The following is a 144179-nucleotide window of genomic DNA, read 5'->3' as shown; positions in this document are numbered from 1 at the left end:
TCCTAGATTTGGGGAGAAACAAATGCTGCTCCGATCATCTGCTCTGCTTCTTCTGTTCCTCAATTCATGCTTAGAAACCTGTTTAAAAAAACAAAACAAAACAAAACAAAAAAAGAAAAAAACAATGTTAAAATTCCAAGTTAAAAAATATATATTTTTAAAAAACCACACCCAAAATTGGGAAATTGGGTGAAACTGAGCTAATAATTATTTTAGAGTGGTGACTCATGTTACAATCTCATCTATTTGAAGATGACTAGAGCTCAATTTTTTAAAACAACAAAAAGCCCTTTTCTGTTCTGGATGCCTTTAGGTAGGAGGGGTACAGAGTCAGTCTTCCCTCCCAGTCAGCATGTAATTCTCAAGCTAGAGAATTACTGGTGATTTCAATGAACTTGTTTTGTTTACTTCCATTATTTCTAGTACCTATGTGTTTAAGTATCTATCAAATGAATGAAAAATAGATAGCTTTGCCTTAAAACTAGAAAGTATGTAACGTTTTAATCGTACTATGTGCAAGAAAGAAACTTTCTGCACATTGTTTCTGATACAAGTAAACAACAGTAAGGTTTAATAACAAATATACTCAACAAATAACCGAATCATTCCATGGAACACAATCCTGGTAAGTGTATGACTTTTATACAGAAACCATGTACCTTTCAAAATTCTTTGCTTCCATCAATCACATTACAAAGGTGAGGTTTTGCCCCGTTTGAAAATATAAACAATTAAGGCCTTGGGGCGGGGATGGGGGGATGGTGTGTCTTTATTTACTAAAGCCTTCCCACCCTATAAACGATACCCTCCTCCCACACAATTAGACTCTGAGACTTCCACCTCCAAGGAGGTTTGAATAGAAAAACAGCTTCAGGTAATAGCTCCATATTCCATCTGTGGCTAAAGACTACTAGAGGAAATGCTGATCTCTATTACCTGCAAGTTCCATCTATGGCTAAAGGCAGAAAGGAAATATGCCCACTTCTCACCAACTTCAAAATCCCATCAGTACCACCTCTCTTGTAAGAGCCATCCTTCTAGGTGTCTGTACCCCTTGGTGCACCCTCCCCCCGCAAACTCTTACAGCTGCCTCATTACTGCTCCTTGTAGCTCACTTTGATCTCTCACTTCTTCAGCACTGACACCATGTTTTTGTTAATCAGTAACCTTCCCCCTTTTTTGTGCTTTTCAAGCATTTGTTGGACCATCTCCAACAGGCTTTGTGAGATAAATAAAAATACTATGCTTCTATAATTTACTTTGCATGAATGTAGGCCCCTCTCTTCCAAGATAACATCAGACATTTATATACCATTTCTTGGTTAATACTGTCTGACTTGGTAACTTAAGTTTTTCCATTTGAGGGCAGAAAGTCCTCTTCATCCACTTAAAAATATATTGGGCTAAAGACCTGAGGACAAACAAGTATCAAAACACTTCTTTCTCTCTCCACATTAACTAATGGGAGTTGGTACAAAACAGACCTTTGTTGCCTGCCCAAGTACTAAATTCATAAAGCAAATGCCAAAAATGAAAAACAGTGAAACTTTCTAAAAATGTACTTTGCCACAAGGAGTATTATCTATTTGGTGTTTATCACTAAAAAGAAGTACAAAGGTAAGCATAAAAAGAGAACCCTGTCAAACCAAACCTGAATTAAAATTTTAAAATAAGACCATATTCTGTAACCTAATGCCAATGTTAGAATACTATAAAGCAGATTAAAACTATGAATTAGCTAAAGAGAAATGACCCTTACCCACATGAGCATTTAAGTCCCGCAATTATTCTTAAATATGGTTAACGAAAAATGTTTACGCAACTACGAAAATGATTTATCATAGCTATGCAATTACATTACATTGAGCAATTTAATTACTATGTTGAATATCCAAAGAGCTTCAAAATAGAAACCACTGTCACTAAAAAGAAGGCTTAAGTTATATTGTCAGTCAAAATATTAGAAAACTCTCATCTTTAATAGGGATAAAAATTATATCTAGATAAGAATTGTACTGTTCATCTTTTAATCTGATATTTTAGAGATTCCTGGGTCAATTAATGATTACAATTGCTTAGGGGATAAGATAAAGGCTAGCCTAAAAATATTCCCGGTAGAAGAAAGCAGTCAAACGCAGATTTAACTCTTCAGATTGGTCAACAGTAGGATACTCCACCCAGGGATCAATGTTTCTCCAGTGAACTGTCCTAAGATGTTACTGAAGTTTAAGAAAAATCTCAATGGGAGCATTCAGTGGGTATTCAACATTTAATCTTCAAGTGCTGGTATTCTTTTTCCCAGTGTGCTTGAGTCCTTGGTTTTTATCTTGTGGTTTAGGTGGTCTCTCCTGGCCTTCTGGCTTCTAAAAGTCCCAAAACCCATCTTCACTGCAACAACAGTTACAATAAGGAATGGATCCCTTTGTTCCTTTAAAAAAAAAAAAAAAAAAAGGAAAAAACAAAGTTAAAACAGAGTTGGATGATCACTGGGACCACTGAGTTAATAGCTACATTTAAGTTTCTTTTCAATCTGCAAAAGGAAAAAAATGATTGTATTTATTTCACTATGGAGATTCTCCCCTTCTATCCCTTACTCCAAAATTTGAAGAGTATATATTGGCTTTTATTTGTGAATTCACTTCAGATGTCCCTGATTTTCTTTTCTTTTCTTTTTTTTTTTTTTTAAATAGAACCACAAACTAGTTCAAACAGCTATTTATATAACAGTATGGCTTGGAAGTCTGTGATGGACCTTTGAAATTTTGGGATCCTTTCACAGCAGAAAACTATTTTTTCTAGAAAACAATTTTTTAAAAGGAGTCTGAAGACAAGATCCATTCTTAAAATGCAATGTCATTTATCAGTCAACTTTTCTACAACATGCCTGTGTGGGTTTTTTGGTTGCACAAAAATCAGAATCAGGCTTGGACAATTCTGAACCAGACTGGCACTATAAACGTTAAAGAAGAAAAACAAACAACTACAGTAACTTTTCCTAACTAAACTAAAAATGTATTAAAAGTTGGGAAAGATATAAGATAGATTTTTACTTTTATCACTACAAATAAACAACTTAAGTATACAAATACACATTACCGCTAAAATGCATTAAAAAAAAAAAAAAAAAACAAAAACAAAAACAGACTAACAATCTGCTTTCTTTTGTCTTCCCTATTACAGAATTCCGAGGTTGTTGAATTTTAAAATACCTGTTACAACGGACTCCTTCCCCAACTGGTAGATGGTCTGCATTCTACACCACTGAGTCACAGCAACACTGCACTCTTCTAGGTCTTCCAACTGTTGTGGTCTCCATCCAGACAATCTGACAAGTTGGAAGTTTTTGATAGGTCCAGCAAGCCTTGAAGATGTGGGCTTCAGATCGCCACAAATCAATTCTTGCACACTTCTCTTCACTTCCTGTTGGGTTACTGGGCTCTTTCCTCTCCAGTTGTACTGTCCACAGTGAAAAAAGCTGACAAAAATTTCAGCGCGCAGACGTAGCTCCCTGGCACTTCTTTAGACTGAGTGTATTCAGAGAAGATCAGTTTCCAGATATTTCAAGGTCTTCCCCTGTGATTTGGGTTACGTTGCTGAGTGACCAGCCACGTTCCTAGCAGCAATTGGTGAAGTCAGAAAAAGTTAAGCTAGAGATAAATGGTAGGTGAATCCCAGTTAATACTGGAAGGCAATTCAAGGAAGACCACGGACATGGTAGGAAAATGTGATGGAAAAATACGGAAGACCACGGAAATGGTAGGAAAATGTGATGGAAAAATACTCCTATCTTCTATCAGCAATCTGACATCCATCTATATTATGATAAAACTACACCTGATATCAATGGTTGGAGCAGTGAACAGATGGATTAAGATGATGAGAAAAGAAATGTGAGGAACCAACTTGGCTTCACTACCTTCCGAAATTCTCCCCATCTCTGACCTCAGCTAAAGAAATGGTGGATTTAACTGGATTCTGAATGTCCTAAAAATATTTCCTTTTCCTTTAGTACTTCTTAATGTCTTGAAAAGTACTCTCCTGATAATCACATATAGTTGAAGGAAGTGAAATGAATTTGAAAGTGCCTCAGATGTGAATCTTTTATTTTTCTCCTTAGTATGTACAAAAAAGTAATCATAATCTCACGGCACAAGAGCACTTCAGATTAGTACAGACCATAGTAGGCTTTACAAGAAATGCCTTGTTTCTTAGTCTTTTGATGGGCTTTGGAATGGAGTTATTTCAAAAGATCTTTTCTTTAGAAAAGTAATTAGCAAAGAAGTCTATTACATATAACAAGCCCATCTCAGCTAAGGCAGACTTTAAAGAGTCTTTGGCCATTCTTAGTGAACTGCTGAAACAATCTACACTTTTCCACGGAAGACACATTTGATATAAATTTATCAAAAAATAGAAGTAATATAAATGTTAGTTACCACCACCATTTGGGGGATTTTTCCAGGAATACATATTCCTACAATATATAGCCCTACTTACTGAAGATTCATTAAGAAACTCAATTCTCTGTGGAAAACCTGAGACTGTAACACCATGAACGGAAACTGGTATGATGTATTTAAAAAGCATCTTCTAAAATTTTAATTAGAAAATGTACTATGGTGTTATCATCACTGAAAGCAGATTTCTTGGAATCAGCAAACAGCTGAGCTGAATGAACTCTTCCTTGAATAAAAAACTACTGTACTGGACCTTGACAGAATGTGCTTTCAACCACTCTTATTAATTAGAGACTGAAATCAGGAATAAGTAATCTAGAGTGACTGTCTTCAAACTCCAGACCTCAGAAAAGATCTGGGGTTGGAGTTAAGGAAATGGGCTCTCCATTCTTATTCCCTGCCACTCTCAAACCTGCTATACTTTTCCTAGCTTCATACCTAGGGGGTTTCATGTGATAGTTGTTGGGGACACTAAGCTCTCTAACGAAAATAAATGTTTTCAAGAAGTAAAAAGATCAAATACGACTCTGTTGTTTGTATTCTGTGGCATGGCACGTTTTAGCAGCAAGGAGTATTTCACTTGAAATCAAAATATACTACTTCAAATGTTTCTCTGAAAGTAGTCAATGATAAGTGATACATTTTCCGCAAAGTCCAATTCTTCAAAATTTTACAGGTTGGTGTTTATGAAAAACAATTTGTATAAACCCTGGGTCTAACACTGCTACGAAAATTTTGCAAGATTTTCTTTTCTTTCTTTTTTAAAAAATTAAACTCTAAAAAAATAATAATAATAAATTAAAAAAATTAAACTCTATCCCCAATGTGGGGCTCAAACTCATGACCCTGAAATCAAGAGTCGCATGCTCTGACTGAGCCAGCCAGGCACCCCAAATACCCTGTAAGATTTTTAAGTTGCTTTTATGAAAAATAGTTACAATACAAAATTAAGGATTAAACTTAAGTTTAATTACAATTTCTTTCCAAGGAAACATACTAACTCAGTGGATCCAACTTCTCATCTTTAAGACCTAGGACAGGTAGGACAAAAATTCTTCTTGTTTATTGAGAAAGACACAGACAGTGGAACCAACTCAAAATAAGGGAATTCTTTCTGAAAGCTGCTGTATGCCTGAAGTGAAATGTTCTACATCAGACAAGATTTCAATCTAATTTTAGTTCTAGAAACTGCAACTTGTGATGATCCTATTATCCCAGCTAGCTTTAGGCAAAAATTGGTTTCATTTTATGAAAAAAAGCAAATACCCTATAGATATCAGGTGTAACAAGTCCTAAGTCTAGAACGTTACACTGGTATGACCATTTCTGAGAGATACTACCTAGCAACCTACCTCATTAAGAGTTTGGCACTGTGGTTAGTCATGCAATGATTAAAACACTCAAAAGGGACAATTAAGTCCCAACTGAGACACAGAGGCAAGCGTTAGTGTTTGCTATCCTGAGCTGAAATTTCATCATCTAAGAAACCCCATTACATTAAGCCTTCAACTGTGAATCCTTCCCAAACACAGAAACATGGAAGAGAAGAATCTCAACTTCATTTCCTAATAGATGAGCTGCTGGGATGAGGATGACATCAGTGAATTATACTTCCTGAACAGTATCCTCAGGTTAGTGTCTCTTTTTAAATTACAGAATTTTTAAAAAAAACACAATACTAAAAATATAGACCCAAAGACTAAGTTCAGACTAAAGCAGTCATTCAGAAATTAAATAATTAGAAACCAAAGACCAAACCTTACCTGCCCACCACTTCCAGAAAGTAGGCAGGTATCAGGAGGTAAGCCCCAGAAAGGGCGCAAAGAAAAACAAAAACAATGAAACTGAGGAGTCGAACTGTATGGCAACGGTGACAAGAATGGAGCTGTGCCCTAACAGTTCCACTCCTTGTAGCACTGAGAGTGCCAGAGACAAACAGGAAACAGACTAGTAGTAGTTTGGTGGCATTTGCCCCAAGTTTCTTTTCATTTTGCAAAGCCTAACAGCAGAATTCAATTCCATAACGAGCCCCCAGACCCTGAATATTTGCAAGATTTTATAAAATAGAGTCCAAAACAAAACAACTGTTTTGACATTAAGAACCTTATGTAGTTAAATAGCCACTAAAAGAGACATCTGGTTTTCGACTTAGGAAAGACGCGTCAAGCTTTTCAGTTATTTGAGCATTTAAAGAGCACAAAGGAGATGCTCTGAAACTGAGAAGATAGACACTTTGGGGGCAATGCCAGACTCACCTCCGGAAATTAGATCATGTTCACAATTTCCCATTTTAAATGCTAAAACATTAACATGCAGAAAAAAATTTTTAACACTGTTAGTCTGAAATAAAGTCCAAATACCATAACTAACCAGATTCATTATTAAAAATCAACAAGTGTTAGGTCTAGGATTTTGGATTGATTGATTATACCATATTCCCAACACCAAATGTTTATTTTGGAAAGGGTTAATGAATGAGTAAAAAAGATGCAGTTGTTAAAAATGACCCAAAATCCCAAGAGAATGATATAATATATATACACACATATATGTATATACATATACATATATATATGAACAAGGACATTTGGGTTTAAAGTTAGTAGTCAAATTTTCCAAGGACGTCTTTTTTTAGAAACACAGAGCCAAATTTTTATTTATTTTAAAACCACCTCCTCGATCTAACACTGTTAGAAATGAATGAATTACCCAATTTTGTATTCAATTTGTTCCCTGTAACGTCACTTGGTTCTTGGCTACTAACCTTTCATGTTACTCTTGGTTTTGTCAGTTTGCTTGCCTGTGGGGGTTTGGGCCTGCTGACCCTGCCCACTTGAAGAGGCTGCCTGCTGTGCTGCTTTCTGCTTTAACATTGTCCAATCAAATGTGTAGTCATATTGGTGGTTCAGGGTCCTGGAAAACATAAAATGATATATGTCAATCCTTTAATAATAGTCTAGTTAAATACTCTATTGAGCTTTCAAGACAGTGAGGGACTTTCTAAGGAAATCAGAGTATTTTCTCTTAGGTATGGTAGCTTCTAGAAGATTTCATTCCATATACATGACTTTTTAACTGTTCAGTTCATTAATTCCACTTTTTACAAGTCACAACTGAAGGAGAATGATGTCACCACTTCAGTCTGATGTATTCATTAAGAATAATCTTTTTCGAAAAGAAGCCACCTTTCTTACTTTCTAGAAAGAGGCAGGGGAGTGAGAATGAACCGTAGCATAACAACAAAAACATGGAGTCAAGCTGTCAATTATCTAGGGAACCACCCAACCAGGAGGTACCTCCTAAGAACTAATCAGATAAGTTTAAGAACACAAGCTTGTGGGGGAGACGTGTATGCTGGTGGCTTGCAAAGACGACTTTTCTGGGGTTAGAGAATTACCCCCAATTCTTACCCTCTTCCAACTAAGACTTCAGGCCACATGTACTTTATTCCCTCCAACTAAGACTTCAGGCCACATGTACTTTATTCCCTCCATGCTCAAGACCACTTCTGGGTTGCACCTAGGGAACCCTAGAGTCTGAGGCCTGACTCCACACAATCATAGGCCCCATAACTATCTTAATTAGTTGATTTTGTTATTAACAAAACAAACTGTATTGTTATTAACAAAAAAACTGTAGCAAAGCTATAGAGTTCCAAGGGCCACCAATAATCACTTCTAATATGAATGGCAATTATCGTGGAAAAGTTAGATTCTACTTTGAGTCTGAATCAACAGTTTCTCCAACCCAAACTAAAAAAATTCCAAGCACATTTGCACCACAAATGGGAACATGCCAAACTCAGTCTCTTTATTTTTTTTAATTTTTTTTAAATTTTTATTTATTTGACAGACAGATCACGAGTAGGCAGAGAGAGAGGAGGAGGCAGGCTCCCTGCTGAGCAGAGAGCTCGACGCGGGACTCGATCCCAGGACCCTGAGATCATGACCTGAGCTGAAGGCAGAGGCTTTTAACCACTGAGCCACCCAGGCGCCCCTCTTTATTTTTTTAAAAAATATTTTATTTATTTATTTATTTAACAGACAGCGAGCAAGAGCAAGCACAAGCAGGGGGAGCGGCAGAGGGAGGAGGCTCCCCACTGAGCAAGGAGCCCGATGTGGGGCTAGATCCCAGGACCCCAGGATCATGACCTGAGCCGAAGGCAGATGCTTAACTGACTGAACCACCCAGGTGCCCCTCTTTTAGTGTTTTTTTCCAAACTCAGTTTCTTAAAATTTTATTCATATGGGTTAGGTCTGCTTTTAATTTGCTACTTGTCAGAACAGATGTGTTGGGTGGATTTAACTAGTTTCCCTCACTAGAGTCTACAGTCTTAAAAACGCCTTAAAAACTGGCCTGAAGGGGCGCCTGGGTGGCTCAGTGGGTTAAAGCCTCTGCCTTCAGCTCAGGTCATGATCCCAGGGTCCTGGGATTGAGCCCAGCATCCGGCTCTCTGCTCAGCAGGGAGCCTGCTTCCCTTCCTCTCTCTGCCTGCCTCTCTGCCTACTTGTGATCTCTGTCTGTCCAATAAATAAATAAATAAAATCTTAAAAACAAACAAACAAAAAAACTGACCTGAAAAGAATGCGGAATAGCTGCCTCAGATACATGTAATCCGGGGCTTCCTCAAAGCGCAGCCCACGACAATAGTTTAAGTACATGGCAAATTCTGCAGGAAACCCCTACAAATTCAAGAGTTAAAACACAAAGTAAAAAAAACAAGAAGAAGTTTATTTAGGACAGGAAAATAAATATTTAAATACAAGTAAAAAGTGTTCTTGAGGAGAGTGTTTCACTACTTTGCCACAAGATCTGAGAACTAAACTATAATATGACTTGGTATCCTCATAAATCCTGACCACCTGATCATGTACACCTTTTAATACTGGCAGGGGAAACATGGATCCTTTCCCTACAGTATAACATTCTTAAATAATCTGGATATCCAACTTGCTATTATTCTGTCAGTGTCTAATAATTCAATGGCAACAATGAAGAAATGACCAAATGAAAGCCACCAAGTTTCTTTTCCACAACAGGTCAATGAACTGGCACTTTCTCCCCAATTATGTAAGGTATAGCTGTATATAACTATACAAACAGAAAAGTAAAATCACCAAGAGTACAAACATATAGCACAACCACTGTTGTCATACAGATCAATCACGAACAGACTGGGTTTGGATTTGGTTTTTTCCCATAACATTATCATAATGCATACATAACATATTCTGTTTTCCCACTAACATTATATTGCAATTATACTTCTGTGTTATTTCCAACCTCTTCACAAGCTTCTGAATGGGTGCATAATATCTAGACCAGTGAATACATCATAATTGTTTCCTATAACTATACAGTTAGGCGATTAAAGTTTTTCTTTCATAAACATTATTAATAAGTACAGCTGTGGGCATAAACTCTTTACGTGCTCAGCTTCTTAGGAAAGATTCTCAAAAATGTATTTAACACATCTATAAGCCTACAGATATTAACCGCCAAAAAGCTTTTGCCAGCAGCAATGTAGAAAATGCAAAAAAATTTAAACAAAAATCTCTACACTCTGCTTTGAGTACATGTTCATGTGAAGGTTGTAAGTTAAAAGTCTCTTCCCACAACCTTCCAATTCTGAGAAACTTCTCACATGCAGGAGGTTAAGGTGGGATAGAATGGACATACTTGCAGTACTTTTACTCACTGCATTGACATAAACAGATTTCATTTTTATGCTACTTCACTGCTCCAAGAGTGGACAGCTGAAGTGATAAATATATTGTACATTTTATTTAAACTCTTAACATGACTTTAAAATTTGTAATATACATTCATGGTCTATGTTAATGTTAAGCAGCATATACCAAATGAATTTGCTTTTATGTGTATCACAAATAGAGCTAAACAACTACAAGTCAAATAGTTTACTTCATGCATTCCTACCTTATAAAAACAGGCAAAACCTTATTAACATAAGAAAACTACCAATATCATAAGTTATTACAAATATGAAATATGTAGTTACCACTGGACTATGAGACTAAAAATAATCTCACTACTTTATAGTTAACACTAAAATTATGTGTTCACTGCACCCTCAATCAATTGTATGTGGCCAATCCGTAAAGACCTAGTTCATTATTTCTAGATCAAAATTAAGACATAACCCAGAAGCAAACAATGTACTAACCCTCCCTCCCTTTTTTCCTGTAAAAACGTCTGACTTCTCCAGTAATCCAAATGAATCGTGATGTTGCACAGATATAGTAGTGTACAGAAAACAAATTTTGCTTCTTGAACTATACAGATTTTAAAGTTAACTGGGTGTACTATAACACATGAACATTTTATTCACTGACCTAAAATGTATTTCATAATTTAAAACAAATCCCAAAGAGACTCAGAAAAGATGACAGTCTCTTACCCACGCCAACCCCTCCTCCTTTACTGTAGATCTAGAGATGGGAAAAGCAAATTTGTGGACAGGGAGACATTAAAAACATCACCTCTCCCCATTCCACAAAGTACTGTTTCAATACCATGTTCACTTCCCCCTTCTAACACCCAACTATGTAATTATATCCTGTTTCCTAATAATTTCAGGTATGCAATTGTCTCAGAGAGGACCATGCGGTTTTCTTTCAGTGGAAAATACCATGGTTATTCATCATGACACAGCTCCTTCTCCATTCTCAACTTACAGGCTTCTCTAACTAAAGTCTGAGATTTCAGGGAAGTGAGCCTGACTCAAACTGTCATCTATACTGCTGGACACTGGCTATTTTGGATTGCTGTGATCTGCCTTTGTTTCTCTACTCCTTGATGTCCCTGACAATTTTCAATATCCTTTCTTTGCTAGCACCAGTTTAGGGTTAAGGAGAATATTTCCTGATTTTGTCAAAAATTGGTGAGGTTCCACTAGAAAACTTTACCTGCCCTCTTCTTCCACTAATTTTTAACAGATTATAGGGTCCAAACAAACGAGAAACATAAAAGGCTTATTTAAAATGACCCATATATTCAAGCCACTCCAAGATACTTAGAATTACCAAAACATACATTTAAAATGGCAAATAGGTAAGAATAAGATGTTTAAATTCCAGACTTCTTGGATTATTTATTTAAAAAAAAAAAGAAAAGAAAAGAAAAGAAAATAGCCATTATGTACACTTACCTTACATAAAACTTCAACAGGAGTGGACATCTTCTTTTCACTAATCTTTTCGTATTTTTGCTTTTTTGTTGCAGCCTGTGGAAAAAAATAATCAAACAGAGACATATTTACTACTACTGAGAAGAACCTTTTGAGTTTAACCCACTAGACATAAATGTAAACTTGAGACAAGAGAAATCATAACCTAGAATAAAAAAGAAATCAAAGTACAATATACAAAAATTTTCCACCCCTAAGCTGTTAGTTTTATGTGAGTTTCTACTTTAAAAACATTTTTAGCTGGGGGCACCTGGGTGGCTCAGTGGGTTAAGCCTCTGCCTTCAGCTCAGGTCATGATCCCAGGGTCCTGGGATCGAGCCCCGCATCGGCTCTCTGCTCGGCAGGAAGCCTGCTTCCCCCTCTCTCTCTGCCTGCCTCTCTGCTTACTTGTGATCTCTGTCTGTCAAATAAATAAATAAAATCTTTAAAAAAAAACAAAAAACAAAAAACATTTTTAGCTGTTAGGAAAGAGTGAGTTAATAAGAACATGATTTAATGGGTGAAGTTAAATCTGAAATGAGTTTTCACAACCCATATTCAACATGAGGGAAGGAGATAAATAACCAAAAACAGTGCCCATCATTTAGTAATATTAGTATGTGAAGTGAAAATAATTTTCCAATGTAAAAATAATTAATAATGGATAGAGCTACCCACACAAGCATGGAGCAACTGTCTAGTTCACAGATGCTCAATAAATACAGAGACCATTTTCCTTTAAAGGACCAATAAAATGGGGCACCTGGGTGGCTCAGTCGTTAAGCGCCTGCCTTTGGCTCAGGTCATGATCCCAGGGTCCTGAGATCGAGCCCTGCATCACGCTCCTTGGCCTGCAGGAAGCCTGCTTCTCCCTTTCCCACTCCCACTGCTTGCATTCCCTGTCTATGTGTGTGTCTCTCTCAGATAGATAAAATCAATCTTTAAAAATAAATAAATAAGTAAGTAAATAAATAAATAAATAAATAAAGGGCCAATAAAGTGTCAAAATAGCCTTTAAATTCTAGGACACGGTAAGTTATCATTAACACTCACAAAAGTCAAGATGAAAGTACTAATTAATAGAAACAAATGTTAGGATAATTAAGTAAGATAGCTAATATTACTAGAAGAACCAGTTTTACTACACATAAAAGTATACATTTTCAACATACTGGCAATACATCAAAATGAGACCGTCTCCACCTTTAATTAGCCCATGTCAATTTCCATTCAGATAAAACTACAGGTTACCAATGGGTACCTGCTTACTATTCTAAAGGAAATTAAATCTTTAGGACTGACTACAGGATTCGATTACCTTTATATTCTTGCTAAAATGATCATATTTTATTTTCCAAAAGATAAAGAGTAAAGATAATTCACTCTCGGAAAGCCTCATGTTTGAAAGGGATCTTAAAGTTCATCTCCAATATGTATTTTTATTCTTAAAACAAAAAACTGGTAATGAGAGTCTCATTTACCTTTAGTCCTTGCCATGGCAGGCTGGTTCTATTAAAATACATCAAAACATATCCTAATGATTCCATGTCATCTCGGCGACTAGAAAAGAAAACGTAAAGTTATGAGTTGGAATTTTTATGGAAAATGTGAAAGAAAGGCAGGTACCCAAGAAGTTTTCCCAAGTGAGGAGAAAGAGCAATTTGGTGAATTGTGAAAGAAGGTGCTTAAAGTTTAAAAAAAAAAAAAAAAAAAAAAAAAAAGTTCATAAAGAGTTACTTCTAAACAAAATTTTCTCACAGAACACGAAATCATAAAATCCAACAGTCCTGCAATTTGATTTCTAAAGAACAAAAAGGATTTAGATGAACAACTTTCTAAATGAAGTTAATGAAGATGGAAGAACAAAGTAGCAGGACACTTTATTAAGTTTTGCAGAAACTTATAAAAAAGAACTTGAGGGGGTGCCTGGGTGGCTCCGTTGGTTAAGCAACTGCCCTTGGCTCAGGTTATGATTGCGGAGATGGAGTCCCACCATCAGGCTCCCTGCTCCACGGGGAGTCTGCTTCTCCCTCTGACCTTCTCCCCTCTCATGCTCTCTCTCACTAATAAATAAAAATCTTTAAAAAAATGAAATAAAATAAAATAAAAACTTGAGGAATCCTGAAATAAATTAACATTTTATTTATTTATAAAAAGATTTTGTTTATTTATTTAAAACAGAGGTGAGACAACACAAGCAGGGGGAGTGGTAGGCAAAGGGAGAGGCTCCCCCTGGGTGGTTCAGTCTGCCTTCGGCTCAGGTCATGATCCCAGGGTCCGGGATCAAGTCTCTCATCCTGCTCCCTGCTCACTGAGGAGTCTGCTTCTCCCTCAGCCTGCGGCTCCCCCTGCCTGTGCTCTTTCTCTCTGACAAATAAAATCTTTAAAAAATAAAATAAAACTAATTAAACATCTATATGAATATATATACCCACATACACTGAACATTTCCTAAGCTTAAAATTCTTCTCTTCAAGTTTCCTAACCTGGAAGCCTATCATTTATCATTTCTATGCTTGTTTTAAGGAGCAAAAACTGACTGAGAAAAGACAACAACAAAAAACCAGAAATAGAAAATAGAAGACAGAAACAGCAAAGAGATCATGACAATGTTTACCTCAATCCAGATCCTATTAATTTACATAGGAGTGAAAGGGTAAAACATGAGATGATGGCCCAACCACCCCCTCTTGGTCCATCAGGACTCAGGTAACATTTTCCTTGTAAAAATAAGAAACTAATGCATTCTTCTCCAAAACTTATATTACTAAAACATAAAAAAAGTCCAAGATCAGCATTAAGAAAGTAAGTACTATCTTCAGCTGCAAGAAAAAAATATACATCAAGATAAAACTGCATGTATGCTAACTTTCCATCAGGTAGTATTTTCTCCCCAAGAGAAACCTTTAACCTTTAACAAACCTTTAACCTTTAACAAAAACAAAAGGTCTCTCATTTAATTGGCTTCTCAGCAGGGACTAAAGCCAACAGGTAAAAGGATTAACAAGCATCCTTCAAATCCTCAGCCAAGAGACAACTTTATATATCAGAAGAAACTAGTTAAAATATTTCCAAAAACCCTTTAGTGACTATTGCTATGGAGCTGATTAACTCATTAATTTTTCAAACTCACCTCTGTTCAATACCAAGATGTGCATTGATGCTAGCGTATCGGGCAGTGCCAGTGAGATTTTTATCTTCTCTGTATGGTATGTGTTGCCTTGTCCTGTTGTCTCTGTACTTTTTGGCCAAACCAAAATCAATAAGGAATAACTTTAAAAGAAAATAAAGAGGTATTAGGCTTCCAACCTTGTTCAAATGAACTGCTTTTTAGTCATTAAATGGCATTTATACTATCTAGTTTAACTGTATCAAAATAAAGTATCACAGGCAGAAAACATGAATAAACTTAACACTTCAACAGGCTTCTACTAGTCCTCATCAAAAGAACAAGTTAAAAGAAAACAGTTAAGTGGTTGATCCTTGTGAGCTGAACCAACTTCACAGGCCCAGTTACTACACACTCAGGAGCCTGTCTTTAGAAGAGTAACGGAGAAATATATACATGTTTGATAGAGTTGAAAAGTGCTGTGTGCCATGATGAAATCTGTCATCCTGTTACTGTTGGTAAACAAGCATGAGGTTTCAAAAACTAAACATAAAACTATGTGGAATTCTTCCATTTTACAAAGGCCATTCTTCATTCAGTATGACAACAGAATGTTCATTATTTAAAATTAGACAACTCAAAGTTTGATACTGACAACAAAACCAAGATTTTTATTAACAAAAAATAAGGACTTTTTTAAAAAAAGCATGCATTACATTCTACAACTTCTCACTGACATTTATCCATTTATCAAGTTAACCTTCTGGGAAATACAGTAAGTTGATAAAAAATCTTTAAGAAGTACTTAGTATTTGCTTATATCAAGAGAACTTAAAATTAGTTTAAAGGAGCTAATAACTAAAAACCAGACTAATATTTTAGAACAAAATAATGTTTAGTGCTGTCTTATTTATATGGTACACAGGGAATAAGATACTCATTTATAATGTAGCTAATTTTTAAAAGTAACTAAAGTTTATTCGTCATGATTAACACTTTAAAAGGAGGAAAAAACCTGGTTTTGATCAAGAAGAAAAAAAAATCCAAAATACATTCATATTTACCTACCTTCTAAAGCAAAATAATCTTCAATTTTTAGTCTTGATCATAAATTCACTTATTAAAGTTATGTTTACAAAAATTATCCAACAAGGCAGGTCTATGTGGCCTTACAGTATACAGCCCTAGACTTTTTTCTCCCTAGTTATACCTACATTTTATAGTTCTTTCCATTAAGTAAATTTTGGATCCCTTCTGCCCAGTTTATAAACTGTGATGTCCTAGGAAACCTGTTACCTAGCCTACTAGGGTCTGTATAAGAATAAATAAAGTGACTGATTTAGAGAAAAGATGTGATCAAATATTTGCCTCTCTTAGGAGGATGAAAAACACTTTGACCAAGGGGTTCCTGGCTGGCTCAGTTGTAAGAGCATGAGACTCAATCTCAGGGTTGTTCAAACCCTCTATTGGGCATAGAGAGTACTTAAATATAAATAAATCTTGGAAGGAAGGAAGAAGGAAGGAAGGAAAGGGAAGGTGGGGGAGAAGAAGAGAAGAGGAAAAAAAACACTTGTATCAGGCAGGCATTGTACCCTAGCCTTTAACTGGACATCGGGATGGGAAAGACACTGAGGTTTGCGCTTGTGTCACCAGTGTAACAAGGAGATACTTATTTTCACCTGGTCTACTATAAAAGAATAAAGATTAAATTTTTAATAAAATTTAAATGGATGAGGGCTCACTAGTAAGATTAATTCACTTCCTCAGCAATTGCATTATTATACGTCAATGAGAAAGTCTTACAAAACAAAGAGAAATTAAGCTCACACTCAAATGGGCTCAGCATACAAATATTAAAATGAGCAAAATACATTTCTGTTAAGCAAACCAAAAATTATGACTTAAGTTCTCCAGATTCACACTGAAAAGAAAACAAGGCAAAACAAATACAAAAGGACATCCAGCTTCACAGTATCTTTAAAAATACCCCTAAGAATTATGTGGGTTTTAAACAAAAGATGATTAGGACATAGACCCTCCTCTAAAGGATATTTTCTGGGATTGCTTCTTTTAGTACTTCAAAGCAGAGGAGAAGACAGGAACAACTCTCACATGATTATACCTGATAGTTTCATTCCTGTCTAAGTCTATATTCAGCAGCTCCATTTGCAACTCAGTAACCAGACATTTTCTAATAACTTTATAAAAGATTATTTTATGAAAACTCAGCATTTACTAGAGTTCTTTCCTTCCACGACTCTAAAGGATGAAATGTAGTTTATTAAGAAAACAAACACTATCTTCTCAAATATCTCCAACTTTATTACAAAACAAAAGCTACAAACCAAATCAACTCTAAATTTTCTCTTATAAAAACTGAGAATGAATGAGTCAGGAAAAAGAATTATAACTGCTAAACAGAGCTATCTTATTTTAAGAGCAAACAACTGAAGAGGAAGATTATTTAAAGTAAAAAAAAAAATCTAAATCTCTTGGTAGTTCATCATCTGGTACTATCAAGCTTCTTTAGCAGCCCTCTCTGCTTTGAATTTAAAAATGAATATAAACATAATGGAAGTGTTTACATGACACCACCAGATACAACCAAAGATACAACCAAACAGCCGCAAATATATAAACAATCAAACAAGGAAAAGTCAATATTCAGTAAGTTGTAAGATAATGTATTTTTCATAGGTTTGCATATGCAAAAGAAGTCTAATTTTTTTGGTAGGTCAAGGTGCTTTTCTGTGCATTTGTATTTAGTGTTCCAAGTAAAATCTGTTCCTGTCTTATAGAATGCAAGGCATGTGGGGATGAATTAATGTTGGACATACTGGGGTAACCATCCAGCAGAGGTGCACTGTTCTCAGAAACACTATCTCTAATTTTTTAGTATATCGAGCAATTTTTCTCTTAACCAGGGGCCACATTTCTCTGACCTCCCCAAAAATTCACACACAAGATAACTTTTCTTCACAACCCAGCTAACCTGTATGTAGAGAAAATAAACAATTCAATTTTATGGAAATTATTAAATGATTCTACTACAAAATATAAATTAAATGTGTGAATGAATGGATAAGCAAACATAGGGCACTAGGTGCTTTATAATGTGCCTAATTACCCAGCAACTCCTCTCCCTACCTCCAATTAAGAATCAGTCACAATTATTATTTCTTTGTGAATGAAAGTTGAGTTTGAATTTCGGAAACCTATTTAACAGCAGAAAATGGTACCTGGAATAATGCTGGGCAGTATGGAAAAGGATTAAATGATCACCCAGATGATGTATGTGGTACAAAGTATAGAACATACTTTGAAACTACAAAGTATGCTCATAAACCAGATACAACTTTTCTCTTTTGATTCCTCATGCCAATATATACTTCCTTCTCAGTATACACTAAATTGTATGATGAAGATTCATTTGCTCAAGAAGTTAACAAAGCTCATTAACTTCTATGAAAGTAAAAGAAAATGTGAGGAGTTCTACCTACATAAAAAATATTTTAAAGAAAATTACTAGGTGTTTACTTAGCTTGCCAAACACTAAATCATCAGGTTATGCATTCCTTTAATTTATCTTACGTGTTATTAATTGGCAATTATTTGGTAAGTGCTTCAGTGATATTACTGTTATACTGTCAGACTGCAATGTCTTCTAGTTCCAGGGCACATAATGCTCTTTCATCATCTCATGCTATTTGGTTGAAGTTGGAGAATTCACAGATTGAGGAAAATCAATTCTAGAAACACTAGATCTCAAATCTGATCTACACTTACCTGAAGTTCACTAGGGAAGGGGAAGAGAGTTGAGGCAGAATATATTCATCACACAGCACTGATGCAACTGAATTTAGATATATTTCATGCATTAAGTTCTTCAACTCCAAATACATTTTTAAAAACTAAACAGTCTATCTCAAGTTTACCATTAAAGAATTTCAATACTAGACCAACATATCATTTCCTCATGTAGGATGTTAGAGATCTAAACATAATCCTATTTTCATTTAGGTTTTCTCTAAACTTTACAAATTTTAAGCAAAAGCCACAAAAAAAAAAAATCTTAGTAATGTTATATGTTTGCCAAGTATGTCTGAATAATGCCAACGTAAGAGAGCTTGAGCAAGATCTACATTCTCCAGAATTAAAACAAAACAAAAATAATCAAAATAAAACAATAAAAAAGAAAAGCACATGAATTTGGGATTGAGGTTGGAATAGGAGACAGTTTCAGACCTGGTTTAATCCTGAGAAAGATGGGTCCTGAGAAGTACTAACAGTCATGCTTCTTTTCCTCTTCCCCACTGGAGATTCTAAACACTAAACAGACAATAGAGGGTGGCAGTGCATCAAACAGTATTGCTTACATTGCAACAATGGCCGGCGCAGACAGGCAACACCGAGGCATTAGAGAAAGAACAGGGTAGCCAAATGCCATCCTTCTTCCACCAAGCACTGTAGCTTCTCAGTTTTCCAAATAAAAATCACATACTCAAGAACATTTGAATTCTGGAAAGTACTCAAGTTTTTAATGCCACTATATTGTGTCACTGCCTGAATCAGGGATAGCAATGGTGACATTTGGCTCTTTTAATTTTTTTAATCAAAAATGGGGAATTTGGCTCTGCAATATTTGGTATCACAATCTGCCCTTCCCCAAAAAAGATTGCACAGGGGAAAAAAATCTTCAGTAAGGAAGAGGTAGAAGGCATTTAGTCACCTCAAAATTGGTTTTCATAAGCATGCAGGGCTGATTACTGGAAGAGATGAACAAATTCACTAAGATTGGAGTGGTCACTCCTAAAATATCAAATTCAGAACAATTTTCCGAGTAAGAAATTTGACTTAAAAACAAAAACAAAAACACCTCAAAAGCCCCCCACTCTTTTTTCCCCCATGAATAGAATACTACTACAACAAGCTAACAACCAAAGAATCCAGTCTCATAAAACTGGCATTTTTTTCAAACTACGATACAGAAAGAAAACACTAAAAACCAACTACATAAACAAAACACTAATCTAAAATGTTCAAGAACACATTTAGAATTTGAATCTTAGTTAAGTGAAACACTACACTTCTACTCTAGGGTCTCTCTGAACTGTATTAACAGCAAGCAGCTCCACAGTGGTTTTTTTTTTTTATTCTCTCTCGAGAGGACACAAGATCCTAAAAACGTTTTCATCACGGGGCAAATTGGATATCCTAACACAACTATGTAATTAACAAGCTATTTTTAAAGGGGGGGAGCGGAGAGGTATTATCTAGGTCATTTATTAAAGACAAAAACCATGTACTGCAATGTCGACATGCAGAACACAGATCACAAGAGGATAACGGGTTTTTAGCAGGAAGAAAATGGGGAAAGAGGGCTGGGAAATGGCCAAAGATCAGGGTCAAACTAACAAAACTGCCCAAAAAATTAAGACTAGTAATTTTTTTTTTCAATTTAATTACCAGGTTTTGCAATAACAATTAAGAACCTGGATGCTTCAGAGACAGAAGCTACATAGTATTAAAAAAAAAAATAAGCAGCAGCAGCAATCTGGGAATGGCAAGATAAGTTATATGTAGATATATACACCTTTCATTATTTAAAGTTTAGCTTTCAACAAAAAAATTTAATTTCCTAAAACTTGGTCAGATCAACATTAATGTCTCACACATTAACAAGTAACACCAGTTCTAATGGTAATGGCTACAAGTTGGCATTCATACAGGCAAACAAAGGTAAACATTTATAGCCAGACCTAAAAACACCGAACATTTCCTAGTTATTCAATAAAACAAATGGGAATCTTCCTTCCAAAAACAAAACAAAACAAAACAAAACAAAAAACCACAAAAACCAAAAAGCCCCAAGTTGTCCTGAAGTTGAGAATTTCTATCAGATCATCAGATCATAATATGCTTAGTGCATTGCCAATGCTGCCTGTCTGCCCGAGCTCAACATTGAATCGATAAATAAAAGCAATTCACTCAATAAAACTAATCATTACAGAAAAATTGTCAACACAGTTAGTTTCTAACTGCAGTCATGCGTCACTAGCTAAAACCCGATCACCCCGTATGTTAACCATTCTGAGACCCCAATGAACACTAATTTTGTTGTATGAATGTTTGTTTCACTTGACTATATATTTTCCTTTGAAAGGGGAAGGTGGGGTGGAGAATCTACCCAACTTGGCACCCAAGTAAGAAACTGTCAACTACTTTTGAAGCAGACCCAAAAGTTATCCTTTTGAATACACAAATCCAAGGACTGAAGAATTCTCATTATGATCATGCTCAGTCAGCAAATGTTAACGCCATGGTGATAGATGGGTCAGTGGTTCCCACGCTGGCACAAGCACATATATTACAAAAACCCACACTTTAGAGACAAAGGTTAAAATCTGATTTTAGCATTCAGGAAAAAAAGAATATGGGTTTTTTTACTATTTGAATGAGTGAAAAACAGATACAACTGTTTAATAATTAAATAACAGATATTACATTTCAGTATAAAGCCCTTGGGAATTTTTTATTTCCATACACGTAATTAACCTTGGTTGGGTAAGTTGGGAGAAAATTTACTTCAAGTTACTAAGTTAATAGAGTTAGCTGATTATCCTTCTAGCACAATCTTTTAAAGCAATCATCAAAAGCAAATACAATTTCCTATGACTTTTTAAAGACTGAAAGTTTACCAAAGCAATTCTTGGGAGTTTTTAAAACTCTTTGTTCTTTCATGCAAAGAACATTTGACTAACCTTATTACAGTGACGCCCAATACCCATTAGGAAGTTATCTGGCTTAATGTCTCTGTGTATAAAATTCTTTGTATGCACATATTCAATTCTACTGATCATCTGGAAAAAAAAAAAGAGGGGGTGAGAGATAATTATGTAATTTGAATTATGATACAAGAAAGCAACACATTATTTCTCAATTATTTCAAATAATTCAATTAGATCACATGTATATTTTAACAACTTCATTTAGAGTTGTCTGACTAACAAAATTTTTTGTGTAAAGGGAAAACAGGCTCTTCATTTATCTCTAGTTTGATGGATACTCAAGTATAAACCTGCCCTGTTCTCTGGCATGTTCTAGTACTGATTACAAACATAACAACATCTAATCTGGCAGGAAGGATTGGTGTTTGCAATTTTTAAATTACAAAAGTAATAAATTTAGACTTGTTTCAGTTAGAGCTAAGTCATCAACATTCCACACCCAATTCTCTGCCCCAAGGTAACCTGTGTTACAACAGCATGGCATTACCCATTTCCACGCTCTTATTTACACACATTGATGAACTCAAGGCACACATATGGGAATGGAGATGTTGACCAATTCAAAGATATAAGCTGTTATTGTTTTAAACTGAAATAAAAGCATCCTATTCATTTTATTCTTGTCTGCTTCTTTTTATTAACTTAACATTCCTGGAAGTTAGTAGCATACAACAAAAACATAAAACATGGGGACATACACATGCTAGGTTTTATTTCTTAGATGCTTTTTGAAGTCTCCCATGTTTTTTTCTCCACACAAGTAATCACATTCAAAAACTGATGAGTGTGTCATTCTAACAACCTTTTCTTAATTTCTTAGAAATTCTGCCAAGTTAAATGGTGTAGGTCCTAGCACAGTTCTTAACAGCCGGTATAGATTCTACGGTATAGATTAAGTTTTCCCCAACCATTATTCCCACTGTAAAGAATAATAATGCTATTAACATATTTAAATTAAATATATCCTTACCTACTACTGTTTTTATTTCTAAGGGCTATAAACCCCATACAACTGTATGGAGAGAGACTGGGTTGATGCAGCTATCATTCTGATAGGTGACACCAGACTGTCTTAAAATAGGCTCTAACAATTCAGTTTCTAGCAGTACTTCAGAATATTCCTTTTCCCATTGGCAAACTTATTTTAGTTCCTTCTAAATTTTGCCAATGACAGGTACTGACCTCACTTCTTCGCTAACAGTTTGAAAGTCTGGTCATTTATTATTTGGAACTGCCAATTTGTATTCTGTCCATTGTTCTTTTGGCCTGTCCCTTTTTTAATCAATTTTAAGAATTCTTTGCATATAACAATCTTTTTTTATCTGTTATGTAAATAAATTTCAATTTTAAAAAACTGCCTTGTTAAAAAAAAAAACTGTCTTGTTACTACAGCATCACTTTTTTCCCCTATCACTTCTAGAATAAACTGTCAAATTATCAAATATGTCTATCTTTTCTGGAAGACACTTAAAAGTATCTGAAAATGTTTTCAATAACCAAAGACTAACTTTATCTTTCTACCCTATGTTCTTGCTCTTCTCAGTATATCTGTCAGGATTCTATTTTTTATTGTCCCCACTTTCTCTACAGCTTTTAATACCATACAGATTCTGAACTTTGACAAAAATGTCTCTTAAATCTATAATCTCTAGCTTAAACTATAATTTCAAGGAAGCAGATGTATATGCAATGTCCAAACAGCACATTTAGTTATTGCAGCAACTTGTACTTTATTAAAGAAGAAAAACAGAACATTTCTCTCACTTAATGTACTTAGTTGTCCTAGGCTGATACCCATCATTAAACCAGGATCATTGATTCACTGAGAAAAGGTGTGGCCAAAGATAATAAATGGCACCAACTACTTACCTTCAAGTGTTCTCTATCACCTAGAGCCAACACTTAGCAGCTAACTCCTTAAACCACAACACTGCTTTATTGCAACCCCCTTCTCTGAAATACATTTTTTTCTATTACCAGTGTACCCAGTATAGACTTCTATCACAAAACCTTGAACACTGTACCTTTTCCATTTTTTCTCTATAAACCATACACTCCTAGGGCAAAGGGACTAGAGTTCTTACTCTTCTCTGCACCCTCTGGTGCTAAGTAAAGCAGAAGGCCCTGAATAAATGCTCACTTATGAATACCTATGTGTTACAGAACCTATGGAATATAAACTCTTTTATTAGGATTCATTTACATGTTACGTATGAGGAGGATCTTAACTTTCAACGTTTGAGTTCTTAACATTCCACAATTAAAACAACGTAATCTGCTAATATTTCCTTGAGCCACTCAGTGTTTTTACATTAATCTTACTGGAATATCAGGCTCTGATTACAGAGAATGAACACTATTTTCTAATCCCCTGAATTTATACTTTTAAAAGTTCTACCTCAAATGCCAGTGTATCATCTCATTTTATTTTGACGTCCAATCTAAATTTTAAAAATGTTATTCTCTTCCACAGCATTTTTACCTATCAAGCCCTTTCTTCAAAAATCTTATAAAGAAACCCGCTATATTCTTCACTAAAATACAGATTCCATCTGATAAAACAATGTGAAAACTACTATTCTACAAGTTAGCAACCAATACAACCCTTTTTTGTCCTATGCCACAGGAAAACCTCTATTAAACTGAATTAAAGTAGTACACTTGAATGAGTATACCTACTATTATGTCTTTTTTATTTTTGCTGAACATAAGGTTACATAGCACTCTGGTTTATAAAAATTTACATTACAGTTAAATTATTAGTATTCTCAATTTTTATTTTCATCAAAATTCACATACCTGGTCAGCTAACATAAGTACAGTTTTCATTGTGAACCTTCTTGAACAGAAATTGAAGAGGTCTTCGAGGCTGGGTCCAAGAAGATCCATGACTAGCACATTATAGTCTTTTTCCTGACCATACCACCTAACAAAAGACAGAAAGGGAGAGCTTTATGAAAAGGTGATTAGCACTTACTATCACTAAATTTCTAAAAAGCTCTAGCAACAGAATAGTTTTCCTTATCTATTTATTTTATTGAAGTTACTACGGGGCACCTGGCTGACTTGTCTGTGGAGCATGCCACTCTTGACCTTGGGGTTATGAGAGTTTGAGCCCCACAATAGGTAAATGGATTACTTATAAAATAAAATCTTTAAAAATAAGTAAACAAATAAAGGTACCATGTATTTTTTTAAATCTACATTTTAATTGCTACACCCAAAGTGGTGCTGGAACTCACAACCCTGAGATCAAGAGTGGCATGCTCCACTGACTACGCCAGCCAAGTGCCCCAGTTAGGTTTTATTTAAGATTAAGTTTCCCTCGGGGCGCCTGGGTGGCTCAGTGGGTTAAAGCCTCTGCCTTCTGCTCAGGTGATGGTCCCGGGGTCCTGGGATCAAGCCCCACATCAGGCTCTCTGCTCAGCAAGGAGCCTTATCCCTCTCTCTCTGCCTGCCTCTCTCCCTACTTGTGATCGCTGTCAAATAAATAAATAAATAAATCTTAAAAAAAAAAAAAAAGATTAAGTTTTCCTCTATTCAGATGATGAGTCCATTGACTGACTATACTGCCCAACACAAAATAAGAATAAGAAAAGTTTCTTCTGTCAAGCGGTCCCACTGCCATATTAAGATAGAATACAGAACCTGCATGGTCACCTTGACACTCCTCTTACCAAAGCATATGAATTCTATATCCATTTGCTACTGATTCCTATGACCTCTGTTAAGTTCCTTAATCTCACCTGATACTACTTCCTAAAAAGAAATGAAGGAGACTACCAATCTTACAAAGCAAAGACCCTTTTCTTTCTTCAAAGATTTATTTGACAGAGAGGCAGATAGAGAGGAAACACAAGCAGGGCATGTGGGAGAGGGAGAAGCAGGCTTCCCACTGAGCAGGGAGCCCCATGTGGGGCTTGATCCCAGGACCCTGGGATCATGACCTGAGCCAAAGGCAGACAGATGGTCAATGGCTGAGCCACCCAAGTGTCCCCAATTTGTCTAGGTTTTATTTAATTTTTTTTCTAATTTATCTAGGTTTTAAAGAAAAAGAAATATTCCATACAAGAACACCAAATCCAGGCAACAGCTCTTTCTGCCCAAGGGTCCTGTTCCTGTGCTTTAATAAACCATTTTTCTGCATCAAAAACAAAACAAAACAACACCACCAAATCCAGAAAGAGCTAAGGCAGTGAGAAGGCACAAAAAGATAAAGGTAAAAGGGGAAAGCAAAAACCAACTCTCCTTAGACCACATTTCATCTCTCCACGACAGATTTCCATGGATATCTCACTAAGAAAACTAAAACAGTTGAGCAAATTTTAGAACCATCCATCTAACCCAATTACCAACCCGAAATGTAAAAAGCAAAAATTCCCATTTCCTTTCTTCATGCAATTACACAGGACTTCATAAAGAACTCTGAGAAGTCATCTGCAAAATTAGCCTTTAACAGAATAGTCTCATAATAATTAGAAACTGGAAAGAATTAGGTGAATTTCAGAAACATGCTAAAGAATAAAAAGTTACTGGGCATTTTCCTCCTTACTTGCATTAAGTGTGTAAGACAGATCTGCTATTCTCAACATCAAAAAAATATATATAAATAAACAGTCCATAAAAGGCAGCTAAAATAGAAATGTTCGAACGCATTTTCTCCACAGAAAAACCATGTATTTCTGAATTAGGTCTTCCTGTTGCACAGAGATTGGTACCGAAACTCCTTAAACCTAAGTGACAGGTGTGTTTCTATCTTTCATACTTCCTTTTGGTCTCAAGGAATATATAGCTTATTTCTCTAAAGTTAACCCACAACTCTCCCATCTGTGCTTTCCACCTAACTCATCCAGACATTATTACACACAGATTAGAGCCAAGAACAGTCTACTACTCATCCAAATCCTACTTATTCGGTTTCCACCCTCACTTCTGTGTTTTCCACTCTTATTCTAAATGAGCTTCTAACTCTCTACTTTCAACCCCAAAGTCCTAACACCCAGACACCAAAGAAAGCTTCCTCAAGTAGCCTGTTCCACACTGCTCCATTTCTGACTTCCCATAGCCACTGACTGCTACTTGTATACACAATCAAACCCCTTGACAATACAATATGCGGGTGCTGTCATTTTGTGGTGTTTCTGTCTCCATACCTAGTAGGTCAGACCTTACTGTTTGTTTGAAATTGTCTTCAAAGAACCTGGGTAATGAGCAAGCAAGCACTAACCTGATTCTCTGAGATCATTTAAGTCTGCAGACAATCTGAAACCAACCAATACAAAAACTCAGATATTATCTTTAGACCTTTATAATGTATGGTGTACGTTGCTAGTATATGATAAAGTGATGTACATATACAATGTAGGTACTTCAAATATCTATGCAATTAAAGAACTCTGGTTTGATTTGGATCTTATTCTTACAAAGTTTCAAAACAAGCAGAAAAAACAAGTAATTTAATGGATGAAAGTTAAAAAAAAAAAGTACAAGAGTCTCATTTTCCATTTACTTGTTTTATTTTTTTTTAAATTTTATTTATTTATTTGACAGAGAGATCACAAGCAGGCAGACAGGCAAGCAGAGAGAGAGAGAGGGAAGCAGGCCCCCTTCTGAGCAGAGTCGTCCCCACCCCATGCGTGGCTCTATCCCAAGACCGTGATCATGACCCAAGCTGAAGGCAGGGGCTTAACACACTAAGCCACCCAGGCGCCCCCATTTACTTGTTTTAAATGAACGCTTTCAGACCTAGAGTTGCCTGACCAATCAAAGTCGAAGGCCAAAGAATGAGTTTAAAATTTATATAACTGTCATTACTTAAAGCATTAAGAAAGCTACCTTAAGTTCTAAAGAGGATGCTAAAAAAGGCAAGGTCCACCTCTTTGCTCTTATTTCCCTTCCTCTAAACCCATATCCAAACTAAACCTAGTTAAAAAATTAAGACACATGAAAAGGAGAATGTAAGAGGGCCTGACAAAAAGTGCTAAGAGAATTCAGAAAACCAAAAGATCAACGGTAATTAAATTTATCCAAAGAAGCCTTGTAAAAATGGTCTATTACCAGTCAGATCTTGACAAAGGGATAATACTTTGAAAAGGAAAGTAGTGGGACGCCTGGGTGGCTCAGTTGGTTAAGCAGCTGCCTTCGGCTCAGGTCATGATCCCGGTGTCCTGGGATCGAGTCCCACATCGGGCTCCTTGCTCGGCAGGGAGCCTGCTTCTCCCTCTGCCTCTGCCTGCCATTCTGTCTGCCTGTGCTCGCTCTCTCTCCCTCTCTCTCTCTCTGACAAATAAATAAATGGAATCTTTAAAAAAAAAAAAAAAAAAAAAAAAAAGAAAAGGAAAGTAGTAAAGGGGCATGCTAGGCAGGGGCAAGAATAAACTCCAGGCTCTTATTAAGAGGAAAGTCAAGGTGACTTATAATTCAAGGCTTCATTATAGACTCTTGAAAGCCAAGCTGAAAAGCTTTAAATTCTTTAAATAACTGGGTGAACTATCAGAGTGTGGTGGGGGACATAATATAATTCAATCAACATTTTAAGATTAGCCTTGGCATCAATACGAATTGTAGAAATGGGGGAGTGGAAGAAGGAAGAGAATGACATAGTGACCAATTAGAAGTGTCATGGCTGGGAGCGCCTGGGTGGCTCAGCAGGTTGAGCTGCTGCCTTCAGCTCAGGTCATGATCTCAGGGTCCTGGGATCGAGCCCCCCGTCGGGCTCTCTGCTCAGCGGGGAGCCTGCTTCCTCCTCTCTCTCTGCCTGCCTCTCTGCCTACTTGTGCTCTCTCTCTGTCAAATAAATAAATAAAATCTTAAAAAAAAAAAAAAAGAAAAAAAAGATGTGTCACGGCTGGAGGGGTGCGGGGTGGCACTGTCAGTTGAGTGGCCAAACCTCAGTTCTGGCTGAGGCTGTGACCTGTGAAATAAGTATATATGGTAGACCGAGCCCTGCTTCCAGCTCCATGCTCAGCAGAGTCTGCTTGAGATTCTCTCGTTCTCCCTCTCCCACTAGTCCTCTCACACGCTCCCTCTCAAATAAATAAATATATCTTTTTTTTTTTTTTTAAGTGTTATAGTTGGAGATCTGATGTTAGGGATTTTTCTCTGCATATCTCTTTATGGAAATTTAAAAAAAAAACCTTAGAAATGAAATAAAATGACTGAAATATTTTAAGTACTACTATGAGACCTAAGGGCTTCCAAGAACCATAAATTAGTATAATTATCATAAATATGCAGTTCAGGGGACCTGGGTGGTTTAGTCGGTTAAGCATCTGCCTTCCGCTCAGGTCATGATCTCAGGGTACTGGGATTGAGCTCAGCTGGGAGGTTGCTTCTCCCTCTCTCATGCTGCTCCCCGTGCTCATGCTTTCTCACCCTCTCAAATAAACAAGTATGCAGTTCAGATTAAAGCATTAAAATATGTTTTTCATCTCTATGACTAGGATAATAATAACGGAAGACTTGTTTAATTAATGTAGGTCCTCCACTCACACTGTCAGTTTGATAGGTGTGATGGTTAGTTAATCTTTTGCCTGGGCTAAGTAAGGATGTTGGGATAGGATACCTGGTAAAACATTTTTTTGGGGTGTCTGTGAAGGTGTCTCCAGAGATCAGCATTTGAATCAAGATTAGCACTTGAGTGACAAAGTAAAGAGGATAACCTACCCCCAAGTGGAGGGCTTGAACAGAACAAAAGGAAATAAAATTAAAAAGCAGAGGAAGGGAAAATTCGTCTGCTAGAGCTGAGACATCCACCTTCCGCCCTCAGTTATCCATGCTTACAGTTCTCAGGCCTTTAGGCTTGGGACCAAAACTACACCACTGTTTTTCTAGGCCTCCAGCTTGCACACCTCAAACTATGGTACTTTTCTGCCTCCATAGGTGTAAGCCAATGCATCATAATAAATCTCTTTCTGCTTATCTATATATCACCCATGGGTTCTGTTTCTCTGGAGAGTCCTAATACAACATGGGCAGCCATGCATTTGTCTCATTCACAACTCCATATTCCCAGCATCCAGAACAATGTCTTACCTGCGAGAAATACTCAGTAACAGTTGCTGAATTAAAGAATAAAAAGCCAGATTAGAGGCTCTAAAAGCCTGGGGAGTGCTTGATTTGGCACATAAGGAAAACGAAACAAGGACAACAAAACCACTCAGTACCTGAAGTATAAAATCATCAGGAAGCACCTACTCATCTTTGATTTAAATTAGCCAAGTAATTATATAAGTTTACAAATGATATTCCTAACAGGCACACCTGTGCGCTTATCTTCCCATCTTTAGGTCATTAATGTCAAAGTCTTCACTGAACAACTAAAAAGAAGGAACACTGAATCAGAGCTCTAATAGCATCTCCATTCTCAAGACACCATCTCTCAAACTTACTTTCATGCCAAGCCATCATCATCCAATTTTTATGTTCCTTTTCATGAGGGTAGAAAATAAGATCTGGTTTAGTACAATCTAGCTGATCCCCACCACCACCCACCCCCTAAAATTACCAGACTTTAACAGAAGGCCACTCTCAACCACAAAAGAACCCCTCTACTCTCAATTTAAATACTTGAGTCTCACATCCTTCTGGTACTGCATTCATCTGATTACTTCTGGAAGCCTCAGAAATCTAAGACTTGAGTTTTTAGCACTATAACCTCTAACCTAAAATTGTCAGTACTTACGAAGCTCTATCTTATACGAAGCTCTATCTTATTAATGGCATTCATTACGAAAACAACCAACAATGCAAGACAGCTTCAAGTACATTCTGATTCGTGGTAAATCTTCAGCCCTTTACAAAGAGAACTAGACACAGGACTAAATATGGGCTACCTCTTGGTTTTCTATTAATTATTAATAAACAAGACTGCTGTGTTAACTCTCATTCTCCGTAACTTTCCTTGCCCATAACTGCTCCTTAGATTTGTGGTCTCCATTTTACTCTGAATACAAGGTACCTAGAACTTAGTAACTGAAACTTGATTTCGCCTGTCATCAAAAAATTTAAGAGCATCAATCTATTTCCTTCTCTTGCAACATCACATTCAAAATACAAATCGGGGCGTCTAAATGGCTCAATCAGTTATGCATCCAACTCTTGATCTCAGCATCATTAAGTTCAAGCCCCGCAATGGGCTCCACAATCAGCATGAAGCCTAATTTAAAAAAAAATTAAAAGGGGTGCCTGGGTGGCTCAGTGGGTTGGGCCTCTGCCTTCGGCTCAGGTCATGATCCCAGGGTCCTGGGATCGAGCCCTGAATCAGGCTCTCTGCTTGGTGGGGAGCCTGCATTCCTCCCCACCCCCCGCCTGCCTCGCTGCCTACTTATGATCGCTCTCTGTCAAATAAATAAATAAAATCTTTTTAAAAAAGGGGCGCCTGGGTGGCTCAGTGGGTTAAAGCCTCTGCCTTCGGCTCGGGTCATGGTCCCAGGGTCCTGGGATCGAGCCCCGCATAGGGCTCTCTGCTCGGCAGGGAGCCTGCTTCCTCCTCTCTCTCTGCCTGCCTCTCTGCCTACTTGTGATCTCTATTTGTCAAATAAATAAATAAATAAATAAATAAATAAATAAAATCTTTTAAAAAAAATCTTTTTTAAAAAAATTTTAGAATAAGCAAAAAACCCACTTCAGATTTTAAAAGGTCGGTAACACATAATTTTTATCCATAATCCTTTGGATTTGTAACTTGCAGAAATACCTCTGAAATGGTTTGAGATTCAGGGCATCTTCAATGCTATCTGGCTATTCTAAGGAAGTGGAGGATCAGGTTTAATCAACAGACACTGTGGAATACCTACAACTATAAACACAAGCACAGATCAGACTGATTTCCCCATACTGACGACTGTTTGAGAGATGAAGCAACCGAGAAAAGACCAGTTTGAGCTGTAGGGATGGCAATCAAAGTAATGATGATGATAAATGTGATACCAAGAAATTTTAGATATATTTATCCCATCTTTTAATTCACTTTTAAATCTTTCTTCAAACTGTTCAACCTTTTTTAACTGGCTGATTTTCCCATCTTTACAATCTCACATGCCTGGGGAGAGCATTAGTGAGCATGTAAGTAACTGAGACTTAAACAAGGCTAGGAAGGGAAAAGAAAATAAATATTGGAAATCTACCAAAATGAGTGACCAAACTTGCATCAAACGTAGTCACGACAAAGAACTTGTCTGAATAATTTGGGGAGTCAAGGTAAAGTACTCCTATACAAGTTATTTCTGAATCTTTTCAGAAAGATTACCATAGATCTCACACCTTTGTTAGTCCAACAAAACCTATAGATTCCTTCTCAGAATATTTTATATGCAGAAAATAAAATACATAGCATTATAAAAGAGAACAATTACAGGGAAATTCAGCCACACTAAGATTACTTAATTTTGATACAGTAAAGTACATGTTCATTATTAATGAGATATAGGGACAGACCTAATTAGGACTATTAATTATGAAAATTATGAGTGTAAACAATATTCTGAGATATCTGCAACAATAACGTGCTATGGAAATATCTGTGATTTCTAGTGGTGACAAAGCCACAGGTACTGCTAAACTAGTGGAGATTTCCTGCCTACATTTATTTATTTATTTATTAATATTTTATTTATTTGAGAGAGAGAGAGAGCGAGAGAGCGAGTGTGAGAGGGGAAAAGGTCAGAGGGAGAAGCAGACTCCCCATGGAGCCAGGAGCCTGGTGCGGGACTCAATCCGGGGACTCCAGGATCATGACCTGAGCCAAAGGCAGTTGCCTAACCAACTGAGCCACCCAGGCACCCAACATTTATAATACATATACAGATTTTCCTCAATTTACAATGGGGTTATTTTCTGTTAAACCCATCCTAAATGAAAATATCTAAGACAAAAATGCATTTAATACACGTGATGTACTGAACGTCATTACTTAGCCTAACCTACCTTAAATGTACTTAAGAACACTTAAAATTGGACAACAGTTGGGCAAAATCTTCTAACACAAAGCCTATTTTATAATAACATGTTCAGTAATTCATGCAATTTATTAAACATAGTACTGAAAGGAAAAAAAACCAGAATGGTTGTATGGGTGTAAAATGGTTGTAAATACACCAGGTGTTTACCCTTGTGATCACCTGACTGACCAGGAGCTGCCTCCCGACTCTCGTGGTAGGACACTCAGGAGTGTCATACCACACGCTGCTAGCCTGGGGAAAGATCAAAACTCAAAGCACTGTTTCTACTGAATGCATACCACTTTCACAGCACCATAAAGTCTAAAAGCCATACAATGAACCATCCTAGTCTGGGACCATCTTACTAGATTCAGTTAGAAGTTCATGAAGGTAAGATGTAGGGGTGCCTGGGTGGCTTCAGTCAGTTAAGAGTTTGCCTTCAACCCAGGTCACAATTCCATGACCCTGGGATTGAGCCCTGCATCAGGCTCCCTGCTCAGCTTCTCCCTCTTCTGTTGCCTACTGCTCCCACTGCTTGTGTTCTGCCAAATAAATAGTATCTTAAAAAAAGGAAAAAAAAAAAAGATGTAATTTTCTTCCTATCTCCCCTTGTGAGGTCAGAATGGGGGATATCCCTACCAGGTTAATAATCCCTGCTTTGAGGGGCGCCTGGGCAGCTAAGTGGGTTAAAGCCTCTGCCTGGGATCGAGCCCTACCTTGGGCTCTCTGCTCAGCAGGGAGCCTGCTTCCCCCCCCCCCGCCCCGCCTGCCTGCTACTTGTGATCTTGCTGTCAAATAAATAAATAAAATCTTAAATAAATAAATAAATAAATCCCTGCTGCGAAACATTTTTTGTTTTTTAAATTTTTAATTTTAATTCCAGTTAGTTAACATACTGTGTTGTATTAGGTTCAGGTGTACAATGTATGATTCACCAATTCTATACATTGCTCTTCATGGTAAGTATACTCTCTAAACCCCATCACTTATCCCCCATCCTCAAAACTAATTTTTTTTTTAATTTATTTGACAGTCACAAGTAGGCAGAGAGGCAGGCAGAGGGAGAGGGGAAGCAGGTTTCCTGCTGAGCAGAGAGCCCAATGGGGGGCTCGATCCCAGACCCTGAGATCATGACCTGAGCCGAAGGCAAAGGCTTAACCCACTGAGCCACCCAGGCACCCGTGAAAACTAATTTTTAAGGTGAAGAGACCACAGAGTAAGATCTGAAAGTTGGGCATCAAATGCGTGTTTTATTCATCAATACTAACATTAACTAAGGTAATTTGTTTTCCTTCTTCATCCCAATCCTCCAAAACCACTATTACTAATCCTTTGATCACAATACAGCCTTGAATTGATGCTGTAACATTTGCAAGCTCCTTAGCCTCCTTGTGCCTTGCCCTTTGCCTTTAAAGATATGTAACCATTCCTTAACCCAAAAAATTATAAAAACACAAAACCAAAAAATATGCTTTATATATGGGCATACCACTATCCAGTACTGCTTTATATATGGGCATACCACTATCCAGCTACTATTACTGATCCATTCAGTATTTATAGTACCTGACAAGATAAAACTTTGTAATTCTTGCTCTCACAGCTTACAGCAGTGTGTGCATCCAAGTAAATAACATATGATGGGGGCGCCTAGGTGGCTCGTTGGGTTAAGCAGCTCTTTTTCCTTTTTTTAAAGATTTTATTTATTTGGGGCGCCTGGGTGGCTCAGTGGGTTAAGCCTCTGCCTTCAGCTCAGGTCATGATCTCAGGGTCCTGGGATCGAGCCCCACAATGGGCTCTGCTCAGCAGGGAGCCTGCTCCCCATGTCTCCCCCGCCCCCCCGCCTGCCTGTCTACTTGTGACCTGTCAAATAAATACATAAAATCTTAAAAAAAAAAAAAAATTTAATTTATTTGACAGAGGGATATAGTGAGAGAGGGAACACAAGCTAGGGGAGTGGGAGAGGGAGAGGCTCCCACCGAGCAGGGAGCCCAATGGTGTGTGTGTTGAGGGGGGGGTGCCTCAATTCCAGCCAGGACCCTGGGATCATGAGCTGAAGGCAGATGCTTAATGACTGAGCCACCCAGATGCCCCACAGCCAACTTGATCTCAGCTCAGGTCTCAATCTCAGGTCTTGTATTCAAGCCCCACATTGGGCTTCCAGACTGGGCATGGCGCCTACTTAAAAACAAACAAAACAGAAGTGAGGAGGAGAGACTGGTTCTGAGAAGGTCCAAATTATGGCAACCCAATCCATCTTTTAGACAGAATCATTAAGGAAAGCTTTTCTGATGAAGCAGCATGGTTAATTCTTGAAAGTATAAAATGGAAGATGGCCAGGTAGAGGGGTAGATGGGAGTTAGTGTGCCTGAAGTTTGGTATTCACAACAAACTTACAAAGAAGCCAGCAAGTTTGAGACATAGTAAAACAAGATCACTTTATTTTCTTGTTTACCAGTTAACAAATATTGTAAAATCAGATTATGGTGATGACTGCACAACTCTGAACACACACTAAAAACCAATGAACTGTACATTTTGAATAGGTGACAATTTATGTATGTCAATTATCTCCTTAAAGCTGTTTAAAAAAAATCCTTTTCCAGGGATATCTGACTAGCTCAGTCAGAATAGAGTATGAGACTCTTGATCTCAAGGTTGCGAGTTCGAGCCCCACAATGGGTACAGAGACTACTCAAAAACAAAATCTTTTTTTTTTTTTTAAAGATTTTATTTATTTGCCAGAGAGAGAGAGAACATGTGTGTGCACAAGCAGGGTGGAGTGGCAGGCAGAGGGAGAAGCAGGCTCCCTGCTAAACAAGGAGCCCCATGTAGGACTTGACACCTGAACAGCTGCTTAACTGACTGAGCCACCCAGGTGTCCCAAAAACCGAATCTTAAAAAAAAAAAAAAAAAAAAGGCCAAACAAAACAAAAAAAACCCCACAACCTTTTCCCATAATCTGTTTCTCCAATCTCTGATTCAACACTTACCGAAACTACTATGTGCCTGAAACTGCAAATAAGTGCTACAGCTCTGTAGGTAATTATTATGCATTGTTAATGTTTGAGAAATGCTAAGTATGATTCACAGGGAACCCTAATAGGGGTCCCACTAACCTGACCAATCAAAGCATTCTCTAGATGGTTCAGGATACTGTTTAGGGCTTATACTCATCCCTCTGATGTTAAGGAAACATGTCTTCACACTGTCTGAGATTTATACATTTTTCCTCCTAATTTTCAGCAAAAGAGACCAATTCACAACTACCTGCCAAATGCATGGCATATGCTCAAAAAGAATTAAAAGTCTCACAAAATTTTTTCTGTTCACTGAAATATGACCAGTATCTTAACTATGCCTGACACATAACAGGCACACTCATATAGGTTTGTTGACTGAATAAAAGAAATATTTGCTTACCCTTTAGAAAGTACTGTGGGAGGTACTGTACAAAGTTTCTAAGACACTTTTGAACATCTGAGCTTTTGTTTGAAGAGTAGAAGCTAACCTTATTCAGAGGGATACAATGTATTAATATTACAGAGGTTCAAAAATGGGAACACCAGGGTGCCCAGGTGGCTCAGTCAGTTAAGTGTCTGCCTTCAGCTCAGGTCATGATCCCAGGCTCCTGGGATCCAGCCCCGAGTCAGGATCCCTGCTCAGGCTGAGTAGGGGAGCCTGCTTCTCCCTCTCTCTGCCTGCTGCTTCCCCTGCTTGTGCTCTCCGTCAAATAAATTAAAACCTTTCCAAAAAAAACTAAAACAAACAAAAAACTAAGCACTACAGAGATGACAAATATTCCCATTAGGAACTATGCATACATCAGGTATCCTCAAAGTTCTATAAACATGTAGCAGCCGCCAAACTCTCTACAGGGTTCTATTAAAAAGTAAATGCACACCAACAGGGGCACCTGGGTGGCACAGTCAGTTAAGTGCCCAGCTCTTAGTTCTGGCTCAGGTCATGAGATAAGAGGCCCACTCTGGGCTCCACGCTGAACACAGAGTCTGCCTAAGATTCTCTCTCCCTCTGCTCCTCCCCTACTTGTTCACTCTCTAAAAAAATGAATGAATGAATGAATGAATGAATGAAGAAGGTTAAAATAAAAGCAGAATTTCCTTATTAAGAATCATTAGTTCCTTTTTACCCAATACTATGCCAAGAAACATAAAAGATACTTCTATCAGCAAGAAATGGTTCTTTCCCCTCAAGGAATTTCCAGAATGCTTTCTTACAGGAATGCCTCTGGGACGGTTTCAAATATTGGTGTTAGATACTATCCAGAAATCAAAGCATTTGATTATATGGGATCACAGTGTACTTTCCAGTGCCATGTTTCCTGGTATAGGATTTCCTGAATTACCTCCTAATTCACAGCAGGTTAAGAAACCAGCCTTACCAAATTATAGTTCTAGAAAAGATGGGAGGGGGTGGGTGTGGGCAGGAAAGTACCATTATAACCTGGAAATATGCGACAGTAAAATGGTCCCTAACTCTGCAGTGTATCAGAATCACTTGGGGGAGTTTTATAACACTTGATGCCTAAGGCTACCCCAAACCCATTAAAGTAAAGTATGTAAGGTTAGGAGCCAAGTGTCATTTTTAAAAACTACTCCATGTCATTCCAATGGGCAGCAAAGTTTGGGAACCACTGTATAGTTTGAAGATGCAGGTAAGATCTATTTAAATAACACACTGATAACAACATAGATGTTTTGGGTTTAGGCAAATTAACCACTCTGATTCTCACACTTTGTATGAAACCCCAACTTACAGGATTGTTGTAATGATTAAATTAAGATCATGTGCAATGTATGAATGGTCAATTCTACTTTTCTTTCTTGCACATACATGGAAAAAAGAATGTTTAGCCACACTGTATTCAACCAACTACTCACTTATTTCAGTACTATGTACTAACATTATAAATAAAAGACAACTATATACTGAAGTCATAACTGTTACCATATCAGATAATGAAGAGCCAGTTTATCCTACTGATCTCAATTTTTTTAAAAGATTTTATTTATTTATTTGACAGACAGAGATCACAAGTAGGCAGAGAGGCAGGCAGAGAGGCAGGCAGAGAGAGAGAGAGAGAGAGGAGGAAGCAGCCTCCCCGCCGAGCAGAGAGCCCGACGCGGGGCTCAATCCCAGGACCCTAGGATCATGACCTGAGCTGAAGGCAGAGGCTTTAACCCACTGAGCCACCCAGGCGCCCCTCATCAATTATTTTTTTAAAGATTTTATTTATTTGAGGGGCACCTGGGTGGCTCAGTTGGTTGGTTAAACATCTGCCTTCGGCTCAGGTCATAACCCTAAGGTCCTAGGATTAAGCCCCACATCAGTTCCCTGCTCTACGGGGAGCCTGCTCCTCCCTCTCCCTCTGCCTGCTGCTCCCCCTGCTTGTGCAAGCACTCTCTCTCTAATAGATATAGAATCTTTAAAAAAAAGATTTGAGAGAAAGCAGGGGAGTGCACAACAGAGAGGGAGAGGCAGACTCTCAGCTGAGCAAGCAGAGAGCCTGATGCAGGGCTTGATCCCAGGACCCCAAGATCATGACATGAGCCAAAGGCAGACGCTTCACCAACTGAGCCATCCAGGGGCCCCGATTTCATCAATTTATATAATGCATTTAAAAAAAAAAAACAAAAAAAAAACCTTAAGGGGTGCTTAGTGGCTCAGTTGGTGAAGCGTCTGCCTTTGGCTCGGGTTATGGTTCTGGAAATTGAGTCCCAAGTCAGGTTCCCTCGGATCCCTGCTCTGTGAGGTACTAGCATCTTTCTCCTCTCCTGCTCCCCCCTGCTTGGGTTATCTTTGTCAAATAAATAAACAGATAAAAGCTTAAAAAAAAAAATTTCCCAAGCCCTTATGATCTTAAGAATCCCTTTTCTAAATGAAAGCTGACATTACAAATTTCAAATTCCATTCTAGGTTGAAATCTAGATGACGTGGCAGGCGGATCCCTAACTCTTGACTCTAATACAATGCTCCTATCATTTCCTTTTATACTGAGGATGAGAATGTACTCTCCAGCTAAATCTTTTTTGGACAACACTTCCAAAGTCCCCGTAAAACATACCCCACCGAGGACTTTCAGACAAGGAAAAGGCAGTATCCCTGCTCTACAAGGGAAAATGAGGCAAAGATCTCAACTGCCACTCATTGTTCACCACCCCCACCTGATTATTTTATTAGGCAAGTCGTAGAGCGTACTTGGAGCGTACTTCATGGAGATAGAAACATTAACCTACAGTCTTGCATACGGACAAATCAACCTCACATCCAGAAAAAAACAAAACAAAAAACATGTAATATGATCCAAAAGACCAACTTAAAAAAAAAAAACCCTATCTTACCACAAAATGCAGTTTACCATGGATTAGTAGTATTCAAAAAAATAAAATATTCTTTATCTCAGTAGGGAGTGTGGGCTATACCAATGTATACATTTGACATTTGTCAAAACTCATCTGATGGCACAATGAAAGCTATGCATTTCACTATATATAAATTACATCTCATTAAAAAAAGCATTAAAACATGCATTAGTCCATGTTATGTGATTACTGGTCATTTAAATTTCAAGAGCCACCTTGGATTGCTTTGGAAACAAAAACAGTAACAAAACCCTTCATTTTAACTAGGTATTCACTTATATTTTGAGAACTATTAGAGGGAAGCACCTGGGTAGCTCAGTCAGTTAGGTGTCCAATTCTTGGTTTCAGCTAGGGTCATGGCTTTTGAGGTTGTGAGATTGAGCCTCACATTGAGCTTCCCGCTCCACAGGGGGTCTAATGGGGATTCTCTCCCTCTGCCCCTCCTTGCTGCTCTCTCTCTAAAAGAAATGGATCTTTTTAAAAAACAAATTTACTGAAAAACTTACAAGCATCCAATTAAATAATAATACAAACAACAAGTTACTTACATTTACAGAAGAGTTTTTCATTTTCTCTGAATGAGGCCAAATGCCATTAAGTGAAGGAGGCATAGCATGGCTCTGTAGCATCAAATAAAAAAGGTGTGGGGTATGTGAGCAGGCATGCTGACCTTGACAAAATGGTGAAAATGGCTCAGAAAATGGCTGAGAAAATGAGCAGTTAGGAGACTCTAGTAACCCTTCAGAGACAGAATTCTAATTTGTGAGATACTAGGCTTTATTCAGGATTCATTTAGCTCACGAATGCTACTTAAGCATCGTTACATTATTCAATAACTAGAAATCCATTACATGCTGATATAAAGCACCTTTAATATATTGTGTATATATGTATACACTACATATAGCATATCTATAGGGATTCAGTTACTCTGAGTTAAGAATCACATTTCTCAAGGACCCAGTGATCTGTAATACATATCCAGTGCAGATGTCATCTTTGTTCTCTGATAAAAGCGTTATAACTTATCTGCAAGATATATGCTCAGTGCCAAAAAGCTAATATTAAAATTTAAGCTGCTTTTAACACTGAAAAAGGATTAACTAGTACTTTATAAATATCTTCTATAATACTTGACATTGAAAGGGCAAAAAGGCAACAATTCTTCCATTTCCCCTCCCATCTTCTTTATTCATTTCCCTATAAAAATAAATTCCATTAATTTACTTCCTTCTAAATGGTAACTGGTAACTTTATCTGATGCAGATGGCATTTTTTAGAGTCTTGAGAGAGGTCTCTGTACTAAAATATAAGATTTTTTTTTATATGCTACCAGCCCAAGGACATTTGCATTTTTTTTTTAAAGATTTTATTTATTTGACAGAGAAAGACCAAGCAGGCAAAGAGGCAGGCAGAGAGAGAGAGAGAGAGGAGGAAGCAGGCTCCCTGCCAAGCAGAGAGCCCGATGCGGGACTCGATCCCAGGACCCTGAGATTATGACCTGAGCCGAAGGCAGAGGCTTAACCCACTGAGCCACCCAGGCGCCCCTAAAATATAAGATTTAAAAGTAAGATCTAGACCTAACATTAAACTGTGATGAAATGCTTTCTAGCTACTATCATCCAAAAAGAAGTCTCAAAATTTCAGAGCCAGAAGTTCTGAGATCAACTAGGCCAGTGACTTAAGTAGGGAACTCTGTTCAAATAAAACCCTATCCAAAAGCTCAGTATGCTAAACTTTTTCTAGAAGAGTAGGAAACTCTAAACCTTTCTGTCGAGTATTCTTCTTTTCTATTCCATAAGAATTAGAAAATTGGTAACATGGTAAAATCCTTTTTGCATTTAACAGATCAAACTAACTGATAGGCCCAAAGAACTGTTGAAGGACTAACTGACCCAAGTTCATTGTCAATACCATATGATAGATCTAGAGCTTGCTATCATAAATGCTTCTTTTAGAGATCACATTAATTCAATTCAAATTGAGCACCACGAAGATAGAGAAGGTTGTAACAGAAATACAGAGATTTTTAATGAGCTTCCAGAAGTCAATTGAAGATTTCAGTTTCTTAACTAAACAATGTCCTCAGTTTCCTAAAAATATGGAGTCTGAACACCACCCTTACTCGGCTCTTTACACTGAGTGTCATGCTTCTGCATAACAATAGATCCCTTACCAAGTAAAGATTAGCTAGGCTCCGCGGGCAGATCATTTTTCAGCCCTTGTTTTAGGATATCCCAAAGTACCTTAGTAAATTCAAGGGGCTGCGAGGTGCAGGGGAGAAGATGGAGTTAAGTGTAATTGCAGCAAAATCCAGTTAAGAAACTGACATCTTCAATTGACTTCTGGAAGCTCATTAAAAATCTCTGTATTTCTGTTACAACCTTCTCTATCTTCGTGGTGCTCAATTTGAATTGAATTAATGTGATCTAAAGAAGCATTTATGATAGCAAGCTCTAGATCTATCATATGGTATTGTCATTTCTACACCCAACACAGGGCTTGAACTCATGACCCCAGGATCAAGAGCCACATACTCTACCAACTTAGCCAGCCAGGCACCCCAAATTTAAAATTTTTATATTTATATCCATCTAAAACAATGAATAACACATGACTGCTTCATTTAATCTCGATAAACTAAAGTCAACTTAGTCCAGTATTTACCAAATAAATATTTACCTGTATGCTATATAGATGTGATGTGGAAATAGTGGAGAACAAACTGAGGGGACAAGAGGACGTTGCCACCCAAATAAAGAATGCTTATGTAAATTCCTTCCTACCCTTTTCACTTCAGGAGAAAAACAGTTCTCACACTTTACAACCAATGAACCACTACTGTTTCTGTGTACCATATTCTACCACTCCTAAAGCAAATTTACTCTTTCCCCACCCTCATGCAATTACTACCTTTTGCATTAGAGACTACTCCAGGAAGCCACACGGTATTCTTGGCTGCCCTCCCCAACCAGTTCAACCAAGCTTTCTTCCTTAGAGCCTGATCCTGAAAACCCACTTCCTCTCCCAGGAAGCATTACTCTGAAAGCCAGGTTAATCTCTCTTTAGCTCCACCCACAGTTTATAACTACAACTCTCTCTGCACTCAACATCTTATTATAGATGCCTATTATTTTGCTCCCAAGTTAATTTCATTTATTCATGCTTATTCAGTGTATTAACTATAGCTCTTGATGGTCTGTATCAGCACTGCCTTTAAATAAAAGCTACCAGATAAAAGGGTTTAGCACTGAAAATGCCAGATGCTTTAACGCTTTTTGAAAATTATTTCTAATACATTAAATTCCACATGATTTGTGAAATTCCTAAAACCTCCCAACATGGATGAATTTCAAGAGCATTATGTGAGAGAAATCGGACACAAATGAACTCATACTGTAGGACTGTATTTATGTGTAATTCTAGGAAAACTAGTGATGGAAAGCAAATCAATGAGGGCCAGGGATGGAGAGATTATGTTTAAAGGCAAAAGAAAAGACGTTTTAATTTTTTGGCTAATGCAATAGACTTTTTACCTTGAAGGAATAAAAAGCTAGACATTTTAGTAAGACTTCCATTCTTTAAAAATTTTTTTCATTCTCCCAGAATGACATTCATTTTTCCCAGCAGCTTTTTGGGGGGTGGGATGGAGGGATAGGAATCATTTTAAATCTCCCATCATCTTGGATTTCACATTAATTTACCTTACAAAATAAACCTGGAAGTTTCTTCTAAATAATTTCTCACAACCAATAGAATATTTTATCATTCAACTTCTCCATTAAAAATATCTATCAGCACTGTACTCTGGTTGTTTCCACATCTGAATTAATATATGCAATTTAGTCCTTAACTCAAGATTTAGAAACAAACTCGAGCAGATAAAGAGATTACGATAACTATTGGTCCACTTAATTCTTAACTGTCTCTGGTTCTTTTTTACAAATGTTATTTTTGTGTGTTGAAAAACTGCTTGGCTTTACAGTACATTTTAGCCCCTATTCAAGGAAGATGCTTTCTAATCTCAAAGTCAAACTAACAATCTTTAAAGTTAACCATTTAACAAACCACAGTGTTTTTATGTGGTCATCTTTTATCCTGATTACTACTGCTGTTTGCCTTCACCAATATCCCATCCCCCCAAAAGGCCACAATTTCCCCGAGGTGAGGAGTTACTGAACAAGTAACTCAACAGGTTAAAGTTACTTATCACACTGTGGTTACGTGATTAATCTTTTTAATACATCAGATTTGAGTCAATTTCAACACAGTAGTGGTCAAACTGCCTCTGCCATTACTCACAAAAATTTAGTACACGAGCTGAAATGCAGCCAACATTACCCTTCAAGAAAGAATAATTAACACTTTTAAATGGACTATGACGGATTCTGCATAGTATAATTTAACAATTTCACGTCGCATCTGCTGCAGAGATCACAAACAGACTGTCATTATGCCATCTCTTTCCTTGAACCCCACCACCGCCCGAACCTTTATTCTTGGCTTTTCAAAGGTTTAATCCACTCAGAGCAGCTAAAGGGCCAATCAAGGAAGAGTAACTTGTGAACCCAAGCCTAGAAAAGGGCAGGAATATGCGGTTGAGTCACGTCGTTCCGCCATTTTCTAAGCGGAGGAGGAAGACATGTTGGAACAAAAACACAACAAAAGAGCAGCCATTTCCCAAGCCAGCTCCAATAGCAACCCGAACTGGCCGAACCCAGTCACTTGGCACCTTCAAATCCACTTCGCTGGATAAACCTAAGAACATCAGAGGTGCCGGCGTAAAGAAAGCAGCAGACAACCCTGCCGCGTAGAGATCAAAGATGACCCGCATACTTAACTGCAAATGAAAGCCTCGAGAAGAATGACGGAAGCTACATGGAGCAGAGTGTAACCAACTGAAATTCTAAACGAAGTTGCCAAACTAAAAATTGACTCAGTGACTGTGGTGTCTTTCGGTTCTCAGGAAACCACCAGCGCTAGTAAACCCAGGGAACTCAGATAACAAGGCCCGGATTCAGCTGGTGCTATTGCTTGCCTCTACCCATTACCCCCATGCCGTACTTCCCTCGGTGCACCGCCTGTGTGCTCACGAGTTCTTACCGTATGTGGGGGATGCCCACCCCACCTTGAAGAATCTTATAGAGTTTGCTCTCGTACAGCAACTGGGGATGCCTGGCCTTCTGAGATTCTAGCTTCACTGCCACTTCCTGCAGGGGAGAAAGGGGATGATGGCATCAACATCCCTAAGGATTCAATGATTCAATGTCACTTGGGAGGAGGGGAGACATTAGCAAAGCTCAAACTCGAGACTAGGAGGAGAAATAAGGCTCAGAAGAGAAAACTCCCTTTGTAATTATAAAACGAGGCAACTAGCCTCAAAGCCCTCTTCAGGGGGTAGTGACGAAATCGGCACGTCCTCCAAGGTGCAAAAAATGATTCATCCAGAAAACGTAATGAGAGGTTTTGAAGGAAACTGACGATCGAAATCAAGAACCCCAATGAAATAAATCCATACAGTGGGGAAACATGGGGATTAGAGAAATATGATTCTGCCGATCTCACCTTAAACGACAGCTTAAAAAGTTCGACTAAGGTCCATTTTTAACAAGCTGGGAAACTTCATGGGTTCTCCCAACCCTTCTTTCGGGTTCTTTTGCCTTTTAGGGAAAGAGAGCCGGGGAGGCTCCTAAAGCCAATAAAACTGGCTCCCTCTCTCTGGACTCCCCTCCCCAGTACGTGCGTGTGATGGGGAAAAGCCCGAGCACTTCGGGGGTTGGGGTGGGGGGTGAGGACTGGCGCAGCGTGGTCGTGAACCCCACCCCGGGTAATTACCTCGCCGTTGGTAATGTTGATCGCCAGGTAAATGTCCCCGAAGGAGCCAGACCCGATCTTCCGTACCAGTTTATATTTCCCTCCGACAATGAATTCGGCCTTGGAGCCGCTGCTGCTCGCCATCCTGAGAGATGAAGATGGAGGCTGGGGCCAAGCCCCGACACCTCTAAGGGGGGGACGGAGGCCTCTGGGGCTCGTCCGCGGAACAAGGCTGCGGAGGAGGGCGGCAGGAAACGGAAAACGTTGGCTCTTTCAAGGCGTTACAGGGCCCAGAATTAGCCGAGGGGAACCTGATCACCGCCGCTCACTCAGGCTTCTTTTCGCCAGGCCGCAGTTTGTGAGGGGGTTCTCGCGGTTACCAGCCTGGGCCACTTGTTTCTGGGCGGCCGCCGCTGGCTCGCTTTCACGGCGACGTCGCGGGCTGGAAAAGGGGCGCGGTGGTTTAGGGCGGCGATACCGCTGCCACCACTGCCGCCGGCTCCCGCCCGGAGGGACCCCTGTCACTCCGCCGACGCCGCCATCTTGTTACTCCGGCTCCAGCCAACACAAAATGCCCCTAGTCCCCGGGAGCCGCTTCTTCACGGCGCAGAGCACTCTGGGAAAGGGATCTCGGGCGCTAGCCCCGGAGGGTCGGCAACGAGAGGGAGGGCGGAACCGGATCCGTGAGAGTCACGGCCCACGCTCCGAGCGTCACCCCGTCACCGCCCAACCACGCATGCGTACTGCAAACCTGCTGATTGCGCAGGCGTGAGGTGGCCTCTCCTCTCCCCCGCCCGGGGGCTCACTTCCACTTCCGGTTGTTGGCTGTTCGGATCTAGCTACCTGTTAGTCACGTCCGACCCGCCTGGTCTCTGAAATACCGCGCGTCCTCGGGCCCCGAGAGCATGTTAGGGAGGAGTCACCTTCATTCTTCGTGGAGGATGGGAACTTCTGGCTTCCTTGGGAGTTTTGACCTTTGCTCTTTGTTTAAGGCGATTTTTAACCTTTGATCTTTTTCTGGGCCACTCCCTCAGACCAGCCGGTTCCAGCCCAATTCTGTTTTGCGAGAGGCTATCGCCTCTGGTGGAGAGGAAGAGAAAAGCATCCCTGGCCGGGCTCGGTTTAGTCTTGGCTCCAGGTTTTAGCGGAGAGCAGTTGATGAAGTCTTAAGCATTAGGATTCTGCGCTCCACAGAGTGTTGGAGAATCGTTTTACCGAAAGGGAAAAGAGGGAAAGCAGGAATTATCCTATGCCTTTGTGTTGTTGCTCCACTGATAAATTTGGTCCCCAAGGGGGAAAAAAACCCTAATGCCCGATTCATTATTTTAGTAGCAGATGTCTCAACAGAATAAAATTTACAACCCTGAAAAAGCCATAGTAGAAATTATTCCCACCCACCCCAACCCTCCCAAAGAAACCTCTATAATAATCATATCTTGGTCATGTTGAAAACTGCAGTACTGATACAAAAACAGGATGGAAAGAACCATTACAAAATAAAATTGATAACGTTTGAAGCAGTGAACGTTAAAAGTTATTGTTAACCTTTATACAGTAATTTTTTTTTCTTTTATCTAAAAATCTATTAAAAAATCAAATCTTGACCACATTTTGGTTTACAAAATTTGACCTGAGGAAACGGCCTGGTAGTTATGATAACAAAAGAAAGCTCTGTAGTTGATGCTGTCGTCTGTAATATGAATCAAACCCCGGTGAATGAATCAAACCTCGGTTGTAAAAATTTAAACGGAATCTCTCAAAGTAATTTCATTAAAATGGAAGTGGAAAAAATGTAGACTTAACTGCAATTTTGAAAGCTGATCGAGTAAGTAGTGGAGTTCATCCTGAGAGATAACTGAAATTCCTCCATGTTACTCTAATGCCGATTTAAATACTTCTAATTCATAAAGCTCTAATCCAAATGTGTTGAATGTGAAAACAGATCCCCTAAGGTTTAGAATGGAGTTTTGATGCACTACCAAAACCCAGGCTTCCTGACTCCCAAATCAGCACCGTTAGACATTTTTGTTTAGTGACTCTAAGGCACCTTTGGCCTACTTAAAAATCTCTGCTGGTAAGAGTCTGGTCTTAAAAAAAAAAAAAAAAAGCCCAGTGTAAGCATCTCGAAGTTCCCAGGGATAGCCGCTCTTATGCTGATTTTCTACCACAGACTCCAAAATTTAATGGACTACAAAGCTTGAGGAGTTCCCCACAGTGGGTGGGGTATACATTTAAAGGGATTTTTTTGGTGTAGTGAGGATACAGTTGCTCCATTGTGGGAGATAGGATGGGGTGGGGGGGGTAGGGGGGTGGGGGGTATGCATAGAATACACTAGATTAGGGATTCCCAAAGGTATGTGTACAGAGAGGGGCAAGTCTAACAGTTTTCCACAAAGATATTGGAAAACTATGAGCCGTATAACGCATTTTTTCTTCATTTAATTTTTTTTTTTTTTTTTTTAGATTTTATTTATTTGACAGGGACAGAGAGAGAGAGAGAGAGAGATTGAGCGCACAAGGGGGGGGCAGAGGGAGAAGCAGGCTCTCCAGTGAGCAGGAAGTTGGACCTGGGACTCAATCCCAGCATCATGACCAGCAAAAGGCAGATGCTTAAGGACTGAGCTACCCTGGTGCACCTTCATTTAATTTCAAATCGTACTTTATTCTGAGAGTTTATCGTCCTATACATATCATTTAAGCGACCATTTTTATAAAATGGCACTGATGATAGATGGTTATTTTATTCTTTTGTTGGTATACTTATTTGTCAAATTAAAAACTGACATTTTTATGTTTGCCCTCCTTTTTTGTTGTTGCTGTTTGTTTTGAACTTTTATAAGCTTTTGAAATCAAACCCTCTGGGACCCACCAGTCTAAATGACTTTTAGAAGCCCTTCCACCTCTGAGATTTGATGATGATTCTACGTATATATGTGGTGAGCCTCCTCATTTGTTTCCTGCCTGGTGTAGTCACTATTCCAACACTGACAATATCCAGCAAATGCTCCAAAATGCTGTATGAGTAGTCATACCCTTTTCAAATGTGATTTCGGTTGCCTCCATGTTAAGATTTAAAATTTGTCCAAAAAAAAAGATTTAAATTTGTCAGATTTTAGAAGGGCAAAAGTTGAAGGGTGGTTAACAGAAAATAAAGCTTTTAGGCACAGACTATAACTCAGCCTTTTCCTTAAAATCATGCATCATTTCTAGTAATTTTCAACTTCAGCAATTGAAGAATTACCTGTTTTTGGTGTTACTATTAAAGTTACAAATCATTCTGTACTTACTGAATCAGCAGCAGCTTTGGTGTAATGGAAGGAGTCTTCTAAAATGTGCCAAAATGCAATTCTTGGATCACATGAATTCACTAAAAATATAACCAAAAATATAGATTAAAAATTTTAGACCTTGAGGGAAACTTAGAGAGATCATCTGCTTTAATTATCATATTTTGAAATGCTTTGCAATGTACAGAGTGGCTTCACACATATCAGTTGTGTCCACTAGGACACAAGAGGCTTGTCCAAGATCACACCGGTCTTCATAGCAAAAGAAGAACTAGAACCCCAACCTGTAACCAAAGGAATTAGAAAAAGGAGTAGAATGGAGATTGGGGCAATCACGCCTTAGTGATTACTTCTATGTTCTTAGATAGGTCAAGATGAATTGAAAACATTTTTGTAAAGCCACAGTATTTACCCAAGGAAAGATCACTGGTAATCAGAGTGCATTTTGAGTAAGATGATAAAGACAAGCACAACAATTATAGACAGATGCTGTAAGGAGGAAAATGAAAACAAGGATGGCCCATCTCAGAGTTGTTTGGTACAAATAAATAGAAAAAATGGAATATCTTAGAAGATGTCAAATACAGTCTTAGGTTCTTAGGTGTTGTTCCATTGTTTTATTGCCTTGTGCACAATCAGGATCAGATAAGTGAGTGAGTGGAGTACTTTAAAACAAGACCATCAGAAATGTCTTGTTGGGTCAGAGTGATAATTCATTTAGTCTCTTTTCCAGTCTTTGACAGTGACAGCAATTTCTGTGTCCCTTTCTTGTCTCAATTCCTCTTTTCTCCCTCTGCACTGTTCATGAGGTTTTATAAAAGGGAGTTGCTGCACCTATGATACCTATGAAGTAGCTGTCTATGATAGCTACCTACCATAGCTACTTCAGCCACATTTGAGGCAGTCTGTGAACATTTCATACTTTCAGTGGAGTCATTAGCCATAAATTTATTTCAATTAATTTCATTCTTTGAACTTATTTATGCTTTTCACCCATGTGACTTAAAGATTCTGTAAGTTCCATTGTATGCTACCCAATGACTTTGTTCTTTTTCTTGTAAGTGACAAATATTTGGGGCACCTGAGTGGCTCAGGTAGTTAAACCTCTGAGTCTCGATTTCAGATCAGGTCATGATCTCAGCTTCATGAAATCTGGCCCATATCAGGCTTTGTGCTGAGCTTGGAGCCTGCTGAGGATTCATTCTCTGTCTCTGTCTCTCTCTCATTCTCCCTCTGCCTCTACCCCTACGGGTGCTCTCTAAATAAATAAATAGGGGCGCTTGGGTGCCTCAGTCAGTAAAAGTCTGCCTTTGGCTCAGGTCGTGATCCCAGGGTCCCGTGATTAAACCCCGTATCTGTTCCCTGCTCAGTGGAGAGCCTGCTTCTCCCTCTCCCCTTGCTGCTCCCCCTGCTTGTGCTCTCTCCCTCTCGCTGTCTAATAAATAAATAAATAAAATCTTTTTTTAAAAAATCTTTAAAAATTTAAATCTTTAAAAGGATTTTATATATTTACTTGAGAGAAAGAGGGCGCGCGCGCACACACAGACAAGTGGGGAGAGGGACAGAGGCAGGAGAAGTAGGCCCCCCGCTGAGCAAGGAGCCCAATGTGGGAATGGATCCCAAGACCCTGGGATCATGACCCAAGCCAAAGGCAGACTCTTAACCAACTGAGCCACCCAGGAGCCCCAAAAAACTTTAATAAGTGACAGATATTCATTTGAAAAACTTAGAAAGTTTAGATAAATCATAAAAAAATCCAAAAATCTCTTGAGATAATCACCAAATGTTAACATTTTGCTGTGTATAAATATCCAGTCTTTTCTATGCATATTGTATGTGTGTGTTAGGTGTATGTATATATATCAAATATGTGTATACATTTATTTAATTTTATTTCTTAAAATTTACAAGTAGTCATAATGCACATTCAGTTTTACAACCTGTTTTCTTTTTTTTCCCCCCACTTAATAAATTGTTGGGACACAATTCCATAGATTAAAAGGAAAACCACAGACTCAAAATAGCCTCTCTCTCTCTCTCTTTTTTTTTTTTAAAGATTTTATTTTTTTGACAGAGAGCACAAGTAGGCAGAGTGGCAGGCAGAGAGAGAGGAGGAAGCAGGCTCCCCGCTGAGCAGAGAGCCCGATATGGGGCTCGATATGGGGCTCGATCCCAGGACCCTGGGACCATGACCTGAGCCGAAGGCAGAGGCTTTAACCCACTGAGCCACCCAGGCGCCCCCAAAATAGCCTCTCTTGAGTTAAATCCCCAAGTCGGTAAACCAGGGCTTAATACCTATCTAATTGTAGTTTCAACCTCCCTCAGAAATTAAGTCTGAACCGGTCAGTCAGGAATTTTCTGATCACCACTAAGGAGATAAACTGTCTCTTGGACCTCCTCTATCTCCCAAAGGAAGGTGAGGCAATGAGGTAATCTGTATAATAAGACCCCTTGCCCTCCCCACTCAAGGAAGGTGATCCCTTCTGAAACAATCCTTTCTTTTCTTTTGCTTGTAATTTTCTTGCCCCACCCTTGTTCCTATAAAAGCCTTCCATTTTGTACAACTGCAGGAGCTGCCCTCTGCTTGCTAGATGAGATGCCACCCAATTCATGAGTCATTTAATAAAGCCAATTAGATCTTCATTTACTGGGTTGAATTTTGTTTTTTAACACATATAAATAAATAATATTCCAAAGACTCATTTTTATTTATTTATTTACCACTATTTTTTAAGTAGGCTCATACCCAGCCAGGGTGGAGTCCAACATAAGGTTTCAGCTGACAACCCTGAGATCCAAGTGTCTGGACACTTAACCGACAGAGCCACCCAGGTTCCCCCAAAGAATAATTTTTAATATAAACTTAAAAATATGTATTGTATTGATGGACCAACATTTGTCCAATCCCAGTTGAGTTTTCTGGTTACTTCCCAACTTCTGCTAGTATAAACAATGCTTTAATGAATATTTGTGTAGCTAAATCCTTGCTCACATCTAAAATTAATTGGTTATGATATATTTCTAGAAATGTTATGGGGAGTCTTAAAACCCCTTATAGCATAAAATTGTCTGTCTTGGGGGCGCCTGGGTGGCTCAGTGGGTTAAAGCCTCTGCCTTCGGCTCAGGTCATGATCTCAGGGTCCTTGGATCGAGCCCCGCATCGGGCTCTCTGCTCAGCGGGGAGCCTGCTTCCTCCTCTCTCTCTCTCTCTGCCTGCTTCTCTGCCTACTTGTGATCTCTGTCTGCCAAATAAATAAATAAAATCCTTTAAAAAAATTGTCTGTCTTGGTACAGTTTGTGATGATGAAACTCATAATCATGAGCTATCCTCTGATTTCTTATATTTATCTTTACAAATTTCAATCTTAATTTTTTTCAATCGGTCCTTAAAAGGCTGTTAGGTTTTCTTTTCTGACCACCTGTTGTCGTAAAACCTAGTAAATTGAATTAGAAGACATCTTTTCATTGCAGCTCTTGCTCCCTTCTCCACCCATCACAAAATGTCAAGAATTTTGCAAGTCTGTGGTTTACAAGGATGTGCTCATACAATTGAAAATGGTCCTATTATGGACATAGCTAACAAGACACATTTGTTGGCCATTAGTGAAGCAATTGTATTCTACAGATATTTAGATTTGGTTGAAGTGAGGGAAAGATTAGTTTCCAGTAAGAGAGAATGAGGTCAAAGGCCTCTCAAAATCAAGACTGGAGTTGACCAAATAGGAAAAACAGAATAATCTCATATGTTTTCACATCTCTCATATTTTGCATGAGCTCAAGTATTCCCACAAAGGTAAGTGTGCAAGGTCTTAGAGATGGGGAAGAATTCAACTCATCAGTGTTCTAAAACTTAGATTAATCTGGAATTTACTACAGATACCTTTTAAATGCTTAAGTTAGGTATTTCAGTATAACTGGTTAAATGAGAATGTGTCCTTCTTCATCTATGTAGGTAAATCGTTGCCATCTACATTTAGAGTAGTAGAGGACCCGGAAGTTTCCCTAACTTTAAGCAAAAGCCCATGGAAACAATAATAGAGTAATGGAAATTAATTTTATTCTCAAAAAGTAGTTGGGGTGGGAGAGGAGAAAAAAGAGTAGGGTGTTTAAGGACTAGGTTAAATGATATGAGGTAAAGTATCCTGACCTATGTAGTCAAGAGAAATCTTAATTTTAGTTGTGACTCTACCTTAAATATTTTCCTAGGCTTCAATGTTATAATCTTTTTTTTTTAAAGATTTTATTTATTTATTTATTTGTCAGATTGAGAGAGAGAGAGAGAGAAAGCGAGCACAAGCAGGCAGAGTGGCAGGCAGAGGCGGAGAGAGAAACAGGGGAGCCAGAGGCAGGACTGGATCCCAGGACTCTGGGATTGCGACCTGAGCTGAAGGCAGTGGCTTAACCAACTGAGCCATCCAGGCGTCCCTCCTTTTTTTTTTTTTTTTTTTAAGATTTTATTTATTTATTCAATGTTATAATCTTTTAAAAGAAAAGTCAGGTTCCAAGGCTCTTCCTAGCTTTAAATGTATTGTGCTATTTACTGAAATGACTCCTATATATATTTTTTTAAGATTTTATTTATTTATTTGACAGAGAGAGATCACAAGTAGACGGGGAGGCAGGCAGAGAGAGAGAGAGAGAGAGAGAGAGGGAAGCAGGCTCCCTGCTGAGCAGAGAGCCCGATGAGGGACTCTATCCCAGGACCCTGAGATCATGACCTGAGCCGGAGGCAGCGGCTTAACCTACTGAGCCACCCAGGCGCCCCATGACTCCTATATTTTAAAGCAGAAGGAAATTTGCCTGTTCTTTTTCTTTTAAAGCTTCTTAAAATTCAGATAATACATAAAATTTGGATGGGTAGGTTCTTACCTGTGCTCCTTAACACATGTCAGGAAAATCAGATTCTCTAACAATGAGACATAGCTATAGATACATGGATGGAAATTAGAGGAGGCTCCCAAATCAGAGACTGGGAAATAATTTTTTTTGTTTTTTCAAATTTTTTTAAAATTAAAAAAAATTTTTTTTTAATTTTTTTAATTTTTAATTTTTTTATTAACACATAATGTATTTTTTGTTTCAGGGGTACAGGTCTGTGATACATAAGTCTTACACAATTCACGGCACTCACCATAGCACCTACCCTCCCCAATGTCCATCACCCAGCTTCCCCATCCCTCCCACCCCGCTCCCCTCCAGCAATCCTAAATTTGTTTCCTGAGATGGTTTGTTTCCCTCCCCGGTGCCATCTTGTTTCATTGGGAAATAATCTTCTTTTTAAAGTATTTAAGAAAGACAAAAATTGAATCTTAGTTTTAGGTATAGCTCTCACTAGTGGTGGGGAAAGGGCCTCAGTGAATGACCTCTGTAGGTGCTGGGGTTTTTTGGTGGGGTTTTTTTTTTTGGACCTAAAAATATCCTTACTTAGATTCTCATAGAAGGAAATCATGAAATGATTTTACTCTTCAACAGTCTTATTCTTGGCAAGGAATAAGATTCAACAGTGAAAATCAAGCAAAGCTTGTTTCCTATCTTCTTAAAATACTGTTTCCACTAGTCCCACCCCTTCCTCCCCTAATTGCTTTGAAATAATGCCTGAGGCTGTAACTCATTTGTCTGCAATGAATGTTCTGCAGTGTCATATTTAAATGCCAGGGATACGTCTCACAGGGAGGGAATTCAAATCACTGATGTTCCATGTACTCGTCGGAAACCATACCAAGGGCAGGACTTGGAAGAGATGAAATGCCTGAGTTTCCCTCAAGTTCCCCATTCCACCCGAGTTATCTCGTTCTGGTCAAGTGGGTCTGACCTGGCAATATTTTGGAAATCAAATTATATTTCAAAATTTCTCTTTTAATCACACAAGCCATTCTTGGAAATGGGCTGTCATGCACCACCTTTGGGGATATTCGTGTTGGCTATTTTTATTGGGAAGAATTTTGTGCTGTGGAGTTTCTGCCATTTCTTTGTCCCTTCCTTTTCTCAGCCCCTGCTCTCTTCCTCTGCATTGTTCATTGGCAAGGGCAAGAAACTGTGCTCCCAGTGACTCATTATTACTCACTATAGTAATCTACTTTCCTTTGTGAGACTAAATTTGGAAGATGCTTGAGTTGCCTTTCCTGAGGAGAGTGGGTCCTAAAACACATCCTGTTAACTCTCAACTCCCCGTGCTAATGCCAGGAAGTACTGATACCGATCATAGAAAATGGCGTAGCTGCTCCATTTCATCCTGGTCAAGCCCAGGGCTGCTGCAAAAGGACTTCCTGCGGTAAGCAGAGCCAGGTGCCTGATTGCACAGAAAAAGAACTCTTGATTGTAGGGCAGAGCAAGTCAAATTATATTTATAGAGCATTTACAGTTTATAAAGTATTTTGTGATGCACTAACTTGAGCTTTTCATGATCCGTATCAGAGCATTCATTGTTACATCTATCTTGTGAGGAAGGTGAAGCTCTGGCCTTTTACCCAACACCACCAGCCTTTGAGAACCGCCCACAATCCAAACCACTGTTCTAGGATGAATGCCTGTTCACTTTCACAGTTAGCATGAGGGGTCCAAACCCCAGAGTCTGCTCTGCATCTGAATAGGCAGCAACTAGCTTTAGGTACCTCAGTAGACCCACGTTTGACCGAAACTGCCCCCCTCCAGCAGGTGGGCCCAGCCCATCAATGGACCTCTCAGTGTTGAAGTTCTGAATTTGCAACTCAGGGGCTCTATCAGTGGGGTTTCTGACTTTCAGCTGAGCCTCAACTTCCACACTTTTGCAGGCTGACACCCATCTCCTCCATGCCCAGTAGTCCCTGGCTCTCTACCTGGTGATACCTGAATTCAGCTATTTACCTCCATCCTCCTATCCCCACCAGCCATCCCTCTTAAACCACAGTTTATTTCTAACTAATTCCTGTGTTAACTTCTTCTGCCTCTTTCCCTTTCAGTTTCTCAAGCCAACTGACTTACTTAATCTTAGCTATCTACCAGACTTTCCAGCCCCTCCTTACTTCCTACTGTCCCCTGAACCTAATCTGAGCTCCCATGACTGTTTCTTTTCTGTGTTCTCTATGCTAGGCAAATGATAGACCTAAGACCCTTTCTACTTAACTTCTGGCTCCTTCTAACCTACAGCAAGGTGCCCCAAGACTCAATTATTTTTATATTTTCTGTTGCTGCTTGGAATTTCAAATCCTATTGACCTTCTAAGCCTATATTTTCTCATCTCCCAGTGTATCATTGATTGCCATACCTTCTGCCCTAGTTGAAATAGGATATGTAAAAGCACTTCGTTTAAGCCATTAACCTCATACAAATATACCCTGCTGCTATTATATTAGGTAATTCAAACCAGAGGTGACTTTTGCTAACCTTCCCCGTGGAAGGAGATATGCTGGCAACTGAAATAGGTACTTCACAATTCTTGTCCAAAGCCAAAAATAAGAGAAGTGTAATAATTATGGTACCACAACTGATCTTTTCATGTAGAAGATTACTTTTGACAAGGTCATCACCGGCTAAGACGTGTCACAGGAAAGAGAAATGAAATATTCTAGGCTAATCTAAAGGCCTCAGAAACTTGCTTTGAATCAACGTGAAGAGACTGAGCTTTCAGATTAACATCTACCTTGATTGATTTTCCAATGCTAAGATGATAATTACTTTTAATATTTATATGGCATTTTATATAGTAGTATTCTTACCTATATTATTTCATGTCTTAAAAAAAGACTTCACGGGGGAAATAATTTCATTGTTTTATTTTTTTAAAAGGATTTATTTATTTATTTATTTATTTATTTATTTATTTAAGGGGGTGGAGGGGCAGAGGGCAAGGGAGAGAGAGAATCTCAAGCAGACTGACTCTTCGCTGAGCGAGGAGCCTGATGCAGGGCTCAATCTCATGATCCCGGAGATCACGACCCTGATATCAGGACCAGAGCCAAAATCAAGAGACAGATGCTTAACTGACTGTGCCACCTAGGCACCCCTTCATTGTTTTACTTTTTTTTTTTTTTTTTAAATAAGCTCTACACCCAGCATGGGCTTGAACTAAGGACCCTGAGATCAAGAGTTGCATGTTCCACCGACTGAGGCAGCCAGTTGCCCCCAACTGTTCTAAATTTTTAGATAGGGCAGTTGAGGCAGATCTGTAAACCTGAGCTCTCAGTTAACTCGACCAAGTGCAATAAGCCAGGATGCTCCTTGCATTTGAACTCAGACTTTCCTGAGTCCAGAAAACCCTGCTTTATTATATCTCCAGTCAATGCATCTCAGAACTTTAAAACCCTGGGAGTGAAACTGCTTATTTATTTCCAGATTAAGAGAAGATATAAAAACAGACATTCACTTAGTAGATCACAGAATAAGCCACAGAAGGGGATGGTCAAGAGCCCATGCTGCGTCATGGTTTTCAACAGTTATACAATACTGCCACCTTGTGGATGGAGTCATTTTCTATTACTTTAGCCAACTTCTGTGGCCTAGCATAATGCATGGCCAGAATTACCCAGCAGAATCTGAACAGTCAAATGTAAAATGCCCAGGAAAGGGCTGGAATCAGGTAGCTTAGGATGACATTTGAGGGACTAGGCAAGTGTCAAGAGTTCGTGAACCTATGGTGCTTTCTGAACGAGATCAAACCCTGCATTATTATTAACTTCGTATCCTCTTCTAGTTTTATACACAGGATAGTTATGTCCTGTTAGATGGAAGAATGACCTTGTTATTGTCTATTCAGAGACTCAGTATGGCTTAAGGAGATGCAGGTGGGTGACAAGTTGACAAGGAATGGACTTGTGATGGTTACTTTTAGGTACCAACTTGGCTGGGTCGTGGTTTGACCAGAGATTGGGTCAAACGTTATTCTGAATGTTACTGTGAAGGTGATTTTTGGATAAGATCAACATTTAAATGGGTGAACTTTGACCAAAGCTGAATGCCCTCCACAATGTGGGTGGTTCTCATCCAACAACTAAAGGCCTTACTAGAAAAAAGACTGATCTTCCCCAAGGAAGAAGGAATTCTGCCAGCAGACAGCCTTTGGTCTCGAACTGCAACTCTGCCCTGGGTCTCCAGCCTGCCGCCTAACCTGCAGATTTTGGACCTACTAAGCTTCCACAATCATATAAGTCAAGTCCTTAAAATAGATGTCTCTCTCTCATTCTCTCTTTCTCCCCGTTTCCACACACATACACACATCCCTGTTGGTTCTGTTGCTCTGGGGAACTCTAGGACACTCCCGTACTTCATTCAGATCACGGCTGAGATGTTCTCTTCTGAGAAACACTCTCTTCCTGACTAAATTATTTAAAGTAACTCCTTACCCACATCCCCTCAACATACCTCGCTACTTTTCAGGTCTTAACCCTGCTTTATTTTCTTCATAGCACTGATTAGCGTGTGAATTTATATATTTATTGTTTTACTCTTTTGACCTGACCTCCTTCACTAGAAAATTCCCTCACTGAGACAGGAATGTTTTCTGTCTTATGCACTAGTGAATCCCCAGCATAGTGCCTGACTCAACAGTATCGCTTGAATGACTAATGGATTACATAAATGCATTATATAGATTTACCTATGTACATGTTAAGTGCATGGCTCTGAAACCTGTTTTTTTCCCCCGGTCGATATAAGGCATCTATAACAATATCCGTAACATGGACATCTTTACATATTGGTGCCTACAGATAAACCCCATTCTTTTTCTTGGCTGCATAGTAGTCCATAGTGTAGACACACTGGAATTGAGTTAACTATCTCCTGCTGACAGTTATTTGGGCTATTTCTAGCTCTTTGGTTTTTTTTTTTTAAGTCACAATAAATAATTTTATACACGTGTCTTTGTACACTTGTGTGAGGATTTCTATAAGATAAATGAACGGAAGTGAAATTCACAAAGGTTTTCTCAATTTCCAGTCAGCCTTACAAGTTATTTACACACTAGTGCATACAATTGCAGATCCTTAAAAGGATTTTTTTCCCTCAGGCAGTTTCCAGGGAAGCATTGCACTGACCGAGGGGACTTCCAACTAGGAAACAGTAGATAAGAATCAGATATTAAAATAATTCAAACAATACTTGAATGAAAAGGTACTGGCCAAATATTTTAATTGTGGTTTGACTTGGTGGTGTGGGACCAGACTGAAGCACAAGAATCAAAAGAAATTGTTCACAAGGAAGTTTAGTAAGAGGCCGGCTCACCTCCCCACTCCATCTGCCTGCCCCTGCCCCGTCTTTCTGGCCAGCTCCCCTTCCTCTGCCTGCGCCTTGCTTGTGTTCACAGGTCTTTGCCCTTGGCCTTTTTCTCTTCATGTCCTTCCTGTTTTCCCAGGTCAACCTCATTCACTCTTACAGCTTCATGTACAGCAGGTTTGCCAGTGACTTCCAAATCTGGGTTACCCATCCCAACTTTCCTCTCCCAGAACCTTATATTCATCTCCCCACTGGACACCTTCATTTAGATCTGCTCTAGGTGTCATCTGGTTTAAAAGTGATCTCATTACTTTTCCCCAAAGCTTTGCCCCAGACCTTCCTTCTCTAGGATGCCCCCCCTTTTTTTTGTTTTATTTATTTATTTGACTGACAGATCACAAGTAGGCAGAGAGGCAGGCGGGGGTGGGTGGGGGGAAGCAGGCTCCCTGCTGAGCAGAGAGCCTGATGCGGGTCTCAATCCTAGGACCCTGGGATCATGACCTGAGCCGAAGGCAGAGGCTTTAACCCACTAAGCCACACAGGCGCCCCTAGGATACCCTTTCTTTAGTGAAGATCCCACCATGCACCTAGTCACCCAAGACAAAAATCTCTGAGTTGGCTTAGACCCTCCATCCCCTTACATCCTGAAGGTCATCAGATATTCCTTCAACATTTTATTCTTATCCTTTTCTCTTCTACTTTCCTATTACTGCAGCCTTAACCTGAGGCCTTATTACCTCTCCCCTGGCTGAATACTACAACATTCTAACTAGTCTCCCAGCCCTCATCCTTATATTGTTCTAGGATCCATTTACTACCAGATGATGGTTTTTTTTTTTTAAGATTTTTTTTTTTTAATTTATTTACTTGACAGACAGAGATCACAAGTAGGCAGAGAGGCAGGCAGAGAGATAGAAGGAAGCAGGCTCCCCGCCCAGCAGAGAGCCGGATGCGGGGCTTGATCCCAGGACCCCGGGATCATGACCCAAGCTGAAGGCAGAGGCTTTAACTCACTGAGCCACCCAGGCGCCCCTAGATGATGTTTTTAAAATTCAAATAATTTCACGCAATCCCCATTCCTCCATGACTTCCCCATTGCCTACAGAAGTGGTTTAAATTCCTTAGCGTAGCATGTGTGCCTTCCCCAATGTGGTGCCTCCCAGCAGCTGTCACAGCACAGCCCAACGTGTAGCATTCAATCCAGTTACAATGAAGTGATCGCGTTTTCTGAAAACGCAAGGTAGTTGCGTCTTGTTGCGCATGTAGTCCTTTCTACCTGGCATAGCTTTCCATGCCTATCTGCTCAATAAGAATTCTCTCCTTAAGGACTCAGAAGAAAGTGAGATGGCTCCCCATCTTCCCTGTAGATGGCCCACCCCCTCCTGCAGCAGACACTGGATAACAAGTGTAAGAGCTACCTCTTCTGGTTTGAGAGTTCCACTCCCATGCTGTGTTATACAGCACTTTATACAGATTCTACTCTTTAATTCTTTCTGTTCAGGGCTTACAAATTGTTAGTAGACAACTGCATAATGGACTTATATCCTTTTCCTGATTACTCAGCCTCTAAATTGCCTTTATCAGTTTGGAGAACAGGCAACTGTGTGAGGCAGGGCCTGCATTTCACTGCTGGAAGCCAGAAGGCACAGGTAGCAGTTTTCCCTCAATACTGACTACTTGGGACCCAGTCAATCCCACCTGGATCGTGATCAGGAGACAGGAGCCCAGAGAAGCAGGCAATGTGCAAAAATTACCCCGGGAACGGTGGCAGGGGGTATGTGGCCGTGGCTGGGGGTGCTGGGGCAGCCATGGCCCCCATCCTCCATATGTTGCCAGTGTCAGGCAGCAGCACTTTTCCTGTGGTGTGGTTTCCTCTGGGGGGTCTGGCCCCCCAGCCTCCCTTCAGGTCTGCCTGTATTTCTAGCCTGGTTGTCTAGCCTGTCCATGGATTCTTTGAGCTCAAGACTGTTTCAATGAATTCCTTTCTTTGTTTCAGTCAATCAAAATTAGTTTTTATTGTTTGCAACCCCAAGACTCAGGCTGGTGCATAATCTTTTTTGGGGGAGGCGGGGGCACAAAGTCTTTAGGTAACGCTTAACTCAAGAGTCTGATGCTACTTTTTTTTTTTTAAGATTTTTTTTTCAGTTTTTATTTATTTAACTCATCTCTATACCCAACATAGGGCTTAAACTCATGACCCCAAAGATCAAGAGTTATAAGCTCTTCCAACGGAGCCAGCCAGGTGCCCCTGATATCACTGCTTTTAGTACAGATCTCTAGATAAAGTCGTGGTCAAATTTGCAACTGACCTGGGAGTTTCATCTGGGCTCCCCTGAAGTCCATACATCTCAGGCACAATGTCTGCTGCCCCATCCTAAGCCCCTTCTTCCTGTGTCTCCCACAATTTCTTAATTCACACTCACTCACCTACCCAGTCCATAAAAACGTATACAGCCCCTACTGTATACAAGGCAGGATGTCAGACACTGAGAGGAACCCAAAGGTCAATAAGCTGTAGTCCTCACAGTATATTTTAGAATTTCGAACCAGGTAAATGTATTTTCTTTTCAAAAAAGATATTTAAAAATTGATCACTCTGTGGAGGGTAGAAGTGAAGAGGAACTCCATCTTTGAGTTAGTGTCACTGGGGGCAAGGGGATGTCCATTTCTTTGTACATGTTCTAGAAATTAATCCCCCCCAAAATAATTGGTTTGCTTAACAAAGCAAAACACAATGGTTTCCAGTTGAAAACAAACAAGTAGCTCTCCAGAGCATTGAGAAAAGAATGACTTTTCTGAAGTTGGCCATTAAATTGCTCCCCATCAAAGTATTTACGACTAGGATAAGAGGTGAGGCACTAGAGTGAGTACTTTAGGAATTTAATTCAAGATAACCCAGAGCCCTCAAACAGAATCTAAGAAACATCTGTTTCAAATGAAAATACTAGCCAGCTTGTCTCCTTTTCCTTAAGTTAACAACTAAATACTTCTTGGGGCTATGGAACCCTGCTACCTCTGGAACCCCAGTAATACAACAATTGCCCAGGGATTGTTGGCACGTGGGTCTGAAATCACAGAATACTCAACACAAGCAAGGAAGAAGGGTACACATCAGTCATGTAAAGAAACGAGCAGAGCAGATGACTCCATACTCCGGAGAAAATGCTGGTCACCCCCCACCCCCCACAAACACTTTACAGGAGCAGAACTGAGGCGCTGACGCTGAGCACTCAAGACCCTTCCCACAAAAAGGAAGTCGATTTAGAAGTTAGGCTGGCCTTGGGATCAGGTCTTCATCCCCTAGGGGGCTTTGGATCGGTCACTTAGCCACTCTAGGATTCCATTTCTCTTTAGAATTCCTACAGAATGGGAAAGAAACCTAGAGATCTTTTTTTTTTTTTTTTTTTAAGATTTTATTTATTTATTTACAGACAGAGATCACAAGTAGGCAGAGAGGCAGGCGGGGGGGTGGGGGGAAGCAGGCTCCCCGCCGAGCAGAGAGCCCGATATGGGGCTCCATCCCAGGACCCTGAGATCATGACCCAAGCCGAAGGCAGAGGCTTTAACCCACTGAGCCACCCAGGAGCCCCGAAACCTAGAGATCTTTAAACCACTCTAACATTTATGGGACTTTTCTTTGAAACATTTTTTTTTTTAATTTATTTATTTGACAGATCACAAGTAGGCAGAGAGACAGGCAGAGAGAGAGAGGAGGAAGCAGGCTCCCTGCTGAGCAGAGAGCCCAGAACCCTGGAGTGATGACCTGAGCCGAAGGCAGAGGCTTAACCCACAGAGCTACCCAGGCGCCCCCCCCTTTTTTTTTTTTATTTGAGAGAGAGAGAGAGAGAGAGAGAGAGAGCGTGAATGTGAGCATGAGTAGAGGTTGGCAGGAGGAGAAGCAGACACTCCGCTGAGCAGGGAGCCGAACGCGGGACCCTGAGATCATGATCTGAGCTGAAGGCAGATGCTTAACCCACTGAGCTACCCAGGCACCCCTCTTTGAAGCATTTCTGATAAGCCTCTCTGCTTGGATGCTGACTTCTAAAAAAAAAAAAAAAAAACCATTTTTTTTAAGATCATTTATTTATTTATTTATTTATTTATTTATTTGTCAGAGGGAGACAGAGGGAGTACAAGCAGTGGGAGCAGCAGGCACAGGGGTAAGAAGGATCCCCACTGAGCAAGGAGCCTGACGGGACTCCCTCCCAGAACCCTGAGATCATGACCTGAGCTGAAGGCAGTTGCTTAACTGACTGGGCATGCAACCCTTGCATGCTGACTTAAAATTTTTTAAAAATTATTATTGATGTATAGTTGCCATGCAATGTTATATTTTGGGTTTTGTTGTTGTTGTTTTAAAGTTTATTTATCTTTTTTTGGGGGGGGTCATCTCAACACCCAGCGTGGGGCTCAAACTCACAACCCCGAGATCAAGAGTCACATGCTCTTCCATCTGAGCCAGCCAGGCATCCTGCAGTGTTATATTTTGAATGTTGACCTTTAGTGGTAAGATGCTCACTCTCTCACTAACTCACTGATGCCACTTTTGAAATGTTCTGTTAGAGAAGTTCTTCCTTACATGTTCCAATGTGTGCTTATGGATTTCCCCATGCTAGTGACTTCTCAGGTCACACACATGAAGTCTGATCATGGATCAGAAAGCTCTCAACTTCCTTTGCTTTTCTTGTCTACAGACTAAACCACCCCTCTCCCCTTCTAGTTTCATCCATCACATTCGAGACATAGCCCCATTTTGGTCTTCATGTTTTTTGTTTTGGGGGTTTTTTAAAAAAAGATTTTATTTAATTATTAATTAGAGAGAGAGAGCACACACGTGAGAGATCACAGGTGATAGGGAGGGCCAGAGGGAGAAGCAGACTCCCCTACTCTGAGCAGGGAGCTGGAGGGGAGGCTTGATCCCAGGACCCTGGGATCATGATTTGACCCAAAGTCATACGCTTAACACACTGAACCACCCAGGCACCCCGGTCTTCATGTTTTTGTGGGTGTAGACTAGTGGTTTAGCAACAGGAGGCCTCCAACAGTTTGAATTTGAATACTGGTCCTGTCCCTTAGTAGCTGTGTAACAGTAGGCAAATTGCTTTCATTTTTCTGGCCTCAGTTTCTCTAAAATGAAGATAGTAGTAACAGTAATGCTAAGAAGCATGCCTTTTTTATAGAGAAGTTGTGAATGAGGTAAATGAGGAAACACAAGTAAAATGTTTACTATAGTGCCTGGCATTTAGGAAGCCAAATTACTATTGCTACCACTAATAATAATAAATAATAAGCCCTAATAATGAGAATAAGAATTAGAACTGAGAAGATTTGGGAAAGTTAATCTAGTCGATTGCCGATCCCACAAACAAGGTTTGTCTTCCCTTATACGACACTTTTTCATAGCGATTTTCACTCTTCAATGTCAATGTTCTAAGTGTCTGACCAACCTCACCCACCACCGCCCCGCCCCCCAAGGGCGCGGGGACCTACTTAGGGCCTAGAACAGTGTCCTATTTCACAGCAGGGAGAGAGTGGACGTACAGCTTTCTATCACAGGAAAGGAGACTGGGGTGAGGGAGACTGGCAGATTTGTCTGAGATTGAGCTCGTGGGAGAGCTGGGTAAGAACCCAGAGGTCCTGGGCAGCGGACCCTGGGAATGAAATCGAAGTCTAGCCCTAACATCTGGTGCTTTGGGCAGAGCCACGGATACACAGATTGTCAGTGATCCAAGGGTCAACATTCCCGCCGGGTGGCCTAAGCACTGGCCCGTGTTTTGGGGGCGTCGAGACCGGGCAAGCAGGCGGCTGAGCGGAAAGACACGGGTGGGTGCACCCGCCTTCCCCGGCGGCGCGGCGCTCAGAGCCGCGGCAACTCTCGGCGCTGGCGGCGGGCCAGGGCCACCCCGGGCCGGGCCGGGTCCCGGGCGCAGCGAGCGGAAAACAACCTGGCCGCAGACAATTGACAAAGGCGCGCGAGGGGGCCGGCCCTCAGCCGCGCGCACGCACGCAGCGTGGGCAGAGCCGCGCCCTCCGTGGGACCCGCGGCGCCCAGGCCCAGGTGCCGCGCGTGTCGGGGAGCGGGGCGTCCCACCCGCCTCGGTGGCGGCTCGGGTGCGCCAGAGCTGCGCGCGGGGAGTGCATCCTGCGAGAGGGGCGGGGTGGACGGGCCGGACGCCGAGGGGCGCGGTAAAGCCGCCGCGGCTGCCAGCCGAGCGGGGAGGTGTGGGGCGCCGGGAGCGGCGACGCCCGGGTCCAGGTGGCACGGTGGACCTTTGTGTCCTGGGGCCGCAAGGAAATGGAAGCAACCTGATCCACGTGACCTTTTACCGGTGGGCAGATAAGGCCTAGAGAGGTAAGGTGGTCTGGAAAAAAACTATTATTTCTTGCGTCGGTTTGTTTATCCCTGCCCGCTTCAGTGTAGGATTTGGGGTGCCTTTTAATAAGAATCGATAGGTTGAAACAACAGAAAAATACAAACAGTATTAAAGGATCCTTGCCAAGGAAAGTATAATTATTACTACGGGGGGGGGGGGGGGGAAGAGAAAGGAAATTCGAAGTCCCTATGTTGTGCTGCCTTGGCCAAGGACTCGCAGAAAAGTGCCAGAGCTGAGAACAGAAGCCTGAGTGTCGGGCTCCCCCGGGAGTTCAGTGTTCTGGGCACAGTGAGCGACCAGAACTTGCAGGGGAATAGAGAAACAGCAGCCTGTCCGCGGGCTTCACCTTCTTGGGATTCTGGACCCCTTAGACACCTGGATCCCTTCCTACAGAAGGGTTCACACATGACCTTGCACACCGTTTCAGATTTGACACGAAGCATTCTGCTGTAAGGAGTGACTGGAAGGCTGGCACTCAGGCTGTGCTATCAAGAGCAATTTTTTGCTCTTTTTAAAGCGAGTACCGGCTGTCAATCCAGTGTTCTGACCCCGCTAGCTGGGTGATCTTGAACACACCGTTTAACCTCTCCAAGGCCCAGTGTTTTGCTCTCTTGTTTTTTTTTTCTTTACAGATTTTATTTAAATTTGAGTTAGTTCACTTATCTAGTGCAGTATTAGTTTCAGTCCCAAGCCCGGCTTTATCTGTAAAATAGAGATGAAATTGTCTGCCTCCTCCTTCAAGTTATTGTCCGACTTAAGAATGGATGCTGATCCCAGTGTCTGGCACGTAGGGAGTGCTCAGTGAGCGGTGCAGGTGCACAGAGCCCAGTGGCTCGCAGCTGTGCCAGTTAGGAAAGATGATGACATGGAAGACATTGGGCTGTCTCTGAAATAAAACACAAAATTAAAAACATCGTAAACCTGAAACTATAAAGCAAACCCTATAATGACTCAAAGCGACAGCACAGATCTTGGCGATGATCATCTAAACAAAAGTACAGCAATGCACCACGTCAATATTTGGCCTAAGGTGAAAGGCTGAGAGGAGAAGCCACCAGACATTCTAACAAGGCCTTGCTTGCCTCTTTTGAGTGGAACCAGCACCTGCATAGCTTGTTTCTAAATGAGAGGAAAGAGGAGGGTGATGTGGGGACCTGGGCGACACCCAGTCTTGCCAGGTGATGTGGGCTTGGCTGAGTTCTGGCCGAGGCACAGGAGTTGCTGCAGTTGGCTCTCATCCCTCTTGGATCAGCAGCTTGTTGTGGTAAACAGAGCCTTGGTTGACTGTGTTCTAGATCAAATAAATGGCTTTTTATTTAACCGATGGGGGGGTGGTGTTTGAGTGCTCTAACTGAAGCAAAATAGTGTTTGTTGAGCTCCATTGTCCAAAGCCTATAGCTTGTTTACTGACAGGCTAAGGAGTTTTTATTATTATTATTATTGATTTATTTGATTTATGGAGAGAGAGAGCATGCATGCACGCACAAGGGGAGAGGGGCAGAGGGAGAAGGAGAAGCAGATCCCCCACCCAGCTGGTCCCAGGACCCCGGGACCACCACCCAAACCCAAGGCAGATGCTTAATTGATTGAGCCATCCAGGCGCCCCAGGCTTAAGAGTTTTAAAATCTGCAGATCCAAAATTGTGAGGACAGGGCCTGGGCAGGCCTACTTGCCTATAAAAGAACTGCTCTTACAAAAAAAATACAGTGTTGTTTTCTTTCTCTGCCATTTTAGGCCTCGCAAATAGAGTCAGGGAAATATGGCTTAGGGCAAATAGCTGCTATTTAATTTGGGTTGAGACACAAATTACCTGTCTGGTGGGTTACATGCCTCTCCAGGTGTTTATAAAGGAGAGTTCTTCCTCAGAAACAGAGAATGTGTGTGATGTCTCTTCTCTTGCCCCCTGTCTGCCTCCCCTTGAGCCAGTCATTTCTCAACCCAGAGAAGTCCTTTTTCTGCAAGTTCAGTGACTTTGGCAAGTTCCTTCCCTTCCTGGCTCTGTGGCCTGATTTTGTTTCACAGCAGCTCTGTTGGAAAGTTGTTTTTTTGTTTGTTTGTTTTTTTAAAGGCTTCACACCAATGGGGAGCCCAACACGGGCTTGAACTCAAGACCCTGAGATCAGATCTGAGCTAAGATCAAGAGTCAGTCACTTGGGGCACCTGGGTGGCTCAGTGGGTTAAAGCCTCTGCCTTCAGCTCAGGTCATGATCCCAGGGTCCTGGGATCCAGCCCTGAATTGGGCTCTCTGCTCACAGCAGGGAGCCCACTTCCCCCTCTCTCTCTGCCTGCCTCTCTGCCTACTTGTGATCTCTGTCTGTCAAATAAATAAAAATCTTTAAAAAAAAAAAAAAGAGTCAGTCACTTAACAGACTGAGCCACCCAGGTGTCCCTGTTTTGTTTTTTTATTTTTTATTTTATTTTATTTATTTTTATTTTTTTATTTTAATTTTTTTTTTAATTTTTTTTTAAGATTTTATTTTATTTTATCAGAGAGAGAGAGGGAGAGAGAGCGAGCACAGGCAGACAGAATGGCAGGCAGAGGCAGAGGGAGAAGCAGGCTCCCCGCCAAGCAAGGAGCCCGATGTGGGACTCGATCCCAGGATGCTGGGATCATGACCTGAGCCGAAGGCAGCTGCTTAACCAACTGAGCCACCCAGGCGTCCCATGTTTTGTTTTTTTAAAGTAAGCTCTACATCCATCGTGGGGCTTGAACTCAGGACCCCAAGATTAAGAGTTGCATGCTCTACCAACTGAGCCAGCCAGGTACTCCTAGAAAGTTTTCCCTAATTTGACCTTTAGATTCTAACCATTTGGTGCTCATAGGATGGCATAGAGCAAACATACTCTCCTAGGCCAAGGCTCTTCCTTATTTGAACGCAGCCCGTGGACCTCTTTCATGTTTCTACCTCCAGACTCGCTGCCTTCATTCTTTCAACATTTCTGTAGTAGGTTGAAATTAAAAGCAGAATTTTCCCAAGAAGTTATCTACAAACTACTTGCATCAGAGGGACTAGGGCGCCTGGGCGGCTCCGTCGGTTAAGCCTCTGCCTTCGGCTCAGGTCATGATCCCAGGGTCCTGGGATCAAATTCCACATCAGGCTCCCTGCTCAGTGAGGAGTCTGCTTCTTCCTTTGCCTCTGCTGATCCCCCTGCTTGTGTGTGTGCACTCTCTCGCTCTCTTGCTCTCTCTCTCTCTCTCTGTGTCAAATAAATAAATAAAAATCTTAAAAAGAAATCACCTAGGGGCTTGTGGAAATGCCCCATCCCTGACCACCTGAATCAGAATCTTCAAGCCTGCGGACAAGAATTTACACATCTGACAAGGGCTCCTGGTGATTCTTATGCACCTTTGGTTATCTGTTTGGGTGTTGGGGGTGTGGATTGGTAGTGGGGGATTATATATTCCTTATAAATTCTATATTGTTTGTCTAAATTATGTAATGAGTGAGAGCCTCTTTTGTAAATTGAACAAAACCATGATGTCCAGGGAAAACTTGAGTAGCAAGTAAGCGCTTGAGAAAATGCTCAAGATAATTCATCATTCGGGAAATGCACATCAAAACCACATTGAGATGTCACTTCCTACCTATGAAGGTGGCTAAAATTAAAAAGACTGACTGTAGCAAGCTTGATAAGGATGTGGAGGAACTAGAACTTGTATGCACTATTGGTGCGAATGTAAAATGGTACAACCACTCTTTTAAAGTTTGACATCTATCTTGTGATCCAGACACATCCCTAGGTCTGGCATTATTGAACGAGAGAAACAGAGAACAGCCAATTGTTTGTCCAGTGCATGGGTAAACAAACAGTGCTATGTCCCTACAATTAAATATGCTCAGAATTAAAAAGTAATGAACTGGGGCTCCTGGGTGGCTCAGTGGGTTAAAGCCTCTGCCTTCAGCTCAGGTCATGATCCCGGGGTCCTGGGATCGAGCTCTGCAACGGGCTCTCTGCTGAGCTCTCTGCTTCCCCCTCTCTCTCTGCCTGCCTCTCTGCCTATTGTGATCTCTGTCTAACAAATAAATAAATAAAATCTTAAAAAAAAAGTAATGAACTATTGACACACAGATAGATCTCAAAATAATCTTGCTGAAAAGAAAAAGAAGCCAGGCCAAGAGTACAGATGCTACAATTCCACTTATATAAAACCCAAGGGGAGTTGCTCTCTCCCCCCCACCCCGATCTTAAACATTTTGGTGGCTCTCAAGAATTTTGTATGATTATATTAGTCAACCTCCACTTGTTACAGTGTCATTGGCAATTTGATCTGCCAGTGTTTCTCCATTTCATTCATCCATTCAGTTAATCGAGTACCTACCATGTGCCTGATCTAGAGTAGACACTGGGTAATGTGTTGGTGAATAAAATAGACATGATCCATAGGGACGTCTGGTGGCTCAGTGGGTTAAGTGTCTGCCATTGGCTCAGGTGGTGATCCCAGGATCCTGGGATTGAGACCTGCATTGGGCTCCCTGCTCAGTGGGGAGCCTGCTTCTGCCTCTGCCTCTGCCTCTGCCTGCTGCTCCCCCTGCTTGTGCTTGTGCTCTCTCTCTCTGACAAATAAGTAAAATCTTTAAAAAAAAAAATAGACATGATCCCTTTCCTTGTGGAGTTTACCCTTTATTGGATGAACCAGTAAAACAAATAGGATAAGAAAAATAGTTATTGGGGGAAAGGAGTGCTTCTTTGGAAGGGGGATGGGAATCAGAGAAAACTTCTTTGGGTTTCAAGCAAGAAGTAAAGCAGTCAGTTTCTTTCTTTTTTTTTTTTTTTTTTTTTTTTTTTTTTTAAGATTTTATTTATTTATTTGAGAGAGAGCAGGAGCGAGGAGAAGGTCAGAGAGAGAAGCAGACTCCCCGTGTAGCCGGGAGCCTGATGCGGGACTCGATCCCGGGACTCCAGGATCATGACCTGAGCTGAAGGCAGTCGTCCAACCAACTGAGCCACCCAGGCGTCCCTCTTTCTTTTTTTTTTTTAAGATTTTTATTTATTTGACAGGGAGAGACACAGCGAGAGAGGGAACGCAAGCAGGGGGAGTAGGAGAGGGAGAAGCAGGCTTCACTGAGCAGGGAGCCCGAGGTATGGCTTGATCCCAGGATGCTGGGACCATGACCTGTGCCTCACTCCCCTCTGGTGCTGTGAATCTAAACAGGATGCCATTATACTTGTCCAGGAGAAAGATGGTAGAGGTTTAGACTCAGAGATGGAAAGCATTAAAGGAACTGATGGATATCCTTAAACTGGGCAGATCACAGAGGTTGAAATTGATCAATGTTCTTTGAATTATGTAGTTTTTTCAGGTTTTTTTTTTTAAAGGGGGGTTTCAAGAGCAGGAGGAGGGAGAAGCAGACTCCCAGCCGAGCAGGGAGCCCAATGCAGGGCTCCATCCCAGGACACTGGGATCATGACCCAAGCCAAACGCAGACTCTTAACTGATGAGTCTGTTTTATCAGTCCTTAGTTTTATCAGTTTTTAGTTGTCCCTAGTCTTATCAGTTTTTAGTTCATATTACTCTACTATGGTCCCCTCCACCCCCAACCCCCAGCTCTCAGCCTCCATCACCCATGTCTTGCTCCTTAGAGAGACCGCTTAAAAAGACATCAGGACCTTGCCGGGCTGGTTACACTAGCATACAGCATTCCTTTGATCCACTGGCCTAGTTGCCTTCAGTAAGAGAATGAGGATAGTCTGCAATTACCTGTTATTCTGTTTTGTTTTGTTTTGTTTTGTTTTTTTATCTATCCTGGCTCCCGGTGATCTCTGTTTCCCTTTATAAAGGCTGAGGGACCATCTCTTTTACTCAAGTGGCAGAATCCCCAAATGGCTAAGGCTAAAGAGGGTGGGGAAAGAAAATATATTAGCTCCTAAGAAAATCCAAAGGCAGGGATGCCTGGGTGGCTCAGTAGGTTAAGCATCCGACTCTTGATTTTGGCTCAGGTCATGGTCTCAGGGTCGTGAGATTGAGCCCCGTGTTAGAATTAGCTCAAGAGTCTCTCTCTCCCTCTCCCCCAAATCTAATTAAAACAAACAAACAAACACACAAAACACCTAAAGGCAGTCAGTCTCCATCATGGCTGGACTGAGTAATGGCCTCAGGGCTCAGTTTCATGGTCCCTCAATCCTTAGCTCCATTTCTTGGTGTTTGCTGCATTTTGAGTCAGGCTCTGGTGTGTCATTCCTATTATTATTATCATCATGATCAGCTGTTCTCACCTTCGGCTTGTATATGATCAGCCAAGTGTCCTTAGATAATGTCTTGACCCATTGGATCCATGGTAGTGCTATCCTTTACAGTGAAACAACAATAGTAACGAAGCAACTGTTAAAATTTTTGCGAGCTTACCTTGTACCACGTACTCTGTTAGACACTTTACATGGATTATCTTTTTTTTTAAAGGATTTATTTATTTATTTGACAGACAGAGATCACAAGTAGGCAGAGAGGCAGGCAGAGAGAGAGGAGGAAGCAGCCTCCCTGCTGAGCAGAGAGCCCGATGCGGGGCTCGATCCCAGGACTCTGGGATCATGACCTGAGTCAAAGGCAGAGGCTTTAACCCACTGAGCCGCCCAGACGGCCCTACATGGATTATCTTATGAAATTTTATAATCACCCTGTAAAGGAGGTTAATAATTATCCCAGGAAAGCCAGCTGACTGATTGCTGAATCAGAATTTAAAATTGGATTTTCTGGCTCTAGAGTGTGGACTCCAAGCCTTTACAGTGCCTCTTGAAGTCCCTCTTAAGAACTAAGAAGAGGGGAGCAAAGCCATCAAATAGTGTGCCTGTATCTTACTTTTTCTGAACATCAATCTTAAAATATACACGGTAATCATAGTAGGGGCAGAACTTTGGAAGTTATTCTCATAATTTTGTCAATCTCTGATCCTTATGGGTTGTTAGAGTTTTGGGAGCTCTTCGTACAGGACGTCTCTCCTTGACTATTCAGTATGTCTGTATAAACCAGGAATGTCAGGCAGGACTCCAGTGTGGCCACTCTTCTTTCTATAGGCATTTCCTCCCTTTGTTTTTCTTTTCTCTCTCTCTCTCTCTCTCTCTTTTTTTTTAAAGATTTGTTTACTTTTATATGAGGTGGGGGGCAGAGGGAGAGGGAAGGAAGAGAACCCCAAGCAGACTACCTACTGAGCATGGAGCCTGACAAGGGGCTTGATCCCACAGCCCTGAGATCATGACCTGAGCCAAAATCAAGGGCCAGACACTTAATGGACTGTGCCATCCAGTACCCATAGTCCTGCGTCTTAACTGAGGTGGTGGTTACACAAATCTGACGTGTGATAAAATGACATAAAAACAATCATTCACGAATAGTAGACTGATGCCAATTTCCTGGTTTTGATATTGTGCTATATTTAAATAATAGGTAACCATCAGAGGACCCTAGTGAAAGGTGCACAGAAAATCTGGTACTATCCTTGCTACTTCCTGTTGAATGAGTCTGTAAGTCTTATACCTGTCTATAATTATTTCAAAATAAAAAGTTAAAAACAAAAAATTACATAGCTTAACTTACCCACTATCTTTGCAGCTCTGTATGGACAAGTACCGCCCAAAAGCCTGGGAGAGCAGGCTGGCTGTCCCTGTTCTATTTCCTGGTCTGGGTCGATAAGGAGGCTTATCTCAGAGAACAAGCTTGGGAAATGTGGCTTTCCTTGTAGTCCAGTCATGCTCAGTCCTGGGATCTCTTTAATGTCCCATGATAGGCAATTTTTTTTTTAAGATTTTATTTATTTATCTGTCAGAGAGTGAGCACAAGCAGGGGGAGCAGCAGGCAAAGGCAGAAGTAGGCTCCCCGCTGAGCAGGGAGCCCAATGCAGGGCTTGATCCCAAGACGCTGGGGTCATGACCTGAGCCAAAGGCAGACACCTAACCAACTGAGTCCCCCAGGAGTCCCCATGATAGGCAATTTAGAACTAAAATCAGTTTAGCCCTCTGCTCTCTCTCGCAAATAAATAAATAAAATCTTAAAAAAAAAAAAAAAAAGACACAGAATTATTCCATGACCACAAAGCTCTCCCTGGTGTTCTTTCTTTATGGTCACACCCACCTGCCCTTCACCCTCATCCCTAGCCAGGTGACCACTAATCTGTTCTCTGTCTCTATAATTTTGTACATGTCATAAATGGAATCATACATGACCTTTTAAGATTAGTTTTTTTTTTTTTTTTCAGGCTGTGTAATACCCTCAAACACCCTTCAGGCTATTACAATTTTTTTTTTTCAGGCTATTACAATTTATGCATAATTCAATCCCTGTTATTTCTGGGTATTCAGTTGTAATGGATATACCCTTTCTTTCTTTTAGAGCATTCACCTTTTCTTAATTATTTTTTAAGTAGGCTCCACACCTAACATGGGGCTCGGACTCATGACCCTGAGATTAAGAGTACCTACATGCTCTACCGACTAAACCAGCCAAGTGTGCCTAAAGCGTTCACCTGTTAAACTCACCTATTAAAACAACATTTTGATTGTTTCCGGTTTGAAAATTACAAATAAAAGTTCTGTAAGCATTTGTGGACACATTTTTGTATGGACATAAGTTTTCTTTCCTGGAATAGATGCCCGAAGTTATAATTGTTAGTAAGTGTAGGTTTCTTTTTTAAAGAAACTGACAAGCTGTTTTCTGCCGTGGCTATACCATTTTTGCATTCCCACCAGTGATGTCTGAGCGATCCAATTTCTCCCATACCTCTGCCAGCAGTTAATACTATATAATATTTTTCTGATTAATGGTTTTATTGAGCTATAACTCATCTCATATACTTCACCCACTGAAAGTGTACAAATCAGTGGTTTTTAGTATATTCACTGAGTTGTGCAGGTATCACCACAATAAATTTAGATCATTTTCGCCACCCCCAAGAGAAACCCTGTGCCCAGTAGCCACCACACTCTATACCCTAGCCCGTTAGCCTAGGAACCCGATGATCTACTTTTCTGTAGATTTGCCTGTTCTGGATATTTCGTATAAGTCAAATCATAAAATATGTGGTCCTTTGTGACTGATTGCTTTGACCTAGCGTAATGTTTTCAAGATTCATCCATGTTAGAGCACATATCCATAGGACTTCATTCCTTTTCATTACCAAATAATGTATAATATTTTTAAAGAAATAAAAGTATGTTTCTTTCCCTTATACAGACCATAAACTAAGAGATGACAAAATGCTCTTACAGGGAGGTTTTGCCAGGCCGGCTTGGAGGTCTAGCTTGCAGTTAACCTAAGTGCAAATTAACGCTATTTTAAATATGTAGCAGTTCTCTGTAGAATGTGCTTTTTGTTTGTTTAACAATAGTTCTGAGTAGTGGAACCTGAGTAGCTCTCCTGAAAGCCTGTTGGGATCTTTCTAGAGAACCTACTATGCGCAGGGTGGGTGAGTGTTAGTGACTCAGGCCAGGGACAGGTCAGCAGGCCACGGGCAGTGTTCAAGAGCTGGAACAGAGCTGTGCATCAGACAGATGCATTCCGGGATCTTTCTAGGCCCTTTGCTCTCCCCATTCAGTTTACAGATCATCTGATTCAGAGGTCAGCGCTTATGGCCCAGGACAGAAACTTCTGCTGCTACTAGTCCCTCCCAAAGGACATTTATATATGAAAGTGTCATCAGTATTGTGAGGAATAGTGAAGGACACCAGGTGAATGGGTGCTCCCCTGTCTCTGAGTGCATAGGGTCTGGGCAGGAGGCTGAGGCCTGGTTCTAAATAATCCTAAATAACCAAGTGCAAGTTTGAACGGGATGTGTTCCACTTTAAATATTAGGAAATATTTTACCCATCCAGAAAAGAACAAAGAACAGTGAAACAAATACCATGTTCTTACCACCTCGCTTTATTTAATTTTAACATTTTTGTCCTCTGTGCTTCATTATTTTTAAGCAAATAGGACTTCTCCTACTTCAGCAATAAAAAGGAAGGAACTACTGATACATGCAACAATTTACAGGAATCTCCAGGACATTATGCTGATTGAATAAAGTCAGTCCCCAGAGGTGACACACTGTAATGATTCCGTTCACATACATTCTTGAAGTGACCAGATGATAGAAGTGAAGAACAGATTCCTGATGGCCAGGGGTTAAGGATGGGATGGAGCTGGAGGGAAGTGAGTGAAAAGGGAACATGAGGGATCCTTGTGATAGAAATGAGCTGTGCCTTGCTTCTATCCTGGCTGTGAGATTGTGTTAAGAGTTTTGCAAGATGTTACCATTGAGGAAATTGGGTAAAGGGTACATGGAATCAGTTTATTATTTATTATAACTGCATGTGAATCTCTATCTCAAAATCAGAAGTGTAGCTCAAAACAAGACAGCTTCAGATCCCATTAAGTCCCTTTTGATATGTCCTCAATTCCATTTCTCTGCTTCCCTTTCCAGAGGCTGCTACCATCCTGAATTTACTGTTGATCATGTTCACAAAATTTTTAATACATATATATGATATATATTATATATTATATATGTTATTTATATATGTATATATTATTTATATATTATATATTATAATATATATTTTTATTTACAGTGTTAGTGAGACTACCCATTATGATATATGAATTTGTAGTTTGTTCATTTTCACTGTTGTTGAGAATTCCATGGTATGGATATATTACAAGTTAATAACCCATTCTCCTGTTGATGGACATCTAGGTTGTTTCTAATTTCCTATCATTATCAGCAGTGCTGCAGTGAACAGTCTTGTCTCCAATCCTTGTGTATAGGAGGAGAAGTTTCTTTTTTTTTTTATGAGTTCACTTATTTATATGACAGAGAGTTTGAAAGAGAGCACAAGTAAGCAGAGTGGCAGGCAGGGAAGAAAGAGAAGCAGGCTCACTGCTGAGCAAGGAGCCAGATGCGGGACTTTATCCCAGAACGCTGGAATCGTGACCTGAGCGGAGCCTTCCGCTTAACACACTGAGCCACCCAGGCGCCCTCAAGTGGACAAGTTTCTTAAAGACAGGTTATCTCTAAGAGTAGAACTGGCCTGATGGTGCAAGCATTTTTAACTTTTCTAGTTATTGCCAAATTGCTCTTTGGAGTGGTTGCAACAATTTACATTACCATATCGGTACATGAGACTTCCCAGTCATCTACAGTCTCACCAACATTTTTATATTTTGCCAGTCTGATGGGCATGAAATGTTATCTCACTGTGATTTTTTTTTTAAGATTTTATTTATCTATTTGACAGAGAGAGATCACAAGTAGGCAGAGAGGCAGGCAGAGAGAGAGAGAGAGAGAGAGAGGGAAGCAGGCTCCCTGCTGAGCAGAGAGCCCGACACGGGGCTCGATCCCAGGACCCTGAGATCATGACCTGAGCCAAAGGCAGAGGCTTAACCCACTGAGCCACCCAGGCGCCCGTTACTTTTGTTTTTAAAGATATATTTATTTGAGGGAGAAAGAGAGTGCATGAGCACAGGGGCAGAGAGAGGGAGAGAGTCTCAAGCAGACCTCACGCTGAGCTTGGAGCCTGACGCAGGGCTACGATCCTAAGGTCATGACCGGAGCCAAAACCAAGAGTCCACACTTACCCCACTGAACCACCCAGGTGCCCCCATTGTGGTTTTACTTAATCACATTTGCCTCATTTGTGTATTAGCCATTTAAACTTCTTCCTTTGTCAGTTACCTGTTCATACCTGTATCGGCTAGAGTTTAGTTGGAGAGAACACAGGTCATTCTGTTTTAACCAGAGTTGGAGGCTCAGCTAACTGCACCATGCAGGTGTCCCTCCATGTCTTTAAATAGCATGCAGGTACTGTCAATTGAGCTTTTGGTTTATGTATTGTTCTTTGACTTTCTACCACAGAAGATTTAGTTGTTTTTTTACTCCCCCTCCACCACACATACACACTCCTCCCACGACCACATACTCCCAGTATAGTTATACATCATATTGTTTAGGTCACTTGCATTATAGTGTGTATAAATTGTATTTATAACTGAACCAGGCAGCAATGTACAATTACTTTATTTTTCCTGCACAACTTTTTAAATTTTTTAAATTTTATTTATTTATTTTTAAAGATTTTATTTATTTGAGAGAGAGAGCGTGGGAGAGTAGAAGGTCAGAGGGAGAAGAAGACTCGCTGTGGAGCTGGGAGCCCAATGTGGGACTCGATCCCAGGACTCGAGGATCATGACTTGAGCTGTAAGCAGTCGCTTAACCAACTGAGCCACCCAGGTGCCCTGGCACAACTTTTTTTTTTTTTTTTGCTTTTAATTTTTTTTTTTTAAAGATTTTATTTATTTATTTGACAGACAGAGATCACAAGTAGACAGGCAGGCAGAGAGAGAAGGGAGAAAGCAGGCTCCCTGTGAGCAGAGAGGCTGACGCGGGACTCTATCCCAGGACCCTGGGATCATGACCTGCGCCGGAAGCAGAGGCTTAACCCACTGAGCCACCCAGGCGCCCCTGCTTTTAATTTTTTATTATAAAATATGACAAACAGAAAGGTGAAGCTGAGTGAATTTTCACAAAACAAACCCCCATGTAACCGCCACCCAGGTCAAATAACGACCACCACCCTGGAAGCCCCCTCATGTCTTCTCTTATTATCAGTCCTCTTACCCCTTCCACAAGGGTAACTGCTCTGACACAACTTTTTTAACAATTGTTTTGTGTTTGTTCGATGGTTTACCTCTTAGTTTTGTATGTATGATCTGTGTGATTATCCCTAAAGATATACCGTGTTCTTTATCGATTCAATGAATCTATTCTCAGGACGTTCTAGCACCTTCTGAAATACCATAGACTGCCATCGGCCTGTAGCCAGGGGTCAGTCCTAGGATTTTCCTTCCCCATCTGGGGATTTCCTTGGCCCTTCTCACTCTAGATCACCAGTGCCCTCCACCTGTGTCTTCCTCTTTCCTGTTTCTTTATTTTGGTGGAGGATATTTATTCTCCCATAGTTTTCTGAGAAGAGGAACATACAAGGATAAATTCTCTAGGCTTTCAAGGTTCTGCAGTTTCTCCTCAATGGATCTAGATACGGATTTTTAAAATACTTATCCTGTTAGGGACTTGTACTTCCTGGATCTAAGAATTCATATATATATATATATATATATATATATATATATTTTTTTTTTTTTTTTTTTTTTTTTTTTACAAATTCTGGGCAATTCTTACTCTTATCTCTTTGAATATTGCCTCTCCTTACTCTCTTTATTCTTGCCTTCTAGAATTCAGATTTGATGCATGAACCTTCTTCTTTCAATATCCAGATTCCTTAAGCTCTCTTTCATATTTTCCATGCTTTTCTCTCTCTTTAGCAATCTGGATAATTTCTTCAGATCTCTGTGCCCTTTTGGTATTTCTCTTTTCTAGATGTCTATTTAATCTGCCTATTCAGTGTTTAATTTTAAAGGCTTTATGTTTAATTTCTGTAAGTTCTGTTTGGTGCTTTAAAAAATCAAAATTGCACAGGTCTTTTTTTTTATATATTATGGGTTTTTTTTCCCCCCTTGCTTATTTTACAGTTTTTACCTGATAGTTTGACTCTCTGGTGTTCTTGGGGTCTACTCCTGCTCATTGCTGTGGAGATCTTGTAATTTTGGATGGCAAACTCATCTTCAGGACAGGGTTCACAGGTGGAGACATTTTATTTCTATGAGCACTCAGAATAGCATTAGTCCAGAAATGTTTTTGTCGGTTTCTCAGCTTTGGGTTACTTGGGCCACATGTGTAGTATCAATTTGAACCTAAAGCCCAGTGAGGGCAGGCCTATTTTTATGAATTTTCAGAGGGAACTTTTTGTCCTCGTGTAGGACCCAAGCCAAGAGGACTTCATCTTCTATGTGAGTGGGGGACATTTTTTCTTTTCGATCCACCATTTCACTGGAGTCTTTGGGGGTCCCAGTTCTGTGAAGAAGTTTGTCTCCTGTTCCTGCCTGAACACCTGTGCCCAAGTCCCTGGTTGCCTGAACTTGGCCATGCCCTTTTCCCTGCCCACTTCTACTTGGGTTCCCAGCCACGTCCGCTCAGCTGCTCCTGCTCTGCTTTCCAGTTCTCTCTGTTTGGGGGTCTTGCTATTTCCTTTCCTCTTTACAAGCCCTGCCGGGCTTTGAGGAGGGAGTTTTATGCCGATACAGCCTGTCTAGGATGTTTTGTAGCAGGGAGGGGTTTTAGGCCATGTTGTTCACAGTATTGCCATTTGTACCTTTAAGCCTAGAGATAAAGGGGTTGTGGGAGTGTCAGGGAGGGAAGGGCCATCTGGCTGGGAAGTTCAGGAAAGAGAAGGGAAGATGAATGTCCAAGGGTAGAGACATGGGAGGGGGCCTAGCAGGTGCAAAAGCACAGAGGCAGGAAATGACTGTGCAGGCCCGGAGGAAAGCACTGTAGCTCTCTTTGGCTGGAGGATGGTCTGTGAAGGGGAAAATGAGCTTGGAGCCGGACCACAGAGCAGCAGGGAGCTGTTCAAACCCCATAGCGCAGAATGCCATGATCACAGCTTTGTTTCAGGAAGTGTAAGCTGGAAGCACCTCCAGGATGCGTGGGTGTGGGCGGCAGCCAGAGGGAGAGGGCTTTAGACTTGGAACAGTGCTCCTGGAGGCTATGGAAGAGCCCATGGGATGGACTACAGGGCCCGGTTGGGGTAGTGGGGGTAGAGAGGTGGGAACCCCTGGGACAGAGGGTGGGAGAGACTGGGCTGAACCAAATAAAGAAATCTGGGTCAAGAGCTGGGAAAAAAATAGAAGAAAAGCTAAGCAAACACATTATCTGAACCCTGGAAAATGTCAGCAATTACGAGCCTTATTCTACCTTTTCAAATTGCTCAGATACTGCCCACAAATGCTAATACACATTTCATTGTGCGATGTGCAAGCTAGAGATGTTTTTAGGCCACTTGATGAATAGTTGTCTTTGGATTAGACACAGTATGTTCCAGTAGTGCTCCTGGAAGTGAGTTGGGATGTGTTTGCCTTTCCTAGAACCTGCCGACATGGCTGAACATGGGACTGATGAGCCGTCTTCCAGGACAGGGAGTCCCGACGGAGAAGGCCAGGCCTCTGGGGACAGACTGTCGCTGCATCAGAGGCTGGCTGTCAGGGAGCTCATTGACACTGAGCTCTCCTACCTACACCTGCTCCGGCTTTGTGCCTCTGACATCAGGAGCCGCCTGCAGCAGGTACGGGGGCTGCACACAGCCTCCCTTAATAGGGGCAGACCTGGGTCCTGGTTTTTGAGACCCCACAGCTCTTCCAGGGGCAGGCCTGATGGAGGGGAAGGTGTGGTGGCCGGGAAGTCATCTGGATGGAAGCTGGGGTGCTTCCATTTACTGGGCGTGCAGCCTTCAGCCAGGCCTTTAACACATCAGAGCCTCAGTGTATGCATCTGCTAAATGGAGAGAGGAGTAATCACCCCAGAGAATTAAGTGAGCTAATGCATAAAATAGCCCTTTATCAAATTTAGAACAGATTGCTTAAACTGACCTATATTCCAGTCATCTCATTTAGGAGATGGCAACAGGAAGAAGTTATCACCATGGTGAGTTTTTACATCTTTTTTTTTTCCCTCTTATTTCAGAAATAATACAAGCTCTCTTTATAAAATATAAAGTATCCCTTAGCATGTAAGCACCATTAGGGCAATGTACCCCCAGTTCTGGACTCATAAATCAGAGACTTCCAATTAGTGTTTCTTGAATGAATGAAATACTCAAGTGGGAAATGTGGGAAGTGAAAGTTTTCTCATATTTTACTTTCCAGAAATTAGGATTTTTCTCTGTAGGCATTAAGCAAACAACTACAGGTTGTTACTTACTCCAACAAAAATAAGAGCACACTCTAGAAATCTTTCTGCAGTTAGCTCTTCCTACTTGATTGTGCATCCAGGACACACACACACACGCACAATCTCCTGCATACACCCATGCACATATATAGATGTCCTACAGTAGAATTGCCAGTTCATAGTAGCTGGAGTTCAGAATATATGTCAAGGTAATGGTGGTGGGTGCCAAGTATGTCAGAGCTGGAAGGAAATCCAGCTTTCCGCCCTAATCTGACAGATAGGGAAACTGAGGGAAGAAACATGATGGCTGCCAGCAGATCTGGGATAAAACCCCAGTTTAGCTTTCATTCCATGCTGAGCCCTCCATCTCTTCCTCACTTCCTGTAGAGTAATGAGAACACCTAATTTATAAAGTTTTTCAAAACCTTGCAAACATTCCACTGTGACAATATTCCCAAGAGTAATAGGACCCTGAATGTGTGAATGTTCTGGACTGATGTCCAAAGTCTGCAAACCGTCCCTCTGCTCAACTCCCAGAGACTCCTATGGTTTTTTGTTCCTTCTAGCTGCCCCAGGGAGATCTGGATGTCCTGTTCTCAAATATCGATGATATCATTGAGGTGAACAGCAGATTTCTTCATGATCTGCAAGAAACAACATCCAGGGAAGAGGAAAAAGTGTACTTAATTGGTAAGCAAAAGACAAGGCAGTTGTCAGCCCTAGATTCCCATGAATTGTCCTCAGCATGTGGGTATTGCTGAACTATCTCCAGTTCCAGGGAAATGCCGCTCAATGGGAGTTTCCTTTGGGGATCTCTGAAATACAGCATGACAGAGCTGGTAGGACCCTCAAATAATATCCAGCCCAATCCCATCACTTTACAGAAAACGAGATTGGGGCCCAGAGACAAGGAGGGACTAATTTGGTCAGTGGCCTAGCTGAGCCATTAGTTATTTACTAAGCTTAGTTATATACAGAGCACTTGCCAGTTACTATGCTGTGTGCTGGGGTCACAGCATCAACAAGTGAGTCCAAGTTCCCATTCTTAAGGCTTGACAAGTTAGAGAGACAGCAGATAAACAGATAAACAAGAGAATTTTAGAAAATAATTTAGAGGGAATCTGGGTGGCTCAGTTGGTTAAGCAACTGCCTTTGGCTCAGGTCATGATCCTGGAGTCCCAGGATCAAGTCCCACATCAGGCCCTCTGCTCATCAGGGAGCTGGCTTCTCCCTCTGCCCCTCGCCCCTTTCATGCGCTCTCTCTCTCTCTCAAATAAATAAAATCTTTAAAAAAAGGAAAAAAAAAAAAGAAAATAATTTAGAATTTGAAGAAAAGAAACAAATGCAGTAACCCTTGGATATGATAGTAGTCCTCCTAGGAAGGGGGCATTTGAACTGAGATCTGAATATTAGGAAGGAGATGGCTATGGGATCTGGAGGGAGAGCAGAAAGAATGGCTGTGCAAAGGCCCTGAGGCAGGGTTATCCCTGCCTAGAAAGTTTGAAAGACAGACAGAAAGAAGCCTAGTATTACTTCAGGGAAGTTTATGAGGAGAGTATGTTTGGAGATGAGATGGAAGAGGTGGAGAAGGACTGAATCATGTAGGGCCTTCTAGACCTTGGTAAGGAGTTTGAATTTTATTCTGAATGTGATGAGAAACTATTCAATGGTTTTGAGCAGGAAAGCGATAGGGTCCGATTTATCTTTTTGATGACCTCTTTGGCTATTGCGGACAGTGGGTATGAGGGAGTGGCAAATATGGAAGCATGAGACCAGTGGGGACCTCACTGTCACCCAGGTGAGAGATGGTGGGAGTGTCCTCACTCTGGGATGGTTAGGAGGACCCTTTAGAGCATAAAGGAGGTGGGATGAGTGGGGATAAACCTCACACCTGTGTCCCACATTCTCTTCTCATCTGTTGCCCTGAGCTCACACCACAGAACCCCAAGGTCAGGGGTTTTGAGTGGAGTCAGGCAGGGGAGGTGAAAGGGCACCAGGTAGAGAAGGGGGGCAGGGAGGGCACCCAGCACAGGGCCCACCCAAGTTCCCTGGCCTTTACATCACCAATCTACCCTTTCTGAGACAGGAATGATGATGGAGATTAAAAATAACAAGTACACACATTTTTTTAGAAAGCCCATTTTCTGAGTGTTTACTAAATGCTTAGCACTTACGGAGTCATGTATTAACTCATTTCATCCTCACAACAACCCGGAAAGGTAGACACTGCTACCTCATTTTACAGTTGAGGACACGGAGGCACAGAGTGGGGAAGTAACCCATCGAGGTCACGCGGCTAGTGGCAGAGCCAGGATTTGAACTTGGTAGTCAGTTTCCGGAGCCAGTGCTCTCTTAACTGTGGCACTGAGCAGCTTCCATGTAGTGGAGAACGGTAGCAAAGCCTGTGAACGTGTTTATTATTCCCTTGAGAATAGAGTTCCTTATTGAAACAGCAATGCGAATGAGTTACCATTTCCTATAAAAGACAGATGAACACAAAATGAAAGAACAAGATTTTTTTTAAGTAGCTGGGTAGATATTCTTAACATTTACCATTTTATCCTTATTTCTGTTACAAATTACCATTTATTTGAGTGGGAATCAGTATAACCTCAGGCTGAGGACACGCTGGGGTCCAGGGACTCAGAGTCAGGTTCTCCTGTTGCTGTGGTTTAAGGTTCGATGCCGTTCCTTGTATGAGGGGCCTTGGTTGACAGTCTCTGCCTTCCTGGTTGACCTGCAGCGAAGAGTCAGGATGTCACTTTGTTTTCCAAACACACCTGGTGATCACTCTGCTCCCTGCCTTCCTGGTAGAGCTACCAGATAAAATACAGGTCCCAGGGGGGCCTAGGTGGCTCAGTGGGTTAAAGCCTCTGCCTTCGGTGCAGGTCATGATCTCAGGGTCCTGGGATTGAACCTCACATCGGGCTCTCTGCTCAGCATGGAGCCTGCTTCCTCCTCTCTCTCTGCCTGCCTCTCTGCCTACTTGTGATCTCTGTCTGTCAAATAAATAAATAAAATCTTTAAAAAAAATACAGGTCCCAATTAAATTTAAACTTCAGATAAACAATGAATAATTTTTTAAAGATTGTATTTATTTATTTGAGAAAGAGAGAGAGAGAGATTGAATGTGCACGACGAGCAGGGGAAGGGTCAAGCAGACTCCCTGCTGGGCGTGGAGCCTGATGCAGGGCTCCATCCCAGGACCCCGAGCCAAGGTCAGACACTTAACTGCCTGAGCCACCTGGGCGCCCCGTCAGTGAATAATTTTTTAGTATCAGGATGCAACATTTGGAATATACTTATACTAAAAGTGTGTTCATTATTTAGCTGAAATTTAGTCCTGTATTTTTTCCCCTCTGATATGGCAGTCTGATTTCCTGTCCTATTTCCTGTTTCCTTTACAGAGTCTACAGAAAATAGCCTTCTCATCTTCTGACCCTTGTGGTTAGCCGAAAAAAGGCACAGAGAATCCACATGGCTCTTCTCTTCGGTGCCCTATGTATTGGGTCAAGACTGCCCTGGCTTCTGCCAGCTCTCTGTTCCTGATCTTGCCAGCCCCCTTGCCTTCCTGCATAAGGAAAGCCCTTCTCCCAATCCTGCAGACACAGCATTTCAAAAGATTTTTAGCTCTCAGGCGTAGCTGTCTTTAACAGGCTTTTTTTCCCCCAGATGACTTAGGTCCCCTGTCCTTTTCGAATGAGTCCATTACAACTCTGACATTCACAGGCGTCTCTGCCCCGGGTTATCTCACCAGAAGGTGCCCTGGTGTAGCTCAGTGCAGTCCAGTAGAAATGTAATTCAAGCCGTACACGTCATTGAACATTTTTGAGTAGCTCCATTTGGAAAATTAAAGAAGAAGATAAAATTAATTTTAGTATATTTAATTTATGCCAATATGTCCAAACTCATATTTTAACATGTGATCAATATAAAAGTTATTCGTGAGACATTTTGCTTCTTTTTTGTACTAAGTCTTTGAAATCCAGTGTCTTTTATACTGACAGCACATCACAATCAAGATTCTCCATATTTCTAGTCCCCAAAGGCCACATATAGCCAGTGACCTCTGCCTCTGGGCTGTGCAGGTCTAATGGTTTGGAGTCTGACTGGCAAGGCTCTGCTGCCCACCGGTTCCTGTGGGTCTCCGAGCCTCAGTTTCTGCCTCTTTGAAATGTGCCAGCCATGACGCTGAGTAGCACAGACTAGCTCTTTCATTCTTACAATACTCTGACTAGTTAATTACTATTATTATTGTCTCCATCTTACTAAAGAAAAACCTGAAGCTCAGAAAAGTTCAATAATTTCCTCAAGGTCATACAGCTTGGCCAGGCAGAGTCAAGAGCCATAACCCTTGACCATCTTGACTCTCTTTCTTATCTTTCTGATTCATCCCAGCTGTAGGTATACTTTTTTTTTTTTTTAGAAAGATTTTATTTATTTATGACAGAGAGAGACACAGTGAGAGAGGGAACACAAGCAAGGGAGTGGGAAAGGGAGAAGCAGACTCTCTACTGAGCAGGCAGTTGGATGTCGGGGCTCGATCCCAGGACCCGGGGATCATGACCGGAGCTAAAGGCAGACGCTTACCCACTGAGCCACCCAGATACCCGATAGGTATTCTTTTGATGCTGGGAGTAACTTTTCCACTGGAGTGACTTGTTCACAGTCTGTGGCCATAAGGCAAGACGAAAAGAAGTTAAGTCTTTACTTTTGCATTCCTGGTGTTCCTGCCCCTTTGGATAGCCGTACTTCCTGGGAGTTTGCCTTCCTCTACCGCTGGCCACGCTATGCTACAGTTCCTTCGCCATCAGTCACATTTGTGTTGATCCCTTCCTAGGTTAAGAAGAATGTGGGAACCGCCCTACATTTCAGGGCTGCCCCCAGGCTGTCTCTTAGCTGGGATGGTGTCTGCAGTTGGCTGATCTCCTGGCATGCACATTCTCCCTAGCGACAGTTTTGTGTCCTCTTTTCTCTGTGCTCCCTCCTTCTGGGGGCTTCTCCTGAGGCATTCTCTCTGAGGATCGGCTGGGTCAGAACTGGGGAAGTGGACTGGTCCTGTGTGGCAGTCTGGGTGGCTGAAAGCTAGACCATGCCGAGCTAGGCACTGTCCCACGTGTCTTATGGGGTCTGGTCCAGGTCAGAGGCCCAGACTGTAGCTTCAGCAGGCAGTAGGGTCTGCTGGGCTTCCTGTGGTCCATAGCCCCCCACTTCCGTTCTTGGCTAACACATTTCTCTTCACCCTCACCACTTCCCCCTGGATGGATGACCATAGGCTCTTGTGGATGGGTGAGGTAGTTTTCTTTCTTTCTTTTTTTTAAAGATTTTATTTATTTGACAGACAGAGATCAGAAGTAGGCAGAGAGGCAGGCAGAGAGAGAGAGGAGGAAGCAGGCTCCCCATTGAGCAGTGAACCCAACTTGGGGCTCGATCCCAGGATCCCAGGATCACGACCTGAGCTGAAGGCAGAGGCTTTAACCCACTGAGCCACCCAGGTGCCCCAAGTGAGGTAGTTTTCTAACTGCCATTCCTGTAACCACTTTTGACCCCTAGTTTAGTCTCAACATAGTATAGATCTTTTTTTTTTTTTTTAATTAATAGACTTTACTTTTTAGAATGCTTTTAGGATTACAGACAAAATAAGTAGAATGTACAGGGAACTCTCATATGGTCCCACTCTCCGTAACTCATAGAAGTGGAATTTGTATTTGTTCTCTTGTGTTTGGCTCTCACTTGGTATAATGTCTTCAAAGTTCTTTTTAAACTTTCTAAATCTTGGGCATCTGGGTGGCTCAGTAGGTTAAGCCTCTGCCTTCAGCTCTGTTCCCGGTCTCAGTCAGGGTCCTGGGATCGAGCCCCGTGCTGGGCTCTCTGCTTGGCTGGGAGCCTGCTTCCTCCTCTCTCTGCCTGCCTCTCTGCCTACTTGTGATCTCTCTCTCTGTGTCAAATAAATAAATAAAATCTTAAAAAAAAAACAACTTTCTAAATCTTAAAATAATTTTAGATTTACAGAAAAGTGGCAAAAATAGTACAGAGGTCCTAAACAACCCTCAAACTAGCTTTTCCTTATTTTAACATCTCAGATATCCATAGTATATTTTTGATACCAGAAATTAGCATTATTGCAACGCTATTAACTCTACAGACCCTATTCACATTTTGCCTGCTTTCCTACAGATGTCTTTTTTTCTGGCCCAGGATCCAATCTAGGTTACCACAGTTCATTTTATTGACATGTTCTCTTGGCCTTCTTTAGTCTGTCTGTCTTTTGTGACCATATACTTCTGAAGAGTCTGAGCCAGGTTTGTAGTATATCTGTCACTTTGAAGTTTTCAGTTATTAAAATTAAAATGATATTATAGATTGTATAAAAGCTTAGGTATGTATAATCTATATTTTATAAATTATAAAAGTACATATTTATAAACATTTTATGTATTTATAAAATTAAAATTATTTTTGGGACACCTGGGTGGCTCAGTTGGTTAAGCCACTGCCTTTGGTTCAGGCCATGATCCCAGGGTCCTGGGATCGAGTCCCACATCAGGCTCCTTGCTCAACAGGGAACCTGCTTCTCTCTCTGCCTCTGCCTGCCACTCTGCCTGCTTGTGCGCTCTCTCTCTCCCCCTCTCTCTCTCTCTCTGACAAATAAATAAATAAAATCTTTTTTAAAAATTAAAATTATTTTTATTCTTAAATTGACATAATACATTTTTGGCAATAATATCCTGGCCAATGTCTTGTCCTCCTTAGTGTGTCAGAACAGGGGCACTTGCTGTTCCCATATGTTATTACTTAGAATAATGTTAACTTTGATCACATGGTTGATAGAAGGTAATATCTGTTGTGTTTTTCCACTATAAATATTATTCCACTATAAGTACTATAAGTAATATATATAATTTTCCCCTTGTTATTCATAAATAATGACAAGTTTTCTCTTACGGAGAAAAACTTTGATAGTATCCAAATGTCCTATTTCATCTCAAACTTTCACACATTAGTTTGTTTTTTTTAAGATTTTATTTATTTATTTGAGAGGGAGAGAATCAGAGAGAGCATTAGCAGGGGGAGCAGCAGAGGGAAAGGGAGCAGCTGAGACAGAGGGAGATTTCTGCAGGCTCCCCACCGATCAAGGAGCCCGATGCGGGACTGGACCCCAGGACCCTGAGATCATCACCTGAGCAGAAAGCAGACGTCCCACCCATTAGTTTTAACATCCATCAGTGGTTCTTGCCTACAAGACCTATTGCTGGTGTTCTCATGGTAATTTCTATTTCGCTTATCCCTTCGACATTTATTAATGGCAATTTTTCTATAAGCAAGAACTGTCCCTTCTTGCGCATTCATTTGTTCAGTTATTTATTTATGACAGTATGGCCTCTTGAATGTTTACTTTATTCCGTGAGTCAGAATCCAGTACTATCGTTATTTATTTTCTTGTTCAGATTGTACCAGTGTTGGCCATTGAGAGCTCCTTCCATTTGGCTCCTGTGTCCTTGTAGTACGCCTCTGACAATTTTTTAGAACATCCTTATTTTCTGACACGACAAGGTGTTCCAGGCTCGTCTTGTGTTTCCCTGCCCTGTCTTTGGAATCAACCATTTCTCCTAGGATCCCTGGTTCCTATTTGGGGAGAATAGTATTTAGACACCAAGCTCTAGGCTGTAAGTGTGCTCATTGCCCCTGGGATGTCAACTAATAGAGCTGGGATATATATGTATATATACTAATGTATGCATATACACTACATTTCTTTCTATATCTATCTGTCTGTATTTATATATTGAAACCGTGAACTCATAACGATACCTACAATTCCAGTCCATCCAATCCATGCTCACCTCTCATCCCTATTACCCTATCGCATTCCCTCATTCTTTCCACCCCAATCCATCCACCTGCTGCAGGTAACCAATCTCATAAATTTCTGATTTAAAAATATGGAGTGCAGGGCACCTGGGTGACTCAGTCATTAAGCATATGCCTTCCACTCAGGTCATGATCCCACGGTCCTGGGATCAAGCCCCACGTCCTCTCTGCTCAGCGTGGAGTCTGCTTCCTCTCTTTCTCTGCAGCTGCCCCTGCTTGTATGCACGCGTGCTCTCTCTGTCAAATAAATACAATCTTTAAAAAATAAATAAAAATAGGGGCGCCTGGGTGGCTCAGTGGGTTGAGCCGCTGCCTTCGGCTCAGGTCATGATCTCAGGGTCCTGGGATCGAGCCCCGCGTCGGGCTCTCTGCTCAGCAGGGAGCCTGCTTCCTCCTCTCTCTCTGCCTGCCTCTCTGCCTGCTTGTGATCTCTCTCTGTCAAATAAATAAATAAAATCTTTAAAAAAAAATAAAAAAATAAAAAATAAAAAAATAAATAAAAAATAAATAAAAATAAAAAATAAAAATATGGAATGCTTCATAGATTTGCCTGTTATTCTTGTGCAGGGACCACGCTCATCTTCTCCATATTGTTCCAACTTCCGTGTATGTGCTGCTGAAGCCGAGCGCTAGAGTGGTCTTTTTAACACAGAAAGCAGATCATCCCTGCTCAAACCCCTGCCTCTATTAGAAGAAAACACAAACACTTTACTCCATCTTACCTACCTACTTGAGGCCCTGTGTGATCTGGCTGCAGCTGCTGGATTATTTTCTCTGCTTTGTGCCCTTGTTTCCTCTGCTTCGGCTATTTTTGCCTTTTTGCTGTTCCCCATATGCCCAGTGCTCTCCTGCCTAAGGCTTGAAGCCCTTTGCATTTTCTTTCCGAAAGCCTGGAGTGCTGCTCCCACTCCACGTTCCCAGGTCCCGGGTGCTTCTGGTCTCTGATAAACATGCACATCCTCCTGGAGGCCTTCCTTATGGAGATCTTCTACTGCTTTCTAATGCTTGGTTATGCTTCTTCGCATCATCGCATTGTGACAGGTGTAACGTATTTACTTACTGCCTGTCTTCACCACGGGGACACAGGCTCCATGAGGCAGGGACTTTGTTTTGTTCGCAGGGCGCAGAAGGGGGCATGACGTCTAATCCATAGATAAGCAGTTGGTAAATATTGTGGGAGTCAAGTTTGCATCAGATGTTTTTACACGCTGTGTTTGATTTAGTTCTGACAACAACAACAAAAAAACACTTGGAGGTGAAGACTCTTATTCTAACCTGTGGGTGAGAAAATGGAGGGTCCAGGAGGTCAAGGGCTCACCCTAGGTCATGCCTCAGGGGAAGGGTTGGCTGTAGAGCTGTTTCTGGTCCTCTCTGACTGCAGAGCCCATACAGGTGACAACCTGTGCTCTGCTTGAGCGTGTCTTTGTAGACTGGGGGTTTGAAGTTGTCCTTGGCACACACGTGATTGTAAAGGTGTGACATGAGTATGTTCTGGGACCTGTAAAGCACCTCACTAATAATATTACTGCTCTAATGATAGCTGTGCTTTAGTAAGACTCCCCGGGTGCCAGCCTGAGCAGCGTTCCGTCACATAATCCTTCCAGCAGCCTTTTGAAAGTAAGATGGAAACTCAGGAAGAAGAGGTAATTTGCCCAAAGTGGCCCAACAGGTCAGGCCTGGTGGTCTCAGTCCCCAGTGGAGGGCTCCTCTGTCTAACTCACCACCTCCATGTCCCAAGTGAGGGGACAGACAGACATGCCTTTGGGGGCCCCTGTTGCTTTTTCACCATCAGGCAACTTGTTCCTGGAATTCCAAGAGGAGCTGGAGCGAGTCTACAGGGTCTACTGTGCCAGCTACGACCAGGCCTTGCTGTTGGTGGAGACCTACCGGAAGGAGCCAGAGCTGCAGCAAGAGATCCAGAGCGTCATCGAGGCCGTGGTGTGAGTAGCACGACCAGTGCGACCAGTGCGCGTGCGCTCCTGCTGCCGTCGGCCCTGGGGGCGGGAGCCGTCCGGGTCTCTCCCCTCCTCGGTGCTGCCCGTGCTGCTGCGGTGGCTTCGAGTAACAAAGGTTTATGCCTTCCTGATGCTCCACTGCGGGTCACCTGAGGCTCTCCTCTGGGCCATCCTCGCTTTGGGGCCCACGCCGACAGCAGCCGCTCCCTGGGTTATTGCCAGTAACTGCGGCAAAGGGCAAGGGAGCTCTGGAGGGCTCGATGCTGCCAATAAGTGCTCCAGGCCAGGGGCGCCTGAGTGGCTCAGTGGGGGAATTAAGTGCTCCAGGCCAGAAATGATATGCATCCCTTTCTCATAATTCATGGCCCAGACCTAATCCCATGGCTTTGTCTACCTGCCAGGAAGCCAGGGTATGCCACCCTGCCTGGGGGTCCAGAGGTGGAAAAGCAGAAACTTTTGGTGAACAGCACTCCTTTCTCCCACGGGAAGGGCAGTGAGATGGTGGGAACCATGTGCTGTAGGAAGCATGGCATGAGGCGGACTCGGATCACCCCGGAAGGCCTCTCCACACACAGTTGAAATAGGATCCAAACTGCCCTGGGTGGCCTCACCACCCAGAGCTGGCACCAGTGCGTAGAAGCTCTAGATAGAAATTTGGAGAGAGCAGGAATTCCTGGGTGGCTCTGTCGGTAAAGTGTCTGCCTTCAGCTCAGGTCATGATCCCACGGTCCTGGGATCGAGTCCTGTATCCTGCTCCCTGCTCAGTCTGTTCCTCCCTCTGCCTGCTGCTCCCCCGCCTGTGCTCTCTCTCACTCCCCCTCAATTTCTGACAAATAAATAAATAAAATATTAAGAAAAAGAAAATGTAGAGAACAGATATTTTTTAAGTTAAAATTTTGAGTGGAGAACAGTTACATAGTTCAGAAGCTTTTTAAAAAATTGATGCCCCAGAAGCTTTAAAAAATCCAAACTTATGCAACACAAAAAATCCTGTCCTGTCCTGTCCAATCCTGTCCGTTCATTTACCTAAGTACTACTCCCAGCCTCAAAGTCATGCTAACCACTTGTAAATTGCTTGTGGATCTTTGTAGAGTTCCTTTATGCATATAGAAGCAAATCAAATATATGCTGTCATTTCACTGCCTTTTTAAAGAAAATTTGTATTTTTTTTCCCTTCACCATGTATCGTGGACACCTTCCTATTTCAGTGCATACATATATGAGCCTTTGAACAGCATGTTCTTCTACCACATGGCTGTTCCCCAGTTCATTTAACTGGTTTCTATTAATGGACATTAATTTGCTTCTTTTCTTTTGCTATTACAGATAGCGTTCAGTTATTATTCATGAGTGTATGTCATTTTACTCAGGTGCATATAGTTCTTTTTTTTTTTTAAAGATTTTATTTATTTTAGAGAGAGAGTATGTGTGTGCATGGTTGGGGGGATGGGCAGTGCAAGAGGGAGAGAGAGGCTCTCACGCAGACTCTTCACTGAGTGCAGAGCTCAATGCAGGGCTTGATCTCAGGACCCTGAGATCATGAGCTGAGCCAAAACAAAGAGTCAGACACTCAACCGACTAAGCCACCCAGGTTTCCCACAGGTGCAGGTGTTTCTGTAAGGTCAATGTCCAGAGGTGGACTTTCTAGGTCAAAGAAAGCATATATGGATAATTTTGCTAAGATTGCAAACTTTCCTTCTATAAAGGCTATGCTGTGAGCAAGGTATGGGTGTCTGTTTCCTCATAGCCTCACCAGGGTGTGTCATTAAACTTTAGAGTAATGCCACTGAGAGAGGTGACAAATGGTGTCTCAGTGTGGTTTCATTTTGCATTTACTTCTCATGATTAAAGTTGGTCATTTCCTCGTATATTTAAGATCATTTATATTTCCTTGTCTGGGATTGTCCTGCTTCTTTTCTATTTCAAAAAGGCTTTTACCTTCCCCAGGACAAGCTTCCCAAATGGAGATAGATGAAGGTCATTTTCTGGAAATCAGAGTAGTGCAGGAGGATGAGAGGCGGTTGTTATTTTATCTTACTTAAACATTCCCTTTACACCCAAGAGAAAGACTGTGCAGAGTTAGATCTTTGAAGATGATGTTATCTCCTATGGAAGCTCCTGCTTCCTCCCCTGCTCCTCTCCCTTGCCTATCCCCCCAACCTCCTAAAGCCTCCTTTTCAATTACCCATGTCCTGGCTCCTCACTACCCCCCAAAAACTATATTCACTTCCCCCTTCGATTCATCATTTCATGGGTCTTAGAAACTTAGGTTTTGGGGCACTTGGGTGGCTCAGTGGGTTAAGCCGCTGCGTTTGGCTCGGGTCATGATCTTAGGGTCCTGGGATCCAGCCCTGCATCGGGCTCTTTGCTTGGGGAGAGCCTGCTTCTCTCTCTCTCTCTCTCTCTGCCTGCCTCTCTGCCTACTTGTGATCTTTCTCTGTCAAATAAATAAATAAAATCTTAAAAAAAAAAAAGAAACTTAGGTTTTTGTGAGGGTCACTAAATACATTTCAATAGGAGAGAGGCAGATAACAAAAACAAGAGTGGCACATGTGGGGCATAAGGGAGCAGTGGAGACTGTGGCCAACCAGAGCCAACAGACCCCGTGTAGAGAGCAGCTGCAGCCCTGTTAACGTTCCCTGTATAACAGAGCACCCAGAACAGAATGGCTTAAGACAGACACGTGTTTGGTTCATTCTGCTGCTTGTTAGCAATATGGCTGGACTCCATAAACGATTCCTCTAGCCCCTCCTGAGCACCTTCACATGCCCGTGATCACCTGCAGGTCAGCATTGCTGATCTCAGCTGGGCTCTCTTGTATGTCTGAGACACCGAGCTGACTCAGCTCTGGCTATACAGGCTCCTGTCACCTGGCGGGTGGCCCAGGCTTGTTCACATGGTGGTCACAGGGTTGAGACAGGGGGAGAGCGGGAGGGAGGGAAAAGGGAGGTGGGGGGCAGGAGAGGGTAAGGCCTTGGGAGGTCTTGGCTGGGAATTGGTGTTCTGTGACAGACCCAAGGGGTGGAAAAATTGACGCTGCTTCTCAAGGGGAGGAGTTTCAGGGTCGTACACAAAGTGGGTACAATAGCAGCCGCCACAACAAAGGGTGTGCATGCAGAGAGTAGAATAATTACAGCCCTACTTTACAAGCCATCCGCCTCCGTTGCCATGTAGGACTGTGAGTCCACTGTGGCCAGACCCTCCGACTACTCAAAAGAAGTCAGAAACTGTGATAGAACATCTCCCAGGTGCCAGATACTGGCATCGAGCTCAGACAGGTTAGAAGCACTGTCGGGGGGCCCTGGTTGGCTCAGAGGCTGCGGTTTCTCATGTCTCCCACACTCCGGTCTTTCCCAGCCAGACCAGTGCACGCTTTTCTCATGGGCTCCGGTGCCACGCTGCCCGGTGGTGGGTCTGGCTCCGCTCCAGCTCACCCTGGCAGAGCCATTTCATGTCTCCGAACCTGGTTTCCTTACATGTGAGAGGGGGAGTAAAAACTGTGCCTCATAGGGGTTTGGACTCGCTTGTACCCAAGTGACACTGTAAACCCCAGGTATTACCCTTGTCCGACTGGGCAGTGTTTGTAGTTCTCTAAAACCACACTGTGGCTCTCAGCACTAGTGGTTCCAATACTCCCTTTTTTTTTTTTTCCTTTTTTTAAGGAATTTATTTATTTGAGGGAGAGGGAGAGAGCACAAGCAGGGGGAGCAGCAGAGGGAGAAGCAGGCTTCCTGCTGAGTAGGGAACCCAACGTGGGGCTCAATTCCAGGACCCCAGGATCACGACCTGAGCCAAAGACAGACATTTAACCAACTGTGCCCCCCAGACGCCCCCCACTTTTTTTAAGAGAGTGAGAGAGGGGTAGGGGAGAGGGGCAGAATGAGAGGGAGAGAGAAAATCTTAAGGAGGCTCCACACCCATCACAGATCCCGATGCGGGGCTCGATCTCATGACCCAGAGATCATGACCTGAGCCAAAATCAAGGGCCTGACGTTCAACCAACTGAGCCACCCAGATGCCCCTCAATGCTCCTTTTTTGTAAAAAACTTTAAATTAATATCCTGACATATATTCTTGAAATAGATCAGCAGATAGATAGATAGATAGAGAGAGACCCTGCCTGTATACATAACTGGAAAGAAAAGATAATGGCTTAAAAGTAATAAAAAGAAGTAAAAGGAAAATAATGTCTAATAAAGTAATATGTATTTCAGTGTGGAACTGCCTGGGCACTGCTACCCTAGAAATTTAATGAAAGAATCAGATGCTGGCACCTACTTGTAATAAATAAGTTTGGATTCAAGGAAAGAAAAGTCAGAAGCCATTCCACGTAAGAAGTATCGAAAAAGGAAAGAGCAGAGAAGGCACATGCCGTAGAATTACAAGTAGCAATGAGAGCAAATTTGACCTCCCTGTGTATGATAAGAAGAAGCAAACAACATAAATGACACAGGGATAGCATTGTGCTCTGGGGGCAGAGGAAGTGAGGAAGTAGAACGTATGATGTTCTTGCAGATGGTCTGGGTCTTATTTATGAAAGGTAGCATCCTAAAAATTTCCAGTGCTTGGGGCGCCTGGGTCGCTGTCGTTAGGTGTCTGCCTTTGGCTCAGGTCCTGATCCCAGGATCCTGGGTTTGAGCCCCATATCAGGCTCCCTGCTCAGCAGGAAGCCTGCTGCTCCCTCTCCCACTCCCCCTGCTTGTGTTCCCTCTCTCACTGTCTCTGTCAAATGGTCACAGTAGAAGGAGAGGGAGAACCAGGCTCCCTGCTCAGCTGAGAGCCTGGTTCTCCCTCTCCTGCTGTTCTCCCTGCCTGTGCTTATGCTCTCTTGCTCTCCCTGTCAAATAAATAAGTAAAAAAAAAAAAAAAAAAAAAAAAAAAAGACTTCCAGTGCTGTGATCAGTGACTGGATGGAGTTGAATAATTCGTCATAAGAACACCTCCGTTCTTGAACTTGCAGCACATTTTCAGGCATTCATTCAGCCTGTGCATGTTCAGAGGGCCCTAGGAGACATGGCACCCTGCTCCACAGTGCAGGGCTGTCCTTGCACACGCCCTGCTGCCCTGGACCCTCCTGCTAAGTGCCTGAAGCAGCCCAGTGCCTGCAAGTTTCCACCGTGCCCTCGATGAGAGCCCCTGTTCCATTGTTGCCCTGGGAAGGCCATTCATCCTGCCAGCATTGCTTTCCACCTCCTCTCTCTTGAGACAGTAGTCCTGGTTTTCTTGTGCGTATGATCATGGGACTGTTTCTGGAGCTTAGCCGACTAGAATTACCACACCAAGCAGTAAGGGGTTCTTTTTCATCCATCTAATCCAATTCTTTGTGATTCCAAAATGCATGCTGCTTGCTACCTTTTTATTTGGGTGGGTGAGCAGGCAGCCTCTTCAATTTGTCCTGTCTCTTAATGCAGCTCCCACCTGAGGGCCAGGGGATCAAAGCTTGCCCCTGCACTGGGCAGGAAGCTCTGCAGCTGGGGGTGGCGGGGTGGGGGGGTAAAGCTGCCCTGCAGAGGCTGATCAGTCCAGCAGAGCGCCCACTGTCTCAGAATGACAGCGGAGGCAGTGTTTGGAGAGGGCAAATAATCTCTCTTTTCCTTTATTGACAATCTTCCATCATTTTATTTTTAAAAATTTTTAAACACTTATTTGAGTCATAAGCAGGGCGAAGGGGCAGAGAGAGAGGGAGAAGCAGACTCCCCACCAAGCAGGGAGCCCGACACGGGGTTCCATCCCAGAACTCTGAGATCATGACCCGAGCTGAAGGCAGATGCTTAACTTTATGTGCCACCCAGGTGCCTTTTTTCATTTTAAATATAAAAGTAATGAATGCTTACTGAAAAAAGGAATATTTAAACAAAACACGGGGAAATAAAGAATAAAAGTCCTTTGTCCTTCAGTCTCACGTTTCTCCGTCCCTCCACCTGCTGGTTAACTTTTCCATCCAAACTTTCTTCTGTTCATTTATTATTTTTTTAAAGATTGTATTTATTTATTTATTTGACAGACAGAGATCACAAGTAGGCAGAGAGGCAGACAAAGAGAGAGGGGGAAGCAGGCTCCCTGCCGAGCAGAGAGCCCAATGCAGGGCTCGATCCCAGGACCCTGAGATCATGACCCCAGCCAAAGGCAGAGGCTTAGTCCACTGAGCCACCCAGGCGCCCCAGCATCTGACTCTTGATCTCAGCCCAGGTCTTGAACTCAGGGTCATGAGTTCTATCCCCATGTTGGGCCTACTTTAAAAAAAAAATTTTTTTTCCTTCATATTATCTTAGAAAAGCTGTAATCATAAAAGGCTGCTATGATTCTGTCATGACCCCTTGCTAATTGTGGAGAAGAGCAGTGATCCTCTCTTTGAAGACCCCATGTACTCTTATTTGTGGACAGCTGTCCGCATGAGGCGGTTGCGCCCTTTCCCATGGAAAGTCAGCCCAGAGGACAGAGCTTTGCAAGTATCTGGTGACTCTTCCATCTCCCCTGCCTGTGGTTGGCCAAATGCTAGGAAACCCATGGTGAGAGCAGATGGTCAGCGTAGGCACGTCTTGACAGGTATTCCTACCCCTGCCTCCCCCACAACCCCCCGCGGCTAATGAGGGAACACCCACCTGTTCTGCCTGTTCTTAGCCTCAGGACTGATACTTCCTGGACATTTGGTCTGGAAATATTTCCTTAGGAGGAAGAGTAAGAGGCCAGGGTACCATGGAGAGGGGCTGAAGAATGGCTTTGAGCAACATCTGTGAGTCCTCTTGGAGGAGGCTTGCTAGACACTGAGGTTTGAAACCCTCATAGGCTTCTTGAAAGGCAGGTCTGAAGGCTCCTGGTTATGATCAAGGAAAACTGTGGGAGCCTCTTCCCAGATACCACTGACAGGTATTTTTTCCTGCAAATCCCCGAAATCAGCAAGAAAGGGACTAGAAAAAGTCATCCATTCATCAAATAGTGCATCTGGAAGGGATCTTGACACTACTCTTCTTGTGTTTCGCACCTATAGAAAAATAGAATTTAATAAACATATACCACTACCTAAAACTAACCAGTGTTAACATTTTGCTGCCTTTTTTATGCTGAACTGTTTAAATACAAATAATAGAAATCATGACTGTTTACCATTAAATAAGTTTTTTTTGCCCCCTAAAAATTTTACTTATTTACTTGAGAGCGAGAGAGAGTGAAAAGAACAGGTGGGAGGAGGGACAGAAGGAGAAGCAGACTCTCTGGAGAACAGGGAGCCTGACCCAGGACTCAGCCAGGACCCTGGCATCATGACCTGAGCCAAAGGCAGAGGCTTAACCAACTGAGCCACCCAAGCACCCCCTACCCTTAAATACTATTTTTTTTAAGATTTTATTTATTTATTTGACACACAGAGAGAGAGATCACAAGTAGGCAGAGAGGCAGGCAGAGAGAGAGGAGGAAGCAGGCTCCCTGCTGAGCAAGGAGCCAGATGTGGGGCTCGATCCCAGGACCCTGAGATCATGACCTGAGCTGAAGGCAGAGGCTTAACCCACTGAGCCACCCAGGCACCCCTACCCTTAAATACTTTAAATGCATCTCTATAAACACAAAGTTCCTGTGATTTTTTTTTTTTTTTTTGAACTTTCAACTGTTAAAGCCACAAAACCATTTTACTGCATGAAATGTCAAATGGGTGCCCTGCATACAGAGTTGAGCTTGGGACATAGCCAGGTGGACATGTCACGCAGGCAGCTGACCGTGTGAGTCCAGAGCTCAGGACAGAAGTGGGAAAACAGGTCTGGGGTGGGGCTATGTTTAAAGCCATCAGACTAAATGAAGTCAGTAAGAGAAGGAGTGGAGGGGAAGGAAGGCCCGAGGGTGCTCTGGCATTGGAGGGAGGCCAGCAGAGGAGGCCAAGAGAATGTCCCACGGAGCAGGGAAAGCAGGACGAAGGGCATCTCTGGGGCCAAAAGAAGAAAGTGTTTCAAGAGCAGGGACAAGTCAGCTGTGTCTGCTGCTGACAGGCCAAGGACGTGGAGGACCGAGAACTGACCGTTGCATTTAGTACAGATGGGAAGCCAGGACCCAGAAACTGGAAGAGTGAGAACTAGCAGCACCTCTCTAGCATCTAGATGAGGAAACTGAGAACCACGTTAGGCGGGTGACTTGCCTGAGATCACACAGCGAGTTAAAAGGCAGAGCTGGACCTAGAGCCCAGGGCTCCTGTTCCCTGAAACAGTGGGTTTCCCCTACCTAATGCCAGCCTTCTCCCTCAGGCCACAAGCTGGGCCCTCAGGCCTCAGTTTCTTACTGGTGATCCCTCTTCAGAGGATTACAAAGTACCCACTGCTGCTGCAGAAAATCCTGGAGAACACAGTCCCTGATGCTAGTGCTTATCCTGTGCTTCAGAGGGCTGTCTCTGCCCTCCAGGACGTGAACACCAACATCAATGAGTACAAGAGGCGCAAGGAAGTGGGTAAGGACTTGGGGGACTTAGGGGTTATATCAGTGAGAATGCTTCCTGCTACAAAAACACTAATTTCAAACCATCTTCATTAATAAATGTAGTGGCTCATGTAACCGCAAGTCCAAAGGTAATGTGGACTTTAGGTAGGGTTTGATCAGGGTCCTGGCTCCATTTCCCTAAAATTCTCTCATCTCTGATCTTTACTGTGTGTTACTTCGTGTCCAGGCTGGCCTTCCTCATAGTAGTAAGTGGCTATTGCTGTTCCAAGACTCACGTCTGATACCACACCCTGCAGGGATCTTTCACCCCTTAGTCATAAATTAGATTGGAGTGTCATTCTGATAGGACCCATTTGGGTCCTGTGCTCACCCTGAACCAGTCACCATGTTTAGGGGAATTCCATAAGCTGTTTGGCTTGGGCCTGGCTTATGTATCATTCTTGGAACCAACCACTGTAATCAGGAATTTGAGATTATACGAACTGGCTTATCCCAGCTAGCACCCACCCCTTGAACCGAAGCAAGATCAGTCCCATGCAAACCACATTGCATATACTGTGGAGGAGAAATTAATATGGAGGAGACCAAGAGCTGTGTGTGTGTGTGTGTGTGTGTGTGTGTGTGTGTGTACACATACCTTGGGAAGGCCAGCTAGTGCATGGGAAACTCTGTCTCTTAGGTTGTTAAAACAAAAAGGTTTGGGAAATGAGGCAGTGTCCCAGGTAGAGAGCAAACTCCACTGTGCCATCTGGATGGTATGATAGTGATAATCCAGCTCCTGTGACACGTCTTCCATTCCTTATCTGGTTTGATTCTTACCGTTGCTCTTGGAGGCTGGCCCCCGTAGCCCCATCTCATAGTCAGGTCAAATGAAAGCTCTAATCATTCCCTCCAGATGCCAGAGCTGGTGAGGGGCAGAGCCGGCTTTCAGACTCAGGCCCGGGGTGGAAAGCCCTGCACCGGGAATGGGGCTTCATGCTTCCCAGCCTGGCCCGGCTGACACAGGCCCAGGGACCTCAGGCAACTCACCTCTCCCTTGAGTCCTCCTTTAGAAAGTCCATTCAAACCCACTGTCTTCTGTGATCCTCCGAGCAAGCACAGGAGGTGGCCGGTCTCATTTACGAATGAGGAAGCAGTCCCAGGAAGGGGCGCCTTGCCCAAGTCAGGCTGCTCAGCCAGCCTCACACCTTGCAGCCAGCCCGGGGCTTGCCCTCTGCGCGCTGCTGTTGGAGCAGGCATACCACTGGCATTTGAGACGAGGGCCCAAGTGGGTGCCTAGCCAGGTGTGTCCAGGATGCCTGCTCTCCTGGGTCAGCTCTGGTCCCCGTGCCTTCTCTCTCCTCTGTTGCTGCAGCCTCCAAGTACGCCAGAGTGGAGCAGCTGACCCTCCGGGAGCGGCTGGCCCGCCTCAACACACACACCCTCTCCAAGAAGACCACTCGGCTGAGCCAGCTGCTGAAGCAGGAGGCCGGGCTTGTGCCCAGGGTGAGCCTGGGTGGAGGAAGGGTGGCATCCCCGCCCTTCCAGAGGGGAAGGACAGTGCTGTGGGTGGAGCAGGTGGCTTAGACTCCTGTCAGAGGTGGCGGCTGAGGGGCTGCAGGGACCTCTCCGCATGCGTGGCTAGGAGGGGCTGAGCTGGCACCCTCACGTGATTCCGAAGAGCCGGCTGGGGCTCTTTCCAGGGCACCCTGTGCTGTCCTTTTCTGAGCATCACTTTCTGCAGGTAGGAGAGCTAACCTCTGGACAAGGGCAAGGGACCCGCTCGGAATAGCTCCCAGGAGCAGCTCAGGTTGCTGGGGGCACTTACTCTAGACCAGGCATTATTTGATCAGCACAATGAAGTAGGTATTTTTATTACCCCATTTGCAGCTGTAGAAAACAGGCTCAAGGAGGGTAACATTTGCCCCAGGTCACACAGCCAGGGACCCAGGACTCCTGCATTTGCGTATCTTGCTCCGTGATCTGAGTACCAAACCACTAAGCAGCACTCACTGCCTCTAACCATCCCACTCAGCTTTGGGGCTGAAGGACCTGGCTCTGGTGGGCAGGGCTGCAGAGAGGTGGGCCCCAGTGAGAGCTTGGGACACGGGTGGGCCCCCGCCATTACCCCGCCTCCTCCCTGCGTGGATATTCTCAGCGTTCACAGATCTCACTGTCCTCTCAGACGGAAGACAAGGAATTTGACGATTTAGAAGAGAGGTTCCACTGGGTGTCACTGTGTGTGACTGAGACGAAGAACAATGTGGCCGTTTACCTGGATAATCTGGAGGTGAGGATCCTGCCGGTAACGATGGCTGGGCTGGGCTGGGTTCCCCAGGCAGGACGCCCGGGGTCCATCCGACAAGCTGGCAAAGGCACCAGCCGCAGGAACCCAAATGGAAGAGGTCACTGGGTCGCTGGCCGCAGGTCAGAGGAAGGGCCACAGGCGAGTGCTCCCCAACCCACAGCCTCCAAGCCCATTGAGCTCTCAGGGGTGAGGTTCCCACTGAGCAGGGTTAAAATTCACTGGGGTTCGAGTCCCACCCCACCAGTCTGGCACCTAGAGCAGGTGACACAGGTGCCTATGAAAGTGAGGCAGGTAATATTGTCACATGAAATGTGCACATGTCCGAGGCTTAGTGTCTAATAGGCTGTTGACGAGACTTTTCAGTAGAGTTAAATACATAATAATACTTAGAATTTGACCATATGGATGAACAAAGCCTAAAGGGGCAGCAGTTACTTGACTTGGAGAAGCCGTGGCTGTTTGGGAATGTGGACCCGGCGGTAGCCAGTTCTGGTTTTAGGGGGAAAAAAACTTTCAGACGATATCTCATGATGTGTCCACGTGAGCAGCAAATTTAATGAAAACTTAAGTGCTCTGTAGGCCCAAGAAAATGTATTTCTACAGGCTGAATTCATCCCACAGGAACACCAGTTTGCATGCCAACAGGCACATTATTTTCCTTGTCCCAAAACTCTCCTTCACTGTTGTCATCGACGCTGACTCATTCCATCCACTCCGTCCCTTTGTGGTTTTGTCCTCGGTCATGGCCATTCGCACAAAGCGGCTTGGTCAGAGGATAACGGGCTCTTTGGATAATGGGATTTGGGGTGTCCTTACGGGAAGTGTGGGAAGCGAGGGAGGTCATAGTTGCAGGCCCCTCTGTGTGGGGCAGATCCCCCTGCTTCTTCCCGCTCCATCCTGGGCCTCCTGGGCAGCAGGAGCCCGTCACAGTGCAGTGAGACAGGAGGGGACGGCTCCCAGAAAGGATGCAGAAGCAGGGTCACGTGCGAGACCCATCCGGCTTTGCAGGGTAGGGCAGATATTTGGAAGCATTAAGCTGTGTTCCCCCAGAGGCGGGCTTACATCACATAGAGTCCCCCAGCAAGCGCGGGACCCCTCCTTTAATCCCCTGAGTGCAGGAAAAGCTGCTTTGGCTGGTGTGTCTTTAACCCTGGCGGAGTGTGTCTCGGGCCGGGAGCCTTCTGCCGGCGGGGCTGTCCAGACAGAACTTAATGACCTTGTTTGCTTTTACAGCAGTTACTCTTACATGCCTGTTTGTGGCAGTTACTGCTGGTTTTCCCGTTATGGTAGTGTCATAAGGTGATTTAAAAAAATACAAAACACTGATATGAAAAGGAATGGTTAGTTGATTTCAAGTATCCATCGAATACGTGGAATATGGGCACGGCAGTGAAATCAGAGGTGCCGTGCAAACACACCCAGTCAGGCAGCACTGGATTAGGGAGAAAGGGCTGGTTCTGTCGCAGAAAGATTCGCTAATCACCCGAGCTGTGCAAGGATGGAGTAGGCTGTGTGCTTCCCTGTCACAGTGGGTGTGCGGAGGGCTGGACCGCCTCTCCAGAGGTAGGGTGGGAGTAGGGGGTGCAGGCGTGGGATGGCCACAATGGGTCTTCATTGGCTGTTTCTCGTCTGCTCCGGGTCCAGGCTTTCCTCCGCTTCCGGCCCCAGGAGTGCGATCTGGACATCGCTGGAGGGCCCGTGCCGGAGTACTGCAAACTCATGCGAGAGCTCCGGCTCCAGGCCTTCCCACGCTTCGTGAGTCCAGCTTCCCCTTTCCCCTTCCTTTGAGAGGCAGGTCGTAGAGCCTAGTGAGAATAGTATTTAGGGGCCTCCTGGCTGGCTCGGTCAGTAGAGCACGCAACTCTTGATCTCAGAGTTGTGAGTTCAAGCCCCACAATGGGTGTAGAGATGACTTAAAGCCAGGCCCTTTATATGATTGCTGCATCCGTAACCTTCCAGAGCAGTAAGCAGGGCAGAAATTATTATTATTAATGCATTTTGCTGATAAAAATAGCCTCAGCTAATGTTTGCTGTGCCTTACTATCCGCCAGGCAGATAAGCTGCTCAACGCTTTATAGTCTCCATTAATCCTCACAACACGGCTTACCGGGCAGATGCTGCTAAGAGCACCACTCTGCAGGGGAGAGCTGGAGGCTCAGGGAGGGTGACTTCCCAGCTTATTCACATGGTCAGTGTCAAGATGGAATCTGAGTCCCAAAGACTGTGATGTGGTCACCCCTCTCTACAAAATCTCCTAAGATCTGTACACAGATGTTAGGAAGGGCGAGGCCCTCTGCTAAGCTCATACATGCACTGTCCCCACTGTTCAGATGGGCACACCGAGGCCCAGAAAGGTTAGATAACATGCAAGAGGTCACAGCGAGTTGGCGGGGGTGGGACTACCGCCTGGTCCTACCTCCCTCCAAAACCCCTCTCCCCAGTGCCTGCCCTCTGCCACTCCCTTTCCCAGCCCCGAGCTCCCCTCTCCCCGCAGAAGCAGCGGCTGGAAGGCCTGGTGTGGCAGCCATTGTGCAGCCTGGCCAAAGCCCTGGCCGGCCCTCAGAACCTGGTCAGGAAGCGTCTGGACAAACTCCTGGACTTCGAGAGGGTGGAAGAAAAGCTGTTGGAGGTGGGCAGCGTGACGTATGAGGAGCAGGAGGCCCGGCACACGTACCAGGCCCTCAACTCCCTGCTCGTGGCCGAGCTCCCGCAGCTGAACCGGCTGGCCGTGCGCTGGCTGGGCCAGATCCTGTGCACGTTCGTGGGCCTCCAGAGGGACCTCGCAGAGCAGGTGCTGCAGAGAGCAGAGGGTGGCTTGGCCCAGGTAAGGCCTCTGGGACTGGGACGCCTCTGCCGAGTAGCCAGGGCCTCATAGCCCTGCAGCCAGCAGTTCAAGGGGGCTGGCATGGAGGGAGATTAGGCCGTTGGTGCTTAGCAGGCGGCCATGGGGACCTCCTGGACCTCTCTTATGTCATTTGCCGATTTCTGGAGTCCGATCATGTAAACGAGAATAGAACTGGGACTCCGGGCAATTCCTGGGCTCTGGGATTCAGAAGCGGAGGAGGCTCTGCTGGGAAAATAGCAGACCTTTGGGCCCGTCCTTGGAATATATTAGAAGTCGGTGACAGAGGCCCGGCCCTTCCCCGAAGTTGGGAGTCAGTGTCTCTGGTTGGCGTTCCCGCTGCTGTGACTACTTCTAGTAGCTGCATCCTCGTGAGCACGTGGTGTGTCCCTCCCATGCGTTATCCTAGCGCATCCTCACACTGACCGTAGAGCGTAGGTACCATCATCATCCGCGTTCCAAAAGGAAGCCGAGGCACAGAGGGGTTAGACAGCATGCCCGAGGCCACACAGCCGATAGCAGGAGTTCACCCTGGCAGCTCAACTCCGAAGCCTGGGCTCTGAACACTGCTTGGCATCCTAGTAGAAAAGTTGTCCACTGAAAGATCTATTTGTATAGATCACAAAGAAGTTTGGACAAACTTCCAAGGACAAACTTTGAATTCAGAGCTTTGAGGACGAGGGCTGATGCAGGGAAGAAAACCGAGCTGCTTTCAGGTCTGTCTCTGTCAGCGTCAGAGCTGAGGGTCCGTGGGCCTGGCCCCCAGGATGGTCCAGCACTCCTCAGAGCACACACTGTCTCCTGGGCTTCATGGTCCGTGGCTCAGCCGCCCCCTTGCACTGTGTTGCGTGAAACTTCCTCTGAAACGCGCATGCCCCCCAGCTCCTTGTCCCAGTCCACCCTGTGGTCCCACTTCTTGCACACCGCTTCTGACCATGTCCCTTTGCACAGACCCCTTGCTTGGCCTGAAATGCCCCCAGCCCAGGGCCCCCTATGCCTTTCACAGTGCCTGGTGCATGGTAGGAACTCCCCAAATATGTGACAGATGAATGAACCTTTCCATGAGGCTCTCAAAGCCCCCTCTTGCAGCTGGGAGAGCCCATCTCCCCATCGCACATACTCCAACAGCCCTTAGGATGGGCTGTGCTAAGCTCTTCGCAGAGCCTGCCTTCATCTGGGGCGCTGGAGGAAGCTGTTTCTCCTCATTGAGGAGGGCTGGGACGATAGGCTTTTATTCTTTTGGGCCTTCAAAGCATTTAGTACAGAGTTCTGTCTTAGACATGCTTTTTGAATTTAATTAAGCCTGAACCATCTGCCAAAAGAACCATTTCTCTTTCCCGAAGCCAGAGAGTCAGTGTGATTAGATGAGCGTCATTCTTTTTCCACCCTCCAGTTCTGTCCGCAGGGCTGCCAGGCCTCTTGTGTTTAGACTGGGATGTGCGGGCCTGGGGAGTGTTGCTGGATGCCAGCAGCAGGAAGATCAACTTTATAAAAGCAGAAAGTGGGCCTTTCCTGGTTGGGCCTGTCCTTTTGAATGTTCGGACCTGTCAGTGACTGGTGCCAGCTTCCTTGTCTGTGTCCCATGGCCCATTGCCCTGGACCAGTCCCGTGGAGCCTGGGAAAGGCCTGCACGGTAGAACCTCAATCTGTCTGCATCCTGGGGGCAGGGAAAAGGCTCTAAGTCAGACCCAAGAGCAGTAAGCTTGGTGACAAGCAGAGAGGGCAGGTCTCCATTAGCTGTGGATCTTACTCATTCCTTGGTTGTTGGTAAGAAAGCAGGAGATGGCTCGCTAGGCCAGGGGTCTCAGGATGGGGCATTACTCAGAACTCCTTGGGTTCCAAACCAGCTGAGGCATAAAGAAGGACATCCTGATTTGCATAACTGGGAGGCCCAGGAGGCGATCGAACCCATGGCAGGTGCATTCAGCACAAACATTGTCAGGGATCCGACTTTCTCTCCATCTCCTAGCTCTGCTTCCCTGTCTGGGCTGGCTTCATTCTCAAGCCAACCTTTTTCTGCATGGTGGGAGAGACAGCTTTTACATCTCAGCATCTAAAAGAGAAGTTTTCTTCTCGTTCTCAGCCTTCATATTCTAAATGTGATGGGAGGATTCTGCCTGGCCTTGCTTGGGTTTGTTGTCTAGTCCGTGGGCTGCTCACCGCAGATGGGAGAAGGGAGGCCATGCCTTCCATCCCTGTGGCCACAGCTCCATGGTGGACAGTATTCCTAGACTCCAACAGAAGGATGCTTTCTTGAAGGACACTGAGCAGGGCAGTCAGCAGACACACATGACAGCTGATGAAGACATTAAAATCCCTCTTCACACACCTGGGGCTGGAATATAGACTACCAGAATCTTTCTGTCCCCTTCCTCCCAGAGAATGCTCTGATGACAGTGTCTATCCCACAGCTGCCCCACTACCACCTCTCCGAGCCAGCCTTCCGGAAGCTGGTGGAGGACACCCTGGGCCAGAATGGTCACCAGCTTCGCTCCTTTCAAGAGAACTTTGAGAAAGTGCTGCCACCTCCCACCGTACAAGTAAGTGTCCCTCCTTGCCCCGCAGACTGTCCAGTCCTTTACCTGCCAGTGGGGGAAGGCCCAATCCCGTTTCTTTTCTTACCCCAAGTTTCCCTGTACCCCTTCCCTCTCTTCTTTCTGTGAGCCAGAGGAGGTGATAGGATTCACACCACCTACACACATGCTCCTCATGGCCAATAAACATCAGAGAAGAACAGTAGAATATTAAGTGCAATTAGACATAATAACAGACAAGTGACATCAGCATCCCCAAACCTGGAATTTCACATTTTAAAAAAAAAAAAAAAGCTTACTCTGTTTCCTTACCATCCACTGAACCGGCTTCAGATACCAGCATTCAGGGTGAATAAAAAGTGGGAATAATAAATCATTTACATTTTCATTTTGCTATGGCATTTTCAATTGCAAAACATAGCATTTCAGCTGCATCATGGTTTACAGACTTTGGCTGGCCAGATGCTTTTCTGGGTAAAGTATTTTTCTCTAAAACAGAAGGAAAGGGTATGTTTCCGGTGCACTTGAAGGATGTACGCAGGTAGCATACGTTGGAAGTGGAGCTGAAGTAGCCGAAGGGAGAAGGGGGCCCCGCAGACCTGGGCGAGAGGCTCCTGAAGCTGTGTGTTCAGTCCCATGTGAAATGTGAAGTCAAGGGTGGGGAGATAGGGCCAGGATTCCCCGGAAGGGAGGAAGGGGCCCCAGAGACCCAGAGAGTCAAGTAAAGGAGCCCATCCCACAAGGGCTGGCCCATAGAGGTGGCCTGTGCACCTGACTGGAATGCAGAGAAGGCCAAAGGCCATCAGGGATGCAAGCCCTCTCCTAGAGGGAAGCGGACTCTTCCTTGGGCCACAGCTGTGCTCCCCTCTCCCCCCACACCAAGGCTGTCCCAGCCAGAGGTCCCACGGGGGTTGGGGCGGCGTGGGCCCTACAGTGTGGGGGGAAGGACAGGTACAGAAAGTAAAGAGCAGAGCAGCCACTCAGATGAGTCATGGGGAAACTCCTCTCTCTCTCTACTTGAGATAATAATATTTTTCTTATTGGAAAAGCGTTTCATGCTGATTATAGAAAAAAAGAGAAAACACAGAAAAACAAGAGAAAGGAATGGAAACATCATGATCCCTATGTATGTTGCAAACTGGCAGGAAGAGAGGAGATGCCCCCTCTTTTCCACCTTTGTTCCCACCCAGCCCCCCACGCCCCTCCTACGCATTCCTGACTTCTTTGGCTCGGAGTTCAGAACCCACAGAAGTGAAGTGGTCTCCCAGGACAGAAGCAGTCCTCCTGATATTCTTCCACATGTCCCCTTGGTCCCTCCAGGGAATGCGGCTCTTCTGTGCCCAGGGCCTCTCAGACTTGAGAAAGAAGGCAAACGTTTCTACACGGCTGGCTTTTACACTCAGGGTAACACCTCCATTCTGGGAAAAAAAAGCTCCCCTGTCTCCACATCCACCTAAGGGCCTGTTTAGAAACATCAAGTTCTGCTAGTTCTTGAGCCTGACTAGTGAACCCAGTGGAGTAGGGGTAATGGCAGAATGGCAGAGTCTGTGCCCAGACGTCCCTGAAGGGCCCCTCTGTCTGCTTTCCCTACACCAAGCACCTCCTCCCCCCAGAAATTACCACATAGAATGTGATTGCTGTATATATACACACACATATATGGTCAGAGAATCTATAGTAAATCTGTATTCAGTGTTTTTAGTTTCTTCTTTGTTTTGCAAAAAGGGGACCGTCACCCCTGAGTCTTTTCTTTGTGATACTTTTGCTGGAAGAAATGAACAAGAAAACAAAGGCAGTGCCAGGAGATTTTTGGAAGCATGGAAAGCACCCCTGAGTCATTCTTCCCAGCTAGCTGGCCGTTTCCATCAGGGCAGAACTGTCTTCTGCATTTCTGTTACCCCATTCAGAAGGCTTACTGTGCCTAGTAAACAGTAGGTGCTTGATAAATACTTGTGGAATAGAAGATAGCACTCCTTTCCGTCACACGTGAGGGAGGGTCTGTGCGCGTCACCCCATGCCGGCTGTCGGAGCAGCCCCACGAGTCAGGCCTGGTGCCTGTGTGAAGGTCACGGTCTTACTCATTCAGGCTGGAAGACCTGTGCCGGGCTTTTTCCTGTGGGGTTATTCAGCTTGATACTGTGGCCAGAATTTAGGATCCCATCCTACAGTTCTGTAACTGAGAACTTCTGGAAGCTGAATTAGAATTTTAGAAAATTCCAGAAGTTTAGACCTAGGAGGGATTTTTTTAGAGGTTAAATTGAGGGGGATTTTTTGAGATCCCTCCGGAGCCTAAGAGTGTGTGTCCTTCCTCTAATCCAGCCTTCCTCTAATCTGTTAGTGAGGCGACTATTACCCTTTGGGGGCAGAGGAAGCATCGGCGCAGGGCTCCTGGCTGTCAGCACGTGGGCAGCCAGCTTTGACACACCGACTGAGGCACCTGTGTCTCTCTTTGTCCCTCCCCCACCCCCAGCCACTCCTTCCAGGGGCTGAACGCCAGGTGCAGGCTCTCCTGAGCAGGTACGGCCCAGAAAAGCTGTACCAGGTGACAAGCAACGTCAGCGGGGCTGGGACTCTGGACCTGATGCTGCTGCGGGGCCAGGTTGTGGCTCTCCTTCAAAACAAGGACACCAAAGGCAACAGCAGCCGCTGGCTGGTAGACACCGGGGGTACGTGGGGCTTCGGGGGCTCTTCCCCTCCCTCTGGGAAGCCCCCCAACAGGAACCAGTGGGGAGATCCGGGCTGTGGGCAGGGGTCTGGCTATGCAGATTTGCGATGGGAATTGACCCAGGTGAAAACTCAGGGCTTAGGGCTCAGCCAGCTCAGCATGGCCCGTGCCGTGCCACAGAGAGGAAGTGAGTCTTACGTTGCTACATCTGTTATCAGGCACCTGTTATGTGCCTTGCGGACCTCACAGACTTTTGGGGTAGACAGACAGAGATGTGCAGAGAGAGCTCCAGCATCTCCTTCAAAGATGTAGATACGCAGAGAAGGCACGCTTGGATCCCAGCTACAGGGAGGACATCTGGCATCTAGAACAAGAGACGTGTGGTCCTGCCTGTCCCCCATGCACTGGTCCCAGCCTTGGATGTGCTGCTCAGGTCTGGGTGCCCCAGTGTAACTGGGCAGGAGGCAAGTGGCACCTTGAAACCAAGAGGAGATGGCCCAGCAGTGTCTTCCAGAAAGGGGCCTGTGACCCACAAGATGAGGGTCACACAGGCTCACTGGGAAGGGATCCACAGACAGTTTTTCCCTTTCAGACAGGGTATTGTAATTGTCACTGAAATATTTTTCTGCATATGAGAAAAACGATAGCCAGTTCATAAACCCGTAATTTTATTCATATTATTGGTGGAACAAGTCTAAGTTTTAAAAAGTGAGTCTATCAAAAAATTAAGTGTGTGACTCTTGATCTCAGCTCAGGTCTTGATCTCAGGGTCGTGAGTTCAAGCCCTGTTAGGCTTCACACTGGGCACAGAGCCTTCTTTAAAAAAAATTAAGAAAATGGTACAAATCCAGCAGAAACTGAAAGGGCAGTCTCATGACTCAAGTTGACAAACAGCTGAATTGGATTCAAGCCAGCCACTGGGGTCAAGGGGACTGAGTTTGGATCCCAAGTCAGCCACTTTACTAACTGCATGATCTCAGAGAAGTTAGCGGAGCCTCTCCAAGCTCCGCTGGCCCAGCCATCAGACGGAGACAACAGTACTGACCCGGAGGCTTGGCGTGAAGACTGGACAGTCAAATGCCAGTCCCGCCACCCAGCAAGCTCTCAGGTGGTGCTGGCCATGCACGGTGATAGGGAGCAGAACAGCACTGGAGCAGGAACTGGGGGCACTCAGCAGTTTCTGCCTCCTGCCAAAGGCTGTGCTGAGTGAGGAAGCAGCCCCACTCTAGGTCTCCGCTTGAGGGGAAGGGGACCAGTGGGCCCAGCGCCAGGAAAGCAGTATTCATATCAGCCCGAGGGAGAATGTCTTACCCCTGTCAAAGCTGTTCAAAGCAGAGTGGGTTGCCTTGGTAGGGAATGAGCTCCCTGTCACTGGGGATGTGCAAGTAGAAGCTGGAAACAGTGAGTGTGGGTGGGTTTGTGAGGTTCCTAGATGACCTTTTCAGGTCCTCTTTCATGTTGGGAAATTGTGCTGGAGGCATTCACATCCATAAATGGTGCTGACTTCCTCTACCCCTAAAAGGAATGGGAAGGGCAGTCAGCAGCCAGATAACATTGTGCGTGTCCTGTAGGACATCGAGGGTATGCGCCAGCTGGGAAACTGGAGCTGTACCATGTCATCTCCGGTCAGGAGGAAATCAAAGGGCAGGAGGGGCCTCACCAGGACTCCCATCACCTGGCACCAGAGCCCATCCCAGCCCCTGTCCCCTCTCTGCCAACGGTGACCCAGGTGAGTCTGGGAGAGGGGTGGGGTTTGCCCTCCCATAGCCACCTGGAGTGGGGCTTTGATCTTCCTTCTGTTGGAAGAGGCTACCGTCCCTTGAGGCCGGGGCCTTGGTCAGTGGCCACAGTCCTGGTCAGGACTGGACCTGGAAAAAGGAGGATTTCATCCCTGCCACATAAACAACCCCTTGCTCCCTGTCAAGGGGATGAGTGGAATTCATTCATTCATTCATTCATTCATTCACTGTTTGCCAGGCATTGTGCTAGATGAGAGATGTAATCATGAGCAAAAGTAAATCTTGGTCCTTGCCTTCCTCAGATTTTTAACCTGGGGGTGGGGAAAACAGCAATTAATAAAATAATCATGGGAATCATTGTAAAGTCAGAGCAGTGATAAGTGCCGGAGCCCTAGGTCTCGTGGGAGAGGTGCAGGAAAGGCTTTTCTAAGAAGAATGATGCTTTTTCTCCGATTTGAAGGGTGAGCAGGGATTAACTGGATAAAGGGAGTGTGCCGGGTGTGGATGGGAAGAGCTCCCCAGAAAGTGTGCATAGTGAAGGCAGAGGCCCAGCGTGTTTGTGTGTGTGCACATGTGCACATGTGCATGTCTGTGTGTGGACAAAGGAGGGGCACGTGGCGGGGAGGAGAAGGTAGGGGTGCAGAGCTGCTAGAGAGGTCAGCAGGGCCAAGCCAGGGGGGTCGTGTGGTCTTGGCGAGGGTGTCCGCCTTGGCTTCAGAACAGTGGGGAGCCCAGATACATGTTCACAGCGGCATTAGTCGTAACTGCCAGGAAGTAGAAACAAGCCAAGTGTCCATCAGCAGACGAGTGGGGGTAAGTGAGATGCAGCATAGCCACACAACGGAGTATTACTCGGCCGTGAAAAAGAAGGAAGTGCCAGTACGTGCCGTCACATGCAGCTCTGTGCAGAAGGCCTCGTGCTGTATGACTTTATATGAAATGTCCAAACCAGGCAAATGGCTGGAGATGGGAAGTACATCAGTGGTTGGCAGGGACCAGGGTGGGGCGGAGTTGGGAAGGGACTGCTATCTCGAATGGGGGTTCTTTTTGAGGGGATGAAAATGTTCTGGAATTAGAAACGCTGATTGCACGGTCTTTGAGCCTATTAAAAACTACTGAATTGTATACTATAAAAAGATGACTGCTACAGTATTTGAATTCTACCTCAAAACCAAAAAAGTGATGGGAAGCAATTAAAGGCTTTGGCTTTGCTGGGATGGAGTCGTTGAGGGAGGAGAAGCTCTGTGGGGTCGCTGTGAGGGCCGGAGGAGCTAGGAAGGCCAGGCCAGGCATATGTGAGCCTCAGTTGACGGCAGCCGCACTCCCCGGTAGAAGAGAGCTTCACCTGTGACAGGTGGGCAGTAGAAAGGGCAGGAGCAGCAACAGGGAGCAGTGGTAGGAAACCAGAGACTGGCGGTGAACAGGCCAGGAGGCCTCAGGCCAGAGAGGAGCCTCAGGTGGGCTGTCAGGGGGCAGTGGAGAAGCCTGTATGATGTGAGGCGTACAGCGTGGGGCACATCCCCAGGAAGGCTCCGAGGGCCAATGCCTCCTGCCGGGCCTTCCCCCCCATCAGCCAAGAACCCACAAGGAGCTCCCCAGAGGGCCTGGCCAGGCCCCAGCTCCACTCAGTGTGGGCAGCATCTCTAGGTCTGGTGAGCCCAGCCGTCCATCTTCCCAGACACATCAGCCGCTTCCTCTGTTCATGGGTCCACACTTGTGGAATGGTCCCCGTCCTCCCCCGCTTCTGACTGTTCCGGAGGGTTGGCCGCAGTAACAGCAGGAATGGTAAACAGAGTCAGAGCAGCCCACATGTACTGAGCCCTGAGCGTGTACTGGGCACAGACGCACATCATTCATTGAACTCCCACAATTACCTGGAGTGGGGGATGCTATTACTTCCATTTCGCAGGTGATGAAACTGAGGCCAGGGAGGTGAAATATTAGCCTAATAACTACCCTCTCCTCCAGTCCCCCCCCCCAGTTCAATGCCTTTCCTTAAAAATTAACCGAGTCCCCTGATCCCCAGTCTCTACTCCAAGTTGGGAAGCGGGCCTGGGTAGGTGACACCCTCAGATCCGGGGAGGGTTTTGGGGGAAAGGCTGCCACGTGCTCTGCTCAGTGGGGTGACAGCAGTGGACCGAGGGCACCTGTACTGACAGGCCTGGCTTCGTTGCCGTGTGATTTTGAATGAGCTCTTTGACTTCTCTGAGTCTCCATTTCCTTATCTGAAAAATGGAGCAGAATTATAGAACTGTGAGAGTCAAGCCCAGGGAACGTGCTGGAACAGAGCCTGGCACACAGTGGGTATTGCTGGTGGAAGTGGCAGCAGTAGCCTTCCTCTTTAGCATAGAGGATGTCCTTGGGAGGTGATGACTGCCCCGTGGGCACTGAGTCGGGTGGGAGGGAGCAAGACGAGAATGGCATCTCTGGGTTGGGTGTGTCTGTCCCCACGCCGCACTGTTTCTGTGTCACTCCCCATGTGTTTCAGGTGGTGGCGGTGTACCCCTTTGTGGCCAGAAGCAGCCATGAAGTGAGTCTGCAGGCGGGCCAGCTGGTGACTGTCCTAGAGGCCCAGGACAAGAAGGGGAACCCGGAATGGAGCCTCGTGGAAGTGAACGAGCAGAAGGGATATGTGCCTTCCAGCTTCCTGGCCAAGGCTCCAAGCCCAGCTCCGTGGGGCTGGAGTCTGCCCTCCTAGGGTGCCCGCTGTGGTGCCCGGGCTGCCAAGGGACAGGGAGGCTTGGATGCTAGGACCCTGTGAGAGGAAGGAATCCAAGAGAAGGCGGGTGTGAGAGGGGAGGTCAGGCCTAGGTGGGGTGAAGGGCAGCCAGTAGAAGTGGCTGGGCCTTGCAGGCATACCTGGTGTGGGTGAGCAGGAAAGGCTCCAGCCAGAGCCGCTCATCAGGTCTGCAGAAAACAGGGTTCCCGTCTGAAGTCACAACAGCCCGGATGGCAGGTCAAGTTGATGAGGACTTGCTGTTGTTGATGGCCTGTCTTACCTGCGCTCCTATCCAGCCCTGCCCACCGAGTGGGTCACGCAGGTGAATGTTACCTGCGTGCGCGGGGTTGCAGGGCGCTGGCCTGACAGTTCACTCCCCGCATGTTGCATCAGGAGACACCGCAGCCAGCAAATGCCGGCAGCTGAGTTATCTTGGCCGGTGAACCTCCCCTCCAGCCCTCTCTAGCTGAGGAGCAAGGCTCGTGAGGGCAGTGGAAAGGTTCTCCTTGGCGGAGCCTGGGAGCGGGGGTGGCTGGGTCACCGTCCTGGAATGTGTTTAGGCAAATTCAGAGGCTGTTCCTGGGAACCGGAGATTTTGAGGGTGAGGAGTGAGGGTGCGGGCACATGAGGCTGTGTAGCTACTGGGCTTGTGCTCTCTACACTAGGGAATAAAGGGCATGCAAATTGCTTAGGCAACTCTGTGCAGCAGGTGATGGAAAGCCTGGTGGGTGGGGGAGATTGGGGAATGACTTCCTTTCCTGTTTCTGGAAGTCGGGAGCCAGGGGGAGCACCCGGTGGTTTCAGGGCCTGGAGGTAGCAGGTGCATGTGGGTGTCAGTTGGAGGAAGGGCCTTAGACATAGGACACAACCTCAGTTTTCTCATCCACAAAGATCTAACTCACAGGGTTGTGGCGAGAATGGCCTGAGGCTAAGGACAGGAAGCGCCTTGTAAATTTTGAAGTGTGATAAAAATGTCAATTCTCATGGTAGCAGGATGCAACCCAGCAATAGTCTTAGGATGGCCCCAGCACCCTCAGGCCCAGCTGCAGAGTGCGAGCCTCTGCTGGCCCTGCCCAGCCGTGGCAGACACTGGGAGTCAGCATGGAGCCCTCTCCCCTCAGCCCAGGAGCTACCTCAGAGCCCCTCTACACACCGCTTTCTAGGTAGCCAGTCTCTTGAACTTGGTGAGGTCAAACCCATCGCCATCCCTTTCTAGGACCTGGAAATGGGAAAAACAGTACCTGTTCAAGGCAAACCAACCCACTGGGGCTGTTCTGGGAGCAGCCACCATTGAATCACCCTCTCTGGGTTGTCACTTTGGCTAAGATACATCTCAGGATTCACGGAAGAGGCCAGGGGGTCTGGCCTGACCTGTAATACAAATTATACATTTGGGGGCTGACCCAATCTAGAGGCTGGGGGAAAATCCAGTGGTAGCTTAGACTTACCTCCAAGAACCTCTCCATGGTATTGTAACTGTAGTGCCTAAAGCAGTTAGCTCTGGCTTTGGGAGGGCTTTTAAGAAATATATACATGCCCGCGTGAGATCTGCACCTCACTCCTCAGTTCAGGAAAGTGGGAAGATGGATTGTGCAAGAGAAACTCAGTCCCCACTGACCCCGTGCTGGCACCAGATTCACTCTGTAAGATGCTCTTGACTCATTTTCCTTTCTCTTTCCCACTAAGATTTCTAATACAAGTAGAAGGCATAGGGGAGCATTTACAAGACAGGAAATCCACATGTGGGTCCCTCAGTGCTTACTGAGACTCTCCTGTGGGCTACAACCCCAGCTCAGGCTTCTCAACCTGTCTGCTTGCTGTGGGGCCAGTGACCGATGCCAGGATCCCGCCCCCCCCCCCACCGCCCCACCCGCAGAGATTGTAATGGAGTTGGTCTAGGCTGGGGCCAGGCCCTCAGGAACTCAGAAAGCTCCCCAGGTGCTTCCGGCATGTACCCGGGACTGGGGACCTCGGCCCGAGACACGCAGTAGTGGACGAGACAGGTCTGCAGTCCGAAGCGGTCGCCAGCTGTGAGCTGGGATGTGCCCCCTCTGAGTTCTGTCCTTGCTCAGATGTTTTGAACAGGCAGCTTTAGAGATGTTTTGAAAGAGGACAGCCTGTTCTGTCAGGTCCCAGAATGTATATTTATTAAGCGCCATTAACAGGGACCTGAACAAAACTGGATGTTCTTGAAGGCAGAAGGCAGAAACCTGGAATACATGTGGAACCACATCTGTCTCGTGAGGGGAGAACGAAAATGTCTTTGGGGGCACACGGGTTGTGGTTTCTTGTAGACCAGGGGCGGAGATCCAGAGTCAGTGACAGCTGAGAAAATGCATGTTGAGAGGCAGAGAATGGCCTGGATTTTCTGCAGAGGCCTCTGTGTAATGTGCCTTGCCCCTGCCCCCCGGAAGCCTGGAACCCTACGCTGCGTCTTCCGTCCTACATATCGCCCTGTGGGGCCGCCTCTCCCTGAACTTGCCAGGGTGTTTGCCCGGGAACCAGACAAGGCTGATGCCAAGGGCGGCCCTCGCTCCCTGCCGCGGAGTGCGACCTCTTGAACCTTTTCGGCCCAAACCCAGGTCTGAACGTGAGGGCAAGGTTACAATATGGAGGAAAGATGAATGGAGTCCTGCTGTGTGAATAGAGTCCTCCTCCTGTGGGGAGCTCTAGCTTGGTGAAGCAGTGACAGGAACTGCTAAGAATAAAGGACTTCAAAGGGGAAAACATCTCTGGAGTTTGCGGGACTCTAACCGTTGGAGAGTCAGATGCCCCAATGGGACAGGTGTTCATAAAAACAGGACCTCATTTGTTCACGTGTTCATTTTCCTCTTTTTTTAAGAGATTTTATTTACTTGAGAGCGAGCGTGCACACACAGAAGTGGAGGACTGGCTAGGAGAGGCAGAGGGAGCAGCAGACTCCCCACGAGGCAGGGAGCACAACCCGGGCCTCAATCCCAGGACCCGGAGATCATGACCCAAGCCGAAGGCAGACACTTAACTGACTGGTCCCAAGTGCCCCTCGTGTGTTCATTTGATAAGGGTCTACCACACATCTCTGGTGCCTCTAGGAGTTGGCCTTGGCTGCTGGGATACAGTGAGAAGTCAGATGGGGGCCCTGTCCTCCCAAAGCCCACTGTCTGGAGAGGGAGACGGACAAGTCAGTGGTCCATTACATGCAGTGTAAGTGGTCGCACATGGCAGTAACAGGTGCCACTGGAGCCCATTGGAGGGGTCAGTGTCCCTAACCAACACTGGGCCACTAAGGAAGGCTTCCTTAAAGAAGTAACATCCAAGCTGAGGCTTAAAAGGTAACTTGGGTTGGGTGAAGGTGGGACAGAGGGCACATGCAAAGGCCCAGAGGTAGGCATAAGCATGTTTCATCAGGGAACCAAAATGCTATAGAGCTAGAATGCAGGGTGTGTGGGGGAGTACTAGGTGTAGGGAGAGATGGCTTTGAGATGTCCACATGGGAAGGAGCTCTGAGTTGTGTTCTGAGACCGGTAGAAAGCCACTGAAAGGATTGATGTAGAGAAGTGACATGCCCAGGGTCGCATTTTAGGATGCAAGCTCCAGTTCATTCTGGAATTTCCCCAGGGTCCTGTCACATGGCTCAAGGAATAAATTGTCAACGCACATTGCTTACATAAACATCCCAGAGGGGACAGGAAGCCCTGCCTCCCAGGAATCTCCCGCCAGCTGGAGAGACAGGACATACAGGCATCAGGCAATTACCTGCTACCACAGGGTAGCATGCTGTCAACCCCAGAAGGGGACTACGGACCAGGCTTATAGGTGCTCAAGTGAGAGGGAGTTTTGGGGGCTGAAGTGATCAGAGAGGCTTCCTGGAGGAGGCAGGGCAGGTGCCAGGCCTTTTGGGATAAGTGGGATTGGGGAAAGCAAAAGGGAAAGAAAGGCCTTCTCAGGCCTAGGGAGGCAGCATGGTGGTGTGGAAAATTGTCCCACTCTTGGCCTTAGAAATCCTGAGTTCAAGGCCTGCTTGACCATAGACAAGTAACAGTGCACTTATGGCTTCTGCATGTGAATAAGTGGGATGAGGGTCCCCAGCCTGCCCTGTCCTCTTAAAGTACTCATTGTATCATCCTGATTTATCCTAAGGAGGCACAGGCTCTCTCACCGGGACCTAGCATCCAGCGTGGAAGTCATCGTAGGGCCTATTGAGCAGGACAGAGCCTAAAGTATCCTGGGCTGGGGTTATGGAAAGAACAGGATTCCACTTCCGGCAATATCAGGAAGAACAGCTAGCCTGAACCATCCATTCATCCATCAATTCAGGCTAGGTTCAACTAGCCTGAGCCACTTAACCTTGCTCATCTGTTTTCTTAGCGGTAATTTCCGTATCTACCTTTCCTGTTTTCTCATCTGTAAGATGGGTGCGATTCCCATTCTCACGGGGTTGGGGGGGGTGAGAAAATTAAATGGAACAGTCCGAGTGAATGGTCAGGGATAACACGTCAGGAACCTCACTGCCCAGCCATGATGGAAAGTGTGGGCTGTGGCCACCAGGTGGCAGCAGGGCTCTACCAGTCTGCTGAGGGGCCGCCTGAAATGCCCGTGGGGCGGGGCAGGGGGCGCAGTTGAGCTGAAGGACCAGATGAAAGACGTTAGGGAGTGGTGGGGACTGCGATGGATCAGAGCCCTCACCTGCAGTCCAAAGCAGCTAGCAGCTTCCTGGCTCTAACCAACATTCCACATCAGAATGAGGGCCCAGTGGTGCCAAACATTCTGATTTTTTTTTTTTTTATGAGAGAGGGAGAGAGAGAGCGCATGAGAGGGAAGGCCAGAGGGAGAAGCAGACTCCCTGCTGAGCAGGGAGCCCCAATGTGGGACTCAGTCCTGGGACTTCAGGATCAGGACCTGAGCTGAAGGCAGTCGCCTAACCAACTGAGTCACCCAGGTGCCCAGACATTCTGATTTTTCAAGAGAAGCCAGAAACCAGGGTTTTGTCTGTTTTTATTTATGTTTTTAAGATTGTATTTACTTGGGGCGCCTGAGTGGCTCAGTGGGTTAAAGCCTCTGCCTTCAGCTCGGGTCATGATCCCAGGGTCCTGGGATCGAGCCCCGCATTGGGCTCTCTGCTTCATGGGGAGCCTGCCTTGCCCCCTCTCTTTGCCTGCCTCTCTGTCTACTTGTGATTTCTGTCTGTCAAATAAATAAATACAATCTTTTTAAAAGATTGTATTTACTTATTTGAGAGGGGCATAGGGGGAGGGAGAAGCAGACTCCCTACTGAGTAGGGAGCCCAATGTGGGCATTCAATTGGTTGAGCCACCCAGGTGCCCCTGTTTTTATTTTTTTGATGTGCAATCTATGTGGGGATTGTGTGGGCCACAACAGGCTTCCTCTTTGTATCTTGTGCCTGAGTGTGGGTGGACTGTTGTGGGTGGAGAATCTCCTCTGAAGAATTCATTTCATATCTTTCTATTTCCTGTGAAATGCGTTCGTGTTTCTCCACTTTACTCAGACACGAATCCCCCCCTTCCTTGGGTCTCTGGGAGTGCTGCTTCCTTTTATGCTAATGTTACCATGGCCGTCTTCAAACTTTTATTGGACTGTGGGCCATATTTTCTGACCCACCCATGAGAATCTCCATGGTACCTATCCCACAAAGTTCTTTTAAGGATAAATGAGATACTGATAGGAAATCACTTACCCCAGCACCAGGCACATTAGAGCTCAAAAAACACAGTTACCATTCTTATGGGGACCCTAGCAGAGATGGCATGACATCTGGAGGAAGGTTCATAGGGCCTTTCTCCTTGTATGTGGGAGGGTGACAAGGCCTCCAACTCCCCTCCAGAGGGGAAGACCCCGACCCTGGCTCTCGAGGGCCTGGCTGCGGTTGGGCATAGCCCTTCCCTCAGAAGCTGCTGTCACACCCCAGAGGCATGCTGGAACTGCCCGTGCTCCGCGATCCGTGGTGCTGCCAGCCTGGGCCAGGTGTACAGCCTTCCCATCCAGGGCGATGCTCACCGGCACGGGTGGCCCGGATTCTCCTGCCTCTATCACAACAGGGCTCTCTGCTGTCTGCTGCACCCGGATAGATCAGACGGTCACTCAGGCCATTACTAGGCCCCCTGCTACTGCCAGAGCAGTGACTCTGGTCCTAGGCTCAGGGCCATCTGCACCCAGGAGCACTTTCTCAGGGTGTTGCCAGGGGACCCGCAGCTCAGGGACAAAGCTTGCCGGAGGCTCCAGCAGCAGACTAGGAAACAAAGATCTGCCCCCCCTTAACTAAGTTCATTAAGCTTGAACTTAATGCTGGGCTCAGGAGCCCTGGCTGCTGCTATTTGGTTACTACGGATGCCCCAGGCAGTCCCCGGCCTTCCAGCACCTCTCCAGGGGGTTCTGGGTTCCCATCTTGGGCCCATCTGCCTGTCCTCAGGGGTCTGGGCATCCTTGGATCTGAGTGGAAAGAGAGCTCTATACAGCGGCCACAGGTTTGGGACACTCCCAGGCCCCGGGAGGGTTAGGTCAGAGCACGCATGGGGGCTGCGGCCGTCCCTTCTGGGCAGCTCCCGTCTCCAGAGGTTGGTTATGCACTTGCCTGCCCTCATAGGCATCCCCCGCCCCGCCCTGCTCTGTCCTGTGGGGAGAACATTTCCCAGGGCCCCGTCCTCTGGTGTCCTGGTGGGAGAGAGGAGGGGAGAGCCCAAGGTATTTCTCCGCTTCAGGCAGCCTCTCTCCTTGTGGCGGCCTCTGTGGTCCCAGCCCCCACCAATGGCCCCCCTGACCCCCTGGACAGGCCTGGCTGTGCTGCCACTTCCTGTCAGGTAGCTCCCGATCCCGCACACTCGAAACACGGCCTCTCCCCCGCGTCTCTCCTGCCTGAGGACTGGAAGGTCTGTTTGCTGTTGCAAATCTCTGGGCTATTTCTTGGGTCTTCGGGCACTTGTGTAGCCTCCTCCCTATATTAAGTTTTTCGATTCAAAATCCACTCCCTGACCAGCTAGTGACAGAGATGTTGCTCAGTAGCTAGGCACTGGGCATTGGAAATATGGGGCTCCCAGCTGCCCCTGCCCCTCAGGAAGGAGGGGGACCATCACCAGGCCTTGGGGGGCTGTCCAGCCCTCGGAACTGGAGTGCTTGGGACTGCCCTCCAGCAGCCAGCAGCTGAGTGGCTGATGCAGCAGGGTCAGCGTTGGTGAGGGTCTGCTCCGCTGCTCCGAGTCCTAGCAGCTGGGACTGTTCCTGCAGTTCCCGAAGTAGACAGAGACCCAAAGGCAGCTAGCTGCAGGAGAGCAAAGCCAGGCTATGGGCGGGAGAGGGTCCCCTCCCTCCAGCCACGGTGCCTGGAGTCCCGCCCTGTCTCAGGAGGGGCAGTGAGCCCCAAGTCAGGGAGGAAGGAAGTGCAGGTGGGGCCCGTGGTCGGGGAAGAGGCTGCTTATCTTAATTCTGGGGTCCCAGGGCTTCGGGTGTCTCAGCAGAGCCTCTGACCTGGGGAAAGACCAGGGCCTGAAGAGAATCCCAGCAGCCTCTATCCACGACTCACATGGCTGCTTGAGGGCTCCACGAGGGAGTCCATTGTACATGATTAATTCCGTGCCTGGCACATAGCAAGGTCTCACACGCTGCACACTAAAAACATACAAACAAAAAAACACAAACAAACAAAAACATACAAACAAACACAAACAAATCTCACCAGCAGCCAGCACAGAAGAACTCATTCTGGAGGCATTTCACGAGACACGCTGGTGTCCTAGTTAGCATTGAGCCCTGAGCTGCTCCCCTGGGACAGAGCCAGGCTGGGAGCACAGATCCAGCTGCCAGGGCAAAGAAGAGGGTTAAGTCAGCTGAAGGAGTTGTGAGGTTGGGGGGGCACACTCCCAGAGGATGAGGGGGAGGGCCGCAGGTGCTCCCAGCCTCCATAGGGCACTTGAGGACAACGATCTCCTAGCGTCCTGGCAAGAAAGAGATTAAGATCAGGTCAGAGACAGGGGCAGTAGGGGCGCAGGCTTTGGGTTGAGGTTCAAGTCCCAGGCCGTGGGGACTCGGGGATCAGGCCCAATATGGATACAGAGATCCTGGCAGGAGACAGGACTAAGAGCTGGGCTCAAGGTCAGAAGCTTGCAGCACCCAGGAGTGGATGTTGAACCCTGGGGTCTGGCCTAGAGCTGCTTGAAACCCCCCTGTCAGAGGGCAGAATTGGATCTAGCAAGCACAGTGGACTGGACTGAGGAGAAGGAGGTGGTGGCCATCAGGGGCCCAGGCTTCCTGTTGCAAAATGCCTGAGTTCAAATCCCAGCTCGACACTTAGCTGCTGTGTGACCTCCACGAACAAGTTACTCCATCCCTCCAAAATCTCACTTCCCTCTTTGTGGGCAAATAAGGAAATGGTCCTACCTCAAATGGTTGTTGGGATGTTGACACGGGAAAAGGCATGGAAGCATTGAGGTATGTGCTGTCTTGAGTGTTTTTAATGAGTGATTGATCTCTGAGCATACCAGCCCCCCGCCATGGGATCCCTTCCAAACTTGGCAGGCAGTGACCCGGCGCCCAAGTTTTCTTTGCTCTGGGCTCACACTCCCTGTGCCTTCACCTCTTCTCTAATGTCTGTGTTCCTGACCCTTCACCACCTCAAACTCTGAAAAATGCCCCTTCACTGTGTGAGCTTCTTCCAAAACTGAAAACAAGTGGATGTCTTAAGAGGCCAAAGGTTGTTCCCCTGGGAAGGTAACTGGGACCACGTCCTCAGATACTCTGTGGTGATTGGAGGCAGCCATCTTGAATTACTTCCTGCTCTGGGGAGGCTTCCCCAGCAGCCATGGGACCTGTGGCAGATAGCCTTGCTGATTCAGCCAGCATTGGCGAGTGTACCTTCCCCTGACTTTTTTTTTCAAATTCCTAAATGTTTTTACCTCAAATACTTTTCCACACTCCTCACCCCCCAAAAAAGCTATGGGACAGAACACCAAGCATAAAATAAAAATACAAGCACAATGATACACACACACACACACACACACACACACACACACACACACACGAACACACAATTGGGAAAAATCTCAACATCCATCTTCTTCTCCTTTTATACCACACCCCTGGCCACCTCCCAGGACAGAGTTTCCAAGCAATGGCACACCCCTTGGAAGTCATGCGTTCCCACCCCCACCTGGAGAGTCACAGCCACCAGCCAAAAACTCTTGGTGCAAATGTCCTTTCTGCAGTCCTATTGCCATGATTATGAGCTTTTTGTAAATGTATCACCATATGCAGGTACCATGTTATTTTTAATAAAATTGAATATGGAGTTTGAATTATATCACTTCATTGACCAGAGACTGTCATACTTCTTTTCCTCCTTATGACGTACAGAAGCAACACATACCTAGCCTGCAACCACCACCCCAAAACCCACAGCCTTCTCCTCTCTGTAAACGGCACCACTGTCCATTGGGTTGTTCATGCCCAACCCCTGGTGTTCCTTCTGCTTCCCCTCTTCCTCTGAGCCCCTCATGTTCCACCCCGGTCCACCCCTCTCGAGAGGCCAGTCCGCCCTCCTGCTGCCTCTCCTCTTCCAGTCTCTACCACACTCCAGGTGACACAGCAGCGGCCAGACCCTTGCAGGAGCCTCCTAATGGCCACTCTGTTCCCACCCTTGTCCTTTGCCCTCAGCCCACTCTCCACAGAGCAGCCAGTGGAATTCTTCAAAAAAGAGAATGAGAGAATGGCATATTCCCCTGCTTAAAGTGGAACAAAGTCCCAACTCCTTACTCTGACCTACAAGGCTGGGTGTGATGGGCCCCTGTCTGCTTCCCAGCGCATCATGGATTGCCCTCCCCTTCACTCACTGTACAAGGCCGCACTCGCCTTCTGTCTTTCTGTTCCTCAATTATTCTAAGCTCGCTCCTGACTCAGGGCCTCTGCACTGGCCCTTCCCTTCTCTGGCCCCTCTTCCCCCAGATCTGCCCATGGCTTAGCTTCTTGCCAGGAAGGGCAGCTCCTCGGTGATTCCTTTGCTGCGCACACTCCATCTGGGTGGCCTCCAACCCTCCCCAGCCCGAGCCCATCACTCACTCCTGCATCACCCCTCTTACCATCATTACAGACTCTACCACTCCCTTATTTTCTTGATTTGTTTGTTTGTTGTCTGATTCCCCTGTCAGAAAGTTAGTTCCTTGGGGGGCCTGGCTGGCTCGATCTGTAGAACACATAGCTCTTGATCTCAGGGTTGTAAGTTCGAGCCCCATGTAGAGACAGGGTGTAGAGATTACTTTAAAATAAAAATAAAAACAAGCTAAAAAAAGGTAATTTCCTCCAAGGTAGGGATTTTATCCCTCTTAATTGATCTTAAATTAAAATACATGTCAGTAAAAAAAAAAAAAAAAAAATACATGTCAGTGTGTCCCAAATGGAATATGCTTATACTAAAAAGTTATTTCTGTTTATATACAGATTAGATTTAACTAGTTTGCCTATGTTTTAGCTGGTAACCCTACTTAAGGCCTGTGGTCCCACATCCTGGTCCCATGAGAATGAAGCTGACATGTGAAGGGAAGAGAGAAAATGTACAGGGATTTGCCGAGGGCCACACAGATGTTAAGAACAGAGCAGGTTCTATACCTCCCTTCCTCTGACTCCCAGTCCAGTCTCTGTCCCCTGTACTCACCCTCTGACCTACCAAGAATCCCTATGGAGCACAGATCTCCCAGAATCACCCACTTTCCACCATCCCCACTGCCATCAAACCCTGCTCCTTGGGGCTCTGCGGTGCTCACCCACCATCTTGCACTGGCCCCTGACGGGGGCTCCTGCCACCAGTTCCTCCTGCCTTCTCTCCCTCACAAGGCCACTGCAGGGGCCAGCCTTCAGAAATACGGATCTGAATCCAGATCCTTTGGGACGTCCTTCCCTGGTAGGTTCCCAACCAACGGTGCCCTCATGGTATGGCCCCTGTTTATCTCTTCCCCTCCTTGACCTCTGCACTCTTGCTGAACTGGGTACGTTGCCCTCTCTGGCCTCCTTTGCCCTCGATCTTTCATCTGGGTGATGCACCCTTCCCCACTACCCTTCACCATGCTAAATCATTCTTCAAGTCTCAGTGACACGTCACTTCCTCCATGAAGGCTTCCTTGCTTGCTTCAGGGGCTTCTCCCATGTGTAGCTCTAACTGGGGTCCTTCCCCCTCTCTCTTGAATTTGCCTCTTTACTTGAGGGTCTCCCCCACTGAGTTAGCTCCATGAGGGCAGAGGCTGTGTCTCCCTATTGGCGCTGCAAACCTGGAACCTCCGTGAGGAGCTGGGGCATGAACGAGGCTTCCCTGAGTTATAGTTGACAGCACTGAGCGCCAAGCTGAGTTTGCCGGCGCACAGTAGGCTCCAGTACGTGTCTGTTGAATGATTTCTGGATGAACCAGTGAAGTAATCAACAACGGGACTCATCTCCTCCCTGCTTCCTCCACCCCCCCGACCCCACTCCCAGGGCACACTGGATTCAGTTCACCTCTCTGCCTTGCAGTCTCAGGCAGAATGAAAGGGATCTCGACTCCTGGTTTGAATACTATGGGGTTTTGAGTAGAAAAGAAAAAATAGTGCTCCTTCCACAAGAGGAGTTTCAGGCCATCCAGGCCTTTCTTCTTGGCAAAGGGAGGAGGGAAAGAAGGGGCCTCGGCCTCGTTTCCGGGTGGCCTTAATTGGCCCTGAACTGCCTAATAAAGTGTGAAATTGGCTTTATCCTCCACTATATCTCCCCAGCCAATGTGTCCCCGTGGCATCTCCCTCTGCTACGACGGCTGCGCCCCCGTCTCCAGCCCCTCTGTCCCTGGCAGGCAGGAGGGTCATCACGCCCACGCAGCCCCACGGCCCCGCACTCTGCAGAGCCCGAGAGGCTGTTTGGCCTCCGGCCAGGAGAAGCTTTCAAAGCCAGAAGCATCTGATGTGGCATGTCTGACGTCTGACGCACCTCCTAAGCCAGCCCCTGGCCTCTCCTGTCCTGATTTTCTCCTCCGGCACACTGGCTTCTAGCGCAGGAGCAGGGGCTGAGGGGGACACTGCATTAAGTGAGCTCTTTGAGACTCCCCCCAGCCTCCCCTGCCCCTGTTGCATCAGATGCGAGGCTGGACAGTCAGAGCCAAGGGGACCTGAGAGAGAAGAATTTGGGGAGCTCAGGGGAGCTGCTGGGTGCTTTAGGGGCTGCTTGGGGAATAACCAGAGGCTACTGAACCCCTCCTTCCACTAAGACGGCCGTTTTTGGGTCAGCCTTGTTTATTGGCTACTGTTGAAGAGTTCCTAGGCAGAAAGGGATTCCGTGACTTTAATAAGTCCTAAAACCAGCAATCTATCCAGCAGTCATTCGCAAACTTGCCCGTGAATCCAAATCAAGTGGGTGACTTGATTTCAGAAATGTGGATTCTGAGCCTTGTAGCATGTCTGCCCACTCAGCACCCATTCTCTCTTCCCCCAAGGAGAGCCCCTGTGTCATCTCAGAGAGCCCTCCCTGCCCCACATGCAACCTTGTGTGGTTCAGGTGGAGAGACGGCCCCCTGGATCTCCAGGGGAGAGCATGTTCCCTGGCCAGTCACAGACGGTGGTCAGCCCAGGGTCAGAGTGTGGCTGCTCTGGCAGCCCCAGGATTTGGGCAGAGCCGTAAGGGAAGAGATGCTCTCTTTCCTCGGAGGCCCTAGGCTGTAGCTTTCAGCTTGGAGCTGCTAGCTTAGAATAAAGGCAACACAGAAGCAGATCCTGACGACAAGCGATCAGAGAGAGACAAACATTCCTAGTGACGTTATGAGCACCTGGATGCAGCCATGTCTGAAGTTTATCCCCCTGGGCTATTCATATACATGAGCCAATAAACTGCCTTTTATTTATTTATTTATTTATTTAGCTTTAGCCAGTTTGAGTTGGGGTTTCTGCTCCTTGCAACAGAGAGTTCAGCCTGCTACATAGACCTAGACCTCCGTCTCAGATCTACTGAATCATGAGCTCCCTGGATGGATTCCAGAAATCCAGATTTTTCAGAAAGCTTCTAAAGGAATTCTGATAAAATGTCACCACTTTGTAAGTCCTTGTTTGGACATCACTGAGATCCTGGTCTAGTGGTGCACAGATAAAAGTGATCCTGCCATAAGTAGCCATTAATTCGTATGTCAGAATGGTGTATGTGGTCTCAATCCTCACCACACCTCAGTGACGAATGAACATGTCATTCTTCCCATTTTATAGATGAAAACACTGAGGCCAAGAGAGGTGAAAGTGTTCAAGGACACACAGCTAATAAGTAATGGCTCTGGGAGTGTGAGCTTCCAAAGCTCATCCTCTCTCCAGGATTCCATATTTCCCAGAATAGTTTTTCAGCTTGCTTAGAGCCTCAACAGCTGGTGTTGAAAACGTCCTTTCTCTCCAGAAACTCCCTCAATAAGCAAAACCTATCACAGTCACTTAGTGTGCTGTGGCTACAACAGGAGAGGATTCCAATGTGACAGACCTAAACAGTACACTGCATTCTCTTTTTTCAGATTTTAATGATTTATTGGAGAGAGAGAACATGAGAGAGAGTATGAGCAGGGAAGAAGGGAAAAGGGAGAGGGAGAAGCAGACTCCCTGTTGAACAGGGAGCCTGATTCGGAACTTAATCCCAGGACCCTGGGATCATGACATGGGCCAAAGGCAGAAGCTTAACCGACTGAGCCACCCAGGCACCCTACACTACCTTCTACCATGTCCCAAAGTAGGATGGATCCAGGATTGTTTAAATCAGTGACTCAGTGTCATAATCAAGAATTCAGATTCTTGGGGCACCTGGGTGGCTCAGTGGGTTGAGCCTCTGCCTTCGGCTCAGGTCATGATCTCGGGGTACTGGGATCGAGTCCCGCATCCGGCTCTCTGCTCTGCAGGGAGCCTGCTTCCTCCTTTCTCTCTGCTTGCCTCTCTGCCCACTTGTGATCTCTCTCTGTCAAATAAATAAAAAAAATCTTAAAAAAAAAAAAAAGAATTCAGATTCTTTGCATTTTTCTGCTCTGTTCTCTTCGGGTGTCAACTGCCCTTCAGGCTAGCTTTTTTCTTGGTTACAAGATAGCTGCTACACTTTAAGACATGGCAATGCCGGGGGTGCCTGGGTGGCTCAGGCGGTTAAGTGTTTGCCTTCGGCTCAGATCCCGTTGACAGGGTCCTGGGATCCAGCTCCAGGCTGGGCTCCCTGTTCATCAGGGGTGTGCTTGTTCTTCTGCCCCTCCCCACCTTGTGCTCTTTCTCTCCCTCTCTCAAATAAATAAATAAAATGTTCAAAAAAGAAAAAAACAAAAATCAAAAACATAACAATGACCAGCACAGACGGACGGTCTCTCTCTTCTTCTGAGGGTCCTTTCATCTGTCGGGGGGCGGGGGGAAGGCTCCCCAAAGACCCCTCCTATCATTGGTCAGAATTGCATCACATGTTTATACCTAGTCCAATGGCTGGCAAGAGCGGTGGGAGCATCTCGATGGGCATAGACCAATCACGATTCACCCTCAAGCTGGGCTGAGTAGATACCGGAACAACACAGGACTCTTCGAGAAGGGAGAAGAGGACAAAGAAGGTTGAGCTGTGTCTGCCACATTACTCCTCTCCTGCTCCCTGGGACTCTCTCCTTGATTCTAAGCCCAGAACGCTCCAGAACGCTCCAGAACAGTCTGTCTTTTCATTAGGCATGATACTTGCAGGAATGTCCATTTTCAAAGTTCAGAATCCTCCACATGGCTTCTGCGTCCCTTCTTCCAGACCTCTCACACAGCCAGTAAGACGTTCTGAGGAAACACAGGACTTTCCCTCCCACATCCAGAGCTGCTCTGCCTGGCTTTACTTTCCTCTGTTTCTGCTGGACTGATACCAGGTGGCTGGGTTGCTGGGAGGATGGATGGGGCATGTGTACTTGTAGGCAAATGCTATTTCCTGCCCATCCCCCCGTTTCCCCTGATTCTAATTAGAGAATGCACATTGTTCCTAAGGGACCCGCCGTCTACCACTCCCAAGCCACGTGGTGTAAGCCCCGCTGATCCTCAAGCTAACCCCAGCTCTTAGGAGTCTCTTCCCCTGCATCCTGGGGCATGAGACTCAGGCCTGTACAACCACTGTATTCAATGCCCCTTGCCACAGGACTTGATTTAGGCGGGATAATAACCCCAGTCTGCACGGGGAGAGTCCATTCCTGCGCCTTCGGTTCCAACTCTTGAGGTGATAGAAGTTTTATTTCTACCAGGGTTGCTGGGCTGCAAGCTTTCAGCAACCATTTTGCAACTTCCTGGGGGAAAGCTGGCCTGAGAATGAAGCTAGCTAACACTGGGCCAAGAGATGGAGACGAGAGACCCTCAGCTGCGGGATCTACCTGGGCCTGATGCCAGACAACCCTGTACATCTCCTTTCTTGGTCAACCTGGTCTCAGCGGGCATTCTGCCCCCTTGTAATCAAAAAACAGCTAATATAGCATGTGTTTTTGAAAAGCTGAACTGTGCTCGCCTTTGGCTGAGTTATTAAGTGTGTAAAGGGGAGTAATGGGAGATGAAGTTGAGAAATGTGGCCAGAGACACCATGGCGTGGGGCCTGGAAGACGTTGGGAATGGCCACCCAGTATCTGTGACCACTGGGGAATGCAGGAACTCCTTATCCAGGAGGCCGGGTGATCCCAGGAGTTGCCAAACAGGCTAAGCTTTGCCCTCGGGACCAGAGTAATGTTTTTGCAGCTGCTGATAAAGTAGGATTCTTGACCTGCGCAGGACCCATCCTCCAGGCACACTTTTAGCAGGGGTCAGTTGGGAGAGTTCTGCGTAATTGAAAATGTTTGGAGGAAAGGAACTGTTTGAAGATCATCAGCGGCTCCTGGGAGCCACGTATGATGAGGGTGAGGAGAAACCCAGTACAACTGATGAGAAGGTCTGGAGATGCCACCAATGGTGTCCACATCCCTGTTAAATTGCCTGGAATAGGACATGGGCTGGCCAGAGGAGAGGGAAAGACATCTCCTCCTTCTTTCTACAAGACTTACTTCTATTAATGCAACCTGGGATTGTACTCACTTTGGTGACAGCCCATTATGTTTTGCATTTAAATGGATAGCATATGCTGTCGGTATATTATATCCCCCCCCCCACCCCAGTCTCCTCAAGTCCTCCAAACCATCTCCCACCTGGGGAGAACTCCTCTACCCTCAATTCCTTTTCAAGACTCCATGAAATCAGAAATCTTGCCCTGCCGGTGAGGTGGGATGTCAGGGCTCTACTACCACCAGCAGGAGCCTGAAAACACAGTCAGCACTATTATAGGCCCATCCCCAGAAGCAGTCCCTACTCCCTAACAAGACCAGTTTCTTGATCAAGGTGCATTCCATTTGGCTGGTCCTGCAGGTGTTTCTCAGGGGGACCGGGGAAGGGAAAAGACATCTCCCACGTGCCTATGGCTGTTCTGTGACACAAAGGCCTGGACATCCAGTGTTGTGGCTGTTGATTTATACACAGATACTCAAACGCAACAGATCTCTTTCCCTAGGTACACCAGCAGTGCTCTAGGGTAGCTGGGTTGGAACCAGTTTCCATTTGGAACTCAGCTACAAACTGTCCCTAGAAGTAGCAGCCCTAGGCTCTTGCCTTCTCTGGGCTCACTAGAGGGTAGCTCTTGGTTTGCAGCTGAGCCTGGAAACTGGGAAACCCGTTCCCTCCTTAGCTGTCTTAAGGGAAGTTGCTCTCACTGGCTCTCTAAGGCAGCCATGATTCTTGGCTCCATCTTCCCACCATTGGCCTTCTCCAGTTCAGCCAATGGGTTCACTTAGCTGGGTGAATCAGTGGGGAACACTCCATCTTTCTCTTGACTTAGGCTCTGACAAGAGCAAGGGAAGAGTTTCTTTGGGCAGTGGCAGTGCTGGGGTCACCAAAGCATCCACAACCCTGTCCCAATGAAAGGCAATGGCTGCTTTTCCTACTTCCTGCTTCTTGGCCCTCGGAGTTCCCTTCATTCTCGCTAACACAAACCTACTTTCAGGTCTTTCATCAATTGAAAGACTGGCCTTCCCCCAAAGCCCCTGTTCTCTAAACCAACAAACCCTGTGTGACACAACCCCCAAGGAGGAGCTATCTCTTCCCCTCTCTTGCTTCCAAGACTCACCCCAAGTCCTTCCTCAGAGGATAGTTTGGGTCCCCCAGGGCAGGCCCCCATCTTGCCTCATGTAAATCCTCATAGAAACAGCAAGCAAACACAAAAGGATATGCTCCCCGAATGTTGTCACCAGTAGTGTGGGGCGCTGGTTACTAGAGGGCTTCATTTTCCCCTTTCCGCTCATCTTTTTCACTGAAAAATCATTTCCTGTGTCCCTACGCTCCATTTATGGTTTTTATCATGACAACAACATTCATGTGTGTGTTTGTTCGATTGCAATCAGAGAAACCGAGACACAGAACAAAGGGCAAGGAAGCCGTTTCTTGTGCTGAAGGAGTGAGCCCTGTCCAGCACGGGTGTCCTTGAGCCGCGGACTTGGTCAGCGTCCTGGCACAGCCAGCTGTTATCGCCCCACTGGTATGGGTGGATTTATTGACAGAGCCGTGGGCTGATATCCTGTTGGCTTTGTTGTACGCATGACTCAGGACCAGTCCTTGCCCGTCTTGGCCCCCAGGTCACCCCACATCAACAAGGAGAGGATGGAACTAAATGATGAGCTCCTCTGTTCAACTCTGGGGTGTTTTTGAAGATCATTGCCTGATGGAAGCAGCACCCAGGAAAGATGATGGAATCCCACTCTGGGCAAGAAGGCACTGTAGATGTCCCATGTTTGGACACTCTTGAACTGCACGTGGCAAACACCCACCTCCGACTAGCTTAAGTGAAAAATTGCCTCCTGTAGCTGAAACACTTAGGTCTAGAGTTGGGCTTGGCTAGATCCAGGGGGAGGAGGATGTCACAGTACCTGGTCTCTGTTGGTCTCTTCTTTTTTAAAAAGATTTTATTTATTTGAGAGAGAGAAAGACTCATGTGGGAGCAGAAAGAGGGGCAGAAAGAGAGGGGGAGGGGCAGAGGAGGAGGGAGAGACCATCTGAAGCAGACCCCTGCTGAGCATAGAGCCAATCATGGGGCTCATCCCATGACCCTGAGATCATGAATTGAGCCAAAGGCAGACACTCAACCGACTGAGCCACACAGGCGCCCCTCTATGGGTATTTTCCGTTCTCCGTTGGTTGCTTCACAGTCAGACAGACTGTTCCCCTGCAAACGTGAGCTACAGCAACTCCAGGCTTCCAAATGCCCACTTAGTGCCTCTTCCCAAGCCTTCCAGCAAAAGTCACAGGGCTGACTGTCACTGGACTCTGTGAAATGACATGCCCATCACTGAACCACCCACTCACTGGAGCCGGGGTATAGATTCTGCTGATTTGCCAGATCTGGCCATGTCCCTGCTCCTAACGTTGAGAGACCAGGTGAACACCACCCCCACCTATGGTCCGAGAGGTGAAGAGGGGTAGTGTAGTTCACTAAGCACAAGTCAGGGGCTGTTGCTAGAGGGGGAAAGAATGCTGGCAAGGAAGGGACCTCCAGAGGTCCACTCAAGTTCATCTAGATCAGCTGTTATCAAAGTGGTGCCCCTCGCCCACCCCCCCCCCCCGCCAAAATCGGCAGCGTGGACATCACACGGAAACCCGGTAGAGGTGCAGATTCACAAGCCCCACCCCAGACCTACAGGACACACAGCACCCAGCCTTCCAGGGGATTGATTTGGAGGCACGGTGTAGTTTGAAGACCACTCCCATAGACCAGTGGATCTTGTGTCCTACTTTGATTAGAATCATCTGGGCAGTTTGAAGTGGCCTGGACCCCATCCCAACCAGTGTGATCAGGATAAGGGAGGGAATGGTGTCCAGTCCTTGGGGTTTTCGAAATGTTCCCCCAAGAGATTCTAATGACAGCCTAGATTGAAAGAACCCCTGCGCTCAAAGGAACTCTTGTTCTCTGCTCTTTCAGACTTCCATAGCAATGATCAATGAGGATGTGGACAGTCCCTCTGCTGTGAACAGTAGTTTATTAAAGCCGTGACTCAGGTAGTGACAGCTCAAGCCAAGCCAAGTGAAACAACAGTGTGCAGGGGACATGTGACCCAGCCCACTGTGTGGAGTCTGAACCAGGAATGTCCTGCCTGTGATAAATTAATCTTTACCATGTTCCCACCCCGACCCCAACCCAGCTGATTCGCACAAGAGGGGGAGAACTGGAGGGAAAACATGGCAGGCATGGTGTACTGAGTTCTTGCTGTGTGCCAGACCATGTACTTAGCTCATTGAAACCTGACATAACCCTGTGAGGTAGGTCATATGAAATAGAACTGTAAGCCTGGGAGGTAGGTATTATAGAGAAGAGCCCGAGGGTCAAAGGGTAGAGTAAGTAGACCTCAAAGGCCGAGACAGGATTTGAATCCAGGACTCTCTGATTTGATAACCAGGACCCTAGCCCCGAGTCTATGCTGCCTTCTGAGAGAAGCCATGGTGTTTGGTTAGGAGTAGAGGAGCTTGGCATAGGGTTTAGAGGGGAATCCTCAGAATCCACGTTTTCAAGAAAGACCACTGACCTGGAATCAGAACCTGAGCTACATTCATAGTTCCACTCCTGGTTAGCCATGTGACCTGGAGCAAGTCACTTTCCCAGCTGGAGCCTCCTTCTCCTGGTCTGCAATGGGATGGCTTTAGCTGACCCCTAAGGGTTGGTTGTCGGGTTTTTTTTTTTTTTAAGATTTTTATTTTATATATTTATTTGAGAGAGAGAGAGAGAGAGAGCTCACACACAAGCAGGGGGAGGGGCAGAGGTGGAGGGACACTCAGATTCCCTGCTGAGCAGGGAGCTGACGTGGGGCTTGATCCCAGGATCCCCAGATCCTGATCTGAGCTGAACGTGGACACTTAAGCTTAACCAACCGAGGCACCCAGATGCCCCAGGGTTTTGGGGGGCTTTTTTTGATTTTGTTTTTGTTTGGTTCCATTTGGGTGATGGTATCAGAATATTTCCAGCAGAAGAACCTGCTTCCCAGGATCCTAGGACCTGTTTTGAAACGCAAGCCCGTGTTCCAATCCGACCAGGTGTTCTGACCAATCTGACCAGTCATTCTGCTGGTTACCAAAGAATTTCTCCCCAGACCAGTCGAAGACTTTTGATTTCTTTAATGCTTAGAAGACAACACAGCTTAGACAGAAGCTCTAACATTCACAATGAAATCTTGAAGAACTGAGCCACTGTAGAATGTTGTAGGGTCTCGGAACACAATTTAGAAGTGCCTGAATGACTCAGTCACTTAAACATCTGCCTTCAGCTCAGGTGCTGGGATCAAGCCCAACTCAGCAGGGAGCCTGCTTCTCTTTCTCCTCCTGGCTCCGGCTCTCCCTTGCTATCTCTGTCGCTATCTCTGTCTCTCTCTCTCTCAAATAAATTAAATCTTTAAAAAGAGCCACACACTTTAGTCATGTAAGACTGCAAAAAATCACAGTTCCTCACTCACATGTATCAGCAGCTGTTGCTCTCAGCTCCGTGCTGGGCAGCATGGAGGATACAGAGACAGAAGCGGCTGGCCCCTAGCACCAAAGAGGAGGACAGCCATGTGCTGGGATGTGGCTTCGAGTCAACCTGACATTGATGAAGGAAAAGGCTTTTGGAACCAATGAAAGGGTTAATATCCAGGGCTGGCATACAGTAGTGAGATGAATACTGGAGTATACATTGGTGGAGCTTCTGCAGAGGGTAATTCATAAGCTAATCAAGAATTTTAAATGTGCATGCTCCTTAATCGGGCAATTCTACTTCTTCGTTTTGTTTTTTTTTTAAGATTTTATTTATTTGAGAGTGAGAAAGAGAGAGCGAGTGAGCATGAGAAGGGGGAAGGGCAGAAGAAAAAGCAGTCTCTCTGCTGAGCAGGGAGCCCAACATGGGGCTCTATCTCAGGATGCGGGGCTCCATCCCAGGACCCTGGGATCATGACCTGAGCCAAAGGCAGATGCTCAGTCGACTGAGCCACCCAGGCACCCCCAGCCGTTCTAAAGCTATGGTCAAGAAATATGTGCTCTGTGCACTGGGAGGCACAACAAGAATGTTCATTGGTTTGTTCTTTGTACTGGTAAACAGTTGGAAACAACCTAGCTAGCCATCACAGGGAATGGCCGGACCAGGCTCCAGCTGCGCTTGGCATACTAAGTGGCATTTGCCAAGCACAAAGATCTACATGTAATCCCATATGGAAAAGTCCAAGATCTAGAAATGAATTTTTTAAATCTCAGAACAATGTATTTGCTAAAAACACACATGCCCCACAATGAGATCCTGCTTTACCCCCAAATGGCAGGGGCAGGGAGAACAGATGATGACAAAGGTTGGCGAAGCCGTGGAGAAATTCAAACCCTCATACATTGCCTCTGGGAATATAAAACGGTGCAGCCGCTTTGGAAAACATGCTGACAGTTCCTCAAATGGTTAAGCATAGAGTTACCATATGACCCAGCAATTCCACTCCTAGATGTATAACTAAGAGGAATGGAACCATATGTTCACACAACAGCCCATGCATGGTTGCTCATAACATTATTCACAATAGCCAAAAAGCGGAAGCCACCCAAATGTCCATGAGCCAATGGATACATGACATGTGGCCCAGCCATACAGCAGAGTATCACCGCGCAGTAAGAAGGGATGACACCCTCTCCAGCATGACACCTGCTGACACCTGCTGGGGTAGGGATGAACCTTGAAAACCTCATGCTAACTGTCACAAAGACCACAGATTGTGTGATTCTACAGAAATATCTAGAAGACGCAGAGAGACAGAATAGATGAGTAGTTGTCTATGGCTCGGGGGAGCTATGAGGCTATGGGGCTGATCACCAAGGAGTGAGGGTTTACAGTGCCTGAAATTGATTACGCTGCCGTGTCACAGCTCTGTGGACACACTAAAGGCCATTTAATTGTACACTTAAAATGGGTAAATTGTATGGTATGTGAATGAGATCTCAGCAAAGCCCAAAACACACACACACACACACACACACACACACAGACGAGTGATTGGCTATGGAAATTGTGGAGTGAAATGTAATTAAATGTACCAAAGGTAACAATGGAGAAGCTCTGTAGGGAATGAAGGAGTGTGATCTCGAAGACATAGCACAACATGAGAAAAATCCAGGTATAGGACAATGTGTGTCGTAGGCTCTCCTTGTGTAAGAAAGAGGGAGAAGAATATTCAGGCGTATTTGCTTTTTATGTGTGTAGCCCAGGGTTGGCAAACTCGCGCCTGGGTGGCTCAGTGATTTAATGTCTGCCTTCGGCTCAGGTCATGATCCCAGGGTCCTGGGATCGAGTCCACACCTGGCTCCCTGCTCAGCGGGAAGCCTGTTTCTCCCTCTCCCACTCCCCCTGCTTGTGTTCCCTCTCTCACTTTGTCTCTGTGTCAAACAAATAAAATTTTTTTAAAAAGAAGAAGAAGAAGAAGAATACTATTTCATTACATGTGAAAATGATATAAATTCGCAATTCCGGGCGCCCGGGTGGCTCAGTCAGTTAAGCGTCTGTCTTTGGCTCAGGTCATGATCTCGGGGTTCCGGGATGGAGTCCTTCATTGGGCTCCCTGCTCAGTAGGGAGTCTGCTTCTCCCTCTACCCTTCCCCACTAAAAATTTTTAAAAAAGAAAGAAAGAAAGAAAACTCACAATTCCATGTCCTTAAATAAAGTTTTATTGGGACAGCCACGCTCATTCATTTATGTATTGTCTATGGCTACATTCTCAGTACAGTGGCAGAGTTGATTAGTTGTGACAGAGACTGTGGGCCCACAGAGCCTAAAGTATTTATGATCTGGCCCTGTACAGACGAGGTTTGGTGACTTCTGTCTTAGCTTATCTGGAAGAAAGCACTGGAAACAGTGACCCCAGAGGCTGTTCTGGGAGGGCATTGAGCCGCTGGGGGAGGGCATCTTCACCTTGTGCTAGCTTGGATTTAGTTTTTTCAATGTCAACAAAGCAAAATCTATACATTTCTGCATATGCACGTATTAGGATGTATGTATGCAAAAAAGACTTCCCAGCTCTGCGCTACGGAACAACTGAGGAAGTAGGCAGGACCCGTCTGGGAAAAGTCAGGTGGCCTCAGTAGAAATATATTGTTGGAACATCTTACAAAGAGAATCACTTCGTGCATAACTTGTACAATTAAAAATAACGCAACCACACTTTCTAGATGGGTGCACCCTGTGAGGTTGTGGGCGATGCCTGCCTGGGGATTCACTGCAGCTCCCGGCAGGGGGTGTGGCCCATTGTAGGCGCTAATCTAGTTACTGAATGAATACAAAGGCCAGAGAGATGTGTATCTGGAGCAAAGGCGTACTTGGAGAGGAACGCAGAGTTCCTCCGCACAGTTCCTCGGAAGGTGCTAGGGTGGGGATGGAAGGTAACCTAGGAAGAAGGGAGGGGAAGGGCACGAGTGGCTGAGTCTGGACATCATCCCTGATGCCGCCCTAGCCCAAGGCCTCAGCTTCCCGTGGTCTTCAGCACGCTGGCTGAGCAGTCCCAGCCTTCTGGAGAGCTGGGGGCGTTTTAGCACCTCTCCGTCCCTCCTCCCCTGAGAAGGTTCCCTCACTTTTTGTGCTTTACAGCCTCTCTTGGAGGACACTAGAGAAATCCAGCTGGCAGCTTGTACAAGCTCCCTGAGCCTGCTGTTCCCTAGACGTGCCTTTTCAGCGAGCACGGGCAGTGGCGTCGCCACCCCAAGAAGAGAGACTCCTTCCAGGGACCAAGCCTGTGATGGCCGCGGCTCAATAACATGCAGGCTCAGGCGCCCAGCTCTGGGGACAACTGGCCACAGGGATGTCTCACACGGATACACGAAGGACACCCCTGGTACCTGTCCTCACGCCTTCTTCCAGAAACGAGCCCGTCATCTTACTCCAGGAACCCCTTATGCTCAGTCCAGGTGGCTTGGAGACCCCCGTGGGCAGAGGACACGGACCTGGCTAATCAGAACACGCCATTTCCCTGGTCATGCTGATTGGTTCGTTCATGGGCGTGTGATCCCAGCCTGGCCTCAGGATTTCTGCCGGAGTTGGAGCTGCCACCGAGGGGGTGCTATGTCCCCGCTGGGGTTGCTGCGTGCCTAGCTGTGCTGAGAGCTGCTGGGTGGCTTTTCGCCACAACGGAGCAAGTGTGCCTGAGAACAAAGCTAAGACAGAAGGAAGTCTAGCGGAGAGCTGGAGACAGGTTGATGACATTATTGAAACTGGATTCATCTACCTTCCAGCCTTTTCAGTCACATGAAGCAGAAAGTCCTTTTTTCGCTTGGGCTGGTTTGTGGTGGCAAGAATCGTGACTGCTACCCCAAGTTGGCAGAGCCAAGATTCCTACCAAATTCTCCGAACTTTTAACGGAGAATTGCATTTCCAGCCCGCTTGCTGTGTGCACAAGACCCTCCGTGGAGGCTCTCCGGGCCGCCCCCAGGCTTTCTGCTCATCTCACCTTCTCTCAGGGCCACACGTCGGCGCCCCGACGTCTCTTCTCTCTCCCTTGCCACCAGCCCACTCCTCTGGGTGTGTTTAATGCTAGATCTCAGCCCCTGATTACCCAGGCCTGCTGCCCTTAACCTCCATGCCCATTTGTGACTGAAATGGCATCCAGGATGTGACTGGTTTTGTTCTTTACATTTTTCTGAGCACTTCCTGCATGCCAGACTCGATGCCAAGTACCTTGCACGCATAACCTCAACTACTCCTCTCAATAACCCTCACGGGTAGGTTTTGTGATTACTATTTTTTTTTAACTTTATTTATTTTCTTTAGTCATCTCTACACCCAATGTGGGGCTCGAACTCACGACTCCTAGATCGAGTTGCATGCTTTTCCAACGGAGCCAGACAGGCGCCCCTACTATTCTCCTTCTTCAGAAGAGGAAGCCGAGGCCTAGGGAGATGAAGGAACTGACCTAAGGTTAAACAGCTGAACCATGAGCGGGTGAGGCAGGCCTGGGACTAACGGTGGAGGGAGCTGACCCTAGAGCCTGTGCTCTACGCCAGCACTTCCAACCTGAGTGAGCAGCAGCGCCGCCTGGGACACTGGCAGTGCCCATTCCAGGGCCACCGTACTCTAAATGAGGGCAGCACAGACCTGTGTGGGATCTGGAGAGTACCTGTTTAACAAATGTCCTGGAGAATGCTGAGACAGGAGGTACCCAGGACCTCACCCTGAGAGTAGCCCCCATCTCCCCATCAACGACTGACCCTCGAAAGAAGTTTGGCATTGCCAGGCCTCTTCTTGCTGGAGCTGAAGCTCTACCATCGTTTGGGAATGACTGCAATGCAAGACAAAGGTTGCTGACAGAAGGAAAAGAGAGATCAAGGGCATGTGGGATGAGCCACTCATGCCCAGGAGGAAAACAAAAAGCCACATAATAGCACCATGCTGCTCTTCGGGTATGTGGGGTGGGGGGCGGCACGGGAGGCTGGTGTGAGTCTGTGGACTTTAAGAAAGAGAGGTGTGGGGCACCTGGGTGACTCAGTGGGTTAAGCCTCTGCCTTCGTCTCAGGTCATGATCTCAGGGTCCTGGGATCGAGCCCTGCATGGGGCTTTCTGCTCAGCAGAGAGCCTGCCTCCCCCTCTCTCTCTGCCTACTTGTGAGCTCTGTCAAATAAATAAATAAATAAATAAATAAATAAATAAATAAATAAATAAATAAATAAATAAATAAAAAGGGAGAGAGAGTTGTAAGCCAGGGCCTGGGGGAAATTCAATTTTATGGGCTTTCTTAATTTTTCCCCAAGAAGAAATGGCTCTCATGGCTCTTAGGGGTGACATTCAAAGTTCTTTTTTTTTTTTTTTAAAGATTTTATTTATTTATTTGACAGAGAGAGATCACAAGTAGGCAGAGAGGCAGGCAGAGAGAGAGGAGGAAGCAGGCTCCCCGAGGAGCAGAGAACCCATATGGGGCTCAATCCCAGAACCCTGGGATCATGACCCGAGCTGAAGGCAGAGGCTTTAACCCACTGAGCCACCCAGGCGCCTCGACATTCAAAGTTCTTAACAAAGCTTAAAGCCCAGTTAGAGCTGGTTGTGTACTCTTGACACCCAGCTTTTAGGCACACTGTTCCCTCCACCTGGAAGGCTGTCTCTTCCTTTCCTCTCCTTTGCTTAAAAAGCTTCTACCTTTTTCTTCAGGTCCCAAAATCAGTTGCACTTCCTCTGGGACATCTTCTCTGACTACCAAATCCAGCCCTAGGTGTCCCCTTGGCAGTGCTCTGTTGGCTCCCTATGGTATGTCATGATCTTACCCTCGTATTGTATTTTATGTGTCGTCCCCCCAACACTAGATTATGAGGTTCCTGAAGGAAAGGCTATATCTATATTCTTCTCTATCATATTCTCAGCATCAGACCCACAACAATGCATTAAAGGAATAAGTGAATGAAAGTTTGGGGTGCCTGGCTGGCTCAGTCAGTAGAGCATGCGGCTCTTGATCTCAGGGTTGTGAGTTCAAGCCCCACATTGGGTGTAGAGATACTTAAATAAATAAATAAATAAAATCTTTTTTAAAAATTAAGGTGTAATGGAATCAACAGAAAGCTCAAGGCTGTTATTGCAGTAGTCATTGTGACCACTAGATGGCACGCCACCATGACATCTTCATTGAGCTGGTCTGGGAGTGGGGGTCGTAGTGAAGAGTGAGCGAGTTGATGGGGTGAGGCCCCACCTCCCCAGGGGGCCTCCAGTCTCCTGCAGACTCACAACTGGAGACTTTTGCAAGCCCTAACTGTATTTATGGTGATCTTTTGTCAGGTTTTTGCATCCTCCCAGTTTCCATCACCTGTTAACAACTACACTTCAGATGCTTTTTTGAGTTCTCTAGGTTTCTTCTCTTGCTTACCAAAGAGTTGTTTTCTGTTGCTGTCATTGTGGTTGCTGGTGATCTCTTGATGTGGTTTTATGAATTGTTTTGTAAAGTTACCATTTAAAGAAAAAGGTGAACTTCGCCACTTTCAGGATCTGAGCTCCCATCCCCACCCCCAACCCTGCCCGGATCCAATTTTCCACTCTGAAGTTTATCCACAACTTCTCTTTCCTGGCTTAAAGATCAACATGAACTTAAACTTACTTCTCTTCCTCTTCCCTTCTCACACCAACACAAATTGGCTTATTTTTCAAGGAACAATTTTTTAAAATATTTTATTTATTTATCTGATATAGAGAGTGAAAGAGAGCATGCCCGTGCCTGTGCACATGAAGGGGGGGGGAGGGGCAGAGAGAGAAGGGGAAGCAGGCTCCCCACTGAGCAGGGAGCCAGTGGGGGACTGGATCCCGGGACATTGAGATCATGACCTGAGCTGAAGGCAGATGCTTAACTGACTGAGCCACACAGGTGCCCAAGGAACGCTATTTTATAGAACTCCAAGATTCGTTTCTTTGTTGTTTTTTTGTTTTGGGAGGTGTTTTTGACATCACCTCCTGAGGATTTCAGGATACCTGACAAGTGACAACAACAAAGTAATGTTGAACTGGAGCCGCTGGGCAGCAGGCTGGGCTTACTACTAACTGGCTGCTAAGATTTGCAGTGCACCATCCTCCTGGGGCTGCGATGTCAATCTGGGCTTAGCAAAACGCCACACCTGTACTTGCCATGAGCATTCTGGTTCACTCAAATAATTAAAACCAAATTTGGGGCGCCTGGGTGGCTCAGTGGGTTAAGCCTCTGCCTTTGGCTCAGGTCATGATCTCAGGGTCCTGGGATCGAGCCCCGCATGGGGCTCTCTGCTCAGCAGGGAAGCAGTTCCTCCTCTCTCTCTGCCTACTTGAGATCTCTGTCTGTCAAATAAATAAATAAAAATCTTTAAAAAAAAAAAAACAATTAAAACCAAAAATTTAAACTGAACGATGTCAAGAGTCCAGAGTACCAAACTGGTGAGGACCTGGTCTGACCATAAGCCCACCAGTCCCGCAATGGTAGCGTTATGTGGAGAATTGTTTTCTTCTGGTACTGAAAACCTCAATTTGGCAGGGATTAGGTATTGGCCTAATGGGGTTAATTCTTGACTAACCTATTGATGTTCACATGACTATATTGACCTCTCTGTCTTTGCTTCCTTATCTCTCCAGTGGAGGCAGCAAGACGGCCAGGCCTGCCCTGTGAGGTGGGGTTCGAGCCTCCTCTTTGTACGCATATTTGACTTGGAGCTGGTTCCAGACCTACAGCAGCAGTAAACAGTTACAAAGGCCTCTGGCAATCTCTCTTCGCCCGGCTCCCCCACCGATGCCAGTCTCTGCCCATTACAACCTTCGTATCTGAACAGTTTGGGGATTATTTAGAAACGGCCTTATTTGTACTTTCTACAGTCCAGCTACAATGACAGCCATAAAGATTGCTTTGTGGTTCCTTGAGTCGTTGATTGAAGGATGTGGGAAACAAAAGCTGAGTTAGTCAAGGGCTTTTCCCCAAGGGTGCTCCAAAGACACATGCATGTTGGGGGCCAACCAGACTAAGGCCCAGGACTCCTGGCAGCCCAGAGGGTGCCTTCACTCTCCCATGGCTGTTTCCAAGTGGGGTGTGTGTATGTGTTGGGGGTTGATTTATTGATATGATACGAATTATTCAGTCACGATGCTCTCTCAGGGACGACGTCACGAGCGGCCCCAAAAATGGATTCAGTGTCAAGCTCACTATTACTGGGGGGGGAGTGGGGGATGGAACAGAATGATGAGAGCCACTCCCTGGCCCCAGACAGCCTATAGTCTGGCCAAGGATGCAGGGTGTTAATAAACAAAAAAGATACTAATATAAAGCAAGTTTCTTGTAATTCTAATATTAGCTGAGGTCCTATGTCCTCTGTGATTACATAAAATTAGCTGGAATCCTAGCCCTCCTCTATGGGAAGTGTGATGCCTTCTCCGGGTCTCCACAAGTTCCCAGGGGCTCGGTCCTCCCCGTGTCCCCAGGCTCTGGGTTCCTGCTCTTTCTGAGACTGTTTCTATTCCAGGCAATGAAAGCTATCTTTCCTTGTTTGCCCCCAAAACTCCCTCCAGAGCTTGGGTGCAGCCAACTCTACCGATGTCCTGGTGTGGTCAGTAAGGCCAGGCAAGCAACAGTAATGCAGATCCTGGCCAGCTCTGGGCCAAGAGGCCCTTAGGCCACCCAGCCCAAGACCTCCTCTCTGGACACCACTTTCATGGGTCCTGGAACTCCATTTGAGTGCTTGGCCCCTTAGTTCTCACCCTGGGACTCCCCCAGAAATGCAGTTTCCTTCATTGTATCATTGGGAGCAATAGATTCTCCACTCTCCCTTGTACCTACCTCCCTGCACATGCATAGGTTCACTAATGCGCCGTGCCAAGGACACACCATCTGTCTTCTGGATTTTATACCACATGCCACTAGTATTACTCCCCTCAAACCAAGCACTTCATCAAAAGAGGCCTTCTTCTTGGAATCTCACCTTTACTTCCAAGAAAAAAAAAAAAAAACAGAAGAAAAACTGTGTGATTTCGGCCTGTTGTCTCTTCTCCCACCAGCCTCTCCAAAGAAGTAAACAGTTTAAAGATTTATTTTTCCACTGGCAAGAATTAAACTTTCCTTCTTAGAAAAACAGAAGTCATACAGTGAGCTTGAGTTTTAAATGACATTGTTTTCTCACTCAGTTCCATTTGTAATATGCCCCATTCGTTCATTCAGCAACAACACAGATATTGTAGGGGTTCGATAGAAGGGAGGAGTTCTGTCTGGCTAGAGTAATCAGGGATGACTTCGTGGAAGAAGTGGGAACTGACCTAAATCATTAAGCCTGGGAGAGGCAGAATTTAGCTAGATGAAGATAGAGGGCAGAGCAGATAGAAAGTGGAAACAGTGATTGTTATGTGCAGGGACTCAATCACCCTCCATTCAGCCAACAGGTGTTTCTGTGGCTCCGCACGTTTCTGGTCCTGCGCGAGGCCCTGAACCACAATGGCAGACGGGCACAGATAATTCCAACTGAGTGTGAGGAATAGAAACACAGGGCCATCAGGGCCCAGGGTCTGGGTGGGGGGCAGGGTGCTGCCTTGAGGGAGAAGGAGAGACTGCCCAAAGAGAGTGACATTTACACGGAGACAGGAAGAATGTGTGGGTGACTGTGAGAAGCACGGCTTCAAGCAGTGGGAACACTGTTGATGAAATTGCAAAGTCAAGGAGGGCCTGGTAAGGAAATGAAGCAGTCCAAGATGGCAAGACCCTAGAGTTGGAGCCAGCAACCGTGGGGAGTGAGGCTGGGAGATGTGGGCAGGCAGGGCCTCGTGGGCCCTCGAGGGAGGAGGGCTGGGATCCTGGGGGCTGTGGGGGACAGGAAGGGGTTTTTAGCCGTGAAGTGCCAGGATGGGATCCGGGCTTTAGAAGGCCCCTGGGCGTGGAGGATAGATTAAGGGGGTGAGGAGGCAAATGGGAAGCAGAGGGAGCTCTCAGGAGGGGGCGGGGGGGGCACCAGGCTAAGGCACAGGTGGGTGAGAGGAGGGACCTCCTGCTAGGGTAGGAGGGGGCAGTGGTGGAGCCCGGGACCTTACCCTAAGGAGACAGAGACCAGGGGCTCTGCAAAGATGGCATCTGAGACAGATGGGGGTAGCTGCGGGTGGCAGTGCTTATGGGGGGGACCGACATGAGGGTAGCCGAGGGTGAAGCCTCAGCTCAGCACGCAGGTTTCCCCAAGAGCAAAGTAAGCCCTAAATGGAGGTTCTCACAGTGAGAAAGTGCATCATTTTCTCAGTCCTGCTGCAGTCCTTCAAGGAGAAAGCCTCCCTTGGGAGCTACCCTGTCTTTCACATCTCGGACACGGCCTATCCTCCCTTTTCACAAAGAGAGACCAGGCCTCGGGCTCAGAGCCTTCAGCAGGCGACAGTGTCTAGCTGGAGTTTGATAACGTTTCC

General features: G+C 44.7%; 2 protein-coding genes across 6 annotated transcripts in view; one reads left to right on the top strand and one right to left on the bottom strand.

Moving 5' to 3' along the window:
• The window catches only part of LOC111140875 (casein kinase 1 alpha 1), a 45989-nt gene extending 643 nt beyond the window's left edge, over nucleotides 1-45346 (bottom strand). Inside the window, exons 1-11 of one of the 5 annotated variants that reach the window (XM_022493109.1) lie at nucleotides 44699-45346; nucleotides 43967-44073; nucleotides 24340-24466; nucleotides 21514-21612; nucleotides 18998-19081; nucleotides 14777-14916; nucleotides 13125-13203; nucleotides 11626-11700; nucleotides 9033-9139; nucleotides 7222-7370; nucleotides 1-78 (exon numbers count right to left, since the gene is read on the bottom strand). The exon at nucleotides 1-78 is cut by the window's left edge and continues 643 nt beyond it. In XM_022493109.1, the coding sequence (XP_022348817.1) occupies nucleotides 71-78; nucleotides 7222-7370; nucleotides 9033-9139; nucleotides 11626-11700; nucleotides 13125-13203; nucleotides 14777-14916; nucleotides 18998-19081; nucleotides 21514-21612; nucleotides 24340-24466; nucleotides 43967-44073; nucleotides 44699-44821 (1098 nt within the window). In that variant the 5' untranslated portion in view covers nucleotides 44822-45346 and the 3' untranslated portion in view covers nucleotides 1-70. Of the gene's footprint in view, nucleotides 79-5367; nucleotides 5489-7104; nucleotides 7371-9032; nucleotides 9140-11625; nucleotides 11701-13124; nucleotides 13204-14776; nucleotides 14917-18997; nucleotides 19082-21513; nucleotides 21613-24339; nucleotides 24467-43966; nucleotides 44074-44698 lie in introns of those variants that run through there. The other 4 variants (XM_022493112.1, XM_022493111.1, XM_022493113.1 and 1 more) reach the window with 4 other exon arrangements.
• A 19079-nt stretch (nucleotides 45347-64425) lies between these two features.
• LOC111141101 (Rho guanine nucleotide exchange factor 37) lies at nucleotides 64426-114041 on the top strand. Its single transcript, XM_022493432.1, has 13 exons — nucleotides 64426-64504; nucleotides 79477-79673; nucleotides 80845-80968; nucleotides 89943-90090; nucleotides 98334-98533; nucleotides 99878-100008; nucleotides 100688-100792; nucleotides 102455-102565; nucleotides 103305-103634; nucleotides 106064-106192; nucleotides 108657-108852; nucleotides 110423-110580; nucleotides 113079-114041. The coding sequence occupies exons 2-13, from the start codon at nucleotides 79488-79490 to the stop codon at nucleotides 113286-113288; spliced, it is 2028 nt and encodes a 675-aa protein (XP_022349140.1). The 5' UTR covers nucleotides 64426-64504; nucleotides 79477-79487; the 3' UTR covers nucleotides 113289-114041.
• The last annotated feature ends 30138 nt before the right edge of the window (nucleotides 114042-144179 follow it).

This window comes from Enhydra lutris, unplaced genomic scaffold, assembly GCF_002288905.1.
Source record: "Enhydra lutris kenyoni isolate GAN:26980312 unplaced genomic scaffold, ASM228890v2 scaffoldscaffold5, whole genome shotgun sequence".
In the NCBI taxonomy this organism is placed as follows: Eukaryota; Metazoa; Chordata; class Mammalia; order Carnivora; family Mustelidae; genus Enhydra; species Enhydra lutris.
The sequence above is the reverse complement of the archived record's forward strand: the minus strand, read 5'-3'. Positions and strand labels throughout refer to the sequence as shown.

Bases quoted from the DNA above. Each gene is read 5' to 3' on its own strand.
- LOC111141101 (XM_022493432.1), top strand. From the start codon at position 79,488: ATGGCTGAACATGGGACTGATGAGCCGTCTTCCAGGACAGGGAGTCCC. The intron at 102,566-103,304 runs GTGAGTCCAGCT...CTCTCCCCGCAG, and splicing joins TCCAGGCCTTCCCACGCTTC to AAGCAGCGGCTGGAAGGCCT. The intron at 108,853-110,422 runs GTACGTGGGGCT...CGTGTCCTGTAG, and splicing joins CTGGCTGGTAGACACCGGGG to GACATCGAGGGTATGCGCCA.